The following is a 143837-nucleotide window of genomic DNA, read 5'->3' as shown; positions in this document are numbered from 1 at the left end:
AAATCTATTGGGAAAAAGACAACATGAGTTTCTCCTCTGTCTTCTCCTCCCAGTTCCTCCCTACCTTCCCTCCCATCTGGAGCCACTCCCCATAACAAAACATAACGAAGTAAAATATAAGATAAAACAAACAAAAACCCATTACATTGAAGTTGGACAAAGCAAACTAAGGGAAGAAAAAGAACCCAGAAGAAGACTCAATTATCAGAGACCCACTCACTCACTTGCTTAAGAGTGTCATAAAGACACTAAACTGGATGCAAAGGACCTGATGAAAACCCATGCAAGCCCTATGTATGCTGCTTCAGTCTCTGGGAGTTCATATGAGCTCTGCTCCGTTGATTTAGAGGGCCTTGTTCTCCTAGTGCCCTCTATCCCTCCTGGTGTGATGTCTTCATCAAACCCCTCCCCTCAAGGTTTAAGGAACTAAATGAAAGAGAAGTAGGAAGGATTGTAAGAGGCAGAGAAGATGGATGATGCCAAGGAAACGGTGCCTTCCTGACAGAACAGGACTAACACACATGTGAACTCACAGACACTGGCAGTGCACACAGAACATGCATGATGTACACACAGAGTCAAATCAGACTGATGCCAGAGCTGAAAGGGGGAACTGGACACAGCTCCTATCCTTGACTGGCATGATATCTCCAATTGATAAGTACTTGAAAAAGAAGAATTGCTTTCTCCAATGGAGTTTCATTGAGTATGTAAGTCATACTTAATCTAACCCAAGCCCAGCAGGAGACCCAACACAACTGAGTGGTATGATATTTTGGTAGATTTTTTTCATATTGTTTTGTTTGGCAATTTTTTTATCTTACTGGATTTTTGCTTGGATATTATGGTTTCTGATTTTGTGCTTTATGAGTTTTGGAGTGTGTGTGCCTGTTTGTGTCTGTGTGTGTCTGTATTTTCTCTGTCTGTGCATCTGTCTGTCTATTTCATGTGTTTTTCTTCTTCGTTCTGGTTGGTTTGTTTGTTTGTTTGTTTGTTTGTTTGGTCTCTTGGTTTTTCTAAAGAAAGAGAGAGTAGATGTGGAGGTGACTGGGTGGGGAGGTGGGGCAGAGATCAAAGAAGATAGTGGAAGGAAACCTGTGATCCAAATATACTGTATGAAAATTATTTTCAATAAAAATGAGAGAGAGAGAAGAGAAGAGAAGAGAAGAGAAGAGAAGAGAAGAGAAGAGAAGAGAAGAGAAGAGAAGAGAAGAGAAGAGAAGAGAAGAGAAAAGAAGAGAAGAGAAAGAAGGAATACATGGCCTAAGGAGGGAGATAGTTTGGAAGAAAAACAGGAAGAATCCTCCTTTTCCCTGGGGGAAAAATCAAATTTCATGTTTGACTTAATTCACCATATTCTGACAATATTAAATTGGTGGGTGATAGGGAAACTTAGGTCTCTGAGTGCAAACACCTAGTCTTGAGATGTTTAAAAGTGCACAATGAGCCATCAAGATCGCTCAGAGGGTAAAGGAGCTCGATACCAACACTCATGACCTCAGTTCCACTGCCAGGACCCACACAGCAAGAGACAAGGAGTTCTCATGCTTGTCCTCTGACCTTCACAATCATGCCATGCCACACATGAGCACATACATGTACATACAGTAGATACAATGTATACCATGGTGGGAAGAGATAATTAATGCGGGAGCCTTTAAAACTATTTCTGTCAGTCAGTAGGAACATTTGCAAAGGCTGACTCTTCACTGGGGGTTGGCTGTGAGGTGAAGGAAAGACTGTGTAGAGAGAAAGGAAGATGCGGTGCCTGTTTGCCCAGATTTCACACCCACCCTTCTAGGTGTGTGTTTCTGTTAATATCCCTAGGTATTAAAAGATAAGTCCTCGTGCCCAAAGGATATTAGAAATAGCTAAATCTGTTAATGTCCTGTTGGTCATTGGAAAGGACTGTGTTCTGAGAGTTCATCCTCTTGCTAGCATCATCCTACAGAAACGTCACTGGAGTTGTACGGAGGGAGATGAGAACATGTAGAATATCATTTTCAGTTATAACCATTGGTCTCTATGTATTTCTGGTTTGGTAAAGTAGTTGTGTTTATTGTTCAAGGAGTGCCTTCCCATCATCTAAGCTTTATAGACATCCCAAAGTGACCGTGTATGGTGAGACATATAGCTAGTGAGTTAGCCAACTTGTAACTAGGTCACCATTGAATGGAAAGATGCCTGTAGAACACAGAAGTATCACACCACCTTTGGACAATGTGAGTCAGGATATGTTTGTAAGACTGTTGGTAGATGAGCAGAAAGAAGCACGCAAGGAGAAGTCTGCTCAGCTGTGCTTAGACATACATTTCAATGAGAGCTTTTGGTGTGTGCATCTTCTAGCTGTGCCATGTGAATACATTAATTCAGTGAGAGCATATTTTCTTGCTAATATTTTAGTATCTATATATGATATAAACTCTTAGATGGACTAAAAAATGGACATGATGGCTGATCAAGAATTTTATGTATAAAAATCATGCGCAGACACACAGGAACAAACACACTAGAAATTTAATACAGACAATTGTTGATGTTTTGAAGGTAAAAAACCATATGTGCAAGTTCTAAAATGCTGTATGTAGGGATTCAAAGTAATAATTAAACGTTTTAAAGATAATTCAGAGGCTGGGAAATGGTTCAGTGCGTAAAGTGTTTGCTGCCCTCTTTTATACTATCATTACTCCAAGGATGAGGACCTGGCCTGGGTCCTGGTTAAAGTACGGTCTTACACACTATCTTCTCAATCATGGTGCTGAAGTTGCTCTATGGTCATCACTGATATCTGGTTCCTATTAGATGATGTGCTGCAGTCCTTTGTAGATAAGCTGATGATTATCTCTCCTCCCTGTAGGTCCTGCTGTTTCTGGAATCCAAGCCAACTGCAGAGTTTTTAAAACAAGTACTCCTTGTGCCTTCAGACTGTGACACCTAGCAGATTCAACATGCGATAGACCACAATTAAGGCAAATATGCCAGGCTTCATATAGCTTTGGGTTACTTTGTGGGCTCAAGTGACTTCAAAGTGCATGCTCTGATTGGAAGCATTGAGCTGTCTTCTGTTTTGTGAGAGTGACAATCTATGAGCAGCTTCAACACCACCTTAGAAGGTGGCTTCATTTTGATGGGCTTCTCAGACTGGCCTCATCTGGAACATATCTTTTTTGTCTTCATTTCAATGTTCTACTTCCTAACCATCTTTGGCAACTTCACCATCATCACAATCTCACGAATGGATCGTCGACTACAAACACCAATGTACTTCTTCCTTAACAACCTCTCTTTCCTGGACCTCTGCTACACCACCAGCATTGTACCTCAGCTTCTTGTCAATATTTCTGGAATTGACAAGACCATGAGCTATGTTAGGTGTATGACCCAGTTCTTCATAGTGCTCTTACTGGGTGGAACTGAGTGTATGCTCCTTGTGGTGATGGCTTTCGACCGCTATGTCGCTGTGTGTCGTCCACTACACTACACAAGCATTATGCACCCCCTTCTCTGCCATGCATTGGCCATCTCCTCCTGGGTGGGAGGCCTTGTGAACTCTCTGACTCAGACAAGCCTCATCATGACCATACCTCTCTGTGGCTATCACCTGAACCACTTCTTCTGTGAGATGCTTGTTCTCCTGAAGCTGGCTTGTGAGGACACAGGAGGAACAGAGGCCAACTTGTTTGTGGCTGGAGCTGTAATTTTGGTCTGTCCTGTAGCACTAATTCTAGGCACCTATGCACACATTGCTCATGCAGTGTTGAAGATCAAGTCAAGAGCTGGGCGCAGAAAGGCTCTGGGGACTTGTGGGTCCCACCTTACTGTGGTTTTTCTTTTTTATGGCTCAGCCATGTACACGTATCTCCAACCTGTCCACGTGTATTCCGGGAGTGAAGGGAAGTTTGCTGCCCTCTTTTATACTATCATTACTCCAATGCTGAACCCTCTGATTTATACCCTAAGAAACAAGGATGTGAAGGGAGCTCTGTGCAAGGTACTAGGGAGAGATACAAGCACAACATAGGAAGGGAACAGAAATTTATACAAATATTGTCTAATATTTCTCATATGACAAAACTCATCTTGCCTATAGAGACCAGAAGGGATATCTCCAGAAGATATTCCTCAGTAGGCATCAGGATTATACTTCTTACTTATCTGAAAATTAAAACTGGTGGTCTAAAACACTTCTAGACCCTCACAAAATAGGTATTAAGGGTTGCTTTGTGTCATAACTTCTCCAAGAAATGAGTCTGGGAGAGAGGTATAGCAATTCTCCATAGGAGAATGGACATGGACTCTAAGTATAATTGGGAGCGAGAGGATGTAGGTGGTTGGTCTGGTGCTGCTTGTATTCAAATGTCAAATTCTTTATCCCAACACATGATTGCTCCAAGATGAGCAGATCTTCATGTATACCAGCTTTTGTTGTGAACCTTGCCCCCCCCCCCAGTTATCCATGATTGGTTAATAAAGATGCCTACAACCTGAAGTCGGCAGAAGAGAGAGGGCAGAGCAAACATTCCTTGGGCTTGGGATCTCAGGCAGAGATCATAAGAAGGAGAGAAGAGGAAGAAAAAGTTGCTTTGTGTAGGTAGATCATGAGTGTGTGGCCATTAGGGCCAGGCTATTGGAGTAGGAGCAGCCCAGGTGGAACGTGGCAAGTAATATCTCAAGGTTATTAACAGAGAAGTAGAAAAAATAGCATAGAGGGTAGACATCTCCCCAGCTCTAGTGCTTTAAGGCTTATTATAAATATAAAGGTTTTTGTGTCTTTTGTTTTGGGAATTATGTGGTTATAGAGGCATTTTAAAAACCCAAATAATATTTACTACAAGAAGAGAAGGCTAAACTCAGAATAAAAACACCATACCCAAGTCAATATTCACAATGTGGTGCCAGGTAGAAGGCATTGTTTCAAAGGCAAAAGCCAAGAGTTCATATATTTCTCCTAAGTAGTTCTGACCCTGGCCATGTATTCTCACATCTCTAAGCCCATTTCAGATACAGTGGTTGCAATTCTATGATGTGGGTGGCGATTAAGGCAACAGGAACAGAAATATTTCATGGAGCACATCAAATTTCAGATATGATCTATTTTAACAATGTGGAAATGAAGAGGAAATCATGAGGGCTTCCCTGGTTAAAGGTTGATATTCACATGCAGCAAGATTTATGCTTGGGTCACTTTATAGGAGACTTCTTTTCTGATAACGTGTTGATGCCAGGCATTGTTCTAGGGACTGGAACTGTAAACTTGTGCAAGAGAAGGCAATTGGTTGATCTGGTTTTTACACACAGAAGCTTGAGAATTGTCCTTTTTGACAAGAATGAATGCTGTGTGAAAGGTTTAAAAAAATCATAATAAATCTGGGGTGTAGAATAGGATGTAAAGTAAATAAATAAGTAATTAATGAGGAAAAGGTCCTCGGAAAGGTAGATATTGTGATCCTAAAGATGGAAGGAAAAAGCAAAGCTACACAGAACATATTTATTTACCATCTATCTATCTATCTATCTATCTATCTATTTTACTTATCCACTTTACATCCTGCTCACTGCCCCACTCTTGGTCATCCCCTCCAGCAATGCATCCCCTATCCCCCAACCCCTTATTTTCTGAGTGAGTGGGGGTCCTCTATGTGTCATCCCACCCTGGCATTTCAAGTCTCTGTGAGGCTAAGCGCTTCCTTTCCCACTAAGGCCAGACAATGCAGCCCAGCTAGAAGAACATATCCCACAAACTAGGAGCAAATTTTGGGATGGCCCCCATTACATAGAACATCTTTAAGCTCTCTGTCTAGGTCTGAGGAAATGAAACAGAATCAGATGTGAACTCCTGAGTATAGGCACTTGAAAAAAAATATTTAAAGCAAGGTTGGCGGTAAACTTTTAAAAGGTATTAGCTAAGACTTTATTAAATTGATTTTATGATATAGTCATCAACACACTACTGTATAAACTATGACAATTTAACTGCGCATATAATCTAATAAAAATTCAATATAATTTTGAAAATAAAAAAGTTGGAAGGAAGACAGAAAGAACATAGGTGAGAAAATGAGACAGAGACTTTGCTGAACAGTGTTTGACTTCTATGCAGGAGAATCACTAGATGACAAAATTCCTAGAAGGACTGGTTTTCTTGTTTCATCTAACAATGTCCCCTGCTACAAATTTCTCCTATCTTAATCTTGAATTTCGCTAAAATCAGCACAAGAAAACACTGTTGATCTGTGCTGAGGTCTGGGCAGTCTACATCAAAAATATTGGTAATAAACTTAAATAAGTAAGTAAAATACCTCTGTTCTGACAACCACAACATATAATTTTCTTTAGACTTTAGCCCAGGAAACAGTCACCACAGATAAGCAGCTCTGTGTAACCCATGTTTCTTTAGTATATTAAAAGCTGTTTGTAATTTATCTTTTTATTTGTTGAGGAAAACAATGGATGCAACTTCAAATCCTCCTGTAAAGCACAACAAGCCAGATTCAGAAAGACACATTTAATATTTTACCTCATCTATAGAATCCAGATTTAAAATTACATGCATGTATGTGCAGTTCATAAAACTATAAGAAAGGGGAAATATATTAATGGTAAAGGTTAGTTTTCCTATCCATTTGACACAAGCTAGAGTCATCTACAGAGAGAAGATCTCATTTGAGAAAATATCTCTATTAGATTGTCTAGGCAAGCCTGTGGGACATTTTTTGAGTTCATGATTGACATAGGTGATAAAGTCCACTGTAGGTGGTGCCACCCCTAGGTGGCTCTATGTTGTATAAGAAAGCAAACTGAGCAAGCTAAGAGGAGCAAGCCAGTAAGAAGCACTTCTCCATGGCCTCTGCTTCAGGTCCTGCCTCGAGTTCCTGCCCTGAATTCTCTGAGTGATAGGCTATAAGCTATAAAATCAAATAAACTCTTTCCTCCCAAGTTAATTTTAGTCATGGCCATTATCACAGAAATAGAAAGCAAACTAGGATATTAATGGAGAAGGTAAAGGGATACATGCAGTCAGGAAACAGAAGGAAGGGCTAGAGGAAGAAAGTGAACTAGCTAGGGATGATTGAGGATTGAAAATAGCAATGGGGAGGGAGAAAAATAAGAGCAAAGTATAAAGTACTTATGTATGAAGATCTAATGATGAAACCTATTACTTTGTATTCTACTTTTAAAGTTAATAAATGTGGATAAAATCCAAAGGCAACAAGGGAAGAAAGGGAGGCAGAAAGGGAGAGAGGGAAAGAAATTAATGCATTCTAACTCATATAAAGGAAACTAAGATCAGCTGGATCAGTTGAATAACTTTCTGGGCATCATATGAAGACTCCGTGTAAAGGAAGGCAGCTGTAGTTTGCTGAACAACTCAGGCTTCATGTGCAACATGGCATTTGGTCTGTCTGGCAAAGGGAGAGTAGGGGTCAACGTAGAGAAGCAGATGGAACCTTGGACTGCAGAATCACACAGCAAGTAAGCCGTTATCCTAAGAATGCACACTGGGTCACACAGGTTTAACAGAGGCCAGGGGAATAGAGAGTACTGAAGACTGAAAGTCATATCTTGGAGCCAGTCAAGTTCATTGTAATTGCCACAGTGGGGCCCTAGGTCTCCAAGGTCATGCCTTGTAAGCCACTGATTCTCCATAGTTTCTATGAGGTTGGGGCTATAACTCAGTGGTAGACTGCTTACTTTAATATGCAGGCCATCGTGGGCTCAAAGCCCAAGAAGGCTTGTGAGTTCCCTCAGGATAGAATTTGTGTCTGCAGCTTTAGTTTTGGGTGGGGAGTTGGTAACACACCAGCTACTTCTTGGACTCAAAGGGTCAAGGTAAAAGGGGACAGTCTCACCTCCTAGGCTGGGAGACTCAATACTGTCCACTATATATGCTATCATGACTTCTAAGAGACAGGAGCATTGACCTGAGCCCTTCCCACTATAGAACCAAAGTGGGAAGTATCTTTCAGACGTCACAAGTTGCCACCAGTCTCTAGTGAACCTCTCCTCTCCTTTGAAGCCAGTAAAACAGAGAGAGAGAAAGGCAGGAGATTTGTCCTTGAACTTCAGGTAAGTGGGGCTTGGGTGAGATACTCACATTCACACTTAAAGGGGAAATACTCCACTAAGAACTAGCACTAGACTCCACTGTGTTGGGCCATTATTCTGGTAGCAAAGAACACTAAATTAATGTAAAAATATTTTATCTCTCGTGAACTCTTACATTCTCTGTCATCTAAGAACGCTGCTCTGTTACACATCTGGTCTAAAAATTCTAGTCTGAATCTCTATCTCTGCAATTTCATAAAATTAATTAACTACAATTTAAAACATAAACAGTAAGGCTCTTATAGACATAGTAAGTTGCAAGCATCACTGAGGACCAAAGGATAGAAGCGCAGTCAGAGTTGTGGAAACAAACCAAGAATTTCTCGGAGGGGTACACACAGAGGTACCCATCACAGATGGTGACTGTGTTCTGTGTGCAGTTCATGAAAATTTACTCTTTGAAGCTCAACTAAACTGACTATGAACAATCAATGGTTTGGGAATTTATACTGAATATTTATTCTTGCACATTTGATAAAGAGCCTTGTAGATTTTCTGGAAAGCTTGTGGAACAAAAATGCAATAGTGTTCTGTGTTCATCATGAAGGGGTAGGGCTGATCAGGGTACAAGTGGGCATCTGCATGTATCTGCAAAGGCATGGGATAGAGGATTGACAGAACAACACTTTGGTGCCTCGTTGGTTTTGGTACTGACATTAATGTCCCAACACCACATGTGAATGTCTTAATGAAAAAAGTGAAAGTAGAATTAATTCTAACAGTACACACTCCAGACAGTGATTAGGGACGAGTTAATAGGATCTTTTTCTTTGTTAAGAAATAAACTTAAACTCTATGGCTTGAATGTGGTTCCATTATAACCTTGCAAGATCATCAAAACAGTGTCCTAGGAAGAAGGATTGAATCTTATATACTGTCAGCAATAAATGATCAAAAGTTCATTATTTATAAAGATAACTCATAGACATAGAGGCACATACACTTTGAGGAATACAGATAAAAACTGATCTTTACAATTATTAAAAAAAAAGAACAAATATGGAAGAATCAAAATGCTGTACACAGTGGAGATTAGGAGAAGGGGTTCAAAATTAAGCATATTGTTGACATTAGAAAAGTAAAGACCATGGCAGGGTGAGATGTCATACCCCTTACTAACACAAACCTTCACCTAATCAGAAATATTTTTTACAAATTCTGAAGGGCACTTCCAATGAGTGTGAAACTCTGAGTGTCATGAACGCGGCTCTCTTCCCAAGCAGTCTGCTTTTAGAACCCTTTGTTTCTTTTCAGGTTTTCTTCTTTGCCAGTCACAATCTTTCTTCCTGTAAATCTGACCCCTGGTCTGAATGTTGGCTTTAGCAAGATCCTCATCTCTAACCTAGGACCTGTCTTTGAAAACAAACACAAGCCAGCATCTCTCTCTATTCTCTTTTCTGATCTAAAGCCTCATTAGGATGTTTACAGATGACTGACCAGTTCTCTTGTCTTCTGAATGTGTGTATACAGTCAATGGTGTGATCCGAAACTATAGCCAGGAACATGTTATTAGTCTGTATTTCTTCTGACCAATGCAGACGCTCAGGGTCTCTCTATTTTGACAATTTTCTAAATTTCAGTGCATGGTGGTGGGAGGAAACATAATTCATGTCATTAGGATCCAGGATCAGGATGCCTGTCTCATCTCATTTTGTGCTTTCACTGAGATAACAAGTTTCACTAACTGGGCCAGGCTTGGTGGCACACCTTTAATCCCAGCATTAGAAAGCCAGAGACAAGCAGATCTCCTGAGTTTGAGGCCAGCTTGGTCTACGTGGCAATTTCCAGGACACCCAAAGCTACACAACGAGACAATTTCATAAACAGGAAAGGAAGTCGATATAGTTAAGCAGTTGAGTCTGGAGAAGTACGAATGTGGGTGAATGTCCACACCATAAATACTTTCCTTAGTGTCTGGAAGCAGATTGTTTGGAAGGAGTTGATCTACATGAACCTCCACAAACACCTTTAACCCACATGCACTGGGCTCCCATGAGGACTCCATGCTGATCAGTTTCAGAAGGAGTATGATGGGGGTCTACCTGGATTCTGAAACAAAGGAATAGAAATAATGCATGGGCCAAACCAGAGGTTTAGTTATGATCCATGGAAAAGAGGAGATACAGCTGTTCTTAAACAATGGAACGAATTCCCAGGGATATTTTCTTCCTGCGATTAGCACATATGGTGGACACAAATCAGACCTTAGTACTGACCACAAGGAAGAGTGAAGAAAATAATCTACAAGGCATTAATTAGCAAGGAGTGCCAACCAGAGGAACTATGTAATCCTAAGTAATGGATCCATAGGCTGTGTAAGGGTTGCAAGGTGAGCAGTGTCAGACACAGGGGGTCTCTGGTTCAGTGTTCCAGGTGGGCATTGATGCTGTGCTTCTGCAGACCAACCCAACCCCCACAGAGCCTTGGCAACTGGAAAACACAGCACATCTTCTCAAGCCACAAACCCAGAAATCAAAGTCTCATTTAGACGGGAAAAGGAGTCATTTGATGGGGCAGAGAAAGAAAACACCTTGAGCTTGAGGTTGTGTAGCTTCAGGTTGTGTCTTTGCATATAGCATTCCAGAATAAGACACTAGATACTCAGGAAGCAGGACAATGCCTTTGTCCCACAAAGCAAGACAGAACAGGCTTCGAGGATTCATGCCTCTCTAATAATCTGTCCAACAGTTGCTGCAGCATGATGCTGCAGGCTCAGTGACTATCCCTCTGTGCTCTTCTGTGAAAGGTGTTGTTCTAGACAGAGAATGAAACTAATTCCATGAGAGACAGGGCTACCACCATACCCATCTGATTACTCAGGGAGTTGCATTTTGTGAGAAATGGGTTCAAGCAACATGCTGGAGCAAAGAAATAGGAAGAGCCCCATAAAAGAAGGAAATAGGGGCTAGAGATACAAAGGAAAGTCTATGGGTGAGGAAACAAGGCAAATGACTCATTGAACAAACTCTTGCAGGGAATGGTCTTCAGGGTTCATTGTAAACTGGAAAGGCCAGATTCTCTCACAGGAGCACTGCCCTACTTAACTTTGAACTTAGCTATATTCGCTGCTATTCATTGAAAACACTGCTGACTCTTGTTAGTCTTAAGTTTTTACATCTTTACATCTTGTCTTATAGATGGTTCTTATAGATGGTTGTCAGGGTTACATGTTTCTTCCCCCTCCCCACCCTACATTTATCCAACTGAGGTTTTGAATCACAGCTCAATTTCCTTTATTCTGTTTTATCTATTACCTATTGATGACTATTGCAATCTAGTTTTCTCAAGGCCAAATTATTTGGATTATGATTCTAACATATGCATGTCACATAATTAGAAGCCCAATTTACTGTTGTAAATGTAGTATTTCTACATGTGGTTTCGAAAATTATGACTAAAACTATAGTTCATGAATGTCTAAATTATTGTGTCACCAGCTGAGATATACTGTTATTTGTTAATTTCCCCTGAGAATATTCCTATATTCCTGAGATATTTATATGTACTATGTATTTTAGTATATTATTAAAATATGAAATACATACATTCATTTAACAACATTGGTGGGTTTTATTGGAATTATTTTCTTGTTGCTATTGTTGTTATTTTTCCATGTAGGGCAACAGAGTCTCACTGTGCAGCCCAGGGTGACATGTTCTTCTTGTTTCAACCTTCAAAATTAGAGGATTTTACGCTGTGTCAACAACCTTTAATGCCAATCAAAAGCTTATCAAATTCTGGGTATGATGATGGGCACCTTTAATCCCAGCACTTGAGAGACAGAGACAGATGGATTTCTGTAAGTTTAAAGCCAGCCTGATCTATATAGAAAGTTCTAGGCTTGCCAGGGCTACATAATGAAACTGTCTTGAAAAAGAAGCATATCAAATGATTATTTCTTTGTTTTGCTCCTAAATACATAAACTAGAAGCAAACTTTCAGAACAGGTGACAGATGAACAGCATAACCGAACTGATCTGGGAAGATTTATCTATAATGGTACAAGACCTGACTTGGATAAAACTTGTTATGACATGCACATAATTTATCTTATATAAATATATATATAACATAAGTCTCACAGTTGATAATTTTACTCTTTTTCATGAGGAGAAATCAAACATCTTGTTGAAATAATTGATTCAGTTCTTGGGTGTCTGTCATTACATTCCAGTTCAGTAAACTCATCACAAAGCATCAGGGATCAGTGTGCCAAAAATTATTCACACTAAGCATAGATAGAAATCTCTTCATCCATGCTCTACGTGTTTTCTTGGTTGTATGGGTGGTTGATTTAGGCATGCTTTTTTTTTTTTTACCATGTTTTGAGACAAGGTCTCTGTCCTATTTAGATTCAGCTGTCAAATTGGCACAGTCCAGCTTCATTTGAGGTAGTCTCAACTGGAGAATTGCCCAGACCAGATTGGCATGTAACCATGTCTTTAAGAGATTGTTTAATTCATGTTTGATGTGGGAGGACACAGCCCACTATAGGCAGTACCATCCCTAGGCAGATGGGCCTTAGCAATATAAGAAAGGTAACTGAGCAAGCTAGAAAGATGATAAGCAGTGTCCCTCTGTAGTTTTACTTCAAGCTCTTGCCTTGAATTCCTGCCCTAGCTTCCCTTAATAATGAAGAGAAACCACAAAATTAACTAAGCCCTGTCCTCCCAAACGTGTATTTGGTCAGTACTTTAGCAAACCAACAGAAAGCAAACTAAACGTCTTATGTAGCTCCGGATGGCCTTGAAGTCCCCTTACAGCTGGAAAGAGTTGTGAATCCCTGATCCCCCAGCCCCTACCTCCCAAGCACTCATGGGAGTAAGAAGAATAACTTTTTATACACATGTCTCATTTTCATTATTTATCAATGACTATTTACAGCTCTCAGTGTTCTCAGTGTTCTCTTCTGAACTTTTGAATTTTTTAGTTTTTAAAATACCATTTCAAGACATTGCCTTAGAGGTGACAAAATATATTTAAAATTAACACTCTACTTTAGCATAGCCATTTTCTCCTGCAAGGGCAATCTAAGGATCTCATACTGACAAATCCCCCTTGTATTATTACTGTATATCAAGCTATAAACATAGAATATGTATTTGTTAAAATAATTTTTCAAAATAGTGTCTGATATGGCAAGGAAGAACCAAACAGTCAGGCTGATGAACTTAATCTGGTTCATCCTCTGTCTCAAACGACAGAGACAGCCTAGCTCAGAGACTGAGAAAAATAATAATAAAAAAAACATACCAAGCATTAATACTGCATCTTCCACATTAGAATCTGAAAACAGGTTCCACATTACTGCTTTACTTCCTATTATTAATGCCATGAGGGTGGCACTACATCCTTTCTATGTTCAGATAAGGAACCATCATTTCCAGAGAGTTGATTGGCCTGTCTAAAGTCACAGAACAAATGAGCTACAGGAATGGATTCAAGGCAGGGCCACACCTCTACACTCCAAATGATCTATGTGCTAGGGAAGAGATGAATTGAGAAAGATGTGGTAGCCTGCACAGGGTGTGACCAGGATCAAGAAAGGCAACATGGCAGCATGAAGGTTTCACAAGTCCCTACCCTTAGATGAGGAAGGAGCAATTAAAAACTTATGACTGCTAAGGGAGGGAGACTCAGTTTTCATTAGCAGGATAGCTTCTTGTAGGTCAACCACGCTCCAGTAGTTAGCCCATACCCATGTACATATTGGTATCACAAATTGGACTTGGTGGGTTACTTTCTGTGAAAGAGAGAGAGGACATAAAGTTAGGAGAGGATGGGGAAATGATGCATCGAGGAGGAGTTGGACTAGGAGTGGAAACGAACATACTCAAAATATGTTTCATGTCTGTATGAAATTCCCTAAAACTAATAAACATATTTATAAAAGAAGATCAAACATAAGTGAAAAACAATCAGCCACCAAACCCAGACACTATTGCATATGCCAGCAAGATTTTGCTGAAAGGACCCTGATATAACTGTCCCCTGTGAGGCTATGCCAGTGCCTGGAAAATACAGAAGTGGATACTCACAGTCAGCTATTGGATGGAACACAGGGCCCCAAATGGAGGAACTAGAGAAAGTACCCAAGGAGCTGAAGGGGTCTGCAACCCTATAGGGGGAACAACATTATGAACTAACCAGTGCCCCCAGAGCTCGTGTCTCTAGCTGCATATGTAGCAGAAGATGACCTAGTCAGCCATCACTGGGAAGAGAGACCCCTTGGTCTTGCAAACATTTTATGTCCCAGTACAGGGGAATGCCAGGGCCAAGAAGTGGGAGTGGGTGCGTAGGGGAGCATGGCAGGAAGAGGGTATGGGGGGACTTTCAGGATAGCATTTGAAATGTAAATAAAGAAAATATCTAATAAAAATGTTTAATTTATGAAGTATCTAAAAAATAGTTCATGTTTTTCATAGGAAGCATTCAATTGTCTTCTGTTTGTGCAGGTGGGAAAATATGGACTATTTGAACACCAGTTCAGAAGAGGGCTTCATTTTAGTGGGCTTCTCAGACTGGCCTCACCTAGAACCCATCCTTTTTGCTTTCATTTCTATTTTCTACTCTCTGACTCTCTTTGGCAATACTGTGATCATCATTCTGTCTCGACTGGACCTTCGCCTACACACACCCATGTACTACTTCCTCTGCCACCTCTCCTTCCTGGACCTCTGCTACACTGCCAGCACTGTGCCCCAGCTTCTGGTCAACCTCTCTGGACTTGACAGGACCATCAGCTTTGGAAGGTGTGTGGCCCAGCTCTTCATAATGCTCTCACTGGGAGGCATTGAGTGTGTGCTTTTGGTGGCAATGGCTATAGATCGCTATGCTGCTGTGTGTCGCCCACTCCACTACACAACCATTATGCACCCTGTTCTCTGCAGAGCATTGGTTGTATTCTCCTGGGTGGGAGGCCTTGTGAACTCTCTGATCCAGACAAGCCTAGTGATGACCATGCCTCTCTGTGGACACCAACTGAATCACTTCTTCTGTGAGCTACCTGTTCTCCTGAAGATGGCCTGTGAGGACACAGGAGGAACAGAGGTCAATTTGTTTGTGGCCCGGGTCATAATCTTAGTGTGTCCTTTACTGCTAATTCTAGGCTCCTATGCTCACATTGCCAAGGCAGTGCTGAACATCAGGTCAATGGCTGGTCGCAGAAAGGCTTTTGGGACGTGTGCATCTCACCTCATTGTGGTTGCCATGTTTTATGGCTCAGGTATCTACACATACCTCCAACCTGTCCACAGGTATTCTGATAGTCAGGGGAAGTTTTTGGCCCTTTTTTATACTGTAATCACCCCCATGCTCAACCCTCTGATCTATACGCTGAGGAACAAGGATGTGAAGGGGGCTCTGTGGAAGGTGCTAGGGAGAGGCACAGACTCCAGGTAGAAGAGCAAACAAGAGCAGAAAATTATTTAGTATTAAGTTTCTGTAAATTATTTGATGTTTACTATTGGAATACATTATTCATAAATGTGATTATAGAATCCATCCTTTTATTTTGGAATTTCCCACTTTTTGCTAATGACATTACTAGTTTATTTTATATTTATTTTATACTATGGAAATAACATGGAACAAATTCAAGAAATTTTCTTATTTGTACATCCCAGATAGGGTCAGACTAGGTGGCACAAACATTGATTCATCACAGTACCCCAACTCATCAGAGTCCGAGGTTTCAGTTTCTAGAGCAGAATAGTGCTGTAATCACAAGACTTTACCTTGGAACTCAGGACAGCAGCTCATGCCAGTGTGTACACTGGACTTATCTCCACCTCCAATGGTCTCAAGGGACCAGATTCAGTGTAGTCTGTGTTTCAGTTGTGGTGTTTGCGGCCATCGCTGTTGCATATGACCAGAGCCTTGTCTTGCTATGCTTAGTCTACCTAGAGCCAGTGGAATTACTTGCTTCTCACCACAGCCCCACTGGTTACAAATGAGGCAATTACTGGGATACAGAGAGGATTGTCGCATGAAAGCAACCTTCTTGGGACTCTGCTCACACTTGCTGAACAACACAGCAGCTAAAGTTTGTAGATCTTTCTGACCTTGTGTCACCCTCTGCCTCTGAAACACTGACACACACCAGTACTGAGCATGTGGCTAACCTGGGCTTAGCCTGCCATCTAGTGCTGAATAGGCAAACGTGGCTCCGGACTCAGAGACTGCAAAGAATCTTGCTTTAAATGTCAGCAAGAACAATCACAAAGTCAGATCTGAAAGGCTGGAATAAACACCTAGATCTTCAGTTCATAAATGATGTTGCTCAACAATACACACAAAAGAGTGTTCATGGAAACTTGACTTCTCCCCCCATGAAGGAATCGATGGAGCAAACACTTGGATGGAGAATTTTAAATAAATGTTTAAAAGAAATGAGTCAACAAATACAGACAGTACAAATATAATGCAGAAACCTAACCACCTCCACCAACAACAACTTAGAGAACCAGAAATAATTCAGAAGTCAAACAGAAGGGCTGGGTTGCAGTTCAGGGGCAGAGGATTTGCAGACTATGCGCAAAGCAAGCTCTGAATTTGAGCCCTAAATCCATAATAAAACAGAAAATCAATCAGAAATCTTTGAGCAGAAAAGGAAACTAAAGACAATTGACTCTCAGTCCTCAGCAGCTGTCAGTGATCACTGCCTTTCTGCTAGGGGTGGGAGCACACAAGGCTCTCCCTCTGTGCTGGACTGTTGTCTGGTTTAATCATGTGCAGTTCTTGTACTGACAATGTTTTTAATAGGCAGGAAAACCTATCATTTTATCTTATAAAGGAACTCAGATATCTGGAAACACTGATTCACAAATGCTTCAGATGAAATTATCGCGGAGCTGAGCAGAGGCTACCCCCTAGAAAACACATATAGCCCTTTCACTCACCCAGCCCCCTTAATTGTGTGTCATCCTCTCAGACTGGAGGCAGGGGCTTGTAAAACCCTGGAAGACAAAAGAGAAGCATAAATCCCCCCTGATCGGGACCTAACAACAAGCTCAGCTCCTATCGATTCTACTCATTTTGACTCATCAAAATTTCTGGCAAAATAGTAACTTCATGGATGCAAATTTGATCTATTCATGAAAGAGAACCTTGTCAATCATGTAAAAGAGTGGCAAGCTGAAGTATGCCACCAAGGACAAACCCTAGAAGAACTGAGCAAAGAAAAAGTAGCTTGCATGCCAAGGGTTGTGCATGCTGTGGAGTGCCTTGCTGTGAAGTGTCCAATGAGACAAAATTACATCAATGGTTGTCTGAAAATGACAGTCAGGACGGTGACTGCAAATGAGCATGAAATGAAATGAGGTGAAAAAAAGTTCTAAAGTGATAAATATACAAAATTGTGAATATACTGAAACATTACAGTGTAAATATTAAGCATATACATTATGTATGGGAAATATATCTCAAAAAACCTGTTAAAGTCAGTGTTAGATGATTATACTGAGAACAAAGCCTATAAATCCAAAAATCTTCCCATACCCTTTCTATATGCAAAACCATTAAACAGTTAATAATTGCATCTTTTGTTCTTTTATTAATGAAATTTGGCCTTAGATTATTTCATGTATGTAGTGTATTCTGATTACTCTCAAGCCCGCACTCTCTCTTATCTTCCTCCCACTACCATAGCCCCTGTCCTTACAGACCCTTTTCCCATGTCGATGAGTGTGGGGATCCCTGAGGCCACTAGGGCCAGCAGAATTGATCTGCATGAGGCAAGAAAAAAATCCAGTTCAAAGTGACATAGTTAGCCAGTGTTGGTTCAAACTTCTAGAGTCTGACACCCAGCAGTTTATTTTAGTCATACTGAAGCAGGGCACAATTTGGTGGGAAAAAATTCTGATAATAGTTAACTCAATCATACATGTTAAAAAAAAAGTTTAAGAACAATTTATATTGTAATTATAGCCTGTTGGAGTGAGGATTGGCCTGGCCCTACAGATAACACAGAAGTTACCTATCCATAGGCTGTTGAAAATTACAAGTGACATCTCTCATAAGGATGGATTTTATTGACTGAGAAGCAGTACTCAAGGTCTACAGAGGAAGAGTCTGGAATAAACATAGTTGCTTGGAGGAATGAATGAAACCTGGCCCTTGCAAAAGATCACCAGGTTATAAACTACATCTATTCCCATCTTTCTGGATGGAAAACAGGCAAGCATCTTCTTTCTGAAGAGATATGTCTGCATGTTTAGCCTTGTTGATTTCCCTGGTGACTATCTCTGAGTATTAGGACCTCAAACACTCTACACATATTAGTGATGCCTAATATTGATTTTCAACTTGACACATCTGAGAATAGGGAACCTCAGCTGATGGACTTGTCTATATATCTGTGGGGCATTTTTCTTCTTGCTCATTGATATTGGAGTATCACCCCTGTAGGCAGTATCACCCCTGGGCACATGAGCCTGGGTATATAAGAAAGATGGCTGAAAGTGAGCCTGGAAGAAATCCAGTAAACAGCATTCTGCCATCGTGTCTGCTTTAAGCTCCAGCCTTGAGTTCCTACTTTGGTTTCCCTCCAGGATGGACTGTGACGATAAGATGAAATTAACCAATTGACCCTTTATTTCCCAAGCAGTTTTTGGTCCATGTTTTATCACATCAACAGACAGCAAATTAAACAAAGTTGTTCTCCTCCTCCTCCTCCTCCTCCTCCTTGTCCTTCTTCTTTTGTAGCCTACTAAGTTGATCCATAGTCCTCTGTGTGTTTATGTATAAGCATACATGTTTAGAAGAAAATTTGATGCTGTGTCAATTTAAATATACAAATACAAATTCCCCATCTATAGCCTACAATCTCCTCGCCCATTTTTAAAATCAGGTTTATAAAACTAGACCTAAAATACCTCCAAAAGAACACACCTTGAAACCAATCAGAGTATACTTGGTTACCCCAATAACACTTGTGCCATATTGCAACATTGAGTGCATATTCCTAGCAGGCTGGCATTGTAGTTGGTAGATTCACAGTTATGTAAGATTATTAATGTCTTTTCTCCTCCAGCAGCCTACTTATCACCTTTCAGAATTATGAGTGCTGGTGGCAGGGAGGAAGCTATTGCTTAATTCCAGCTTGCTTTCTCTATATCTTGCACCCTTCTTCTTTTAACATTTTTGATTGTCAATTTGATTGGACTGAGAAGTACTCGGACAATTAGTAAAGCAACCTTCTGGCTATGTCTTTTCACATGTTTCCAGAAGTTAATTAGATAGGGGATTATTCACTCTGAATATAGGTAGCACCTGCCCTACATTGGGTCCCAGTGGAATAAAGGGGAAGAGAATCATGAAACCAACAGGCATAAGTATTCCCTCTCTGTTTCTGGCTGCCATGATTTGAATGGCTCTGGCCCACTATACTGTCTTAGTCACTGTTCTATTGAGGTGAAGGGACACCATGACCAAGGCAACTCTTATAATAGAAAGGACTTCATTGAGGAATTGCTTACATTTTCAGAGGTTTACTCTGTTATCATCATTTCAGGAAGCATAGTAGTATGGCACAATTTTAGCAGAACTATTGGCTGTTTTTGTCATGGATTCCATAGTGGCATCACTTAGGCTTTGAAGAAGCCTTTAGTAAATACTCAGTGATTGTTATCGAAGGTTTATAGGGCTGCTCTTCCAAAAAAATTCACAGAGTCTTTGCATAACTTACTCCTGAGACATACCTGGCAAACCAGGAAGTCTTCTATGACTGAGAATTGCTTAGGCAATGGTCCCTTCAGACCACTCCTAGATCAGATAGGACATTTTGGAGTGCAGAAATTGATTTGCTAAAAGTGCCTTTTGTGTAACAACAAGGGGGCACTGCAAAACAGGTTCAAAGTTCATTCTTTGAGAGGCTGATCCACTTACTGCTGAGAAGCCTAAATTCATTCTGCAGTGTGTATATTTCTTCAGTCAATCCTTCCATACAGACCAGAACACTGACACCACAGCACACAGGCAGACACGGTACTGGAGCAGTAGCTATGAGTTCTTCACGGAGATCCTCAGGCAGCAGGAAGAAAGAGAAGCTGGACCTGGCTTAGACTTTTGAAACCTCAGTGCCCATGACCAGTGACACACTTCCTTCAACAAGGCCACACCTCCTAATTCTTCTCAAGTAGTGTCATTTTCTGATGGCAAAGCAGTCAATCATGTAAGCCTATGAGGACCATTCTCATTCACACCACCACATTCTCCAACCATGATGGTCTGGAAGAGTGAGCCAATATAACTCCTTCCACATTTAAGCTGTTCTGAAGGAGTTTTATCACAATGACGAAAAGTCTATCTCAACTGTGTAATACATACCCATTCATATACTTTCTCTCTCTATTTTAATCCAGAACTCTAGCAAAGTATTCCTGGGAACTTCATTTGTTCATTCACACTTAGCATCTTAGTTAGGGTTTCTAGCACTGTGATCAAACAATATGACCAAAAACACCTTGGAAGGAAAGGGTTTATTTGGTTTACATATCCTATGAGTCACAGTCCATTGAAGGGAGCAGGAACTCAAACTGTATGGAAACAAGGAGGCAGACACTGATGCAGAAGCCATGGAGGAGCGCTGCTCACTGGCTTGTTCCACATGGCTTTCTCAACCTGATTTCTTATACAACCAAGGACAATCAGCCCAGGGATGGTCCCACCAACAGTGAGATGGGCCATCCCCCATCAATTACTGACTAATAAAATGCTCTACAGACTTGCCTATAACTCAGTGATAAGGAGGCATTTTCTCAACCAAGGTGCCCTCCTCTCAGATGACTCTACCTTGTATCAAGTTGACATAAACTAGTCAGCAGGCCAGCTTTAGAGAGAAAAAATGGCACTGAGTAGCTATGTAAGTGACACTGGGTAAAATGTGTGTCAGCACTGTCTTCTGTGAAACCAGCATGATATTGGGAATGAATACTCAACGTTATTGTGTACATAGCCTGGGGTGATATGTGCAGAGTTCCTGGGAGAATGTCTTCTACAGCATAATTACTATGTGCCTTTGCCTGTGATTATCCATTAATCAAGTCATCCAAATTAACACTCTTCCACTTATATGTAATAAACTGTGCCATTTGCATTAATTGTGTATGAAGCTAATAGTGCTTGCAGTGTTTGTAATGTTTCTCTTGGTTGTGTTATGCTTCTTGTGTGAAAAAGAAAAGACTTGTACTCCAAACATTATATAAAGTTATTACAAGTACAGTGTGTTTTTGAAGACTTTATTAATCCAAGAGAATGTGTGTGTACTGAATAAATTTTAGTATTATGTTGACAGAAACACTCAATGAATATTTACCATACACCAGACATCTGACCCATAGTGTGTTGTTAATCCACTAACAAGGTTAGAGAGTTAGCTCATGATAAAATCTAATTGACGTGGAAATTGAGGCTCAGTCATGTAAAGTCTCAAACATATTAAGGTGTTAGCAAAGATATTTTCCCAATTCACATTATAATTCCTTAAGTGGATATAGGTAACTTTGGATATTAATGATTTTCCCCATACCATAGGAAAAAGTGTTGTTTGTGCTTGCATTGCTTTGAATGAATATGTGAATTTATAAGTATGTTGAAAATGAAAATGGAGTGCTGATCCATTAAATATTATAACAAAAATTAAAACTTCATACAACAAGCTTCAGTTGCATCAATGGAACAATTATAGGGGAATACATGACTATCATGTGATGACTCCAGAAAAGGAAAACAGCTGTGGCATGAGGAACCAAGCAGACTTCAAGTGAGATGTGGAATTTAGACTGTCTAACAAGAGGCTGGTGAGACTGGAGTCAAAGTATGAAAGCAGAAGGAACCTTGGGCTACAGAGTCACTTGAGCAAATGACAAGTTGTCCTGAGAATGCACAATAAGTCACGGAGGTGTCACAGAACTAGGAGAATAGAGTACTGAGGGCTGCAAAGTCAATCTTGGAGCCAGCCAAGTTCATTGTAATTGCCACAGTCCCAGGTCTCCAAGGTCATGCTTTTTAAGCTGCTCATTCTCAACTGCTTTTAAAGAATCCTTCTATGTGACTGGGGACATTATTTAGTGATAAAATACTTGCCTAGAATGGGCTAGTCTCCAAGTTCAGTGCTACAGGAACAGGACTCAAAAGAAAAAAAAAAAAAAAAAAAAAAAAGAATGCTTCTAAATGTCCTCAGGGCATAGCTGGTGTGTAGCCTTAAGACCAGAAGGAGGCTTGAAAATATGCCAGCTGCTTCCTGTCCTCAGTGTTTGGTAGAGCATGTACTTGGATATTGAGCAGGATGCTCCTACATCCAGGTTCATGCCCCTCAACATCTTCTCCTGGATGTGCTATGTTGACCTCTCAAGGACAGGAGCTCTGACCTGAGTCTTTCCCATCACAAGTGCAATTAGGACCAAGAAGCAAAATGTCTTTCAGACATCACAAGGTTTCTCAGTTCTCCAGTGGGTCTCCTCACCCTTCAAGCCCAATACATTAGCAGAAAGTAAAAGTGGGAGACTTCTGACCTCCAGGTATGTGCTCAATGCTTGAGATTTTTACATTCATGGTAAAAAAAAAATGCATTAAAAAAAACAAATATTGTAGTGGAAAATCAGCAATGGGTTCCATTGTGTTCTGTCTCCAGTTTCAGGGCAAAGAAGTGTTGAACTCATGGAAAACCAATTTCCCCCAATAAAGTCTTTCATTTTCTATTTTGTATACAACCTGTACCTATCGATATGCAGCCTGTAGAAAATAATTCAAAACATTCACTTGCTTCTTTTTCTCTCCAACTAAGGAAAATAAGGAAAGGATTTTTGACTAAGGAAAATCATTTTTAAATATACATGGTGAAGGTGGACTTAAAACTAAGGTTCTTATATACACAATAGATACTTGCAAGTTGATAGGTAATGAGCAGTCAGGGCTGTTGTAATAAACTAAGAAGAATTTCTTGGAGGGATACACACAAAGGAAACTCGTCACAAATGGAGTCTGTGTTCTGTATGCAGAGTCACAGTGAAAGCAAGACTTTTATGAACTCACTTTTTGAATGTCACCTTACTCTGGCACATCCCAGTTTAGGTTGCTTTTACTGAAATTTTGGGCTGTGCTCTTATTGGATTGCATTATAGAAGAGACTTTCAGATTGCCTTAAAAATTTAAGGGATAAAGTGCAATGTGATGTGGATTCCAGTGTGAAAGACACTGGAGCCAGATCAAATTATGGATCTGTATAAGAGCAACTGGGCCAGAGCACTGATGGGAAGATGCTTTAGTGCCTAGGTAGTTTCAATAGTATCCTTAGTGACACAGCCCTCATAGAGGAGCCACATGCAGCAGCATCCTGATAGAAGCAACTGAAGCCAGATTCAAGGGAATTTCACCTGTCCAAACAAAGAAGATGATTAGGAAGGAGTCCATCAACCCTCCTCTGCTGCTCATAGAGAAAGTTTGGCTGTGTGACTTGGAAGTATCTGCCAGATCATCAGAATAAGGCTCTCAACTTATTTATGAAGATATTCATAGACATAGAGACCCACAGCCAGGTGAATAGATAAGAGCTGATTTTTGTAATAAATAGAACGAAGTATGGAAATCTCAAAGTTCTGTGCACCAGGGAAGGTAGAAGGAGGGATTCATTTTTTAGCACATTAGCATTAGGAAAGTCAAGATCAGGACAGGATGAGATGTCATAAGCCAGCTAACACTGCCTTCATCTAGTACAGATATCCTTCTACAGAGTCTGATGGTCACCTCCAAATCAGAGTAAAGAACTGAGTGTCAAGAATATGGCTTTCTTTTCAGACAGTCTTGTTTTAGAACCTTTCCTTTCTTTTTCAGATTTTCTTCTTAGACAATCCCAATCTCCCCTCTTATAAACCTGACCTCCAGTCCGAGTGTTGGCTTTAAGGGAGTAAAAAATTGTTCTCACTTCTAACTTAAGGCAGGTCTTTGAACACAGATTCAAACCAGGGTTTCTTTGTGTAATCTCTTTTCCAATATAAAACCTCATTATGGTGTTTAAAGATGTCTGATACGCAATTATACTGATCTCTGAATATGCATATTTAGCCAGTGTTGCAAACTTGCAATGTATTCAGTATTCTGTGACCAGTGAAGACTATGGAGTCCTTTGCTGCTCTTAGCATTCTAAATTTGTCAGCATCCAGTAATGCCTGAAAAGAAAATGTGGGCCTTTGAAAAGCAAATATATGACCCGAATGTAATCCCATGCCTTTGATTGCTACATCATGAAAAGAGAAAATGGACACTTCACACTCAGGAAATTCCCATGCTGGACTTATTTTCCTTAGTGTCCAGGGGACAGTGCGATGGAAGGAAGTCTGTGCTCAACTGTGTGCTCCCTAACCAGGCCTCTGAGCCCCTTACCCAACCTCCACTCCCATAGAAAGGCTTGGGGCTAACCAAACCCTGAGCTAGTGTGACCATAGTCAAAGCCACACTGTAACACGCTATGGAATTAGAAGTAATGTGTGGTGCATACAAGAGACCTGGTGTTTGTTTGAGAAATGAGCTGTAATTGCTCTTCCAGATAGAAAATGTTGGAGCTGAGGAGATGAGTCAGCAGGGAAAGTCCATGCTTTGATAGCATAAAGAACTGAGTTTGGATCCTACAACCCATGTAAAAGCTGGATCGGGTAGCACCCCCATCTATAATCCCAGCACTGCTACAGTGAGATAGAAGTGTATTGAAAACCCTTGGAAGTTCACAGCCAATGAGTCTAACAGGTACAGGCATAAAAACATGAGACCTGTCTCAATCACTGTCTCAATCACTGCAGAAAGTGAGGACTGACACCCAAAGCCAAAGGCTGCCCTCCACAAGCCTGCCATAATCCACCCCCTTCTCTCCCCCCCCATCTCTCTCTCACACACACATATTTCTCAAGGGTATCTTCCTTCCACGATTACCAAATATGGGAATGAGTGTGAACCTAGCTGTTGCCACAAGGAAGAGTGGATGAAAATATCAATTGTGGTTGTTGTGATTCTGTAGATGAGTCAATTGCAGTAGTGCACTGGGGCTTAGAAAGCAACACTCATCCATCAAACAAGGGACTCACAAGCAGGCACCCAGGGGTCAAAGGCCTAGTTAGACAGAAGAGTGTGCCTATCACTATGATGGGGCAGAGAAATAAAACACCTTGGCTTTGAGGTTGCATAGTTTGGAACTGTCTTTGTACACTGTGGATTTATAAAGAGTTCATTAATTCATTTAGCAACCCTTGTTGAATTTTTTTATGTATTGAAGCACACTTGTTGTTTCTCATTTGTTTATTTTTGCTGTGTTTCATTGGTTTTTTTTTTCCTTTCAGAATAGAATCATTATGTAGTTTAGGCTGACTTCAACCCCATTGCCTCAGACTTCAGATGGCTAGGATTACAGTGTGCTATGCCACCAACAGGAGTAGGTTGAGAACCTTTGATGTCAATTGAATCCTGTACAATTGTCTTTTTGGTTTTACAGTTAAGTAAACTAATGCCCACAGAAGGGAACTTTCAAAATCTGTAATGAAATCCATGTTTGAATTCATCTTCATAGATCTATCCATGAACTGACAAGACCTTGTCTATAGAGCCTCTGCAAATTAAAACAGATTTGATACACTAATTAAACAACATAGATATACATCCTGTTTATAATTCATACTTAGTCCTGTTTTTCAGAGTGTCAAGATGTATTTTTAAAGTTCTTAAATCTGCATGGACAGATTGTTCATTGATGATCATCTCTCTCAGTAAACTTGACAAGAAAAGGCAGAAATTAGTCCAGCAAAATTTATTAATAGTAAACACAAGAAAAAACTCTCTCAAGGAAATAATTATTTCTGTTAACTTTACACATACTTTCCTGTAATCTCAATCTCAATAACTGATTAAAATTAATAATACAGTGAGCTGATTTAACCCTTAAGCACAGCATTGGGAGACTAAGGTAGGAGGACCTGGAGTTGGAGTCTGGCCTGGGTGTAGAGCAAAACTCTGTCATAGGAAGGAAAGAAGGAAGGAAGGAAGGGAGGGAGGGAGGGAGGGAGGGAGGGAGGGAGGGAGGGGGAGGAGGGAGGAAAAGAGAGAAAAGAAAGAAAGAAAGAGAGAGAGAGAGAGAGAGAGAGAAAGAAAGAAAGAAAGAAAGAAAGAAAGAAAGAAAGAAAGAAAGAAAGAAAGAAAGAAAGAAAGAAAGAAAGAAAGAAAGAAAGATTGAAAAGAAGGAAGGAAGGAGGAAAGAAAGAAAGGGGGAAAGGAAAATAAAACATGAACCTTTAGAGAACAATTTTTCACTATTCTATTTCCATGTTTTATCAACAAAGAATTTATCTAAAATTTTATTTGTAATAGTGAGCACTTATTTCTTTTCTCCAAATGCTTACTATTCTTAAAATAGTTTCACATAAATGATTTGGAGCAGTCTAACTAATAGCAATAGTGTACAAAGGCTTCCCACACAGCCTCTGACCAACGTGTGTACAGCCTCTACAACAAGACCACCCAGAGCCTGTAGGTTACACTGGGCTTCACTGTCTGTTTCAAGTGTGTTTGTAAGCACAGGTTTAAAAACATCTTTGCCAAAAATCAAGTCCATCATTTTTGCCACTCAGTTTGTGGTGTTATAATAAGACTATAGAACCCACTTTCAGTTGCTATTTGTACATGAGGTGGGCAATGGTCTATTTTGATATTTCTGCACATGTACATCCACTTTCTCCAAGACAGGTAAATAAAAGATGACAAATTTAAGCAGGATGGAGTAAAATCAACTGTTTGAAAATTCGACCATCTAAACCTTCCCAATTCATGACCTTCCTAGAGCTGTGACCCTTTATTGCAGTTCCTCGTGCTATGGTGACACCCAACCATAAAATTATTTTGTTGCTACTTCATAGCTGCAATTTTGCTTCTGATATGTAATCCCCAAAGGGGTCACAGCCCACAGTTTGAGAGTCACCGGGGTAAAAAGAGCAAACCAGAAGCTCAATGCAGTTTAAAAACTGACAGAAATAAAGGAATTCAGCTAAATCTTAAGATACAAATACAACATAAAAATAAATTATGTTCCTAATGACAACCATGAGGAAAGGAAAGTATTCCACTGATAATAATAATAAAATAAATACAGTGCATAAGAAGAACCTTAACTAAGGAAATCAAAGGGCCATACATTGAACACCTGAAATCTTGTAATTTGTTTAGCTTTTAGCACAACAATCTCTAAAGAAAAGCAATTTTTAATGTTTGCCATATTTCCTTAGCCTATCCAAATGCTCTTGTGGTTAATCTTCAGGGTTCTTTTTTAAAATAAATTATTAGATAGGAAAGATGGTTTAGCAGTTTTTATCGCTCTTGCAGAGGACCCGCATAAAGTTCCCAGAACCCACATGGCAGCTCACAGGCATAAGCAGCTCTAGTTCCAGAGGATCTGGAACTAGATCCTCTTTTGGCCTCTTTGGGCACCAGATATGGTTCATGGACATACATCCAGGCGAAAACTCACATGCATACTTTTTTTTTACAAAGTTAAATTACTTCTCACAGTTTATGGAAGATTAAATGTTTCACTCGAGAAAATGTATTTAAGATCCACATGTCTTGAAAAGGCAACATGAGTTTATCACTTCTTGGGACATTAAAGAAGGCATTATTAAATATTTTTCACACTGTTTGATATTTCCAGGGAGGCTGGATCTCAAATGGATAAAAGTTCAAAAGCACTCTTGTGACAACACACACACACACAAAAAAAAAAAAGTTTAGCTGCAAGAGCAATAAGTTATTGAGATTTATCAAAAAGGATATACATGTTTCCTCCCAGAAGAAACTCATATGGTATTTAGTCTTTTGGGGCAGATGGAAGCAAATCAAGGCTCCAAGAATTGATTTATTTACCTCATTTATCAAGCAAGGGATGGAAAATAAAAACCCAGAGGTTGCAAACTCAGACAGATTACTTCTTTGACTCAAAGTCCTGAAACAGACTGTCTCAGAGACTAGAAAAGAAGGAAGTCAAAACAACACAGAACTCTAACACTTACCACACACACACACACACACACACACACACACACTAGATTATTGATAACGGTTCTACATTACTGCTTTTGGATCCTGATGACCATGCCACAAGGATCACAGTAGATCACCTCTCCTTTCAGACAATAAAGGATCATATCCAGAGAACTGAGCCCGGCAAAAGTCATAGAACAAACCAGCAACAAGAATTAGTTGAATCTGAGGTCACACCACTGTCAACTTAGTTGCCTCCAGGCTAAAGAAGACTAGATACATAGATAGATGGATAGATACATACATACATACATACATACATACATACATACATACATACATAGGTAAATATGGTAGATAGATAATACCTAGGTAGGTAGATACATAAAAATATAGGTATGCATGTAGATAGATAGATAGATAGATAGATAGATAGATAGATAGATAGATAGATAGGTAGATAGATAGATAGATAGATAGATAGATAGATAGATAGATAGATAGATAGATAGATAGATAGATAGATATAGAAATATAACAACAACTGAAGAAAAATACAGGTCATTAATTTGAAAGAGAACAAGAGATTTTTTTTGGACTAGAGGGTTCAGAGAGGGAATGGAAGAATCAACAGAATTGAGTAAAGTAGCAACTCAAAATGTGGGATTTTGGTGCATTTAAGAATAATTACTGTCTCCAAAAATAGCATTGAGTTGTCTTCTGTTTGCACAGGTGGAAGACTATGGAATATTTGAACACCAGTTCAGAAGAGGGCTTCATTTTAGTGGGCTTCTCAGACTGGCCTCACCTAGAACCCATCCTTTTTGCTTTCATTTCTATTTTCTACTCTCTGACTCTCTTTGGCAATACTGTGATCATCATTCTGTCTCAACTGGACCTTCGCCTGCACACACCCATGTACTACTTCCTCTGCCACCTCTCCTTCCTGGACCTCTGCTACACTGCCAGCACTGTGCCCCAGCTTCTGGTCAACCTCTCTGGACTTGACAGGACCATCAGCTTTGGAAGGTGTGTGGCCCAGCTCTGCATAGTGCTCTCACTGGGAGGAACTGAGTGTGTGCTTTTGGTGACAATGGCTATAGATCGCTATGCTGCTGTGTGTCGCCCACTCCACTACACAACCATTATGCACCCTGTTCTCTGCAGAGCATTGGTTGTATTCTCCTGGGTGGGGGGCCTTGTGAACTCTCTGATCCAGACAAGCCTTGTGATGGCCATGCCTCTCTGTGGACACCAACTGAATCACTTCTTCTGTGAGCTACCTGTTCTCCTGAAGATGGCCTGTGAGGACACAGGAGTAACAGAGGTCAATTTGTTTGTGGCCCGGGTCATAATCTTAGTGTGTCCTTTACTGCTAATTCTAGGCTCCTATGCTCACATTGCCAGGGCAGTGCTGAACATCAGGTCAATGGCTGGTCGCAGAAAAGCTTTTGGGACGTGTGCATCTCACCTCATTGTGGTTGCCATGTTTTATGGCTCAGCCATATCCACATACCTCCAACCTGTCCACAGATATTCTGAGAAGGAGGGAAAATTTCTTGCCCTTTTTTATACTATCATCACCCCCATGCTGAACCCTCTGATCTATACGCTGAGGAACAAGGATGTGAAGGGGGCTCTGTGGAAGGTGCTAGGGAGAAGCACAGACTCCAGGTAGAAGAGCAAACAAGAGTCAGCAAATTATTTAATATTAAGTTACTGCAAAAATATTTGATGTTTACTATTGGAATACATTATTCATAATGTGATTATATAATTCATCATTTTGTTTTAGAATGTCTCACTCTTTGCTAATGACATTACTTCTTTATTTTATATTTATTTTATATTATGGAATGATATGGAACAAATTCAAGCAACTTTCATTCTTGTATGTGCCAGATAGGGTCACCCTAGGTGGCCAAGACACTGCTTTCAACAAATTGTGGAATCACCATCCCTGACCTCAACCTTTACTACAGAGCAATTGTCATAAAAACTGCATGGTGCTGGTACAGTGACAGACAGGTAGATCAATGGAACAGAATTGAAGGCCAAGAAATGAATCCACACACCTATGGTCACTTGATCTTTGACAAAGGAGCTAAAACTATCCAGTGGAAAGAAGACAGTGTCTTCAACCAACAGTGTTGGTTCAACAGGCAGTTAGCATGTAGGAGAATGCAAATTGATCCATTCTTATCTCCATGTATAAAGCTCAAGTCTAAATGGATCAAGGAACTCCACATAAAGCCAGAGCCACTGAAACTTATAGAGGAGAAAGTGGGGGAAAGCCTCGAAGTATGGGCACAGGGGAAAGATTCCTGAACCAGACACCAATGGCTTGTGCTGTAAGATTGAGAATCAACAAATGGGACCTCATAAAATTGCAAAGCTTCTGTAAGGCAAAGGACACTGTCCATAAGACAAAAAAGGCAACCAACAGATTGGGAAAAGATCTTTACCAATCCTAAATCTGATGGGAGTGCAATATCCAATATATATAAAGAACTCAAGAAGTTGGACTCTAGAAAACTAAACAACCCTGTTATAAAATGGGGTACAGGGCTAAATAAAGAATTCTCACCTGAGAAATACTAAATGACTGAGAAGCACCTTAAAAAATGTTCAGCATCCTTAATCATCAGGGAAATGCAAATCAAAACAACCCTGAGATTCCACCTCATACCAGTCAGAATGGCTAAGATTAGAAATTCAGGTGACAGAAGATGCTGGCAAGGATGTGGAGAAAGAGTAACACCCAACTCATCATAATCCAAGGCTTCAGTGTCTAGAGCACAGTAGCACAGTTATCACAAGAATTTACCTTGGGACATAGGACTTTACCTCATGCCAGTGTTTACCCTGGACTTATCTCAACCTCCAGTGATCTCAAGGAATCAGGGTCAGTGTAGTCTTTGTGGTGTTTGTGTTTATGGGTGTTACATATGACCAGAGATTTGTCGTACCTATGGTTAATCTATCTAGAACCAGTGGAACTTGCTTCTCACCACAGACCCACTGGTTACAAATGAGGCACTTACTGGGATACAGAGAGGATTGTAGCATGAAAGCAGCCTTCTTGGACCCCACTCACACTTGCTGAACAACACAGCAGCTGAAGTTTGTAGATCTCTCTGAGCTTGTGTCACCCTCTGCCTCTGAAACACTGGCACACACCAGTTGTGTGCATGTGGCTAACCTGGGCTTAGCCTGCCATCTAGTGCTGAAAAGGCAAAGGTGACTCCAGACTCAGAGACTGCAATGAAACCTGCTTTAAAAATCAGCAAGAACAATCACAAAGTCAGATCTGAAAGGCTGGAATAAACACCTAGTCTTTCATTTCATAAATGATGTTGCCCAGCAATACACACAAAGAGTGTTCACAGAAACTTGACTTCTCCAGATGACAGACTCAAGGGAGCAAACATTTGAATGAAGAATGTAAAATAAATGTTTAAAGGAAATAAATCAACAAATAGATACACTACAAAATAATGTAGAAACTAAACCAAAAACAACAACTTAGAGAGCCAGAAATAGTACAAAAGAAGGGCTGTGTTGCAAACCAGGATGTCTCCTATGGCTGAGAATTGCTTAGGCAATGGTTATTTCAGACAATATTTAGATGAGATAAGTGGTTTTGGAGTGCAGAAATTGGCTTGCTAAAAGTGCCTTTTGTGTGACAATAAGGAGGCTCTGCAAACCAGGTTCATAGTTCAGTCCTTGAGAGGCTGATCCACCTACTGCCTAGGCAGTAAATACATCCTGCAGTGTCTCTCTTTCTTCAATCAATCATCCCACATAATCCAATACACTGACATGACAGCACACAGATAGACACGGTGCTGGAGAAGAAGCTATGAGTTCTTCATGCAGATCCTCAGGCAGCAGGAAGGGAGAGACTCTGGACCTGGCTTAGACTTTGGAAACTCAGTGCCTGTGCCCAGTGACACACTTCCTCAAACAAGGCCACACTTCCTAATTCAAGTAGACCCATTTTCTGATGACTAAGCTTTCAAACATATGTGCCTATGAGGACCATTCTCATTCACACCACCACATATCCCAACCATGAAGGTCTGGAAAAGTGAGCCAATATAACTCCTTCCACATTTAAGCTGTTCTGAAGGAGTTTCATCACTGTGAAGGAAAGTCTGTCTCAACTGTGTAATACATACCCATCCATATACTTTCTCTCTCTATTTTAATCCAGAACTCTAGCAAAGTATTCCTGGGAACTTCATTTGTTCATTCACACCTAGCATCTTAGTTAGGGTTTCTAGCACTGTGATCAAACAATATGACCAAAAGCACCTTGGAGAGGAAAGGGTTTATTTGGCTTACACATCCTGAGTCACAGTCCACTGAAGGGAGCAGGAACTCAAACTGTGTGGGAACAAGGAGGCAGACACTGATGCAGAAGCCAAGGAGGAGCGCTGCTCACTGGCTTGTTCCACATGGCTTTCTCAGCCTGATTTCTTATACAACCAAGGACAATCAGCCCAGGGATGGTCCCACCAACAGTGAGATGGGCCATCCCCCATCAATTACTGACTAATAAAATGCTCTACAGACTTGCCTATAACTCAGTGATAAGGAGGCATTTTCTCAACCAAGGTGCCCTCCTCTCAGATGACTCTACCTTGTATCAAGTTGACATAAACTAGCCAGCAGGCCAGCTTTAGAGAGAAAAATGTCACTGAGTAGCTATGTAAGTGACACTGAGTAAAATGTGCGTCAGCACTGTCTTCTGTGAAACCAGCATGATATTGGGAATGAATACTCAACGTTATTGTGTACATTGCCTGGGGTAATATGTGCAGAGTTCCTGGGAGAATGTCTTCTACAACATAAGTGCTATGTGCCTTGGCTGTGATTATCCATTAATTGGACAAGTCATCCAAATTAACACTCTTCTACTTATATATAATAAACTGTGCCATTTGCATTAATTATGAATGAAGATAAAAGTGTTTGCACTGTTTGTAGTGTTTCTCTTGATTGTGTTATGCTTCTTGTGTGAAAAAAACTTGCACTCCCAACATTGTTTAAAGTTATTACAAGTACAGTGTGTCTTTGAAGCCTTTATTAATCCAAGAAAATGTGTAGGTACTGAATAAATTTTAGTATTATGTTGACAGAAACACTCAATGAATATTTACCATACACCAGGGACCTCACCCATAGTGTGCTGTTAATACACAAACAAAGGATAGAGAGTTAGCTCATGATAATATCTTATTGATGGGGAAATTGAGTCTCAGTCCTGTAAAGTCTCAAACATATTAAGGTGTTAGCAAAGATATTTTCCCAATTCACATTATAATTCCTTAAGTGGATATAGGTAACTTTGGATATTAATGATTTTCCCCATACCATAGGAAAAAGTGTTGTTTGTGCTTGCATTGCTTTGAATGAATATGTGAATTTATAAGTAAGTTGAAAATGAAAATGGAGTGCTGATCCATTAAATATTATAACAAAAATTAAAACTTCATACAACAAGCTTCAGTTGCATCAATGGAACAATTATCGGGGAAAACATGACTGTCACGTGATGACTCCAAAAAAGGACAACAGCTGTGGCATGAGGAACCAAGCAGACTTCAAGTGAGATGTGGAATTTAGACTGTCTAACAAGAGGCTGGTGGGACTGGAGTCAAAGTATGAAAGCAGAAGGAATCTTGGGCTACAGAGTCACTTGAGCAAATGACAAGTTGTCCTGAGAATGCACAATAAGTCACGGAGGTTTCACAGACCTGGGAGAATGGAGAGTACAGAGGGCTGCAAAGTCAATCTTGGAGCCAGTCAAGTTCATTGTAATTGCCACAGTGCGGTCCCAGGTCTCCAAGGTCATGCTTTTTAAGCTACTCATTCTTCACTGCTTTTGAAGAATGCTTCTATGTGACTGGGGACATTATTCAGTGATAAAATACTTGCCTAGAATGGGCAAGTCCCCAAGTTCAGTGCTACAGGAACAGGACTCAAAAAAAAAGAGAGAGAATGCTTCTAAATGTCCTCAGGGCATAGCTGGTGTGTAGCCATAAGACCAGAAGGAGGCTTGAAAATATGCCAGCTGCGTCCTGACGTCAGTTGGTTGGTACAGCATGCACTTGGATACTGAGGTGCTTCTACATCCAGAGTCACGCCCTTCAATGTCTACAGGTAGATGTGCTTTGCTGACCTCTCATGGACAGGAGCTCTGACCTGAGTCTTTCCCACCACAAGTCAAATAGGGACTAAGAAGCAAAATGTCTTTCAGACATCACAAGGTTTCTCAGTTCTCCAGTGAGTCTCATCGCCCTTCAAGCCCAATACATTAGCAGAAAGTAAAAGTGGGAGATTTCTGACCTTGAACTCCAGGTATGTGCTGAATGCTTGAGATGTTTACATTCATGGTAAAAAAAAATGCATTAAAAAAAACAAATATTGTGGTGGACAATCAGCAATGGGTTCCATTGTGTTCTGTCTCCAGTTTCAGGGCAAAGAAATGTTAAAGTCATGGAAAAACCATTTACCCCATTAGAGTCTTTCATTTTCTATTTTATATACACCTTGTACCTACTCCATATGCAGCATGTAGAAAATAATTCAGAAAATTTACTTGCTTCTTTTTCTCTCCAATTACTAAAATAAGGGAAATTATTTTAAAATATACATGGTGAAGGTAGACTTAAAACTTAAAACTGTGTTCTTATATACACACTAGATAGTTGCAAGTTGATAGGAAATGAGCAGTCAGGGCTGTTGTAATAAATTAAGAAGAATTTCTTGGCGGGATACACACACAGGGAAGTCATCACAGATGGAGACTGTGTTCTGTATGCAGAGTCACAGTGAAAGCAAGACTTTTATGAACTCACTTTTTTAATGTCAGCTTACTCTGGCACATCCCAGTTTGGAACACTTGTACTGAAATTTTGGGGTGTGCTCTTACTGGATTGCTTGTTAGAAAAGACTTTCAGATTATCTTAAAAACTTAAAGACTAAAGTGCAATGTGGTGTGCTTCCAGTGTGAAAGACACTGGAGCCAAATCAAAATATGGATCTGTATAAGAGCAACTGGGCCAGAGCACTGATGGGAAGATGCTTTGGTGCCTAGGTAGTTTCAACAGTATCCTTAGTGACACAGCCCTCATAGAGGAGCCACGCACAGCAGCATCCTGATGGAAGCAACTGAAGCCAGATTCAAGGGAATTTCACCTGTCCAAACAAAGAAGATGATTAGGAAGGAGTCCATCAACCCTCCTCTGCTGCTCATAGAGAAAGTTTGGCTGTGTGACTTGAATGTGTCTGCTGGCTCATCAGAATAAGGCTCTCAACTTATTTATGAAGATATTCATAAACATAGAACCCACAGCCAGGTGAATAGATAAGAGCTGATTTTATAATAAATAGAACCAAGTATGAAAATCCCAAAGTTCTGTGCACCAGGGAAGGTAGAAGGAGGGATTCATTTTTTAGCACATTAGCATTAGGAAAGTCAAGATCAGGACAGGATGAGATGTCATAAGCCAGCTAACACTGCCTTCATCTACTACAGATATCCTTCTACAGAGTCTGAAGGTCACCTCCAAATCAGAGTAAAGAACTGAGTGTCAAGAATATGGCTTTATTTTCAGACAGTCTTGTTTTAGAACCTTTCCTTTCTTTTTCAGATTTTCTTCTTAGACGTCCCAATCTCCCCTCTTATAAACCTGACCTCCAGTCCGAGTGTTGGCTTTAAGGGAGTAAAAAATTGTTCTCACTTCTAACTTAAGGCAGGTCTTTAAACACAGATTCAAACCAGGGTTTCTTTGTGTAATCTCTTTTCCAATATAAAACCTCATTATGGTGTTTAAAGATGTCTGATCCGCAATTATACTGATCTCTGAATATGTATATTTAGCCAGTGTTGGGAACTGCAACATATTCAGTATTCTGTGACCAGTGAAGACTATGGAGTCCTTTGCTTATCTTAGCATTCTAAATTTGTCAACATCCAGTAATGCCTAAAAAGAAAATGTGGGCCTTTGAAAAGCAAGTATATGACCCGAATGTAATCCCATGCCTTTGATTGCTACATCATGAAGAGAGCAAATGGACACTTCACACTCAGGAAATTTCCATGCTGGACTTATTTTCCTCAGTGTCCAGGGGACAGTGGGATGGAAGGAAATCTGTGCTCAACTGTGTGCTCCCTAACCAGGCCTCTGGGTCTCTTACCCAACCTGCACTCCCATAGAAAGGCTTGGGGCTAACCAAACCCTGAGCTAGTGTGACCATAGTCAAAGCCACGCTGGAACACGCTATGGGATTAGAAGTAATGTGTGGTGCATACAAGAGACCTGGTGTTTGTTTGAGAAATGAGCTGTAATTGCTCTTCCAGAATGAAAATGTTGGGGCTGAGGAGATGAGTCAGCAGGGAAAGTCCATGCTTTGATAGCATAAAGAACTGAGTTTGAATCCTACAACCCACGTAAAAGCTGGATCAGGTAGCACCCCCATCTATAATCCCAGCACTGCTACAGTGAGATAGAAGTGGATTGAGAGCCCTAGGAAGTTCACAGCCAATGATACTGACAGGTACAGGCATGAACAACATGAGACCCTGTCTCAATCACTGTCTCAATCAAGGCACAAAGTGAGGACTGACACCCAAAGCCAAAGGCTGCCCTCCACAAGCCTGCCATAATCAGCCCCCTTCTCTCCCCCCGACTCCTCTCTCTCTCACACACACACACACATATACACACACATGAAAATATTTCTCAAGTGTATCTTCCTTCTATCATTACCAAATATGGGAATGAGTGGGAACCTAGCTGTTACCACAAGGAAGAGTGGAGGAAAATATCAATGAGGTATAGCAGGTATCACACAGCTGAAGCACCTGACCTTGGAGTGACAGACACATGTGCAGTGCAGGAAGAGTGGGGAGAGCTATGCTAAACACAGGGAGTCCCTGGCCTCAACATTGGGTGAGCATTAATGCGTCCTTTAGGGTGTTTGTGGTTGTTGTGATTCTGTAGATGAGTCAAATGCAGTAGGGCACTGGGGCTTAGAAAGCAACACTCATCCACCAAACAAGGGACTCACAAGCAGGCACCCAGGGGTCAAAGGCCTGGTTAGACAGAAGAGTCTGCCTATCGCTATGGTGGGGCCGAGAAATAAAACACCTTGGCCTTGAGGTTGCATAGTTTGGAACTGTCTTTGTACACCGTGGATTTATAAAGATTTTATTAATTCATTTAGCAACCCTTGTTGAATTTTTTTTATGTTTTGAAGCACACTTGTTGTTTCTCATTTGTTTATTTTTGCTGTGTTTCATTGTTTTTTTTCCTTTCAGAATAGAATCATTATGTAGTTTAGGCTGACTTCAACCCCATTGCCTCAGACTTCAGATGGCTAGGATTACAGTGTGCTATGCCACCAACAGGAGTAGGTTGAGAACCTTTGATGTCAATTGAATCCTGTACAATTGTCTTTTTGGTTTTACAGTTAAGTAAACTAAAACCCACAGAAGAGAACTTTCAAAATCTGTAATAAAATCCATGTTTGAACTCATCTTCATAGATTATCCATGAACTGACAAGACCTTGTCTATAGAGCCTCTGCAACTTAAAACAGATTTGATACACTAATTAAACAACATAGATACACATTCTGTTTATAATTCATTCATACTTAGTCCTGTTTATCAGAGTGTCAAGATGTATTTTTAAAGTTCTTAAATCTGCATGGACAGATTGTTCATTGATGATCATCTCTCTCAGTAAACTTGACAAGAAAAGGCAGAAATTAGTCCAGCAAAAATTATTAATAGTAAACACAAGAAAAAACTCTCTCAAGGAAAGGATTATTTCTGTTAACTTTACACATACTTTCCTGTAATCTCAATCTCAATACTGCTTAAAATTAATAATACAGTGAGCTGATTTAACCCATAAGCATAGCATTGGGAGGCTAAGATAGGAGAACCTGGAGTTGGAGTCTGGCCTGGGTGTAGAGCAAAACTCTATCATAGGAAGGAAAGAAGGAAGGGAGGGAGGGAGGGAGGGAGGGAGGGAGGGAGGGAGGGAGGGAGGGAGGGAGGAAAAGAGAAAGAAAGAAAGAAAAAAATAGAAAGAAAGAAAGAAAGAAAGAAAGAAAGAAAGAAAGAGAGAGAGAGAGAGAGAGAGAGAGAGGAAGGAAGGAAGGAAGGAAGGAAGGAAGGAAGGAAGGAAGGAAGGAAGGAAGGAAGGAAGGGAGGGAGGGAGGGAGGGAGGGAGGGAGGGAGGGAGGGAGGGAGGGAGGGAGGGAGGGAGGGAGGGAGGGAGAGAGAGAGAGAGAGAGAAAGAAAGAAAGAAAGAAAGAAAGAAAGAAAGAAAGAAAGAAAGAAAGAAAGAAAGAAAGAAGGAAGGAAGGAAGGAAGGAAGGAAGGAAGGAAGGAAAGAAAGAAGGAAAGAAAGAAAGGGGGAAAGGAAAATAAAACGAACCTTTAGTAAAATTTTTCACTATTCTATTTCCATGTTTTATCAAGAAAGAACAATTTATCTACAATTTTGTTTGTCATACTGAGTATTTATTTATTTCTCCAAATGCTTACTATTCTTAGAATAGCTTAATAAAATAAATGATTTGGAGCAGTCTAACTAATAGCAATAGTGTACAAAGGCTTCCCACACAGCCTCTGACCAACGTGTGTACAGCCTCTACAACAAGACCACCCAGAGCCTGTAGGTTACACTGGGCTTCACTGTCTGTTTCAAGTGTGTTTGTAAGCACAGGTTTAAAAACATCTTTGTCAAAAATCAAGTCCATCATTTTTGCTACTCAGTTTGTGGTGTTATAAATAAGACTATAGAACCCACTTTCAGTTGCTATTTGTACATGAGGTGGGCAATGGTCTATTTTGATATTTCTGCACATGTACATCCACTTTCTCCAAGACAGGTAAATAAAAGATGACAAATTTAAGCAGGATGGAGTAAAATCAACTGTTTGAAAATTCGACCATCTAAACCTTCCCAATTCATGACCTTCCTAGAGCTGTGACCCTTTATTGCAGTTCCTCGTGCTATGATGATACCCAACCATAAAATTATTTTGTTGCTACTTCATAGCTGCAATTTTGCTTCTGATATGTAATCCCCAAAGGGGTCACAACCCACAGTTTGAGAGTCACCGGGGTAAAAAGAGCAAACCAGAAGCTCAATGCAGTTTAAAAACTGACAGAAATAAAGGAATTCAGCTAAATCTTAAGATACAAATACAACATAAAAATAAATTATGTTCCTAATGACAACCATGAGGAAGGGAAAGTATTCCACTGATAATAGTAATAAAATAAATACAATGCATAAGAAGAACCTTAACTAAGGAAATCAAAGGGCCATACATTGAACACCTGAAATCTTGTAATTTGTTTAGCTTTTAGCACAACAATCTCTAAAGAAAAGCAATTTTTAATGTTTGCCATATTTCCTTAGCCTATCCAAATGCTCTTGTGATTAATCTTCAGGGTTCTTTTTTAAAATAAATTATTAAATAGAAAAGATGGTTCAGCAGTTTTCATCGCTCTTGCAGAGGACCCGCATAAAGTTCCCAGAACCCACATAACAGCTCACAGCCATGAGCAGCTCCAGTTCCAGAGGATCTGACACCTTCTTTTGTCCTCTTTGGGCACCAGATATGGTTCATGGACATACATCCAGGAGAAAACTCACATGCGTACTTTTTTTTATAAAGTTAAATTACTTCTCACAGTTTATGGAAGATTCAATGTTTCACTCCAGAAAATGTATTTAAAATCCACATTTCATAAAAAGGCAACATGAGTTTATCACTTCTTGTGACATTAAAGAAGGCATTATTAAATATTTTCACACTGTTTGGTATTCCCAAGGAGGCTGGATCTCAAATGGAAAAAAAAAAAAAGTTCAAAAGCACTCTTGTGACAAAAAAAAAAAAAAAAATGTTTAGCTGCAAGAGCAATAAGCTATTGAGATTTATCAAAAAAATATACATATTTCTTCCCAGAAGAAATTCATATGGTACTTAGTCTTTGAGGACAGATGGAAGCAAGACAAGGCTCCAAGAATTGGTTTATTTACCACATTTATCAAGCAAGAGATGGAAAGTAAAAACCCAGAGGCCGCAAACTCAGACAGATTACTTCTTTGATTCAAAGTCCTGAAAGAGATTGTCTCAGAGACTAGAAAAGGAAGGAAGTCAAAACAACACAGAACTCTAACACTTACAACACACACACACACACACACACACACACACACACACGATTATTGATAAAGGTTCTACATTACTGCTTTTGGATCCTGATGTCCATGCCACAAGGATCACAGTAGATCACCTCTCCTTTTAGACAAGGAAGGATCATATCCAGAGAACTGACCAGAGAACCGAGCCTAGCAAAAGTCATAGAACAAACAAGCAACAAGAATTAGTTGAATCTGAGGTCACACCACTATCAACTTAGTTACATCCAGGATAAAGAAGACTAGATAGATAGATAGATAGATAGATAGATAGATAGATAGATAGATACATACATACATACATACATACATACATACATACATACATACATACATACATAGGTAAATATGGTAGATAAATAATAGCTAGGTAGATAGATACATAGAAATATAGGTATGTATATAGGTAGGTAGATAGATAGATAGATAGATAGATAGATAGATAGATAGAGAAATGTAACAACAACTGAAGAAAAATAAAGGTCATTAATTTGAAAGAGAACAAGAGATTTTTTGGACTGGAGGGTTCAGAGAGGGGAATCGAAGACTCAACAGAATTAAGTAGAGTAACAACTCAAAATGTGGGGTTTTGGTGCATTTAAAAATAATTACAAATACAATAATAAAAGAATTCATACTATATAATACTATTGACTTTAAACTTTGTGAATAAAATAAAGCATTTTTGGTGGTTTGATGCCGAGAGGAGCCTGACATAAATAATAATAATAATAATAATAATAATAATAATAATAATAATAATTACAGTTCTCCATAAATAGCATTGAGTTGTCTTCTGTTTGTACAGGTGGAAGACTATGGAATATTTGAACACCAGTTCAGAAGAGGGCTTCATTTTAGTGGGCTTCTCAGACTGGCCTCACCTAGAACCCATCCTTTTTGCTTTCATTTCTATTTTCTACTCTCTGACTCTCTTTGGCAATACTGTGATCATCATTCTGTCTCAACTGGACCTTCGCCTGCACACACCCATGTACTACTTCCTCTGCCACCTCTCCTTCCTGGACCTCTGCTACACTGCCAGCACTGTGCCCCAGCTTCTGGTCAACCTCTCTGGACTTGACAGGACCATCAGCTTTGGAAGGTGTGTGGCCCAGCTCTGCATAGTGCTCTCACTGGGAGGAACTGAGTGTGTGCTTTTGGTGACAATGGCTATAGATCGCTATGCTGCTGTGTGTCGCCCACTCCACTACACAACCATTATGCACCCTGTTCTCTGCAGAGCATTGGTTGTATTCTCCTGGGTGGGGGGCCTTGTGAACTCTCTGATCCAGACAAGCTTTGTAATGGCCATGTCTTTGTGTGGACACAAACTGAATCATTTCTTCTGTGAGCTACCTGTTCTCCTGAAGATGGCCTGTGAGGACACAGGAGGAACAGAGGTCAATTTGTTTGTGGCCCGGGTCATAATCTTAGTGTGTCCTTTACTGCTAATTCTAGGCTCCTATGCTCACATTGCCAGGGCAGTGCTGAACATCAGGTCAATGGCTGGTCGCAGAAAAGCTTTTGGGACGTGTGCATCTCACCTCATTGTGGTTGCCATGTTTTATGGCTCAGCCATCTCCACATACCTCCAACCTGTCCACAGATATTCTGAGAAGGAGGGAAAATTTCTTGCCCTTTTTTATACTATCATCACCCCCATGCTGAACCCTCTGATCTATACACTGAGGAACAAGGATGTGAAAGGAGCACTGTGGAAGGTGCTAGGCAGGAGCACAGACTCAGCATAGAAGGGGGAAGGGGAGCAATAAAGTGTTGCGTAATAACACTCATTCTGAAACACGTACTGTCCTTTAACCAAGGGCTTTTTAATCACCCTTCCTCAGATCTTATAGTTCCATCTCCTGTCTTGACTGGATGGTGATAGTGATGAACTCATGACAATCATCCTAGCATCATGTTTAAAGGCATTGTGCAGCGTGTTGATTCCTATCTTAACTTTCCAAGGGAATGAGTTTGAGATTAAGATACAGTGATCCTTCTAGAAAGAATGCACATGGATTCTAGGCACAGCTGATAGTGAAAGAAGATCAAATTCAGAATAACAGCATTTTCACAAATTAACATTCAGGGTGTCCTGTCATGCAGATGGTGATGTGCCAGAGACTGTCATAAGTATTCTCATATCCTCTCTAAGTAAGTATGACCCAGGCCATATCCACTCATATCTCATGGCCCGTTTCTACTGTCTTTTATGGTGGCTACTCCTCTAAAATATATGTGTCAATTAAGGAAAGCATGAGCAGAGGTACTCCATGAAGTACGAGAAGGTTCAGATGGGATATCGTTTTAATTACTTAGAAAAAAGGCAGAAGCATCAGGATGGTGTAGAACGAAAAGAGAGGCAATAGCATCGCTTCAGCTACACTATGAACTGCTGTCAGGCTACATAGAGTAACACAAAAGGCATTTTCTCCTCAATCCTCCATGTTTAAACATTTTTCTTCACAGTAGAGATAAGGTGTCAATCAGGTGTCCAGTGGTGGTTGAATGGACCAAGAAACTGTGGTTCCTATATGCAATAAAATGTTGACATTGCAGAGAATGAAGTCCTTTTATAGTCAGCAATGTGGTTCGAATTGGATGCTATAGTAAGTGAAATATGCAAGACAGAGAAAGTCAAACATCAGGGCTTCTTATTTATACAATGACACAACACTGATGTCATAGAAGTAGTGGATTGGGCACTGGTCACTGGAGGCCTGGGGATAAAAGTGACATGGGACAGGAACTAGTTCACTAATAGGTACCAAAATTCACTTATATAGGAGAAGACATTCTCATCTTCTATGTCCCAGAAATAAGACTATGTTTCAAAATCCATTGTATATTTCAAAATTATGAAATAGAAGAGTCTCAACACAGAAATAACAAAAATGTTAAGTCCATAGAAATCCAAATTACTCTGATTTGATTATTTCACGTAGCACGGATGTACATCGTCATATATACATTTCAAATAAAAGTAAAACTAGTGACTTATACATACAGAAATTACTTACCATGTGAAAAGAAAGAGAATAGAAAAAAGTCAAACAGTGGGGGGGGTAATGGGGGACTTTTGGGATAGCATTGGAAATGTAATTGAGGAAAATACGTAATAAAAAAAATTTTAAAAAGAAAAGAAAAAAGTCAAACAAAAGCAATACACCTAAAGAGATGATATAAGAAGAAACATTATAACAAAATAGTAGCATGGGAGGGAAGGAGAGAAAAAAAGAGGGAGAGAGAAAAAGCAGGAAATTATATATGTGTGTGTATATATATGTGTGTTTATGTATGTACACATGTGTATACATGTATATGTGAATGTATATATCTGTACATGCAGATGTACATGCATACATACAGGTATACATGTGTATATGTATACATGTATATATGTGCATATATGTAAATATACATGTGTATGTGATGTATATAGAATATATAGAGAGATATATAGATATATATATACACACACACACACATGGGGGAGACAGAATACTCTAGTGACAGTCATTTCTAGTGACAGTCATTTCTAGTGTCAGTCATATAAAGTCCAAATAATTTTTTAGCTAAAGGACTTTTTTTAAAGAAGGTGATGTTTCCAAGTATCATCTCACCCATGTATTTAAAGATATAATACACAGGTGTGGATACTGGAGACAGAGCAAGAGTGTAAGAAGGATCTCCCTGTCATCATTGTCTCATGGTTGGAAATTATTCATAGAAGAAATGATTGTTAATACTTCGTAACAACTGCAGAAGCCAGATGAAGGTACACAGTGCCTAGGTTTAGTATAATGGATGATTAAAGAAAGGAAGAGACAGCCGGGCGTGGTGACGCATGCCTTTAATCCCAGCACTCGGGAGGCAGAGGCAGGTGGATTTCTGAGTTCGAGGCCAGCCTGGTCTACAGAGTGAGTTCCAGGACAGCCAGGGCTACACAGAGAAACCCTGTCTCGAAAAACCAAAAAAAAAAAAAAAAAAAAGGAAGAGACAGTCAGACAGACAGAGACAGACAGTCACAGAGACAGACAGCACACATGAAGTTCAGTGGGTAGAGAGATGGGAAGCATCTGGGACAAGCTGAGGGGAACATGACCAAAATATACCGGGAAAAATATTAATTTTTAAAAAAAGGGATGCATCAAGAAAGCAGGATGGAAAGTGTTGTCCATGGACCTTTGCTCCTAACTGCAAGCAGCACAGGCAAAGATGGTTTCCACCTAGAGGGGAGAGGAAGAATTAAATCCAGTCCTTAGCCTAGAAACCCATGACAGAGCCACCAAGGTGAAGCTTGGTGCTGTTTGGAGCCCTGTAACCCTTGCATCTCCAGAAAAAGCCCAGAGCTACATTAACACAATGAGTGGGGGACTGTTGCTGTACACTTCCTAATCTTCAACAACAGAGTCATGACAAGACCCTGCCTGCTGGGCATCCAGGTATAGAAATTGCATTTGGCTTTGGAGCTCAGTACAGGGCTATCATGGTGAATCAACACCAAGAAGATATGAAAGATCACTCTTAGACAAGCAGTGGTCTGCAGGAGAGCCTTTTGACCTGCCCCCAAATCAGGCAGATATGTACATAACTGTAATAAAAAGTCAAGTACTAGCTTGCATTCATAGCCCTGAGTGTGCCTCTACCCTGGACTACACAGGACTCAGTTATTATAAGACTTGGGTGGGCCTAGGTTAGCATCAGCCTTGGCAGGGATTGTTTCCACCACCCTCCTGCCAGCATACTGCAGCCCAGCTAAAAACTTGTACTCCATCAGATGGAGCTATAGACTTATCCCAGTGATTCATAGAAACCTGTGCCAATGTGGGACAGATTCATAGTTTGACCTGCAGTGACATCAGCTGAGATATGGGTCTAGGTGCCCTCCTAGCACACTAGAAATGAGGACGGATAAAGACACTTCCAGACTTTCAGAAATTGACTAAATATAGCCCCACACAACTTTCCTATATAAATGCTGAAAGCTCTCTGCTCTCCAGAAAACAGGAATTAACAACCAAGAGAACAATCCTGGGGGGGTTAAAGTTCACTGGTAAGAGTAATTATACAAATTCAGAATATTCTAATATTATGAATATTATCATATGCTGTGGAGGTCAAGCACATCACTGTATGGAAACTAAAAATCTGTATGGGAAGAGATGGGCAAGATAAGTCTGTATATCAAAATTCAAAATGTGAAAGGGATGGGATGCACAGAGTTTTTATATCAGTGTTCATATAGCATTTTAACAGTTTTATTATTTACATTACTTTCCTGTCTTTATCTTTATGTGCACATTCTGATGTTATTGCTTCAAAATAATATCATAATGAGAACATTTTTGCAAACTCTGTGGTTTCCACAAAGAAAATATCTATAATAGGCAAGCTAAAAAATGATACAAAGGTAATAATAACACACTAATAGAGTAAAGCACTTAGCTATGGAAAAGACGTAAGAGAGGAAGAAAGAAACACAACAAAGAGCTAATTTACTAATGGGTGTAATAAGATCATCTGCAGACACCTTGGCTATAAATGAGTTAAAATTTCTAAAAATTTATTATAAATAATATTATAATAATTTTTAATAAAAGTTTAATTTATTATAATTTTAATGTTATAATAAATTTTTCAAAAAGATACAGGGTGAATGGCTTGCTGTTATGTGTTTCTTAGAATGAGCTCATCTCTTACAGTGAACATAGGCTTTTTTAAAGCAGACCATGAAAAGACACAAGAAGCCAGCCATAGCTTGTCCCTGTGGTCCCAGCACTCAGGAAAGTGAAGCATCAGTTTGAGACCAGTCCACAGTGTATAGCAAGAAACTCAGGATGCAAAAGAGAGAAGAGTCAGTGATGAAAGGGTCAATTCAGCAAAAGGAAACAACATACATCTATTTGTTTATTTGTGTATAATATATTAATATATAATTTATTATTATTATCATTATTATTTGGAGGGGAGGGTTCAAGATAGGGTTTCTCTGTGTAGCCCTGGCTGTCCTGGAACTCTGAAGACCAGACTGGCCTTGAACTCAGTGATCTGCCTGCCTCTGCTTCCTGAGTGCTGGAATTAAAGGTGTGCACCAGTTTATATGAAATTGACATCAGAGCAAACATATACAAAAACAAGCATCAATATATCTAAATGGAAAGATAGACTCTTATGCAATACTATGACAGAGGACTGTAATACCTTACTTTTAACAATGGACAAATCATCTAGTATAAAATCAATAAGGAAATAGAGAAGTTGAATTTACCCTGGCACAAGTAGGCCTAATAGTTACCTACAGAATATTTCATACAACAGCAGACAATATTTATTTATCAGTAGTACCTGGGCCATTCTCCAGAGGAGATTATATGATAAGCCATGACAAATTCCAACACATTTTAAATAAAATTATATCAAGGTTTTTTAACATTTTATTGACTTTTTGTGAATTTCACATTAGCACCCCAATCCCAGTCATCTCCCCCCCCTCACCTCATACCTGCTCTCCACCTGTGCAATGCCCCCCAACAAAGAAAAAATGAAAATATTATTGTAAAAGTGTAGAGCGTCACAGTGTGTCCCACAGTATACCCTTTTGTCCACACTTCTTTGCTTGCAAATGTTCATTGCAATGACTCCTTGGTCTGGTCCAAGGCCTCTGGCTTCCACAACTCTATCAATACTATAACCTCACTGAGACTCCTCTCAGATATCCTGTTGTTGCCCTGTGTCATGGAGATCCTGTAGTTTTGGATTTGTAGAATTAGCCCCTTCACGTCCTCCAACAGTTCATCAATGGGGTAGATGTTCAGTTGAGCCAATTCAAAGCCCCAGATCTGTGTCTAAGAGGTATCTAAGCTGCACCCCTGCCATCAGGACCAGCTCTACTGCCTGGGTGATGTTCAGGGCCTACTCTCCTGAGTGCTGCAGCAGGTGAGGGACAGAGACACCTCTCATGCCCTTGGCCCACTCACCACAACCCTGCAACCAGGGCCAGCTCTACTGTGCTGCTCAGGTGAGGTGCAGGGCCCACTCTCCCAAGTTCTGCAGCTGGGTTGGGATAGGATCAGCTTTCCTGTTTTCGTGTCTCCAGGTCCAGCTCTCCCAGAATTCCCAGGTAAGGGGTGGGGTCAGTTCTGCAAAACCCTCAGACATCAACATGTTCGCAGGTGGCAGTACAGACCGGGATGTCTGTCTGGCCTTGGTGGTAACAGACCCCTGCTGTTGCAGGGCTACAGATTCAGATGTGTCCCCCACTGGCAGCACTGGCCAGGACTCAGGTGGCATCACGGGCTACTCACACCAGGCTGTTCCTCACTACCCTCAAGTCTCAATTTCTGCCTCTCGTCATTGTGCCCACATCCTTCTGCTTGTCTTTCTCTTCAATTTCTCCACCAACTTCCCCCACAGGAGAAGCATGGCTTTTAGTCATTTAGACAATGTTCCAAGCTTCTGACCTTCAGGCTAGACTCCTCCCCAGTTACCTAGCAACAGTAAAGATAACAGCACACCATTAGAAGGGCTGCTTGGCCCCACCTCACTCTCTTACTCCCCTTACACTCTTCTTACTGTCTCCTCCCCTCCCCTCTCCCCTCCCCTCCCCTCCCCCCTGCTCTCCTCCCCTTTTCTCTCCCCTCCCCTCCCCTCCCTTCCCCTCTCCTCTCCTCTCTCTCTCTGTCTAACCTCTTACTCTCTCCCTCTTACTCTAGCCTTTCTTCTCTCTCTCCTTTTCCCCCTTTTCTCCTCTTGGCCATGGTCTCTCTCTCTCTCTCTCTCTCTCTCTCTCTCTCTCTCTCTCTCTCTTCACCTTCTCTCCTTTCTCCCTGCCTTTCTACAATAAAGTTCTAAAACCATAGACTTTCTCTGTTCATCAAGGCCCACTGCGCTTGGACGATGGGATAGGCCATTTCTAATCTCCCGATGGAAGGCCTTTCTGTGCGCCAGTCAAGGCCCAGACTAAGGACTCTCACCTGCAAAGGAACGTGGGAACCTCTCTCCCTCAGCCCTCTCTCCTATAACCCCGGGGCTACAAGGTGTCACCCTGGGGTCCCTAATTGGGGACTACCCCTTGTCCACCCCCACCCCCCCTGTCGAGTGGGGTCAGTGGCTTAGATGCCCACCTAGGGCCGAGTGGAAAGCGTCTGGCAGCCCTTCCATGTCCACCTGCCCAGAGCATAGGAGCATAGCCAGACATGGGCTAGCCTCCCTCGCCCCTCCTTCCCCTGCCCCTGTTAGTTCCCTACACATCCGGTTCAAAGCCTTTGTAAGATTCTATCTCAAACTGTCAGAAACATCGCTGGCAAGGTGGGTCAGTAGTCAGGAGAAACAACTAGAGAAGTGGGTCAGTGGTCAGGAGGAACAGCTGGAGAGGTGGGTCAGTGGCCAGGAGAAATAGCTGGAGTAGTAAGTCAGTGGTCAGGAGGAACAGCTGGAGAGGTGGGTCAGTGGTCAGGAAAAATAGGGCTGGCAAGGTGGGTTGGTGGTCAGGAGAAACAGGGCTGGAGAGGTGGGTCAGTGGCCAGGAGAAACAGCTGGACAGGTGGGTCAGTGGTCAGCAGGAACAGCTGGAGAGAAGGGTCAGTGGTCACGAGTCTTGTACAACCACTTTGGAAGTCAGTCTGGCGGTTCCTCAGAAAATTGGACATACTACTACCAAAAGATCCAGCAATACCTCTCCTGGGCATATACCCAGAAGATATTCCAACTGGTAATAAGGACACGTGCTCCACTATGTTCATAGCAGCCTTTATAATAGCCAGAAGCTGGAAAGAACCCAGATGTCCCTCAACAGAGGAATAGATACAGAAAATGTGGTACATTTACACAATGGAGTACTACTCAGCTATTAAAAACAATGAATTTATGAAATTCTTGGGCAAATGGATGTATCTGGAGAATATCATCCTGAGTGAGGTAACCCAATCACAAAAGAAATCACTTGATATGCACTCACTGATAAGTGGATATTAGCCCAGAAACTTAGAATACCCAAGATACAATTTGCATTACACAGGAAAATCAAGAAGAAGGAAGACCAACGTATGGATACTTCATTCCTCCTTAGAATAGGGAACAAAATACCTATGGAAGGAGTTACAGAGACAAAGTTTGGAGGTAAGACGAAAGGATAGACCATTCAGAGACTACCCCACCCGGGGATCTATACAATAATCAGCCACCAAACCCAGACACTATTGCATATGCCAGCAAGATTTCACTAAAAGGACACTGATATAGCTGTCTCCTTTGAGGCTATGCCAGTGCCTGGCAAAACAGAAGTGGATACTCACAGTCAGCTATTGGATGGAACACAGGGCCCCCAAGGAGCTGAAGGGGTCTGCAACCCGATAGGTGGAACAACAATATGAACTAACCAGTACCCTAAGAATTAATGTCTCTAGCTGCATATGTAGCAGAAGATGGCCTAGTCGACCATCATTGGGAAGAGAGGCCCCTAGGTCTTGCAAACTTTATATGCCCCAGTACAGGGGAACTCCAGGGCCAAGAAGTGGAAGTGGGTGGGTAGGGGAGCAGGATGGGGGGAGGGTATAGGGAACTTTTGGGATAGCATTTGAAATGTAAATAAAGAAAATTTCTAAATAAATAAGTAAATACAAGCTAATAGAGAATGCAATAAGCTCTAAAAACCTGATAGCAAAAAATAAATAACCAAATTAAAATTTTAAAATAGACCTGATTAGAAATTTTTGGAGAAAAAAGAAATACAAAGGACCTACAGATAAATGAAATGTGATCAACATCACTAACTGTCAAGGGCTTAAACACCAGATCCACCATGAGTTCCTATATCACTCTAGTAAGAATGCATGTTATAGAAAAGACCCATGATTATAGGATGAGAGAAGAAACCTCTAGCAGTTTTAAGTCAGTTTGACACATCCTGGGACCACGCACGTAGGAAGAGAGTCTCTGTCAGGCATGGTCTAGTTCAGCGAGCATGCCTGTAAGAGAAGTTTTTCCTTGTTTTGATTAATTGAAGTGAGAAGACAGACACTGTGACCAGGACCATTCCCTGGGTCTGGGTTCTGGGCTGTCTAAGAGTGGAAAAAGCAAGCTGATCAGCCAGCATGCTGTATTCTGTTCTGTCTGCTCCTAACTGCAGCTGTGATGTGTGTGACCAGCTGCCTCAAGCTTCTGCCACTGTGACCTCCCCACCCCACCCCTTCATCTCCCCACCCCCTGCTGATGAACTGTAACCTGGAACTGTGAGCAAAGCCAAACCCTTTCTCCCCTAAGATGCATTTTCTCAGGGTGTTTTAACATGTCCAAGAAATGAAACTACAACAGAAACCTTTGCATGCTACTGGTGGAAAATTAACATTAGTATCCTATTATAGTGATGAATACTCCATGATTGATATTAAAGCTACTAGAAGATTTAAGATAATCCAACAAAGACAGCATCATTGTGACCTTCAAGAGACAAAAGTTTGACTCCTCTCACCAGATAAGGTAAAGAAAAAAAGTTTGTCTGAGTTAAAAAAAAAAAAAAGAGAATTATGTGACTTAAGTCAGTACCCACAGTATTCTCACGGCCCATTGCAAAATGGAAAAGATGGCTGTTGTAGAAATATATATTGATTAGCCGGGCGTGGTGGCACAAGCCTTTAATCCCAGCACTTGGGAGGCAGAGGCAGGCAGATTTCTGAGTTCAAGGCCAGCCTGGTCTATAAAGTGAGTTCCAAGACAGCCAAGGCTACAAAGAGAAACCCTGTCTGGAAAAAAAGAAAGAAAGAAAGAAAGAAAGAAAGAAAGAAAGAAAGAAAGAAAGAAAGAAAGAAAGAAAGAAAGATTGATTGATATATTGTGATTTGCATATAAAGTTTTATGAATTAATTTTTACTTTATTCACAGATTATCAGACCTGGAGATTTTAAGACTCCATGAAAGAGGGTATAACTTGAAGTTCTTGGACTTAAAAAAAAAAAAAAAAAAAAAAAGCAATGATTGTTGGGACTAGTGCCCCCTTGTGGGAAGAAATAGAGTGTTGTTGCTAGCGACATGAAAGCCTAAATTGCGTTCTGAGCTGTAGATACTCCTAGAGCAGCTAAAGGAACTGAGAATGAGCAGACTCCGTCCTGCTTGGTCACAAGGTTTTTGCAGATCCCGTGCCTTGATTTTTATTTGCTAAGTCAGCTCTGGGTCCTGGAAGCTCTGCCTGTGCCCTAAATGCTCTGACAGAACTCAGTCGTGGGGCCTGTCCCTGGGATTTCGCTCACCATTGCAGATAACTTTTATACTAGATCCCAGGGAACTGTGGGAAGCTCCCAGCAACCCTGCTTATTAGAGCTGAGATAACAAGTTACTTCAAGTTTCTCTGAAGTTCCCTGGGAAAGATATGCCCCAAAGTGACCAATTAGTGTAGCGAAGTAGGTGTGTCTGGGGAGAAGAGATGGGGACCAGAGGAGCTGAAGTGGCTGAACTTTCTCTGAACTTTGATGAGTCCTTTCTGGTGTCTGACTGTTCTCTAACATTTCACTAATTCAAGTGAAGAAAGAATACGACTCTCCACACTGTTGGGAACCCAGGAAGGGCAGAATCCAAAACCACAGACAGTAGGCTTCCAGGGGAGACTAGCTGGCAGAGGGGTTTGCAGGCTTGGCTGTTTATATAATCTATAATAATAATATGGTAATGGTTCCTGGCTGAATCAACACATTATAATTAGGAAATATACAATGTAGGTCCTTGGCCTGCCTACCATCCATTCCCCAGTAAGCAACACTATAACACCGAAGAACCTTGTGTTAAAATTCAGTTTTATCTGAGTTAGACTCCTCGAAAGGTTTTAATGTAAGAATTACTTTTAAAATAAAGGCTACAGCTCTGTGTGGTTTTCCCCTAATATTCCATGTCCAATTAACCTTAAAGCACCCTGTTTTGATTGCTTTCCCCTCTAATTTAAGCTACGTTGTGATGCCACTACTGTGTCCATGATTGCTATCCTTCTGAAGGTTTGCAATTTCAACCAAATTTCTTAACACTTTATTAGTTCCTTGAAAATTTTGCACACTGTATTTTGATCCTCAATCTCATCCCAAAGCCACGCCCACCTTGCGTCCTCAAAATTTTTTTAATTCATTAAACCCTATTAGTGTTGCCTAAATATTCTTAGGTTGTGGTCATCCAGTGCAGTACGTTAGACCTACGAGGGGTGTGGTGTATGAACATGTGTGTGTATAGGTACACACCATGCACACACACAAACACTCACACACACACACACACACATACACACACATGGAGTCTTCCACCCCTGTGATCTCCTTCACCTTAAGGTCTATTTTCTGTATTCATGTGTTTTTTTTTTTTTTAGTTATAACACTGTTTGTTGGTGTTGAATTTTTTATTATTTACAGTTATTTGAGGGGGGGTGACATGCATGTATGGAATGGCACATATGCGGGGGTCAGAAGGTAACTTACAAGAGTGGGTTCTTTTCTTCTACCATGTGGGCCCCAGGGTTCCAATTCAGGTTGTCAAGTTTGGCAGAAAACACTTTAACCCAAACAAACTAACTAGTCAGCCAACGTTCATGTCTTTTTGTTTTGTTTTGTGGCCCACTGACCCTGTGTGACCAGGTATAGAATTATCCACTGAAGCCTGGTGGTGTCACTGTGGGATACACAGATGTTGTTTCCAAGAGGGTTAATAGATTTCATTAAAAATCTTAGTGCACCCACTAACAATAGGCAAAGAGGCACCTTGTTGATAGTGGTGTTATTAATTGATTAATTAATTAATTTATTACTTATTTCGTTTACATCCCACTCACTGCGTCCCTCCTAGTCACCTCCTCCCACAATTTCCCCCCTCCACTCCCTTCTCCTCTGAGAGGGTGTGGGCTCCTCTGGGTATCCTTTCCACCCTGGCACTTCAAGACTCTGAGAGGCTAGGCACTTCCTCTCCCACTGAGGCCAGACAAGGCAGCCCAACTAGAAGAACATATCCCACAACAGCTGTTGGGATAGCCCCCTATTCCAGTTGTTCAGGACCCACATGACGGTCAAGCTGCACATCTGCTACATATGATCGGGGAGGCCTAGGTCCAGTCTGTGTATGTTCTTTGGTTGTTGGTGGTAGTGTCAGAAGCAGATCAGATGGCAGCCCTTGGTTCATCCTAGCTTGTTGCTTGTTTGGTGGCCAGAGCAATTTTATGAATAGGACACACACAAATCAAATCAAATCAAATCAAATCAAATCAAATCAAATCAAATCAAATCCAGGCAGCATAGTTGGGAGGAGAAAGACTGACAAAGAACTGTGTTCTACCAAGCAGTGCAGGCACAGACCTGCCCCCTGCCCCACGTGTAGGCAGACCATAGATACAGAGCCCTGCCTACCATTACACAGTGAATCATGAAAGGAGGAAGACAGACCAGAGACTTGTAGCCAACCATACCACACACAGACCTGGTGTTTTGTGCAGGGCCTATAGATACTTGCTTACTGGAGGATGTCACCCTAGGCCCTGCCAGGTGCACTGCCAACCCGAAGCAGGAGCCACCATAATGTGTGAGTATAGGGTGATCAGATGGGAGAGAAAGAGAAGCAAAGCAGCTTGAATATTATGAAGAGAGATAGAACTAGAGACTCAAGGGTAGAGAGGAGTGGCCAGCCCTGCCACCTGCGGCCATGGTGAGGTCCCAGCCAGAGCTGCCACTGGGGGGGCATGTCTAGATCGGTGACTATGCAGCGGCAGGGGTCAGTGACTCATATTACTGCTAGAGAACCCAGCAAATGCCTGGTCAGGGCAGCTGCTGAGGACCACATGGATGTCCAGGGGCTGTGCAGAGCTGGCCCCACCCCTCACTGACTGCAGCAATCAGAAGAGCAGGCCCTAGCCCAGACAGCACAGTGGAGCTAGGGGGATGTGGGTGAGCTGGCCCTGATGCTCTTTTGCTGTGGGGTGAGACTGGTACAGAGGTAATGCCCCATCCCTTGCCACCTCTGGCAGTCAGGGAAGCTGCCCACCAGGTCATGAACACAGGCCCTGCGCCTCATCTAGACAGCTCAGTACAGCTGACTCTGGAGTTGTGAGCACAGGTGAGCTGACCCCAGCTCATAAGAGCAGGAGAGCTGACCCTGCCTCCTGCTAATGGCAGCATTGGGAGGCTTAGCCGGAGCAATGCTAGGGAACTTCCCCTGGTGGTGCAGATAAGGGAGACTGGGCACAATGACCAGCACATCTACCACCCAGCTCAGATCCAGGGCTCTGAGTTGTTCCACCCCAACATCTACATCATTTGTAAATGGTTGGGAATCAAGCAAGGGCCAGTCCTGCTGTTCCAAAGCTGCAGGATCTCCATGACACAGAGCAACAACAGGATAACTGGAAGGAGTCCGGGTGAGCATCCAGTATTGATGGTGTCAGAGAAGCCAAAGGTCTCGAACCAGACCAATGACTCATTGCAATGAACATTTGTAAGTGAAGATGTGTAAACAGAGGGAAATACTGTGGGACACACTGTGACGTATTACAGCTTCCACAATGAGATTTTTATTTGGGAGGGGAAAGGAGTTGCAAGGGCAAATCTCAGACGTGAGAGGATAGGAAGATGAGCAGGACTAGGATGTGTGCTGTGATGCAAAAAAAAAAAAAAAAAAAAATCAATAAAATGCCTTAAAAAACAAAATTTTAGTGTTAGTATTTGTATGGTTTATACTAAATTGAATCATGATATAGAAAGAATTTCATACCGAGGCCAGAACTTTAGCGGAGATGCAAGCAGGGATTGTGTTGAACCCGTGTATTAACATGGACAGTACAGCCATCTTGAAGCCTGGTGTCAGTGTGTACACTACGGCCATCTTACAGCACAAAGCCTTCCACATGAACAAAAGTTCTCTTCTGGTTTGCGTATGAAGCGGTTGCCTCAGCGGCGCTACTTTATTGCAGTACACAAGTCTACCTTCTCATTGTCTCCGGATCTCCACTTTTCCAGCACTATTTGGTTGAATCTATTTCTAAACATCTTATTCTTTTGAATGTTTTTGCACATGAAACCATTTTCTTAATCTTTTATAAGTTGTTCACCACTGTTAAATAAGCACACAACCAACTTCTTATGTGTTGGTCTTGTGTCTTGAAACTTTTCTGGGTTCGTTAGCTCCAGTTGTGAGGATTATTTAGGATTATTCAAATCCTATGGGATCATGCTACATGGTGATGGGCATCCTTTTTCTCTTCCTTTTTTATTTTGTATATGTTTAGATGTTCTTACTGGCTAGAGCTTTCAGTGTGGTTGCAATTCAGAGGTGACAGCAACCATTCTCTGTCCTGAAAAAAGACAGAAATGTTTGCTCTCTACCAATGGCGTCTGAGGTTGGTTGTAGATATCTTTTTCATTTTTTCTCTTTCCTTCTCTCTTTCTTTCTTTCTTTCTTTCTTTCTTTCTCTCTTTCTCTCTCTCTCTCTCTCTCTCTCTCTCTCTCTCTCTCTCTCTCTCTCTCTCTCTCTCTCTCTCTCTTTCTTTCTGCGGTTTGTGAGATGTCCATCATCGTGTTGGGGAATTTTTCTTTAATTCCTAGCTTTCTAAGTGTTTTGGGCAAGAAATTGTGTTGAATTCTTTTAAACGTATTTCCTCCATCCACCGGAATGACCACATGGGTTTTCCCCCTCTATTCTGTCACTCTGTTACTGCGTTGCTTTGATTTTTATATATTAAATAACACATGCATTCCTGGAATAGATGACATTTGACTGTGGTTTATAATCCTTTTAATGTGCTGTCAGATGCATTTTGCTATTATGTTGAGGATTCTTACATATGTTCATAAGAGACATTGGTCTATAATTTTTATGATGCATTGTCTTTAGTGTCAGGCAAATTACTTAGTATCACTTATTTCTTCTTTAAATAACTGGTGTTATTTGAACTCACTGGTACAGACATCTATACCTGCACAGTTGTTCATTAGGAGACTCTTCAATTGCTGGAACAATCTCTTCAGTTATTATATAATTTTCTGGCTTTTTATCTCTCACTGAACTAATTTTTGTATGTGTGCTCCTCTTCTGTGTTGTTATTTAATTCCCTTCAGAGAGAAATATTTTCAACCTTTCAGTGTAAAACTCTTTCACCTCCTTGACTAATATTATTCCTAAGTATTTTTTCTCTTTAATATTTTTACAAATATAAGTGGAGTTTTTTTAGTTTTGAATTTTTCCGTGTTAAAACAAAACTACTTGGTTTTGTGTGCTGATTTTATATTCTGGACCTTTGCTAAAATTGTCTATGAAGCAGAGAGTTTATTTTGTTAAGTTATGGTGTCTGTGTGTGTCTGTGTGTCTGTGTGTCTGTGTGTGTGTGCACGCACAATCTTTATGGTTTTATGCCTGTGAGAGCACACCACAAGCAACAAGAGGTAGTTTTATAAGCTCATTTAATACTGAGAGGCTACTTCCTTTTTTTGATTAACTACTCTGGCTAGGATTTCCAGTACTGTGACTCATGTTTTGAGAGAAGATGAAGAGGGAGTTTGCAGACAGAGTGAATGAAAATAATAGAAAAGGGCCTTTTTTACTTGACTTCCTAGGTGTTTCCAACACAGGCATTAAGCTTACCCAGTAATGCTTTAGATCCAGCAACAGCCAAACAGACTGGGCTTGCTTGAAGCACACAGGCTTGGTATGTGGCTCTTCCAGGGTGTCCAAGTTTGGTTCCCAGCACCCATGCTGGGTGGCTCACAACTTTCTGTAACTCCAGCTCCAAGAGATCCAATGCTTTCTGCTGGCCTCCATGTGGGTACTTGCCCACATGGCACAATACTCATACAGACAAATGAAAATAATGTTTAAAGAAGGAGAAAAGAAGCCAATCTGGAAGGGCTGCACGCTCTACAAGTCTAAATCTACCTCATTTTGCATGAACTATGAAGCCAGTAAAAAGATGAGTGGTTTCCAGGATGGAGTGGGGGTCTGGGGCTGGAGAGACAAATGAAGAGACATAGAACAATTAATATTTTGAAAATGATAAAATAGCCTAAAGCATGCCTAAACCATAGGTACGTGCCGTACAACTCTCATATACAATACAACTCTCTAATACACACTAATATATAAACGAACAACTTTGGTTGATAACCATACATCAATCAATACTGACTCCTTACTTGTAGTACATACCAGGGAAATTTGAGGTATTAACAATAGGATCTGAACAGGATAATAGCTCACTGGGAAGTACTAGGTAAACTTAGCATGTGCAAAGTCCTGGGTTCAAGTCTCAGCACCACTAGTGATAATGATTATGGTGATAAAAAGAAGGATGAGGAGGAGGAAGAGGAAGAAGAGGAGGAGGAGGAGGAAAAGAAGGAGGAGTACAAAGAACTTTAAGAGAGGGAGGGTTAGTAGATTCAGCTTTCCCATTATCTAAACTTCTAATAACAAAATAATATCATAACAAAGTATATTAATTTTTAAGTACCCCAATGGAGAACATGAAGGGTGGGCAAACAAAGTCTAGACAAAGTAGGGTAGGAAAATAATATTATAAAATATATATATATATAATATATAAAAGAAGTAACAGTAAATGTGGTTTTGTTTGCTTGCTAGCTTGTCACTATTGCGTTAAGCAAATGGTCACTGCCTGTGGTTGGACTTAAAGGCTTAGTTTACAGGATCCAGTTAGATGAAAAAGATGAATGGAGTTGGTAGGACAGATGTAAGCTGGAATCCTGATTCTGCCACTTACTAGGTATGTGGTCCTAACAAAGGCCCTGCTCCACTTAAGGAATAGGGCTGCTGAAGTAAACTTTGATTTCTACCACAGTAAAAGGAAGGGTTTCAAGTTTCAAGGAGAGAATGACGATTGAACATAAGGACCTTGAGGAACCTCCATTAGAATCAGGGAAGTGAAAATACAGAGTTACTTCAAATTGCATCAGACTACCTGGATGGCAAAAGCCAAAGTTGTATTTCTGTGCTCACAGGACTGGGAGGCAAAGGGTCATCCTTAAGTATTGGCTGCAACAACGGTAAACTCTTTTGGAACAGCTAGAGTGTTCTGGAAGGCAGTAAGACGAACCAGGTCATCTTAGAAATGTGGCTTCCAAAGGTTGGAAGCCATATTTTAAGTGTTTCTAGGCCAAAGTTAAGACTCAGTGTGAATCAAGAGACTGGTTACAGGTGGCTTTGGTGGCCCATACCTTTAATCCTAACACTTGGGAAACAGGGACTGATGGATCCCTATGAGATGGAGGCCAGCCTGGTCTATATAGTGAGATCCACAACTGCCAGAGATAAGTAGAGAGACCCTGTCTCAAAAGGAGAGGGGTGGGTGGAGATTGCTTAGAGGTAATCTGTGGAGAACCGTGCGTGCCACGAGCAATCGCCATTATAAGATGGCGCTGGCCTCCGCTGTGCCTAACTAGTAAACAAGCCTTGTACGCAGGTGCGAGAGTGAACTCACTCCTAGTCACTGCACATTCTCAGGGCGTAGTAATGGGGTGATGGGCGAGCAACGAATCAGGAGCTGTCACGCCACATCAGGTGCTGAAACGTCACGCTGCAGGCTATCTAAGCAGCGCCATTTTCCGGGTTCGGGGTCTTCCTGAGAAGTAAGCAATAAAGCTTTGCCGCAGAAGATTCCAGTTGTCCTGAGTGTGTTTCTGCCAGTGGGAACAAAAGCTCGGGATACTTTATACCATCACACCGGCGCAAGGGAGATCCTCCGTTTGCAGGGCAGAAGCAGAACTGCGGGACATTACAGCTCTGTAAGGTACATGCAGTCTTGAAATTTCTCCAGAGTTAGATGCCCTTTTGATTGTTTGCACAGTGATTGCACTTTCCCTTTCGGGTCCACCGCTGGAACTGCTGACTGGTTCCCAGTTACAGTCAGGCCTGGACAGCTCCTGGACAGCGACCAGTTTCAGTCACAGTCAGGACTGGACAGCGGCAGTATGGGAATTTGTCACTCTGTAGTAGTGGCATTACGGTCGGTCCTGAAGCAGTGTGGCCTAAAAATCGCCACAAAGACTATAGAGGGATTTGTCAGGGAGGTAGACTGTGTGGCACCATGGTATGCTTGCTCAGAGTCACTAACTGTCGCCTCTTGGGACAAACTGAAAGGAGATCTAGTTAGGGAACAGCAGAACGGCAAACTTAAAGCAGGGATCATGCCGTTGTGGAAATTGGTGAGATCGTGCTTAACAGACGAGGATTGTCAGCAAATGGTAGAGGCAGGGCAGAAGATTTTGGATGAAATTCAAGACAGTCTACCAGAGACAGAGTGGGGAGAGAGAGTAAAAGTAGAGAGGAAACAAAGTGCACTGAAGAAAATAGGCCTTTCCACGGGCCTTGAGCCCAAGGAAAAGAGATATAAAGGAAAGAATGCCTTGGGAGAGATTTAAAAAAGGGATGGAAAGGGAGAGAAGAAGAGAGATCGAGCTGGAAAGGCACATAAGGAAAGGAGCCTCTACCCGCCATTAGATGAGTTCAAGGCACTAGCTGTCAGTAGCTCAGAATCGGATAAGGAACTTAGCTCCTCTGAGGAAACAGACTTAGAGGAAGAAGCGGCGGGCTATGAGGGAGAAAGATACCAGCCAGATTACAAACTATAGAAAAGGCCTTACAAGATGCTCAATTACAACGCATTGACGAGTCAAAGTCATTTGAATTGTGCATATTAAAAACTGCACAGTTACCAACAGCAGTCTTATGGCAAAATGGACCCTTATTGTGGGTCCATCCTAATGCTTCCCCTGCAAAAATCATTGAGTGGTATCCTAATGCAGTTGCTCAACTTGCACTTAGGGGGATAAAAGCAGCTATTACTCATTTTGGGAAAGAACCTCATATGCTAATTGTGCCTTATACTTCTGCGCAAGTTCAAACCCTGGCAGCAACAACTAACGATTGGGCAGTCTTGGTTGCCTCTTATTCAGGACAAATTGATAATCATTATCCAAAACATCCAATTTTACAATTTGCCTTAAGCCAAGCTGTAGTGTTTCCAGTAATAACAGCCAAACACCCACTTCTGGATGGGGTAGTAGTGTATACAGATGGATCCAAATCTGGTATAGGTGCATATGTAGTAAATGGCCAAGTAACATCTAAACAATATAATGAGACATCACCCCAGGTTGTAGAGTGTTTGGTAGTTCTAGAAGTCCTTGAAACTTTTCCGGGACCACTCAATATTGTATCTGATTCCTTATATGTGGTCAATGCAGTTAATATGCTTGAAGTTGCTGGCTTAATTAGACCCTCTAGCAAGCTTGCTCACATTTTTCAGCAAATTCAGTCAGCCCTGTTACATAGAAGACATCTTGTGTATATTACTCATGTCAGGGCTCATTCTGGCCTTCCTGGCCCCATGTCTCATGGAAATGACTTGTCAGACAAAGCCACTAGAATCGTGGCTGCTGCTCTGTCCTCGCAGGCAGAGGCTGCAAGGGAGTTTCATAAACGCTTCCACATGACGGCTGAAACATTATGCCGCCATTTCACTTTAACTAGGAAGGAAGCTCGTGACATTGTCACCCAATGTCAAAACTGTTGTCAATTTCTGCCTACTCCTCATGTAGGGGTAAACCCCCGAGGCATCAGGCCATTACAGGTCTGGCAAATGGATGTCACTCATATTTCCTCCTTTGGAAGAAATCAATATTTACATGTTTCCATTGACACCTGCTTTAGTGTTATGTTTGCTACACCATTAACAGGTGAGAAAGCCTCTCATGTTATACAGCACTGTTTAGAAGCGTGGAGTGCTTGGGGCAAGCCTACAATTCTTAAAACTGATAATGGGCCAGCATATACCTCTACTAAATTTCAGCAATTTTGTCATCAAATGGATGTCACTCACTTGACTGGCCTTCCTTATAATCCTCAAGGACAAGGCATTGTGGAACGTGCCAATCGTACATTCAAGTCTTATCTTATAAAACAAAAAGGGGGAGTTGATGGGACTCTGCCCTCAGTGCCAAGAGTAGCTGTATCTATGGCACTCTTTACACTTAATTTTTTGAATCTTGATGAGCAAGGTCGCTCTGCAGCTGATTGACATAGCTCAGACCCTGATAGACCAAAAGAAATGGTCAAATGGAAGGATGTCTTAACTGGTCTGTGGAAAGGCCCAGATCCTATTTTGATAAGATCCAGGGGAGCTGTTTGTGTTTTTCCACAGAGTGAAGACAACCCATTTTGGCTGCCAGAACGACTCACCCGCAAGATAGTAATCAAGGATGGTGTGGAAGATGCCGACCTCCCGAGGACTTCTCCTGATCCTGACAATGCTGAACTTGTCTCAGGTTCCTAGTATGAGGGGCGAACAGAGATGGGCCATTCTCTTGACTTTCCCTAAACCAATGCCAGTTCACCATGATGCTATAGTTTTTCCAAAATTCTTTACTACTAATAAAACATTAGATTTACCATATCTACCCTATGATCCCACCCGAGCACCATTAGGAGAAAATCGCTCTTTATTAGAACAGGGTTCTTTATGTTTTCAAATTAATGGACCAGGAAAATGTATCAACCTCACAGCCCAAGCTTTGGGGAAGTTTAATGAGCACCGAAGAGGTTGGGTGAGCACAACCCAAGATACTTCCAATGCAGATATAACCTTTACAAATCAGACCTTCTGGCAGGAGGCAATTTGGGTTAATGGTACATTTCTACCACCTAACTTTTCAGACAAAGAACGTCCCCACCAACCAAAAATAGCCCCTCATTGTAGCTTGGAAGATGAAGGGCTGATACTGCCTTGGTCTGATTGTCAATCCTCCATCACTCGTTGGGCAGATCAGAGTAAAACCTTTTCCTTTTCTCCCAACATGATAGATGACCCAGAGAAGGAATTTGTTATGAAAAAGGGACTTTTATTACAGGACTTTAGAATGCATCCCTTTCACAAGTGGGTGCTTTGTGGAGTCAATGGCAGTTGTACAGAACTCAATCCTTTGATCTTTATCCAGGGAGGAGCAGTTGGAAAGGCTTCTTTTACTGGCATCTCAAGATTTGCTCAGTATTGGGGAATACATGCTGCCTCCCAGGACTCTTATGGATATACTAATACCAGTGTAGAGATCACTGGGTTCAATAAAACTTTGGTAAACCAGATTAATTATCCATCTACCCCAGTCTGTGTTTACCCCCCTTACTTGTTTATTCTTTCAAATGATTCATTTGAAGTCTGTTCCAATGATTCTTGTTGGATTTCTCAATGTTGGGATGTAACAAAGAACACCCGTGCCATGGTGGCACGGATCCCACGTTGGATCCCTGTTCTGGTGGAAACACCCTCCACCTTATCCTTGTTTCGACAAAAAAGAGATTTTGGCATTACTGCTGCCGTAATCATAGCAATTTCAGCCAGTGCAGCTGCTGCTACAGCTGCAGTGTACGCTATGGCTAGTACGGTTCAATCAGGCACAAAATTAAATCAGATTTCAGCAGATCTGGCTGATGCCATCACTGTCCAAAATTCTGCTAGTACCAAGTTAAAGGGAGGGCTGATGATTTTGAATCAGCGCCTTGACCTGGCAGAGGAACAGATAGGCATTCTATACCAGATGGCCCAGTTGGGTTGTGAAAGAAAACTGGAAGCTCTGTGTATTACCAGTGTCCAATATGAAAATTTTACTTATGCAGCTAATCTGTCTAGACAGCTTTCCTTGTATCTTTCAGGAAGTTGGTCCGAGGGATTTGATGAGACTTTTGAGGCCCTGAGGGTGGCAGTTTTAAAGATCAACTCAACACGAGTGAACCTGTCATTGACAGAGGGCCTCTCCTCCTGGATTTCATCTACATTTTCTTATTTTAAGGAATGGGTGGGGGTGGATTTATTTGGTGTTGCCACCTGCTGTGGACTTGTGTTCATGCTCTGGTTGGTTTGCAAGCTCAGAACCCAACAAACAAATGACAAGGTTGTGATAGCTCAAGCACTTGCTGCCATTGAGCAAGGGGCCTCCCCCGAAATCTGGCTATCTATGCTCAAAAATTAGTTGACATTGGTGGCTGGCCTCTTTTGTAGAGTTCGCCCTAGGTCATTTAGTAGTTACTGTCACATAGCACTGCGGTATCCAGGGACAGCAACTTTCCTCATGCACAGATCAACCTAAGACACGGGCCCGGTGGCGATAGGGTTACCCTATGACAGGAAAGACTGTGACATTGGAGGAATGACCTAAGACAGGAGCTACAGCGGATGGGCATAATTACACAGACCTAGTCCAGCCTCAATTTAATAAAATAAAAAGGGGAGATGTGGAGAGCCGTGACACGAGCAATTGCTGTGGAGAGCCGTGCGTGCCATTTATAAGATGGCGCTGGCCTCCGCTGTGCCTAACTAGTAAACAAGCCTTGTACGCAGGTGCGAGAGTGAACTCACTCCTAGTCACTGCACATTCTCAGGGGTAAGTAAGGGGGTGATGGGCGAGCAACGAGTCAGGAGCTGTCACGCCACATCAGGTGCTGAAACGTCACGCTGCAGGCTATCTAAGCAGCGCCATTTTCCGGGTTCGGGGTCTTCCTGAGAAGTAAGCAATAAAGCTTTGCCGCAGAAGATTCCGGTTGTCCTGAGTGTGTTTCTGCTGGCGGGAATAAAAGCTCGGGATAGTAATCTTTGTAACCAAACAAGTTAACTTTCTCTGTTCTTTCATTAATAAAAACGTATGAGCATCCACACTTTGTTTTTGTTTGTTTGTTTGTTTGTTTGTTTAAGTGTCAGGATTTAGCTTTACCTTGTCAGCTTTCCTGCTCAGGGGATCGCTGTGCTGGGAGCCTATAAGACTCATCCATCTGTCCCCTCGAGAGGACTGAGGCCCAGTGGGAAATTAGAGGTGGAAGGGACCTGGAGACAGTGGGAAGATGGAGGAAAATGGCAGAAGAGGCCGCAGGCAGATCTGGATAGCTATCAGCTGGGATGCTTCAGGCTCTACACAAATCTAGAGCTCAGTCAGCCTGGAGCTAAAAGTGCAGGGTGCACCACAACAGAGATCTGTCCATGGTAGCACTCAACCCCAGAAGCTTCCCTCCTGGCTCAGGACACAGGAACAGGAGCAACCAGGGAACATCTGAGTGGAAGCAAGGGCCAGAGATGGCTGGCCAGCTTCTTGTTGCTCTTATTTGAAACCCTAGGGGAGGAGACTGGCTTCTTCTGTCCCTTCTGATAGAGCCTACCTGGCACAGACCATATCCACTAAAGGCCCAGGCTGCATCCCTAGGGGTCCTTTCTTCTTCACAGGTGAGGCCAAGGGTCCTGCCCAGAAAATCATCTAAAACACTTAGAGATGCTGATCCCACCTGTCCCGGTAGGAAGACTCCTACCAACCCCTTAAACAGACTGTGCATGGCCATATAGGTTCTGCTCAGAATTTAAAATCAAGCTGCAGGCAAGAAAAGTGACTGCTAACCCTAAATTCCCACCTCTGGAAAATGCTTAGTGAATCTGTCAAACCTGTGTGGAACGCAGCAGTTGGATTCAAGAAATTGGAGCAGCAGCCTGGAGAGGTGCAACCATAGGATGGTGACCCCAGAGTGCAGCGCTCTTTGTGGTCACAGTTCAGTGGCTTCGACAATGATCTTAACAGTAGATGTGGGAAGGAGTAGATATGTGTTGTGACAACAGAGGGGGGCGGGGATATTTATTGTGTTTTTTGGTTGGTTGGTTGGTTGGTCTTTCAAGACAGTTTCTCTGTGTAGCCCTGGCTATCCTGGGACTCGCTCATTAGACCAGATTAGCCTGGAACTGATCTGCCAGCCTCTACCTCTCTGCTGGAACTAAAGGCACACACCACCATCACCTGTTTGTTTTCATTTGCTTTGGTTTTTGTTTTCCCCTTTAATTGGAACAGGAAGTGATGATACATGCCTTCAATCTCAGCACTCTGGAGGCTAAACAGGCAGCTATCTGTGAGATCAAGACCAGCCTTGTCAGGCCTGGTGGACCATACCTTTAGTCCCAGCAACTGTGTATATCAACCACTCCAGGACAGGCCTCATGTTCACGAGTAGTCAACCAACACATGATGGTCTCAACAGGTTGGAGTGTGTGCTTTCATTTGTTAGAATTTGGTGATTGCAGTTTGTTTTGGGTTTTTTTTGGGGGGGGGCATGGTCTTATTGTTTTCTTGGTTTTGGGGGTGTTGTTTTTTTGTTTTTTGAGAAAGAACTTAATTTGGGGGCTAGGGAAGAGGAAGGGCATTTAGGACAACAACAAATTGTTTTAGCAATAAGAACTATAATAAAAGGCCAGCCTGATCTATATAGCAAGTTCCAGGCCAGCCAGAGCTGTTAACAGTGAGACTCTCCAACTGTGTGGCAAGCTCTCCCATCCAGGTGTTCACCATTGCTACAGTTTGGCTGAGTGTGTCCTCCAAGTCTACATTTGTTAGAAGTTAGTTACACGCTGTGCTAATAGTGAGGTATTAAGGCCTTATGTAGTAGGAGACTGTTAGATCATAGGTGTGTGCTTCTGGGGGAATGAGGTTCTTTCTTTCAAAGGTAGCTATAAAAGAGCCAGGGTGGCCTCCTCCTATCTTCTTCAATCATAGCCAGATCTTATGGAAGCATTTTCTCAACTGAGGTTCCCTCCTTTAGCATGATTCTAGTTTGTGTGTCAAGTCAAGAGACTAGCCAGCACATAGTTTATTTCATTGAGTGAAGGCAAAGTTACCAACGAGTAGTGCTTCATTGCCTGAACGTCTACAAATCAAGGTTCAGAAGAGCTATGCTTCTGCTGAGGGTGTCTTCTCCAGCTTCTAGAGACCTCATTAGTTGACTCTTGGCTCTCGGCAACTTCACAGCCATTATGTATTGCTTCCATCACTACAACTCTCCAACTCTGACCTTGACATTGTTGCTTCTCTCTTTCATTAAGTAGGATCCTTGTCACTTCATTGGCCCCATCTAGACAACCTGAAACTATGTACTAACAGTATCAGTTATTTCCCCATCTCCCCAGTTTTGTAGCATATTACCAATATTAGCCATGATTTTGCTTATGTGGGTGACCTATGTGAACATTGTCTGGATCAAATGGAGTTGTCCTATACTCAAAGAAATACATTTAAGTTATCAAGAAAGGGATCTCATGTATATGTGTCCCGAGCTATCGTTCTCACCGGCAAGAACACACTCGGACAACCGGAATCTTCTGCAGCAAAAGCTTTATTGCTTCTTCAAGAGGGAAGACCCAGACCCCGGAAAATGGCATTGCTTATATAGCCCTCAGCCATGGCGTTTCAGCACCTGATGTGGCGTGTCAGCTCCTGACTTATTGCTCGCCCATCACCCCATTACTACGCTCTGAGATGGGCAGTGACTAGGCGTGAGTTCACTCTTGCACCTGCGTACAAGGCTTGTTTACTAGTTAGGCACAGAGGAGGCCAGCGCCATCTTATAATGGCGATTGCTCAAGGCATGGCTCTCCACATATATGTGCCTAATAAAAAACACCTGCCAAACCATAACCTTGTGTGGAGCCAAGAAACCTTACAGAGGAAATAATTCTACAACGATATATGGTCCACACCAAACCTTGTCTGTTTAGTTTAACCTTGGGCCAGTTGGGGCCACTGTTGTTATTGATACTTGTAGCCAAAAGGTATTGTTTTAAAATAAATTACAGGCCAGGCATGGTGGTGCACACCTTTAATCTCAGCACTCAGGAGGCAGAGACAGGCTGATCTCTGGGTTCAAGGCCAGCCTGGTCTACAGATTGAGTTCCAGAACAGTCAGGACCACACAGAGAAACCCTTTCTCAAATAAATAAATAAATAAATAAATAAATAAATAAATAAATAAAAATTATACAATCCTCTTTGTCTTCACCTCCTTGAAGATATGCAAAGATTACCATGATACACACGTTCCTTCTGCAATGTCCATTCCTGGGTAAATTTACTAATCCTTGGGAAGTCTGTTATTTAAGTTGATATCTGGGGGTTGAGAAGAATTCTAAACTGAGACATAAAATCTCTATTTATCAACCATATAAATATTTCACATTTAAAAATCACAGAATGCCTGGCGGTACATGCCTTTTATCCTAGCACTCTGAGAGATAAGTAGGTGGATCTCTGAGTTCGAAGCCAGAATGGTCTACAGAGTGAGTTCCAGGATTGCCAGGGCTACACAGAGAAATCCTGTTTCAAACGAACAAAAACAAACAAATCAAAGAAGTGTAAAAAGCAAAAGATGTTAAAAAAAAAAGCAATATGGAAAAATGCACTAGGGGATAATGAATTTGTAATTCATCTGGAATTGCCGACCTGAATACATAGGAATCAGAGATGAGAGACCATGATGCCACTCAAAGGAAAATCATCTTGCTCTGGACACAGAGATTGTTGCTTTGGTGGCTAGAGACAAGAGTGTACGGTGCTTAGTTTTACTTGTCAACTTAACAGAGCCAGTATCATCTGGGAAGAGGCTCTCAGTTTGTCTGGACCTGGTTGACTTTAGGCATGTCTGTGGGGAATTATCTTGATTGCTTTAAGATGGGAGGACTTGTCCACTACAGGTGGCGCCACTCACTCCCTGGGTTTGGGTCTTGTGCTTTCTAAGGGTAGGCACGGAGCTGAACACAAGCAAGCACGTAGGCACTTATTCTCTCTGCTCTAAACTGGAAAAGTGACCATCTGCTTCAAGTTCCTACTTTGATTTTCCTGCAGTGGTGGACTATAACCTGGACTTGTATCACAAATAAACCCTGACTTCCTTAACTTGTTTTTTGTCAGAGTATTTTATCACAGCAGAAGAAGTAGAAATGAGACAGGTTGGTTCCAAGGAAGAGAGGGTAACTTTCACCAAGGCTCTAAATAGAAATGGGTACCACTGCAGTGTCCCAAGGACTAAAGGGTCAAAGAATATCCTGAGTCAGATTCCTCAGCAACAAATGACCATCCTCAGGATAGATATGGGATGTTGGGAAGACTTCTTAGGCTTCTGGGGTGGGGGTGGGGGTTGTCACAGCTGTGACCAACAAAAGGGACATAATATTAAGAGATTATATGTATCTCACACTATTATAAATCAGAAACTGCAACAAGCATGCTGGGTAACAATTTTATTTAAGTATCAAAATGACTCTAACATAGAATGTGATATTATACTAAATTTATAGAGTACAAAAACTGGATGCTCAGAATTGAAGACCAGTGTTAAGTGCTCAGTGACATGTGGCTATGCACAGGTCATTTAATGACCCCAGGTCTTGGTACCTGTAAAAGACACAAATAAGAGTATGTGAAGAGAAATAAAGGGAGGTTAATAACTACAAAGTGTTTGATATCATAGAGGCCATATGAAGATTAATCTAGACTAGCAGTCCTCAATCTGTGGGTCACGAACCCTTTGGGGACCAAATGACCCTTTCACAGGTGTCACCTAAGACCATTGAAAGTATCAGATATTTACATTACAATTCATAACAGTAGCAAAACTATAGTTACAAAGTAGCATTGAAAGAACACAAGGAGAACTGTGCTAAAAGGTGGTGGCATTAGGAAAGTTGAGAACCACTGATCTAGACCATCTTGGTTTGTGTATGTCTGTTTCATGGGGACAGATAACTCATTTTTTTTACATCAAGCAGTTGTGTGTGTATGTGTTTGTGTGTGTGTGTGTGTGTGCATTTATTTTGCCCAAATAAGCACCGGATGAGGCAGAAGTAGCATCTCCATCAGCAGTAGCCACCCTGATTGACACCTAGAGGAAAATCAACCTGAAGCTCCCCTTTATGTTCCAGGATCCACGGGGTTAGACCAACATACACCAATCACTCAACTTTGCCTTACTGTAGCATGAAGTGGGTGAGATTAGAATACTGTCTCTCTGGGTAGAGTTATCAAGCTTAGTGGATCTACCACATTTTCCATAGGCCACATGAGTTTCTTGGGTTGACCAAAGAGCAAAGCTAGAGTAAATTACTTGCAAAGACCAAGCAGGCAGGTACTTGGGGGACATAAATCTGTTTCTTTATATTCGGACAAAGCAAAGTGAGATTTAGGGGGAACCAAGAAAAATGGCCCCCAGAGGCAGCCAATGGAGCATATTATGAGAACCAGGCTTAGGGATCTTAATCTTCCTACTTCTCTCTTCCCTCTGAATGAGTGATGGGACGAAGGGAAAGGTGCTGAAGAAGGTTCCTGCAGCAGACACAGCAGAAAACAGGAAAGCTGTGTGGTATTGCTGTCTACACAGCCTTCCACTTACCCTTCAAGGTCCAGTTTCCTTCTCTAGGCCACAGTTGTGTACAGTGATATGAAACCATTGTTTTGGGGGTTGGGGCAGAACACCTCGACTATGGGGTGGTAGCAACAGAGGGATCTTACATTTCAGAGGCCTTGGAATATCAGGTTTGGGGAAGCCATTCCATGGGTCTCCTTGCTGAACTTGAGGAGCATTTGTGACACTGTATGACACCCATTTGTGCTCTGCTTCACTGGGTCTCTTTTTCTTTCTTTCTGGACTACCTGAAGATCTAAGTTTATAGCTTTTTTGCTTGCGTTTCTTGGGAAGCACCTGCAACTGGGATAAAGCCCAACCTGGTTGTGGCACAGCATATGCAGGAGCACCTTTGGCAGCATCTCGAATAGCACATGCACCAACACCTTTCAGAGCACCTTCCATAGCCGGTGCAGCAGCACCCCTGGAAGCACCTTGGGTAGCAGGTGCTGCAGCACCACTTAAAACCCTTCGGATGGCACGTGCAGCAGCACCTCTTGAAGCACCTTGGGTAGCATGTGCAATAGTGGCTCTCAGAGGATCTTGGGTGGCATGTGCAGCCATTTCTTTCAAAGCACATGCAGCAGCAGTTCTCAAAGAACCTCGGGTAACATGTGCTGCAGTGCCTCTTAAAACAGCTCGAGGAGCGTGTGCATCTGTACCTGCAGCAGGTCCTGAAGCATCACCTGGGTCAGCCCACGCAGCAGCCCCTGAGGTAACAGCACCTGGAGCAGCACTTGTAGCAGCACCTAATGTAACAGATGCAGCAGCGCCTGGGGCAACACCTGGGAGGGCAAGTGCAGCAACACCAAAAGCAGCACCTTGAGTAATGCCTGCAGCAGTGCCTGAAGCAGCATTGGGAACAGCACCTCCGGTATCACGTGCAGCAGCACCTGGAGCAACACCTGCAGCATTACTAGAAGCAGCTCCTGGGGCAGCACCCACTGTGGCAGCCCCTGAAGTATCACCTGTGGCAGCATCTGCAGCAGTGCCTGGAGCAGCACGTGGGACAGCACCTCGGGTATCACTCGCAGCAGCACCTGGGACACCAGCAGCATTACTAGAAGCAGCTCCTGGGTCTTCACCCCTTGTGGCAGCCCCTGAAGCGTCACCTGTGGCAGCACGTGCAGCAGCACCAGAAGCAGCGGCTGGAGCAACACCTGCAGCAGTGCCTGGAGCAGTTCCTGGGACAGCACCTCCGGTATCAGGAGCAGCAGCACCTGGGGCAACACCTGCAGCAATACTAGAAGCAGCTCTTGAGGCAGCACCTGTGGTAGCACACCCCACATCCCCCATGGCAGCCCCTGAAGCATCACCTGGGGCTGCACATGCAGCATCACCTGTGGCAGCACCTGGAGCAGCACCTGAGACAGCACCTCGTGTAGCACCTGCAGCAGAGTCTTTGAAAACACCTTGGGCTCCTGAAGGAGCACCAGGTGCAGCCCTTCCGGGTGCATCCACACAAATTTTCTCTGGTGGCCACTGTGCTAGAGAGGAACTGTAAGAGCTGGCAATGGCATTTCGTTTGTATGAGCTCTTGAAGGCAATCTGGTTTTCCTTAATCCAGCTCTTTGCTGAGTTCTTGAAAAGGATAAGTTTACCCAGAGGACCTGGCTTGGGTATAAACGAAGAGAGCACACCATTGATAAACAAACGTGTAAAAGCCGAGGAGGCACTCACACTGAGATCAGAGTCCTTTCCCTGATCATAAGGCTTCTCTGTGACCGGGGAGCCTTCCTCCTGATTGGCAAATTCTTCTCCACCTTCTCCCACGGTAGGGAGATCTTTCTTTTCCTTGATTTGAACTTGACTGCTCTCCTGGAGAGCACTAATCTGTGTCTCCTTCCTAGATTGACTCACGATTTGGCCAGTAAGAAAAGACCATATAATCGGGACCAGCTGTCCCAGAACAAAACGGAGTGTGGCTCTGGCCATACTAGAGAACATATTCAGGATCACCGAGCTTCGGGACATCCTGGGCCTAGACAGCACTGACTCGTGCTGGCTACCTAAAAATGTAGAGGAAAACTCCTCCACAGGATATTGCTGCGTGTGAACGACCACAACGCGCTCAGGGTGCTGAGGATGGGCTAAAGCTGCATCATCTTCAAAAGGCCGACTATCAGCCGAGTTCAGACACCCATTTGTTGAATTAACCCGGAGAGACCGGGAAACACAGTGGACCGGTGGTGAGGGCCTCTTCTGCAAGTTCCTAGTGGACACAGTTGGGAGCGGAGGGCGAGGCGGAGGGCGAGGCGGAGGAGGGCGAGGCGGAGGGCGAGGCGGAGGGTGAGGTTGAGTGCGAAGCAGAGGGTGAGGAGGAGGGCGAGGCAGAGGGCGAGGCAGAGGGCGAGGCAGAGGGCGAGGCAGAGGGCGAGCCCGGCTCAGGTATCCACCCATCCGGACAGCTCTGCACTACTGGAGACTTCAAATAGTCAATGGCTCAGAGATGCTTTCCCTAGCCTTGAAGAAACCCACACAATAAGGCTCGCTCTGTGAGGTGTATCGCCTATGACGGGCAGTGGAAGGTATGAGCGAAGAATGGGCACGAGAGCAACAACCACGCGGGGGAAGGGCACACACCAGGACCTTCTAGGATGAACAGCTCTCTTGTCTAAAAGCCAGGAGACAGCCCCGCCCCACTGTTGGAGCCGTTCAACACTGAGGTCCCCTAGCTAAAGAACTATGGGGCTAAGGGACTCTGAGCTCAGCAACATGCCCTGGAGGCCGCAGCATACTTTCTCCGAAATAGTGGAACGCCTGCTCAGAAGCAGAGCTCACCTGCGCCATCCAGACCTGGAGTGAGATAGCAAGGCTGGAGCGAGCTCTAGGTATCTAGTAGAAGTGGGCGGATACAGGAGTCTAAGTGGACACTGCCACACTCTCCCGTTAATCAACAGCCAGAAGATTGTACTTCATGAAATGTTCAAAAAGAGTTCTATCATTTTAAAAGTTCAAGGCTAAACAACTTCTACATCAAAATCTGGTTGTTCCAAAGAACATACATGATCTAGACCTAGGCCTCCCCACAACCCCCGCCCATGTGTAGCAGATATGCAGCTTGGTCTTCATGTGGGTCCCAAAGAACTGGAGCGGGGACTATCCCAAAAGCTGTTGCCTGTTTGTGGGATATGGTCTTCTAGCTGGGCTGCCTTGTCTGGCCTTAGAGGGAGTCATAGAAAATTGATGTGCCGGAGGGTGGGGGAGAATTGTGGGAGGGGATGGCTGGGAGGGGGCAGTGATCAGGATGTAAAATGAATAAGTAAATAAAAAATAAAATAATTCTTTTAATTTTTAAAAAATATTTGGTTATTGACAAATACCCTAGCTTAGATGAATCTTTAAAAAAAAAAAGCATTGTGCTAGGTCAATGAACCACATCCACAAAGGTATGTGCTTCCCTCATGACGCCATATATATGGCATTTTTGGAAAGATGAGTTCTCAGGGATGGAGAATAAATCAGTGGTTCCCAGGAGTTAGAGCTGGAGGGAGGATTGAAATATGACATAGAGGAATGGGGGGGGGGGGGCAGAGATCATCGTATATGCTGATCACAGCAGCTGGTACAGCCACCTACAACATTTGACAATATTTACGATACATCACATAGACCTTTACCATAGATAACTTTAAAAGTTAGTATCTTAACTTTTATTAACAATGACTTGATAACAATCACTTAGAACCAGTATTTTTTCTTTTTAAAAAGGAAACAGTTTCTTTCTCTTATGTAGCTCTGTCTGTCCTGAAATGCACTATCTATATATAAAACCAGTCTGGCCTCCCACTCCCAGGGATTCACCTGCCTCTGCCTCCTCAGTGCTGAGATTAAAGGTGTGCACCACCAATATGACTAAACAAAAATACTTTTTGTTTGTTTCTCAAGACGGGGTTTCTCTGTCTGTTTGCCCTGGCTGTCCTGGAACTTACTCTGTAGACCAGGCTGCCCTTGTACTCAGAGATCTGCCTGCCTCTACCTTCCAAGTGCTAAGATCACAGGCACGTGCCACCACTGCCTGGCTAAAAGTCCTTTTTAAAGGCATTATTCTTCATTTGGACCTAGAAGGTAACCAAGGCAGGATGAATGAAGGCAGGATGAAGGAAGGAAGGCCTGACATCTACCTGTAGTTTGCATACCCCATTTACTTTGGCTCAGTCACCCACTAACTCTACACATAAGCTCGTTCATATCTCCAGGAATGTCTTTCTGAAGGGCCAAGGTCGAAAATGGCTGACCAACCTCATCTCTCTTCATGGCTGGAGGCAAAAAAAAGATAAGAATCAAATTATCTTCCTACCCCAAAAAGATAGGAACTAAGTTATCTTCCTACCTGCTTTTACAATGTCCTGCTCCAGACACCCAAAAGTCACTGTCCTAAACCTTCATTCCCCTTGGATTCCAAGAATGGTGCACACACACACACACACACACACACACACACACACACACTGAATCACCCTATTTTGTACACTTGATGCTTAAAGATGCTATTTAATCTATATGGCCCATACAGATAATACTGAAAAGTAAGACACACTATCATCTAACAGATGGCAGACAATCACCCTATCATGAGATCAACATCAGGCAGAAGCAGTCATCTCATAACAAGCTACTTCTTTTGGATTCTTCAGAACGCCTTGCAGAAAGAGACCTGAGATCATGAAGAGCCAGACAGCGAGCGCTCTGACCAGGGCATACCTCACTCACTGCTTCAACTCTTCCTCTGTTTAAACCTGAAACTCCTGTCACTGCCCAGAGTCTATTTTTCCTAGTGTGCCACATGGATTAAATCATTCTCTGCTTTTCATTGTCTCTTGCCTCCCTAACACATTTAAATGGACTGCCCAGGACTGGAGAGATGGCTCAGAGATGGGATCAGATGCCCTCTTCAGGTATGTCTGAAGAGAGCAACAGTGTACTCACATGCACACAAAATTAATTAATAAATAAATAAATAAATAAACAAACAAACTGCCCAGCCTAATCCCTTGAGACTCCCTGAGTCAGGATATTAGCTCTAAAACCTTACTAACAGTTTTATCATTTCTCCATCATAATGAGCAAAACTGATATAATTCAGGCTGTGGTCTAGTCCAGTTAGTCCAACAATGGCTGTCTCCCCACGGAGTTGTTTAGTCCACGAAGCTGGATGTCTTCAGTATATGTCGAAATCTCAGAGAAGTTGTCTCTAATGCCCATGAGGGAAGGCTCAGCAGCAAGATCTGTGAACTTGTGTGTGGCCTCATTAGGCCAGGTGGACAAAAGTGAAAGCCTTTTTCTTCCACTAGCTTTATATAGGCCGCCATGATAAGGTGTGACCCAGATGTAAGGTCTAACTTCCTACCTCAAATGATCCAGTTGATACCTAGATTAGATTGGTGTTGTGTCCCATTGACCTTAATCACAGGACTTTATAACACCAAGACACTCCCTAAAAGACTCCTCCTTTATTCCAGACATCATCAACTTTATCACCATTATGGAAAGGCAACCCACTTTTCCTTGGGTAATTCAGTTCAATCGCTCCTCCTAACACTGTTATTCCTTTCTTAGCTGGTAGCCAGCGAAGTGATATTTACTGAATCCCCAGGAAAGAGTGCTCCCCTACCCAGAACTACAATTTTAAGAAGAACATAAGATCACAGGAACAGGAAGCAAAAAATTTCCTATTGGAACTATATATATATATATATATATATATATATATATATATATATATATATAATATTTTAATTTAAATATATTTTATCATATTCTTCCCCTCCCCCAAATTTATCCAGATCCTCTCCTCCTCCTTACCCACCCAATTTTAAGTGCTTTCTCAAAAAAAAACCAAAAATCTAATACAATAACAAAATACCCAAAACTTAGAAAAATACCCCTCTCTCTCTCTCTCTCTCTCTCTCTGTCTCTCTCTCTCTCTCTCTGCCTGAAACTTATAAACTCTCAGTTACTTCTCCAGCACCCCTCCCCATACTGCCACACTCCTTGGCATGATGATAATAAAACTGACCCACTGAAACCAAAGGTGTTTTTCTATAAGTTTCTTTGCTCCTCACAGCAAGAGAACAGTAACTAATTCGCTATTTAAGGTTTAGCTAACCCTAGATAGACTGGCTCTCCAGGGGCTAGCCCAAGCCTAGAGAGAGTAAGCAACTCACTCAAGAGAAAATGCGTGGACTCTACCTTTAGCACCAGGGGAGGAAATAAAAGCATAAATATAAACCAACTGATCCTACAGCCACCTCCCTCACCTATCAGGCCCTCTTCCCTAGACCACTATTCCCCTGATTTCAGCACTTTGACACCAGCTATCAGACAAGTGGGGATAGCCTAGTCCCCAAGAGTCTACCTACAATCATTCAAACTGGCCAATCCCAAGACCGTTTACTGTGTCTCATCTTTCCCTCCCCATGGAGACAAGGATCATAATAACTAACCACTTTTTTAATACAAATGCTTTATTTAACTGGTGCAGGACATCCCATGGGCTTAGTGGTGGATATCCAGGACCCAGGAGCAAGGTGAGCACAACCTCTGAGCTTCTCTTTCTGACTCCAATAGGGTGAGCACATCACCCTCTCGAACGGGGCCTTAGATGTTGAGATGATAGAGCATCTGATGTCATCCATAAATTCCACATGCACCTGTGTGCACTGACCGTGTGAACCAGTCCTGCCCAGCCTAGCCAGCTTGATGGGCTGCATGTGACTCATATCCATGACAGTGGCAATCTGGCAGAGAGCTAACAGTTCTTACACACAGTATCCTTCTTCTGATTAACCCTGGAGATTTTCCATGCATTTCTGCTGTCCACCACCACCACCAAGTTACATGTTCCCTCCTTGAATCTGTGAGTGACCGTCTTTGACTTCCAATGACAGCCACCATGAATAATAAAACATATATTTAAACCAGCACATAATTTATTTGGAGTCACTAAGATACTTCAAGAAAGAATAAAGAGCTACAGCTTGCTGGAGCAAATGGAAGATTTGTTCCAGACCCATATGCTTTTAAGGTGGCTCTGTATTGGCACAGAGACAGGTGACTAAACCTTAGACTAGGCCAAAGAACTCAGAGACAGATTTAGCTCATAGACAACTTTAAAACACAACTTGCAATGTTATTCATAAGTGATTATTCTGGTTATATGATCCATCCTTCAAGAGATGTTTTCAGCTGGGAACCACTGGAGGCATAAACACCTCCAAACCATGAGCCCTGGAGTCCTCCTGGAGTCCTGCTGTAAGGGCGACTGTGCTGGCCTCTGCACACTTCACTTTCTCGATACTCAAATCTTAATCTGAGATAGACATTCTGAGCACAAGGTAGTGGTTTTGTGTATTATTTTGTCGCTGTGATAAAGCACCACGACCAAATGCAACTTAGGGAAGAGAGACTTTATTTTGACTCACAGCTCCATAATCACGTGGTAAGCATGGCAGAAAGCAACAGGGACAGGAAGTTGAGAGATCTCATCCTCACCACAAACAAGAAACTGGGTGAATCAGAAATAGGGAGATGCTATGAGCTCTCAGAACCCACCTCCAGGGACATACTTCCTCTAGGAAGGCTCTACCTCCTAAAATATCCTCCAAGCAGTGTCCCCAACTGGACCCAAGTGTTAAATCTATGAGCCTGTGAGGGACATATCACACATGGACAGTTGATTCGACAAAACCGAGAACCTCCTGCTTGCTCATATCTATATCCTGAGTGCCTGCAACATAACAGGATGAATGTGATTGACAGCTGAGAAGCAAGCACATATGCTGTAGATACTTAGCCCAGAGGCTGGGAGCATCTGACTAGTGTGACTACCTACTGGCATCCAAGCACAGATGAAAGAAAAGAAGAAAGGAAGGGAGGGAGGGGTGGAGAGAAGGAGGGAAGAATTGGTCTTTGAATCTCACAGGTGTCTGAATAGCTTGACTGCTGATTAGTCAGCTCAATTGTCCCAGTGCACCGTAGTCTCGACAGGACAAATGATGAATGCTAAATACGATTGCTAAAGCCTCACGAAATGCAGTGTGGAAATATAGCATGAATCACTCCAATTTCTTGGGAAAATAAATTGGAGGAGTAATTTTAAAGATGACCCATCTAAGGTGCATGGTGTCCCATAACAAAATATGGCCACATGGTGGCACCATGTAAGCTGGCAACAGATTGCTGCCATCATTGATAAGTGTCTTACAAGCCAGACTGTTACATACCAGCGTCTCAGCCTTGAATGTGAATATTCTCAGCCAGTGAATGCCCTGTTTTAAAGTTCTCATCCCTGAGATAGTTCTTCACTAGGGTCCAGGCTGAGAGATACAGGAAAGTTGATATGTGAAAGTCTATGAGGTAGAAGACACAGGTCGTGGATATGCAAGGCCAACAGCCATAAATATATGGGCACCAAGAACAGACACATAGACAGGCACAACAGCAAGTGTTTGTGATCCCAGAACTTGGAAGGCTGAGGATTTCTGTGAGTTTGGGACCAAATTAGACTATATAGGGGGTTTCATGGCAGCCTAGATTACAGAGCAAGACACTGTCTCAAAAAGAAAAAAAAAGAGAGTACATACACACACACACACATATATAAGATGTTTTTCCTACTTTATCTGCATACAGTACAGGTACACATACAAACCAGAGGGGGGTGGAAGAGAGAGACAGAGAGGTGGCGGGGGAGGGGGAGAGGGAGAGAGAAAGAGAAAAAGTGACAGACAGGAGAGTGAGAGGGAGGAGTAGAAAGAGGAGGAGAAGGAGAAGAAGAAAAACAGACAGACAGACAGACAGACAGGAGAGGGAGGAGGAAGAGGAAGAAAAGGAGAAAGAGGAAAAGGAGGAGAAGACAGACAGACAGACAGGAGAGGGAGGGAGAGGAGAGACTAGTCTTTTTTTTTTTTTTTTTTTTTTTTGTATTTTCCTCAATTACATTTCCAATGCTATCCCAAAAGTCCCCCATACCCTCCCCCGCACTTCCCTACCCACCCATTCCCATTTTTTAGCCCTGGTGTTCCCCTGTACTGGGGCATATAAAGTTTGCGTGTCCAATGGGCCTCTCTTTCCAGTGATGGCCGACTAGGCCATCTTTTGATACATATGCAGCTAGAGTCAAGAGCTCCAGGGTACTGGTTAGTTCATAATGTTGTTGCACCTACAGGGTTGCAGATCTCTTTAGCTCCTTGGATACTTTCTCTAGCTCCTCCATTACAAAACACATGAAACTGAAGAAGAACGAAGACCAAAGTGTGGACACTTTGCCCCTTCTTAGAATTGGAAACAATCTACACTAGCAAGATTTTGCTGAAAGGACCCAAATATAGCTGTCTCTTGTGAGATGATGCCGGGGCCTAGCAAACACAGGAGTGGATGTTCACAGTCAGCTATTGGATGTATCACAGGGCTCCCAATGGAGAAGCTAGGGAAAGTACCCAAGGAGCTAAAGGGATCTGCAACCCTATTGTTGGAACAACATGATGTACTAACCAGAACCCTGGAGCTCTTGTCTCTAGCTGCATATGTATCGAAAGATGGCCTAGTCGGCCATCAATGGAAAGAGAGGCCCATTGGACTTGCAAACTTTATATGCCCCAATATAGGGGAATGCCAGGGCCAAAAGAATGGGAATGGGTGGGTAGGGAAGTGGGGGGCGCTATGGGGGACTTTTGGGATAGTATTGGAAATGTAATTGAGGAAAATATGTAATAAAAATATAAAAAAAAAAAAAAGAATTGGAAACAATCACCCATGGAAGGAGTTACAGAGACAAAGTTTGGAGCTGAGACAAAAGGATGGACCATCTAGAGACTGCCATATCCAGGGATCCATCCCATAATTAGCCTCCAAAGGATGACACCATTGCAAGCGTTTGCTGAAAGGACCCTGATATAGCTGTCTCTTGTGAGACTAGGCCGGGGCCTAGCAAACACATAAGTGGATGCTCACAGTCAGCTATTGGATGGATCACAGGGCCCCCAATGGAGGAGCTAGAGAAAGTATCCAAGGAGCTAAAGAGACTAGTCTTGATGTCTGTTCTGATATATACGTACTCTTTAGAAATATATTACTTCAAATAAAATAGAGCCTCTTTAAATGTTTGAGACATCATTCTTAGACCTGCCTCTCAGAGTCTGGTGAAGGAATCAAGTTCCATTTCCCAACATCCTTTTAGATATTTAGAGATGGAGTACTGTCTTCATGTGGGACAATTTCAATGCCAGCCCTATTACAGGTGAAGGGACTCTAGCCAGGCCAAGCACAGTAAACATGGCCGTGGCAGGCCTTTCCCTTCTCCCCCTCTGCCTTGCTAAAAACTGTTAGATGACATTCCTAAAGCTAACCATCAAGTTCTAGTCCCGTATTTGGCCAGTTCCTCTTGAGGCTGACTACCAAGATTTGGCTTTCAGAGTATTGAAGTCCAACAATGAAAAATCCCCTTTGGCTCACCTAATTAACATGCCCAATTAAAATCAAGCACCACGTTCTAACCCACGGTTTCCCCCTTTACCTCCACAAACCACCATTTTCCTATGTGCCACATTGGTCTCCTCTCTATCCAGAAGCAGTCCTTTGTCCCCACCAGGACAAATAAATGCCCATCCCCTCTCCTTGGCCCCTTGGCCAGCATCCCATATCTTCTGTCTCTTATTCCCTGTTTTCTGTCCCTCTGGAGCAAAAACATCTCATTGTGCTGAGAACTTGGTCTTAGGAGTCCTGAGCCAACTCTGAGGTTCCCTACAACAAATATGCCTCCACACTGTGCATAATGAATTAACAGGAGCAGGCAAGTGACATGGTCAGGGGATCAGGAGGCTGGGTGGCAGAGTTCCACGGGAGAAGGGCTTCTCCCTTCTTTGTGGAGAAAAGCTCCTGCCTGCCTACCTATCCCCCTTCCTTCTTTCCTTCTATTTGTAGTTTGAATTTATCCTTCAAATATTCACATATTGAGGGGCTGGGGATGCATATCAGTTGGTGGTAGAGCAGGCATGAAACTCTAGATACCATCCCTAGCACTATGTAAATCAGGTATGGTGTCTCATACCTGAAATCTCAGCACTCAAGAGGTAAAGTCAAGAGAATCATAAATTCAAGGTCATCCTTGGCTAACTAGTGTGTTCAAGTCCATCCTGGACTACATGAGACCCTGTCTCATATGTGTGTGTATATGTATATGTGTATGTATGTATGTATATATGTGTGTGTGTGCGCACACGTGTGCATGTATGTATGTGTATTGTATATGTGTATGTAAATATGTGTGTATATATTATATACACAATTTAATCCTTAAATCAATGTGATAGTGTTAAGTGTGGGAGGATTGACAACATCTTCAAGGTACAGCCTCTGCCCAGGTCTGGTTTCTCTAGAAAAAGACAAGATGCACAAACCAGCGCACTTACTCTTTTGTATCACAGGATGGTGCCCTGTACCATGACATGAAACAGAAAAAAAAAAATTTAAAAACAACTTATCAAGTCCCTGGACTTGCTAGGAAAATAAGCTTCTCTTCTTTATAAATTACCCAGCCTTGAGGTGGGGATTAGTAATAGAAAATACACTAAAAGTTGCCTCTTTTTTCTATACCTAAAATAAATTACACTGAACATTTTCACTTACCTTTTTTTCATGGACATCTCGTGTCATTAGTACATAAAAGTCTAATCCTATTACCTGGCTCTCTGGTTCTCCACTCTGGATGGCTGTTTTAACTCCCTTTCTATTGCTGTAATAAAATTCCCCAATAGAAAGCAACATAGAAAAGAAAGTCTTTAATCAGCTTACCATTCTAGGTTAAAGTTCACCATAACAGGAAGTCAAGGCAACTGGAACCTAAAACAGCTAATCACATCCACAGACAAAAGCTGAGAGAGATGAATGTGTGCATGCTTGTTACTCAGCTAGATTTCTCTGCTCTTACACAGTTCAGGGGCCCCAAACCAGGAAATGGAACTGCCCACTTTCAGACTGGGTCTTCCCACACCAGTTAAGACTATCAAGACAATCCCTCACAGACATGCTCACTGGCCAACCTAATCCAGACAATCCTCAGTTGTCAAATTGACAATTAGGACTAACCATTACAGGGGATTTATTAGGTTATCCAAATAAATCCTGTTTTAGGGATCCTCTCACACGCAAATGTGGAAGTTTTGGTATCCACACACTACAACTCACAGACCGAATTTCATTTTTTTTATTCATAACTGAATGAAATTACAGCCAAGAACCATTCTCCCATTTATGAAGACTGGTGTTTTAGGCATTTATAGGTTAAATCGGGACCTCCCTGGCTGACCCTGGCTCCCTTTGGTAAGTGCTGGGTCTTCCAAATGCCACCCCCACATCCATCCATCGCATGTGGGTGTTGTAAAGGCTACACAAAGTTCCTCCTCCAACCTCAACAGTACCCCCACAGCCTGGGCTCTCCTCTACTTTTGACCACTGGTATGTGCCTGGCTGATTGGAGCTACCCTCTGCTGAAGCCTCCCATGATGACTGTAGCTCCTCCAAGCCATATCTGCTGGGAATACTGTGGGAACTGGTCCAGGGACTTCTCAGCCTTCCTAACTTGTACTGAGCAGAGCCCTCTCTGCAGAGCTGTTCTGAGCCTGTCACTCGGATTATCTCTCTGAACCCATTCCACAGGCTAGCTGGTCCTGTGATCTTTTCTACACAGCCCACACTATTTCTGGCTGCTCCCTCAGAAGTAAGGTGTTGCCTCCGTACCTTGGGGTATCCTCCCATGACCACTCCTGGTCTGTCTCTTCACGAGCCAGGGTCTGAGCACTGGGGATTCCCAGTCTCTTTGAGATGTAAACCTCATCTGACTCCTACTCTTGCCTCATTCCCTTCCTCCTACTTGCCTGTGACATGCACAGCTTTCAGCGGGGGAGACAGGGAAGGCAGCTCTTAGGTAGTCGCTGCTTCCTTTCCTACCTACTTCCGTGGCTTCATTTTATAAACTCTGTGGTCTAGTCCTTTCAAGCTTGGCTTTTCCCAAAGTTCAAACCAAAACCATATAGCACCCCCTAGCAAGCTCTAATCAAAATGGTCTGTATTCTAAAACATTTGATCTGAAGTTCTTGGCTGGATGATTTCTTCTTAAAGATCAACATCTCCCTTCCAAACTTCCAACATGCTGCCGTAGGTGTATGTCTCTCATGTTGGCTGCTGAGTTGCAAGAGTGACAGGGGAAAGTGTTCTTGATGCCACTTGTAATGAATTGGCTCAGCTAGAACAAGGCAGCAACAGTCCACTTCATCCTAAAAGGAAAGGGAAATCACCTTCCACACTTGACAGAAGAAACTGTAAAAATCATATCATATCAGTGAGTAACCATGGGAGAAGTAAGGAGTGGTGGTAGAGGTTCATTCTACCCAATGAACAGAAGAGAAAAAATATAGTAAATCCCCTATTAGTATATATATCTAGATAGATAGATAGATAGATAGATAGATAGATAGATAGATAGATAGATATACATACATCTATATATAATATGTCATATTTTCATTTAATTCAAATATGCATTTTTAAAATATATTTACTTAATATATTTAATTAATATATTCATTTTATCAGGCCTGTTCTTTTAGAAAAAGAGAATTAACCCATTTTCAATTAATATCTGTAGATAATGTGAGATAAAAGTCCAACTTAACTGCACATGATTATCCATTGGCACCAATCCTATTCATTGAAGAGGTTATTTCTTCCCCCCAGTTAAGGACCTTGGAAGTCTTGTCAAAAAGTTAACTGATTCAGGACAAGGTTTTAGGAAGATGAATTATAGAGAAGCATCAGAAATCTGTCCCCCTGCCTAGGTGATTTCACTGGCGGTGCTCAGCTAATGTCACTATTTTGGAACTTGTGAGTCTATTGATGGCAACATCTGACAGAAGACCTGAAAGGCAAACTGCAGGCAATTCAGCTCCTAGCTCAACGATGAGGTAGGCAGCTATGCACACATTCCTGAAGTAGCAGTTCTCGGATCCAAGGCAGGCACAAATATATATAAAGAGTGTCTGAGCAGACTGCTGAAAATCCCATCCAGTCAGGGAAACAGACAGAGCATTGGTGATCATCTCTTCCATCCATGGCTGCAAACCCCAACCCTTGCTGAATCGACTTCTAGGGTGTTTAAAGACAGATGGCATGTTCCCTCTTTCATTTTCCTGGAGTGGAAACTTAAAACTTCTTTGGAAAGTCAGTTGTGTTGGATGGTGTTTTGCTGGGGCAAAAAATGTGAAGGAACAGTTTGCTGAAGCGGTGAAAAGCTAAGGCAGACTAATAAACAAATAGATAAATAAATAAGTAAATAAATAAATAGAACATTTTGCTGAAGCAGACACAGGTGAAAGGCTGCTCTGCTAAAGCAAGCAAGTGAAAGGACACCTGATGAAGGGTTCTTCCCTATCAGCGTGTATGTATTGGTCTGCCTTAAATGACATAGTTGAGCTCCTTTTGTCAGGACTCCATAGAGAGAAACACACCACAAAGACTTGTGATGGTACGCTGTGGTTTCTTGCTACTTCTGTGGACTCAGGCCAATGGGCGAGTGATATCAGCTGAGACAGAAGTATGTGCTGAGGCAAGGCACATGGTGAGGCACGACCGGTGGAGAACAGTGATGTTTGGAGGGAGGGAGTATAAACAGAACTCAACAGACAGTGCCAAAGGCTGAGCTTGGTGGTAGAGCTAGCTGTGCAAGGTTTGTTGGTCTTAAGTCTGTGCTGATCTTTGCTTCGTTGAGAGAGTCACAGCCGGAGTCCCTCCTGGTCCCTCCTGCTGACTGTTCCCACTGGGTCATGCCACCACTGTGGCTATCCCTCACTACCGAACTGGACTGCCGGTAGATCCATGAAGTATTTGTGAGTGGATCAGGCTGCCACTGCTGACCAGTAAACTTAACTGCTGATTTCCTGACGACACAGATGGTATTTACTACAAAGAACAACTTCTGAACAGGTCCACTTCCCCTGCATCCTTTCTTTTCCACTACCTCTGGTGGGTCGTGAGCTAGAAGGGAGGTTAAAGTGTTTAAGAACCATCATTTAAAATAGGCTTTAAAAAAATAAAGTTACACTTTCCTATTTTTATCTTTTTAAAGCCAATTGTTAAAGACTAGAACATCCAAAAGCAATTGTGTATATGGACACCCCTCCATGGCCTCTGCATAAGCTCCTGCCTCTGAGTTTCCACCCTGCTTGAATTGTCCTGACTTCTTTTGATGAAGAACTGTGATATGGAAGCATAAGCCAAATAAATCCCTCCCCAACCCCAGGTTGCTTTAGTTATAGTGTTTCATCATAGCAATAGAAACCCTAAAATCTGTAAAAAGCATTACTGTGAAACCATGTTAAACCAGCAGCCACATAATTTCATATTTCTTGCATGAGTTTCTTATGCTTGATTTCATCTTTTATTGTTTTGGTATTGTGACCAAGGGAGAAATACTGTGTTCTGTATACATCATAAATCCTAGATGTGTAGGTCTATGCACATCTACGCTATGATATCTGAACAAAAAGTCACCTGACAGCATGCTGCTCAGAGCACCCTTCGTCATTAAGCAGTGTATCACTGTGTGAAGATTCACAGCAGAGCCACAAAAGTAGAGAATGGTCACAAGAATTGAGAAGGCATCTCAACAGGCAGATTTCTGAGTTTGAGGCTAGCCTGGTCTACAGAGTGAGTTCCAGGACAGCCAGGGCTACACAGAGAAACCCTGTCTCGAAAAAGAAAAACAAAGAAGAAGAAGAAGAAGAAGAAGAAGAAGAAGAAGAAGAAGAAGAAGAAGAAGAAGAAGAAGAAGAAGAAGAAGAAGAAGAAGAAGAAGAAGAAAGCACCTCAAAGCAGAGCGCACCAAGAGCTACCACATCGTGAATACAAATGACAGCAAAGTGAGATGATGCTCACCCTAACCAGAGTACACTTTCCTTTCTGCCATGAACAACTAAAAAGCAAGCCCTTCTACGTGCTGCGGAGCAAGTCAGGTAAGGCCTATAGATGCTTCAGCTTTCTGAATAAGGGGACTCTCTGGATCAAGAAGATGAACCCTGTGTGAAGTTAAGGTCCAGAACATAACAAATCAATGAACTGTACATCATCAAAGCCAGAAACAAACAAACAAACAACAAAACCAAACAACAAAAACAAAAACTTTCTGTTATGCAAAATGCATGCTTTTTTAAATTCTTATTTGTATTTGAGAGAGATTGCTCAGTGGTTAAGAGCAGTGGATGTTCTTCTCGAAGACCCCAATTCAATTCCCAGCACTCCCGTGGCAGCTCACAACTGTCTAACTCTAGTCCCAGGGTATCTAACATCTGGCCTCCCCTGCACCTCATGCAGATGGTACACAGACATACATGAAAGGAAACATTCGTTTACATAAAATAAAAATAAAGGTTCAAACAGGTTAACATTTACTTATTTTCATCTTATATGTATGAGGTTTTTGTTAGGTGTGTATGCATATATGTGCATAACAGCATACAGTGCCGAGGAGGCCAGAGGATGGTGTCAGGTCTCCTGGGGCTGGAGTTAGAGGTGGTTGTGAGCTAATGTGTATACTGAGCATTGAACCCTGGTCCTCTGCAAGAACAGCAAGTGCTCTTAACCATTGAGCCATGGCTCTGGCTCCGCAGAAACATTCTCTTAAGAGACTGGCAGGACAGAGTACAGATAACATTTACAAATCATATTTCTGATAAACTATATTTCTGGTCTAACTAGTCAAAGGGCTCTAAAATATCCTTAGCAAGAAAAACCACTTTGAAAAACAGCAAATGTGTGTGTGTGTGTGTGCCTGTGTATGTATATATGTGTGTGTTTGTGTATGTATGTATATATATAAAATTGGGAAATGAAATGTCCATATATGGTTATCTTTGCAATATTTACTCTAATATTCAAAGATTTCAATATCTTTGAATATTAACTCTCTGGGGCCAAGTCCAACTGTTTAAGAGATTGACACAGAAAACTATGAAAAGTTACTGGGAGAACTTTAAATCTTAAAATGGAGCAATACTCAATGTTTGTGGGTTGAAAGGAAATAAGCTTTCCCAAATTCGTAGCAAACTAATTACTCAAGTCAAAGTGATATCAAGAGTATCTAGAAACTGATAGAAATGAGTCTGAACTGTAAGTGGAGATGTAACTAGTAGAGAACAGCAGTCACTTTTGAAGAGTAAGTTAGAAGGATTATATACTTTCAGATAGGAATCAAAGGTTCAACATGGGAGATCAGCACAAAACTGGGTAATGAGACAAAGCCCAAAAAGTGGTCTGTTCCAACCAGATGCTTTATTTACAGCCACAGACAGAAAAACTGTGCAGAAAGAATTATCTCTTCACAGGTGATTATAGAGAAAAAGAAGGTAAGCTGGACTCTTCTCTCCTTCACCATCATAGGTGCCTGGGGTCTAAATGTAAAAGAGAAACTGAGAATTTGTCAATGACAAAGGTAGCAGATGTCTTTGTGATATCAAGACAGAAAAATATTTCTTTGAATGAATATAAATGACACTGGCCAGAAGGAAAGTGACTCACTCTTCTAAACCAATACATCTTTCCTTCCCCAGTGCAAAGATACTATTAGAGTGGGGCTGGGGGCATAGGATGCACCTGTGGTCCTCTACTCTATTCAGGAGGCTGAGATAGGAGGACTGTTCGAGCCCAAGAGAGGAGCCTAGGCAACAGAGCAAGATTCTGTAGAAAATAAGAGAGAATGATTGGGAGGGGGAATTTGATAGCTCACTGGCCATATGTATTTCCTAAAGATGGCTTCCACAATACCCCTCACCCTACACATTTTTGCTTTGCCCTACCAAGAAGTAGGGGGATCTTCCTGTGCATGGGCTCTGTTTCTTTGAGACCATGTAATTCACTTAGGAGAAACCATTGTATTAGATTGTCATGGGGGAAAGGTTCTGGGTGGATGTACCAACTAACAGCCTCAGCTGAGCTCCCAGGTGATCATCAGCTATCCCTGTAGCCTTCCCACCAATGGTACCTTCAGACTACTGACAGCAACCCTGAAAATGTCCAATCAAACGTGACACAGAGATGCCTCTCGAAACCTCCTGACTTACCAAACAAGAATAAAGTTAAGAGTTGCCGTTTCACAGCTGGGTGTTAGCATGTGCCTTTAATCCCAGAATTCAGGAGGTAGAGGTAAGCAGAACTCTAATCTTGAGAGGCTAACTTGGTCTAGAAGGCTAGTTCCAGGACAACCAGAGCTACACAAAGCCACCCTGTCTCAAAAAGTCAAGGAAAAAAAAAAAGAAGAGTTGTCACTTCATGCCTCAAATTTTGGAGTAAATTATTACATAGCCAACAGAAGACAGAACTGACCAAGGACTTACATACAGAATTTATTTTAAAAAAGAAAAGAAGGAAGAACCTCCTTGCAGATGGGGGGAAAAAACCAAGCACTACAGCAAAAGACTTGAAATACAAATGGCTCAGTTCAGCCATCAGAAGGACCACGATCAAAGATGCAAGTGATGGTACATGCTGGCAAGGATGTGGAGCAAGGGAACCCTCCTCCATTGCTGGTGGGAGAGCAAACTTGTACAACCACTTTGGAAATCAATTTAGCAGTTTCTCAGAAAACTGGGAACAGTTCTAGCTCAAGACATTCCTGGGCATACACCCAAAAGATGCCCCACTATACCACAGAGACACTTGCTCAACTATATTCATAGTAGCTTTATTCGTAATAACCAGAAACGGGAAACAATCTAGATGTCCTTCAACTAAAGATAGATAAAATGTGGTACATCTACACAATGGAATACTATTCAGCTATTAAAAATCAAGGACATCATTAATTTTGCAGGCAAATATATGGAGCTAGAGAATATCATCCTGAGTGGAGTAACCCAGAGACAGAAAGACATGCATGGTATGTACACATGTATAAGTAGACATTAGCCATAAAGTATAGGACAGCCATGCTACAATCCACAGACCCAAAGAAACTGGGTAATAAGGAGGTCCCACAGGGGAATATACGAATCTCACCCAAAAGAGGAGACTAGTTATCAGAGGTGGGTGGAGAGAGGGAACTGGGTAGGACAGGAGGTGAGGAGGGGAATGGCAATGTTAGTCAGGTGTGGGGAAGGGGTGGTCTGAGAGGGCTGGGAGTGGGATGGAAATGGGCAGAGAGAGGGGTATCTCTGGTGACCAGCTGGAGGCCAGGGATGGAGAGGATTCAGGGAGTTTATGGAGGTAACTCTAGCTGAAATCTCTACCAGAGGGGGCTATAGAGATTGAGGTGGCCACCTCCTGTAGCCAGACAGGGCTTCTAGAGGAGGGAGACAGACATCAATTCACCCACAAAGCCTTTAATCCCAAATTTGTCTTGTCTACAAGATGTACAGAAATAAAAATGGAACAGAGACTGGGGGAGCAGCCAACCAATGACTACCCTAACTTGAGACCCATCCCATGTGAGAGAGCCAACCACTGACTCTATTAATGATACTGTTACTCTTGCAAACAGGAACCTAGCATAACTGTCTCCTGAAAGGCTTCATCAAGCATCTGGTGGAGTCAGGTGCAGACACCCACAGCCAAACATCAGGTGTAGCCTGGGGAGTCTTATGGAAGAGTCTGAAGATAGAAATGAGCAAGTCAGAGGGGTCAAGGACGCCACAAGAAGACCCATAGAGTCAAGGGACATGGAAGCTCATAGAGCATGGGCCACCGACCTAGGAGCATGCAGGAGCTCCCCCTACACATCTGTAGCAAATGTGCAGCTTGGTCTTCATGTGGGTCCCCTAACAGGTAGAACAGGGTCTATCTCAAGTCTCTGTTTCCTGCCGTTGGATCCCCTTCACCCTACCTGGACTGCCTGGTTGGGCCTCAGTGGAAGAGAATGTGCCTAGTCCTGCTGGAACTAGATGTCCCAGAGTGGGTGGTACCCAAGATGGGGGGGGAATCTCCCTTCTCTGAGAAGAAGGGGAGAAGACTACAGGAGGAAGGATTTGGAAGATGGGACTGGGAAGAGGGGAGGGGGTGTTATAGGGATGCAAAGTGAATTAAAGATAAATATAAATAAATAGATAAATAGATAAATAAATAAGTAAATAAATATTCTTAGCCTCAGTGGCAATTAGGGAAAAGCCAATTAACAACACCATAATGTGATTTCAGTACAAGCTAAAATGAAAAACTAGTTAGCGCTGTCTACAGATGTTAAAGACACACATACCTAGGAGATTCATTCCTGTTCTGTGGTTGAGAGAGTTGGCGACTATTTAAAAGGTCATCATCAACAACAGTCTGGCCTTGACTTTTGGCAAGGATGAGTCCGGGCTGGTAGGTGGGGATCGTGGGAACAGTGGGAACACAGTACATAAAAGTAGAAAAAGGTTGAAATCATTATTGTCATTTGGGATATATTTTGAAATAGGAAAATTCTAGCAAAGGAACCACAAAGAGAAAGGAAGTCTGTGCGAGAGCGTTTGCCAAAACAGAAAGTGAAGTGTCACCTGATAAAAAAGACTTATGAATGAGCTCAGAGCAGAAGTATTTGGTGGGGAAGCTAAAGCGAAAGCCTGTCTTTCATGGTCGGAGGATGGTGTGGGGCAATTGTTAACCCAGGTGCCGGCTCCATTCACGCTATAGAGAGATCTGGCTTCTGCAGGGCGCTTGCTAAGATTTAATGTACAGCCGTTTTAACGTTATATTCGTTGCCTCTTTGCTTATGGATGGAAGGGAAATGCAGAAAACAATACTATCCGGTTTTGTTCATTCTCCGGCGCCACAACGCGCACGGGGGACAGTGCAGTCACCTGCACTCCTCGCCCACCCGCAGTGGCCCTGGAGTTTGTGCTTGTTGACGGCTGCTTTGGAACTGGGAACCTTTAAAGTACGCAAAGTGGGCGCTCTCCCTACCCAGGCTGGATTCTCCTGGGGCAAACTGGAAGGGACAGAGAGGGGCGAGGGGCGGGCTGAGGCTACGGTGACCCTCCTCCCCCGGAGCCCCGCCCCGGACCGCCTCGGCTCCTCCCCCGGACCGCTGACCGGTCCGCGCCCCGCCGGCGCCTCGGCGCGCGCTCTCACTCCCAGCCCAGAGCTGCGGCCGCGCAGGTCCCACCCGCGCCCAGGGGCCGGAGATGCAGCCGGGCGCTGCGCTGAACCTGCGCCTGTGGCTCTGCCTCGGACTCCTCCAAGGTGAGCGCCCGGGCCACAGCCCAACCCCCGCTCCCGCTTAACCACCCGGGGCCCGCTGCGCACAGGGGCCTGTGATGAGACCGCAACGACGGGGCGGGCGGAGGGACGGGGCAGTTTGGGAACCTAGGTATGAGGACGCCCGCTGGAACCAGGGAAGTCATGGGAACCGGGGGCTAGGGACCGGGACCGCGGGGAGCAGGAAAGAATGGGTGAGGACTGAAGTCGGGTCATGAACAGGGTGGCGGAACTATGACCAGGTCCCAGTCTTAAGTCTATGGTCCGTAGTGAAATGCATCCTTAACCTGGATCCTTCAGGTCCTTAGTCCCCAGGAAGTCCAGGGCTCATTGCGTCTGGGTCCCGATCCTCCAGCGTGAATCATTTCCCCGTTGATCCACACCCGACCCCGCACTTGGGTGCGCACTTCCCGATGCCTTGCGTCTGCACTGGAGATCGGTAACTCGAGGTCCCCCAGAGGGCGCTCCGGACGGGCGTCTACCTTCTCCTGGGCTAGGACTGAGGACTTGGGACACCCCACCCCGCACCCCACTGCAGGAACCTTACAAATGATCCTAGATTCAAGTTGAAACCTAAGCCGAATCTTAAGCCCCTAGTTCCAGACCGATCCACGTCGAGGTGAAGGGCCAGGGCGTCCGGGGATTTGAGGGGATCTCTGGATTAGAAAGGATAGAAGATTTGAATCATAAAGCAGAGGCTGCAAGGAGAGCCTTGGGAACAGGGAACGGAAGGTTCAAGTTTGTGTTGAGAGCTTGGCTCTGCGGTGCTGAAGAGTCTCTGGAAGCAGGGGAGCTGTGTGGAGGGGCCAGGAAGGAAGCACTGGGGATAAGGCAGGGGATGAGAGCCCGGCATCCGCTCAGGATCCGCTGTCCCTGGAAATCCAAGGTGACTGGGTCATCACAGAGCCCCTGATGCTTGATGGAGACGTGCAGAAAGACCAGAGAGAGAAACCTGTATGTCTGTATGCCATAGAAATTTACTTTGAATGTTTCATCTTTTATTCCCACAAGAGTATGAACCCTTTTTTATATAAGTGGGGAACGTGTAACCTCCCAAGGTCCTCAGGAGCCGGCAGGGAGGGAACTAATTAATGCAAGTTTTGATATTGGAGCCTCGCTCTCAGCTCACACCCTGTAGCACCCTGTCCGGTCAGACAGGGAAGCTGAGCGGGATGTGATTGAATCTGTGTAGACACTGAAGGATGACTGGCCCTTTGGCTGTTTCTTTCTTTCTTTCTTTCTTTCTTTTTTTTTTTTTGGTTTGGTTTTTTGAGTCAGGGTTTCTCTGTATAGCCCTGGCCTCGAACTCAGAAATCCGCCTGCCTTTGCCTCCTGAGTGCTGGGATTAAAGGCGTGCGCCACCACGCCCGGCTTCCTTTGGCTGTTTCTTGCTCCACTGCCCCAACCCTGGATAACGCTTCTCGCCAGTGTTCAGGATGTGTTTGTTAAGCGAGTGAATGTGTGGAAGAAGTAAACAGGGCCCTAGCTGGGCAAGATGGATGAGGAATGAGACTTCCCTGGGCCCAGGAGACCTCCCACATTCAGCCAAGAAAGGTATCTGAGGCTCCGGGAGGTTACATTGGCTGGAATGTAAGCTGTGCAAATTCTTCCCCCTCCCCATTGCTAGAATCCTGGGGTAAGCGGTCTGAAAGGAAGATAGGTACATTGCAGAGGTTCATAGAAATGAAGGAAGGTGGGAGTGCTCCCTGAAGTAAGCACCCATGACCACATGGGCTGTGAAGAGGAGAGGAGATAGTTTGATAGGGTGGCCTAGCATGGGTGGGGAATGTAGGGAGCAGGGCTGCCAATGTAAATAGAGACCAAGCCTCCTGAGCCCTGTGCCTGGTCCCATTCACTCCTGGTGAAAACCGATCCAGGAGCTCCCAGCCTGGTGGGGGATGCTATGTCAGGAACAAATCTCTAAGTGCAGAGGATGGGGTGAATAGCTCCGTGGTAGAGTATAGAAAGAAAAAAATCCCTAAGAGCAGGCAAACGGGAGTAGGAGACCTGTGTGAAGCCTGGGGACCCTAAAATGAAGCCCTCGAGGGCAACAGACTCACACTTTAGTCTTAGCTGTGCCCCAAAGTCCTTAAGGTATGTCCTGAGATCTCCTTTCCCCACTGAACACCAGTGTCCTGCGTGTGTTCAGGGGGCAGGCAGGCAGGGAGGGGCTCCTTGGACTTGGGCTTGGCTTGGTGTCCTGATCTAGTTCTATAACCCAGCAGGATCCCTGTAGAAAAGGGCAGATGACAGCTTTAATAAACTCTGTCTCGGGACTTTAGTCTGGAGGGAAGCTAGCAGGTGACACAGAGGGACTGCTGGCTTCATCTAATGATGGTCTGCCTTGCCATGGTCTACATCAAATGTGGCTGCCTATCTCTCTGATATTCCTGCTCTTAGGTATAATCCAGGTCCAAGACAGTGGGATCTACCTGTTTCTGTGGCCTTCTAGTCCTAGCTCAGAGCTCTGGGGACTGAAATGTAAGTGTCTCTCAGAAGCAGTGTAGCAAAAGGGGCCCTGATCCCTCATCAAAGCCAGGCCTGGAACAGTGTGGTAAAAAGTCTGGCAAACTTCCCAGCATGTCAGAGAAAGAGACTGTGACTCTGTGCAGCTACAGCCACACACACACATCACCTGCTCAGGATGGCAGGAAGGACAGGGGCACGACCCCATCCTGCAGGGGTTTTCCAAGTGCCAGACTGAAGTGGCATTGGATTTCTGAAGCATGAGGATGAACGTGCTCAGAGACACCCAGGTACTGCCTGTGGGCTTCACAGGAAGCCAGTTGTCACCACCACGACCCTTTACTGCAGTTTCTCATGTTGTGGTGACCCCCCTACACCCCAACCATAAAATTATTTTAGTTGCTATTTCATAGCTGTAATTTGTTACTGTTGTGAATTGTAATGTAAATATCTGATATGCAGATGGTCTTAGGAGACCCCCCCAAAGGGGTCACAACCCACAGGTTGAGAACCACTAATATATCAACTTCTGGAAGGAGTCTACAGAATGTCAGTGAAGGGTATTCTGAGCAGGGTGAGGAGCACTTCACATGATGCCCAGAGACAGGAATGCCAGACAGAGACAGGTGAATGGTCAGATGAGGCTGGATAGATCTTGGAGGTGGTTGGCTAGGGAGTGACGGAAGAGCTGGCAGGAGTGACATAGATGACTGTCCAGGGGAAGCAGGGACCTACAAGTGAATTGGACATTGGGAAGTAGGAAGAAGGAGGCTGTGCTCCAGGACTCTGGCTTAAGCAAACGGGTGGGTGATAAGATCATCTGCCTGGGGAGGACCCCAGGAAGAGGAACTCGTGTGGAGAAGCAAGGTCTCCAGGTGTTACTATCAAGTGAACTTTCTCGAAGATTCCAGTTCATGCAACCAGATTAGATAAGGAAGGAATGAAGTGGGGAAACCGGAGGGCAACCACAGAGGAGGGAAGGAAGAAAGTTCTCTGCGTCTAGTTTAAGGTTTGGTGTTTCCCTCTACCGCTCTGTTGTCTCTCCGCCGGGACTTGGCTTTCACCCCACAGCTTTTGGGAAGTTCCTGGGAGTGAAAGGCAGTGGGGAGATGTCCCCAAAGATCCTCTTGCACTCTGTCCGGACATCTCTGATAGAGAATCAGCCAGCATGTCCCAGCCGGAGCCAGGGATTGCTGAGTTTCGGTCCTTTTCAGACACTGGCTTCCTCTGGGATCTCAGTTTTCCGGTCACACTAAGGGGACACGTCTGGGAGCAGGAAGGTGCCTGTTTGGCATTCATTGCTGGAGGAGGTTCAGAGGCTCAGGCTCAGAGCTCATGCCCTGCCCCACTGGGCGGTGCCAATAGCAGTCACGCCCCCTGCCCTTGCTCCTCAGCCTGCCACCCTGTCCCTGGGCAAGCACAGGTCCTGGTGGCAAGTGGGGGAGCCCCCTGCCACGTGGACGGCAAGGTCAGCAGGGGTTCATGGGAAAGGACTTGTCGGCCACAAAAGAGGACATCCTGCCTGCATTTCCCTCTTCCTGAGGCAGGAGCTGGTGGCCCCGATTTAGCAGCACTAGGGGGCCACCTCTGAGCCAGCTGGACTGTGTAATAAAGTGTCTAGTCCTGCCAGCCGATGAGCAGAGCCCTAGCCCCAGGGGTGTCCAGGGCAACTGACTGGGACAGCTGGTGAAACCACAGCCATCCCAGTGCTGGGAACTCAGCACGTGCCAGGGTCTCCTCCATCCTCTCCAGCACCCCCAACAGAGTACAAAAGCAGCCTGTACTCCCGACCCCATCCCTGACTCCTAATGTCCAGCACCTTCCAGATGTTTGTCCTGATGCTTCCTCAAAGAACTTCTCTGAAACACAGATCTGAATCTCCCAGAAACCCTGAAACATAAGCTAGTGGAGCAGACTCTTCCTTTGGGAATCCAAAGGCACCCGAGCCTAAGAGATATCCAACCTGCACCCACCTAGCCCCACAAGTCCCAGTTTGCATCCACTTAGAATCACAGGCACTCAACCTACACCCACCGTATTCCTAACCCAGTGCTGAGCCTTTCCTGCTTCAGATAGGCCCCTGGAGGACTACTGGGGTCCACCAGGGTGGGGGGGGGTCTCATTCCCATCCTCTGTGTGCCCAGGAGGATGATTCCAGGCTTCCAGGGGGGCTTAGGAAGAGCCTGGAGTACCAAGTTCAAAACTTTCCTACTTGAGGTTCATATATTTTAAGTCACACACTTGGTGTATCTAGGAGCGAGCTATACAACTCAGTATAAAATGATTCATCAAATTGCTTCACATCAAAGCAAATGGAGAGCTTACTCTTGTGATGTAGGCATCATTGTTCCCATTTTGGAGATTTGGAAATTAAGGCCGAAAGGGTGAATGGCTCACTAGATGTTAGATGCCAGGGTGATTTGGCTATAACGAGAAAATAACAGGTGTCTATTCCAAGGCAACATAGAGACCAAAGAGATAAAGGGCAAGTGGGGCAGTTAGGACAGCAGTGGAGAGGAGAGCAGACATTATCACCTTGATGTCCCCAGCATTTTCCAAAGAGTGGTGGGCATTGCATTTCCCCCAGGTCTAGCTCTGACCTACAGTGCACACCTCAGTGAACAGCATCTTCACTCTGCCAGGTACCACTTCCCTACCCTCTGCAGATGCTTACAGAATATGTATTGTTCCCCCAAAGCCAGTCAGGGGTTAATCATTTGAAAAATCCAGTTTGTCTCACAGGAACACAATGAAAAAATTAGAAGTTTCTTAAACTAAGGAATTTTAAGACTGAGAAACCAAACTTTCCACAAAGCTGCAAACAAATACGGGAGGGACTGGGGGTCCTGTGAAGAAAGTCTCATTGGGAAGAGGCACTGGGCTGATACCTCAAAGTAGAGGAAGAGACACAAAGATGACACAGGGAAGACACCATCTCCAAGGCTGGGGAGAGACACTGTGGGTGACCGGGAAGTCAGGAGCACCCATTTTGCACCTAAGCTGTAGTGAGGCACGAGGTCATTTCATCCAGAGAGGGAGCTGTGTTCCAGCAAGATCCCCCCTGGCCACTGGGCAGATGGGAAGATATTGGTCCAGGGCTAGTGCGACCTAGTAGACAGGAGGGAGAATAGAGAGAGGTCAGCTCTATAAGGTATCTGAACTCTGGGTACAAAACTCAGTGTCAACGTGACAAGGAGAGGAGGGACTGGATCTAGAATCCCCGTCACTCTATCCTTGTTGCCGTCTTCCTAGGCGAGCAAGCTCTTACTCCGTCTACAAAGCCTATTTCAGCCCTGAGAGTGGGTGTGATACAGAGACCCGTTAGCTGTGGGAGATGAGAGTGGTTACCGACAACTGGTGGAACGAGCGTCATTGGGCCACCAGCCTAAGCTGAGAAAGGATGGGCAGGAGAAAGCTGGTTCTGTTTCATAAACTCCAGATGTGCATGCGAGTAATACTGACACCCATGAAGGTGGACATAACCCTGATCCCAAAGGCGATCTGTGCCTCAGTTTCCCCTCTCCACAATGGTAATGACAGTACCTAACTGGCAGGGTGAGCATATAAATGGGAATAGGGTGTGTGAGCAGCGTGGTGCTGCCCGGGTGCGCAGAAAGTGCTAAATATGCACTTGCTTTTATTGTTGTAACAGGATGTATCGGCATAAGCAGAATTTGGGGGGTCAAAGTGTGTGAACATTTTTTATTACTGCTGCGTGTGCCGCTGCGTCTCCACATCCTTGCCAACCCGAGGAAGTGCGTGTTTTCAATTCTTGATCATCAGATGAGTGGACGCTTATGTGTTCCCAGGTTCCTGTTTGTCCTGTTGATGTTAGATATGGTCTGGGTCTGAGGGCTGAGGGTCCCATCAGGACAGAAATGCAGGAGAGCAGTTGAGAAGGATCAGGGAGCACAGAACAGAATTGAAGTCCCCAAGGTATGCCACTGTGCAGAGGAGATGGGGTCTGGACCTTTTTCTATGACTTCACCACCCACATCATTCTCTCTCTCTTCCATCTACCTGGTTTTCAAAGTTACATGTGGGTCGATCATTTGCTAATAGGTCTACAAACCCCAGATCAGCTCACAAAAACACTCTCCCTGGTCCCTGTGGAGCAAACCTGTCCCTAGCACCCTCCCTAAATGCTCTGACTCAACACAGAATGACTGGCCGGCAAAGCAGCCACAGCCAAGCCCTCAGCAGAACTATAGTAGCCATGAGTCAGTCACTGTGTATTCTAAACTTGTAGTGGTTCTGGGAATGCATTGCAGTACTTGTGATCTGCCACTCATAGTAATCTTGGGAGGAATCTGCACCCCACAAGGGGACAATATGGAACTTAGAGAAGGGAAATGAAATCTGGTCCAGGCCATTGTGGTGAAGAACCAGCCAGCTCCAAGCATAACGCGCCCCCCCCCCCAAGGGCAGCACCTTCTACCCTGGCAGCTCCTGTCCTACACATGGGAAAAGGGATACTGATGGCAATTTGACCCTTGTGCTCAGAAGCACAGAATGTTGGCCAGCTCAGGACTCTAGGATAGAACACTCCCGCCATCTCCCTGCCAAGTTTCTGCACAGGCCCCGTGGCAGGGGATGCCACAGGGGCAGCCCTAAGAACAATGCCCTAGAACCTGAGTTCAACCCAGCCAGCTATGTCCCCTTACATTCCACCACAGCTTGTCTGTAGTCTGCAGCTGGCCATCTTTGTCCTCCTGGGCACAGCTGCCTAGAGAATTCATGTCGGTCTAACATAGGCAAGCCTTCTTTCCAAGTCAGCTTGGGGGCAGAGCTCCTGATAGCATTCCATGTCAGTCATACTGTACCTAGGGACTTAGAGGTGAGCTGCTAACATCTCAACCGTAGGCACTATCGCATGGCACAAGCCATCCTTAAGCTGCAGGTCAAGGCTGGGCTGCAAGTGTTACTTTAAGCCTCACTTTCAGGGAAGCTGCACAAGCCTTGGAGCAGCAGTAATTCTCCAGGTGTAGACAAGGCAGACAGAGGACATTGCCTGAAGCCAGGCAAGGGATGGGTCAGCCTGATGTGCTCAGCCAGACTGTGGAGAAATGCAAGCTTTCAGGAGCCAGACTGAGAACATCCACAGCTCCAGGTGGCCTATGGGAGCCAGGTATGGGGCCCTGAAGCAACAATGTCCCTCTGTGCTTAGAAGTGGGCTAAAGGCCATGGAGACTGCTGGACACTGAGGAGTAAAACAAGTGCTCAGAGTGACAGAAAGGAACAAACAGACATTAAGGATGAGGGTGAAGAGGAGCATCAAAGGTGTGCCTGTTGGTTGGTACCTTACTCTGTCATACCTTGGCCCATCCCAGAACCTGTGTAGCAGCTCCCCTAAAACACCTCCAGCCTGCCCTGCAAAGAAAACCAAGACTTTTTACCCTCTGAAATTCTAGCATAGTTCCTGGGCACATTTATCAAGGAGATGACCGTCCCTTGGTTCCAGACTTCTTTGTCTTGTATCTCTTCCTATAGACATTCTTCATATTTTCTTTCCATCTGGGTCCACCTAGGTAGGACTATAGGACACACCCAGTTCAGGAACATCCACAGTAGAGAAAGAATCCTCACTGTCTCTCAGATGTTCTTGTGTTAGGTTGTGTCTTCCCTGCTTCTCCAGGGAGATGCTTTTGAAAATGTGTCTTGGCTGGGTGTGGTCGTACACGCCTCTGATCCCAGCACTTGGGAGGCTGAGGCAAGAGGATAAAGAATTTATGGCTAGGCTTGGCTACATGAAACCCTGTCTGAAAAGGAAAGGAGGGGGAAGAGTCAGCCCTTTAAAGAGGTTTGCTAGCTGTAAACTGGGCCATCAAACTCAATAAATAGATGAATAGGAAGCAGAAGAGGGGTGAGGGAGGGAGCTTGCCCACATGGCTTCCTGCATAGGCTTTTCCATCTGAGAGGCTCACTAAGGCTTTAGATGAGGGATTCAGAGGAGGGGAAGACACTTTCTGGCCTGAGCATCTTTGCCTACTGCCAAGGCTCCAAAGCAGGGATGGATCTAGGCTCAGATAGACTTGGGCTGCCCTAAAACAGCTACCTGCTACTTCCGTTTCCTCATTACTGACTGGACTCAGGATCCTCCCCTCCCTCTGAGGCTCATGTGATTACTAAGTGAGATGCTATTGACCTGGCCAGTGCCAAACCCTTAATCCGCCAAAAGTCTTCCATACCACCTGCTTGGTCCTCAGCTAGATGCCAGCTTTGCCCTGGGAGTGGTTGCACTGCAGTCTCTTGAGCCTGACACCAGGGTCTCCGTGACTCAAGGCTGGAAGGTGCCCCCAGGACTGCTGACAGCACAGAGAAGAGGAGGTGTGTGCTCTGGCCTTGCTGACCTCAGCCTGGCGCCCGCCTCTACTGCTCTGCCGCAACCTTGGGGGTCAGGGCTCTGCTGGCCCCGGGAGGAAGAAGTCAATTCCCAAGTCAGGAACAGGAAGGCAGGGGGAGTGTAGCAGAGGCCAGGATGACAGTGCTTCCTGCTTTGGGAAAGGAAGGACAGCAGAGACAGACAACAGCCAGGCAGGAAGGATGCACCCTTTGCAGGGTTGCATGTGGGGGTTGGGCGGTTACAGAGCCTCTGAACACAGCAGATCTCAGGCCCAAATGGGTCCAGATGCTGAGGAATCTCAAGGTTCTCCTGACCCTTCAATCGGGAAGCATCTTTTGCAATGGAGCAAGGTGTTGCTTAGCTGCAGGCTAAATGAATACAGTGTGATCTGTTTAGCCATCTTTCCATCCATCCATCCATCCATCCATCCATCCATCTATCCATCCATCCATATATACATACATACATACATCTATCCATACATCCATACATCCATCTATACATACATACATACATACATACATACATACATACATCTATCCATCCATCCATCCATCCATCCATCCATCCATCCATCCTTCCAGCGATGCCTTTCAATCCATCCATCTGTCTTTCCTTCCATTTACCAGTTTACTCACACATCTATTCCCACATCAAACTGAACTTTATCTATCTACCACCATCCAACCATCCATCTCTCCTCACCTCAGCATATCTATTCATCCACTTGTCCTGTTACTCACACATCCTTCCACCCACCCATCTACTCAGCATGTATCTATTATACCAGGTGCTGAACTAGGCATGGAGCGGGGGTTGGGGGGATGGAAAGAGAATTCACTTGGTCCTTACCCATTGAAACTTATTGCTAGTGGACAATGGAAGGCAGGGACAAGTAAACGTTTACAATGCCTCATGAGGCTGATGTGGAGCCTGAAGAAGGAACTTGGGTTTTATAAGAGTGAGGAGGTCACATCTAAGCTATGGCCTGGAGATACACAAAGCATGAAGAGAAAACTTGCATAGATGACAGATATGGCTGTAAAGTGGGAATGAGTGTGGCACATTGCTGAACAACGCAGTGGCTGGAGGATGTGGCTATGAGGTAGGAACAGACCGTGAGTGTGTGTAAAGTTGAGCGAACACCAGGTCTCTGGCAGGAATTTTCCCAGGAAGTTAGTACAAAGTCACAGAAAAAAATTCAAGTGTAGACATGTGATATGACTTCATTGTGAGACACACATGTATATGTCACATATGTACGATGTAAGTATATATTATAAAGTTTATTTTGTGATATATATATATATATATATATATATATATGTATGTATGTATATGTGATTTTTATGTCTTTGGGTGCTTCACCTGCATGTGTCTGTGCACCACTTGCATGTCTGGTGCCCACAGAAGCCAAAACAAATCAGATCTCCTGGAATTGGCATTGCAGATGGTTGTGACCCACCACGTGGATGCTAGGAATCGAACCTAGTCCTCTGGAAGAGTAGGCAGTGCTCTCTTAGTCACTGCGCTGTTTCTCCATCCTCTCACTGTGTGTGTGTTTGTGTGTGTGTGTGTGTGTGTGTGTGTGTGTGTGTGTGTGTACACGTGTGTGTGTCTGTGTCTGTGTGTGTGTGTCTGTGTGTGTGTTTATGTGTGTGTGTGTGTGTGTATGTGTGTGTGTCTGTGTGTGTTTATGTGTGTGTGTGTGTGTGTGTGTGTGTGTGTGTTTGTGTGTTAACAACAAATTCACGGAGGAAATCTTAAGGAAGACAAAAGCATGCCTGGGATGCTAATTGGGGGAAGGAGGCAAATGTAGCCAGTAGGACCCCAGAGGTGATCACAGACCAGATATGTATCGCCTGGGACCCACCAGGCCTTGTGGTATATGTCCTAGAGAGAAGTGGCCATTCATGGTGTTCCCATTTGGAGACACTGAGACTCTAGAAGAAGAAGCCTTTGATGAGGATAAAGGAGACTAAGTCTGGCTTTAGGTGAAGAACATGAAAGTTGGAGTGTTTGCAGGGCTAAATCTACTGTGCATCTGGACTCCTTTAGCTGAGTTGAGAGAAGTAGTCTGAGCTGAAGATACAGATTTCTTTGAATTCTCTGGACCTTTAGAAGAGAAAGCACAGGGAAGGGAGAGTAAAAGGAACAGGCAGCAGTAGGCGGAGGAGAAGAAAGAAGACAAGGAAAGAGTGAGGTCACAGGAGCTTGCAAGCATCCTGGGTGCCAGTGTATCTGTGCTGTGAGAGTCACTAAGAGGGAGCTGCACTCCAGAGGTGCACAAGTGGGTCTGAGGGGCGCTTTGGCCACAGGGGAAATATAAAAGGAAACAGTAGCGAGAAGCAAGTGGAGAATTGCTTTGTCGGATTTCTTGTATGAAGATGGGAGGTTTCCCCATAAAGACTGGCAATCAGAAGAGAAATGAATTGTGTGAGATTTAGGTCTAGGGCATTAGGGTTTGGGGCACAGCGGTGAGCTTGTGCAGGTGTGGAGAGGCTGGCATGGGCTTCAGCTGTAGGGCAGTAAAGCTTCCCATCTCATATCTTACTTGTGAACGCTGAGGGTTGAGGAGGAAGCAAAGAACATTGTGAGTCATAGTAACGAGGACCATTCGGTCTGCAAGGAGTAAAACCAACGGGACGTGACCAGTAGGAAGGGCTTCGTGAAGCATGGCTGAGCTTCTCTGGAATGTGGTGTCCTGAAACGGAGAAGTACAGGGAAAAGGACAATTCGGGTGATAGGCTGAGTCTCCACTGCATCCAGACTAGGGCAGAGCCAGGAGAAGACAGAGGGTGGTGGGTATTTTTGATGAAGGTGACACATTCATCAATGGTGGATAAGGACACCTGAGCAAGAAGGAACGGAAGAAGGAAAAGGATGGAAACAAAGAGTAACAGGCATCCGGGGATGGTGCGATTTCGAGTGGTGACCACATCCAGGGTGTGCCCCTGGAAGCTAGCGGCTGAGGGGGAGAGGAGAGGATTCGGATCTGAGGGAGGGGGAGTCATCCTGTGGATGCTGAAGTCATGGAGAATGGAATGAGCTGGGGTGGGAAGGAGGATGGTGAGCCAGGAGCTATAGTCAGCAGAGAATGAAAGGAAGTGAGCACGCGAGAAGCTGATGACAGCTTTAGTGGGGAGAACGTGGTGCCATCAAAAGCATGAGCCTCCAGGGGTTGCTTTAGGGAGGGGAAGTGGCCAAAAGGCATTCTCCATCTGGGATATGGGGTGGGTTGGAGAACCCCGCAGAGGAAGTCATGTCCTCAGTCAGGTTTCATATAAGCAGGAGGAAACAGGATGGATAATCTTAATTAGGATGAAGTCCTACTCTGGGGGATACAGTGTAGATGGGGAAGAGGTTCCTATGGGCTCCTTTGCTTCCATCATCTACCCACCCTCTCCCATTCACCCACCCATTCAACCACCTGTCACTATGGATATACCTCATCCATCTATCATCTCAATCTCCCATCCATCTTATTTATTCACAGGATGGTCCATCATCTGTCTCATCCTCTTTCCATCTGTTATCCACCAGCCACTCTTATGAATCTTCGTTGTGCATCTTCTATTTGGAGTTTAGAAAAATGAAAGCAACGATTAAAGCTAATTAGAGTTAATAACAGCAGGAGCCCTGAGAGGGACAAGGCGGAAGCCTGTGCAATGGTGACTGCTCCCTAGGGAAGGGAAATACTGAACTAGACTGAAGAGGGATATCCCCAGAAGGGAAGGAAATGGGAATGTCCCAGACTGCAGGACAGACTAGCTGTGATTCCCTGCCCCTCTTAGGCTAAAGCCAGAGGGACAAGGAGCAGCCAGCAAGTGGTCTGCCCTTCCCTCTGCTGTATTGTAGAAGCAGAAGAGCCACCGAAGAAAGCTGGGCTTCCAATTGCCACAGCTCTGAAACTGGCAGTCGTCAGGAGTGCACACAGATGTACACACCCGACATCGCTGGGGGAATACCCTCTCTCCTAGATGGGACCAAGGTAGATGGGCACTGCCCCTTGTAGTTCTCGTCATATGCCACAAGCCACCTTCACCCTGATCTCACCACCCATGCCCATCACACCACCTCCTTCTGTAGCTCAGATTACAGACCACCATCCACACAATCACCACATATTTGCCCAGCTGTCTACCTAGGATAGCCTTATTCATTTTTTCAGTGTTTAGCGGGGGTGAGAGAACCCTACTTTTACTTCAAAGTAGCTGCCTGACAGTGGTGGCACACCCCATCAATCCCAGCACTCGGGAATCAGAAGCAGGCGGATCTCTGAGTTCAAGGCCAGCCTGGTCTACAGGGAGAGTTCCAGGACAGCCAGGGCTACACAGAGAAACCCTGCCTTGGAAAAAACAAAGCCCGGTTCCACAGAGACCCTCTTGGAAGTCCATCTTCTCTGATTTCCCTGGAGCTGAGCCTTCTGCAAGCTCTCTCCTCCAACAGTAGAAGTCTCCTCAGGCATGCCCACGAGGTAAGGTACCCACTCATTTAGAAAGCAGTCTGCAGAGTCCAGTCACTTCTCACCTCAGAATCTCAGAGCGAGCTGTGTCCCATGGCCAGGACTGCTGACTTGGGCATCAAGACCTAAGTACAAAAGGGAGACCTTGGCAGCAGTCAGAGTGGCTTCCCAAGCAAGCAGCTACCTTTATAGGCCAGGACTTGAGTCCAGCTGAGGCCTCAGTTTCACTGACTGAACCATGGGACTACATACTTAATAAGGTCCCAGGCAAGTCTGTCTGGGAGGTGATAGGGACAGAAGAAGGGAAATAGTTACAAATTGTAACCAGAAGAGAGAGATTGGTGGGTGTTGGCTGATGGCTGTGTTATCTGCATGATGCTAAAATGAAACCATGGTATATGGAGTGTGTTTTCCTGGCACCATACCACTCGGTCAGGTGGCTTGTGATCAGAGTGTGTATAACCATGCATAGTGGGGTACTCTGGGCTCTGCCTTTCTACCCCCACTAACTATAACTCAAGAACCTAGAACCACAGAACTGGCTCATGAGCAAACAGTCTGAGTTACTGCTCCAAACCCCAAGGGCCTAAAGGACTGGATGAGGCTAGGGGCAGGAGGACAGGGACTAGGGGGCGGGGAGAGACAGGACATAGCACTGGGCCTCCAGCCACAGAGTCCTCCCTTCCTGTTGTCTCAGGATGATCCTGGCAGGATGCATCTGCCAAAGTTCCAGGCCCAAACCTTCCCCAGGCCATGCTCCCCATTACCCCATCAGGATTCCACCCTGTCAAGTGCATATATATGCAATTGAGAACATCAATCAGGTATACTTGTACACTCAGCTAAAGCAGCACACACAACTCAAAGACATGCATATCTGTACACTGAGATACAAACAGATGTGTTTACACTGAAGACTTCTCTTGTACACACATGTAGACACACATATGTGCATGGGTATGTACACACCCTACTGGGAGATGGATGGTGGGTACAGAACTATGTGAGCCACAGAGCCTTGTAGAGCAGAGAGGCCCCACCTCATCAGCCTAGTCAGGGGAGGCTGCAGGTGAATTCACCAGCTCAAGCAGGTTCATTTGTGCATCTGGGGAGATGCACCATGAGAAAGCCTGAGGGTGTGGAAGAGACCTAGGCAGGCAGAACCCAAGGAAGGCTCAGGCAGTCAGGCAGAGGGAAGAGAAACTTGCAGAACCTAGAAGCTATGAAGAAAGGGACTGTCAGGGACCTAGGAGAGAGCAAGGCAGAGTGTAGGTCTAGGATACACGAAACCGTCATAAGCAGTGGGTATAAATGTGGGATTCGGGATGGAGGGGGTCTCGGGCAGAGCTCTGGGCACTCCACACTCTAAATCTCTTCCCAGTTCCCCACTACCCCCCATTCCCTATGAGTAAACCTGGAGGCTCCTCCTCTTCCTGCTTCCTGCCAGCAGCTCAGCTCACTTAGGGTCAAAGTTCAGGGAAGCGGTCATGGTGAGTTAGGATTGGACTCAGTCTGTGGGCAGTGATAGGGTGGTGGTGGGGACCGGTGGCCTTGACCAGAGCAAGGAACAGTTTGTGGTGGAGACTGGTAGCTGTCATGAGACCTTCGGATTGATGCTGTAGCCAAACTGCACATGGGGAGACAAGGCTATAGAGACTGAAAGCCACTAGGCTGTCCCTACCTTGAGGCAGCACCCCAGAAGGCCCAACTGTACCTGGACAGTACAGGAGCTGTCATGTGACCCCATGACATAGCTCCTTAGTAACCGTGTCTTCCCCCCCCCCCCCACAGGCCTGGCAAATGGTTACTCCATGACCCCTCCAACCCTGAACATCACAGAGGATTCATATGTGATTGACACCGGGGACAGCCTATCCATATCCTGCAGGTATCCTGGCTCCTCCCCACCTGGCAGTTCATGAAGGCTGCCCCAGACTAGAACAAGAGGTGTCTGGCTGAAGAACCAGAAGGCCACTCTTCCCCAGGACAGAGAATCCTAGAAGCTGAGAGGGAGTCCTAGGGTGTGGTCTCCCAGAAGAGGTGCAGATAGACACCCTGAACTCACCTAGCCTTCTCTTCTCCTCTCCTAGTCACCTACATCCATTCCCAGTCACCTATCACTAGCCCTAGGCCTCCTCACAGTACCAGCCATTAGCCAAGGACTATATTATCAACCTGTCATTCATAGCCCCAAGAACCAAGGCAGAGAGTCAAGGGCTCAGGGAGTGGATCTGGGGAGTGTACCCCAATCCTGGATTACTCTTCCTCGAAAAGAGATAAGGATGGGTGAAGCTCTTAGCCCTTGAAGGAGGCTCCTTGGAAGCTTGGGTAAAATCTAGGTAGGAGAGATCCTGACTTCTCCAATTCTCTGCTAGGGGGCAGCACCCCCTCGAGTGGACCTGGCCAGGGGCCCAGAAGGTACTGACCACAGGTGGGAAGGACAGTGAAGACACACGGGTTGTGCATGACTGTGAAGGCACAGAAGCTAGGCCCTACTGCAAGGTGCTACTGCTGGCCCAGACTCACGCCAACAACACGGGCAGCTACCACTGCTACTACAAGTACATCAAGGCCCGGATTGAGGGCACCACAGCTGCCAGCACCTATGTGTTTGTAAGAGGTGAGGCCTATCTTGGGCAGAGTCCAGGAGGGAGTACCTGGGGCCTTCACTCCACTTCCACCCTGCTGACCTCAGGCTAGCAGGAGTGAATACAGAGCCTCACACAGAAGCAGCAGGCTGGAACTTCACCCTGACCCATGGGGCTCCCTTATACTTCCCCACCCCCAACCCTAGCCAGAGACTTCCTGAGCTGTTTCCTAACCCAGCTCCTATTCCATCTCCTCAGACTTTAAACACCCTTTCATCAACAAACCTGACACACTCCTGGTCAACAGGAAGGACTCGATATGGGTGCCCTGCTTGGTGTCCATTCCCGGCCTCAACATCACACTGCGCTCGGTACCACTCCCTTCCCCAGCCTAATCCCAGGACCCCACCCTCCTGTGCCATCCTTGGGAAAGGCAGCTGACCATCACTATGTCCCTCCAGCAAAGCTCAGTGCTGCACCCCGACGGGCAGGAGGTGCTGTGGGATGACCGCCGGGGCATGCGAGTGCCCACTCAACTGTTGCGCGATGCCCTGTACCTGCAGTGCGAGACCACCTGGGGTGACCAGAACTTCGTTTCCAGTCTCTTCATCGTGCACATCACAGGTAGGGGGCGCTAGTTTTATCTCCCCTAGTCACCACTCTCTGTGCTCCAGGAGGAATAGGGCAGACAAAACACCTCGTCCTACTAGTTCTCAGTCACGGGGCTGTGGGGATCACAGACAGTCTTATCACCCACTGCTCTCTGCGTGTACCAGCCTATGAGGACTGTGGGAGGTGACACTGTGTGTGTCACCAGGCAATGAGCTCTATGACATCCAGCTGTACCCCAAGAAGTCAATGGAGCTGTTGGTTGGAGAGAAGCTAGTTTTGAACTGTACAGTGTGGGCTGAGTTCGACTCAGGTGTCACCTTCGACTGGGATTATCCAGGGAAGCAGGTAAGGTCGGCAGCTCTGCCAGGGTCCTCATTCCCATAGCCCTGTCTTCAGTATCACCCCTAGGAGTCACCATGTCCATGCTACCTGTGCCTCTGTGTGGAGGGGATGCAAACTCAGTAACCCAAGTGATTGATGGGGAAGTTTTCTATACCAAAGCAAACTCTGAAGCGGGGCATCCAGAACCACTTGTGTTGGAGCAGGGGTGTGGGCCTTTGCTGGCTTAGCTCTGTCCCTGCCTGCCTGCTGACCCTGGGCTTCCCCTGGGTGCGGCAGGCAGAGCGGGCTAAGTGGGTACCTGAGCGGCGTTCCCAGCAGACCCACACAGAACTCTCCAGCATCCTGACCATCCACAATGTCAGCCAGAATGACCTGGGCCCCTATGTGTGTGAGGCCAACAATGGGATTCAGCGGTTCCGGGAGAGCACAGAGGTCATTGTGCACGGTATGACCTGGGAGGCTGAGGTCACTGTGCCCGGCATGGGATGGGATGGGTCCAGTATCATGGAACCTGGAGAACAAGGGTCTTTATGTGGTGTGGGTCAGAGGTCATGATGCACCTGAGCAGCAGGGGCCAGTCAAAAGGAAGGAAGGGCTCTGAGGGGAAGCCCTGCCCAGCTCCTACCAGCTGGATAGTGAGGCAAAGCTCCAGTCTGCAGAGGGAGAGGCTGGGAAGGCCTGGTGGATGGTCAGCCCCGAGTTTACACTCATGCCTCCTGTTTGGCAGAAAAGCCCTTCATCAGTGTCGAGTGGCTCAAAGGACCTGTCCTGGAGGCCACAGCCGGTGACGAGCTGGTGAAGCTCCCCGTGAAGCTGGCAGCTTATCCCCCACCGGAGTTCCAATGGTAACAGCCTCCCCTTGCTACCCCACCAGGCTTAACACAAGGACTGACCAGGGAATGAAAAGGACAGTATCCTTCCCCATCAGATCAGTAGCCCTGAATCTCAAAGAGGATTTAATCCTTGCCCATCAGGGCCTCCATACCCTGAAACCCAGGTGGGACCCTCCCTAAATCGAGCCCCTAAAGGGAATGCATGCAGATACTCAGAAGAAGCTCAGCCCAGGAGCAGCTAAACTGCAAAATGTTTTAAACACCAGATCCGGTATGTGGGGTGTGATTGGCAGTATGGGGTTTTATATTCCTGCTTCTTACATCCCCTCAGACTCAGCAAGGCTCTGCTAGCTGCATCTCCACGCAGGGAACAAACTCAGGGCCTGCTCTGCAGTGGCTAGTTCTCTGGGCTCCCTTCTTGGAAGAGTTCTTCTCTGAGGACCTTCTGACCCACAAATCTGAGATATCATAAGACTGATAAGCCTGGCTCTGAGCTATATGGTAGTGAGAGGCCTGTAGGAGACCTGAGAGTTGGCCTTTCCCTACAGGGTATGCCCAGGGTACAGAGGGGACCCTCGGTGATATACCTTCTGTTTTGAGTACAAAGCCTCGATCCTCCATTACACTCTGAGCTGCCCACTTGATTCAATCCTCCTGCAGCTTCCATCTACCTTGTACAGATAAGAAAATGGGCCAGAAGAAGGACAAGCATTCCCACCTGAGCCCCAGGTCTCCTGGCAGGAATTCCTGCTTTGTCTCTTCCTGTCAAACCCAGGGTAGCCCTGCCCTTCCAAGCTTGAGGCACCTCACACCTGGTAAAAAGGTTCTGGTGCAGGACAAACAGAAGCGCCAAAGGTCTTCAGCCAGGACCCACTGGCCATAGGCTGGAAGCTGGCTTCTGTGAAGGCTCAGTTATTAATTAGTCTGTGGCTCCCTAAATCCTGCCATAGCTTTGAGCCATAGAGCACCACATGGCATAGATTCAGAGCCCTAGAGGGAAGGTCCTAAATTCACCGATGAAGCTAGCATAATTACAACTCTTAGATCACAGAGTCCCCTGACCTCTGAGGCCAGCAGGACTAAGTCTGCTCTCAGCACAGTTTTCCACAGGAACATAACTACCGTCTCTGACTCTTCTCTTCCCTCTTAGCTATTGTCTTCCTCTCTGCAGTGTGCAGCTGTCCCAGCACGCACGTGTTCATCACCGTCTCACAGGTCACCACTGTTTAGATGGCACCGTGTTAGGATTACACTAAGTCAATGAGTGGACAGCCAGCCAGGCTGGGTCTTTGGTCCGGTGTGCCTAGCAAAGTGCAGGCACTATTTCAGTGAGCCTTTGCAATTCCTGCAGTTGTCAAATAAAGACACTGAGGCATAGGAGAGTTTTTAATCTAAGAGATGTCCCTTTTCAGGGCCACGGAGTCCTAGCTTAGCCTATTCCGAGGGGAGGGGCCTAGAAGCCCAGGACTCAGGCTGCAGAAACAGTCCAGGGTATGAGGCATTTGCTCACACTTGCAGCAGAGACCTAGAGTGACCACACATGCCCAGTGGGGTATTGTGTAAACAGGATATGGTAGTGAGTTGTCCCTGTCCTCACTGAAGCTCACAGTTCAGTGAGAAGATAGTCAACCAACTTGTACAAAACCCAGTGTGCCAGATAGGAGTGTAGGTCCTGGTTTGATCGGAAGGAAGGAAGGAAGGAAGGAAGGAAGGAAGGAAGGAAGGAAGGAAGGAAGGAAGGAAGGAAGGAAGGAAGGAAGGGAGGGAGGAAAAGAGAGAGAGGGAAGAAGGGAGGTGGGCAGGCAGTGGAACATGGCAGGCAGGGCCAGATGACAACGAAGAGCCAATACTCCAGCTGCAGTGCAGGAAGGAGAGAGCCATGCAAATTGTCATCTACAGAAAGAGCATCCCAACTAGGGTGACAGTAAGACAGTAAGCCCTGTGAGAAGGGTCCAGGTCTGGAGAACTCACTGGAGCTTCCCGAGGCAGGTGTCCGAGAAGCAGGCAATTAACATTCCATGGGCTCAGCTGTTGCTATTCCTTCCCTCATCAGTATACACTGAGAAGGAAGACAGGGCCCACCGAGGGTGTTGAAGTCAGTCTCCGATGCTAAAGCTCAGCCAGCAGGTGTGGAAGAACTTCATGGATGAACTGAGAAGCTGCCTTCCTAGTCCCTAGGCCAAGTTCACAGAAAAGAGTAGGGCTGCCCTAAGCAGAAACTGGTAGGGAGGGGAGTGTCAAAGGATTTAGGGGTAAGTCCAGAAGTGCCACTGAAGATCTCATGATGGGCCTGAAGGCCAGTGACATTGCTGAGCTGGCCACATAAGTCAGCCCAGTACAGAGCTTTTGTCTGTCTTTCCTCAGACCAGGGACTCTGTCCATCCCATACTCCTGCTGCCCTTCTTGGTCTAGCACAGGAGAGGCCTCTTGCTCTAGCCTGATCTGTCAAGAGAGGCCACATGGCCTTCTCTTCCCACCTCCAGCAGTATGTGTGGCCCTTCATATTAGTGTATTCTGCAGCCACGGGGTCAATGAACCTTGGATGGAAAAATAGCCTCTAAAATGTATCTGGACCTTTTGTGTTTATGACAGCCCCTGAGCATGTCAAGATCACAACCTTCTATGAAACATAATGTATTAGTTCCATAAGTCATCTAAAGATGATTTACAGTATATAGAGCGGTGTGGTAGCCTATGTGAAAAGTCTATGTTACTTTATAGGAGAGACTTGAGCACTGGATATTTGGGGTTCTATTTGCCTTGGTTTCTTTATTTTTAATTGGCATGCAAAGGGATGCATATTAATTTAATTAACATGCAGAGGATTTATTATGGCATCCTCAAACAAAATTTGTTCTTGTTGATGCCATCCGGTATCTTAGATTGATTATTAAAGATTCTGGTGACCAACAGAGACACCGAGACACCGAGAACTACTCCCACTGGAGGGCCTGCAAATGCAAGCCGAGAGCTAGCATTTGGTCCCCACAGTTTCTGAATTCCTTTCCTCTGCCAGGTACAAGGACAGAAAGGCAGTGACTGGACGCCACAATCCACATGCTCTGGTACTCAAAGAGGTGACCGAGGCCAGCGCAGGGGTCTACACTCTCGCCCTGTGGAACTCTGCAGCTGGTCTGAGGCAAAACATCAGTCTGGAGCTGGTGGTGAATGGTACAGCCCCGAAGGATAGGGGAAGGGATGAGACCCAGGTTGGGGTAGCGAGAGGAGCCAGCTGACTGGCTGTTTGCTTTATGCCACAGTGCCTCCTCACATCCACGAAAAGGAAGCCTCCTCACCCAGCATCTACTCCCGCCACAGTCGACAGACCCTCACCTGCACCGCCTATGGAGTACCCCAACCCCTCAGTGTCCAGTGGCACTGGAGGCCCTGGACACCCTGCAAGACCTTTGCCCAGCGCAGCCTGTAAGTATGTCCCCACCACATCCCATTCTCCTCTACACACAAGATCTTAGCTCAATCACAGCATCCCTTTATAGGTGAGGAATCAAGACCAGAGAAAGGAGAGAAATTTCCCAAGCTCAAATCTGTAAGCAACAAAGCCTGCCCAAATGAGGCATGCTCCTTGCACCAAGCTCAGGGTCAAAATGGCTAGTGGAGCTGGGTAGGTGAGGTGGCATGTGTAAACACTTGGGAAGTGGAGACAACGGTGTCAGGAACTGAAGATCATCCTTGGTTACATAGTGAACTCAAAGCCAGCATAATAAAAAGAGGAGGAGGAGGAGGAAGAGGAGGAGGAAAAGGAAAGGGAGGAGAAGAAGAAGAAGAAGAAGAAGAAGAAGAAGAAGAAGAAGAAGAAGAAGAAGAAGAAGAAGAAGAAGAAGAAGAAGAAGAAGAAGAAGAAGAAGAAGACAGAAGAACCTGGATGGATTCATAAGGAACAGGAGAGAAAGAGGAAGATGTCCCATGAGCAGAAGCTTTGAAGGCATTACAGAACCAGTTTGCCAATCAGTGAAAGATTCTATGGTCCTGTGCTAGGGGATGAACAGAAGCCAGGAACCCAGGCAGGAAAGGAGTCTAGCCCCACCTGCTGGCCCAGGGGCTGTGGCTCCAGAGCAATCAGTGGGGGAGGCTCAAGAGAAGTGTCCTGTAAGCCTGAGACAGCCTGAAGCATTCAAAGCTCTTAAGGAACTCTTGTGAAACACATGGCCTTCAGCTCACACTGGTACCTCCACGTTTGCCCCTTCCAGTGGTCTACCATTAGAGGCAGACAAGATCTTGTCTAGCCCCATGCCAGGAGAAGACAGAAGCACTGAACATGCCTAGAAGAAAAGAGAAGGAGAAGAGGCTGGGATGGGGTCTGTAGGGCAGAGTGGTGGTTGACTTATGGTCCTCTTGGAAGTTGGATGAGCACATCCAAGGTGGACTTTGCAGGAAGGACACATGGCAGATGTAAGACAGAACATCTGTAAAGTGCCCGTGTAAAGCTGCAACAATGTTCTATCCCCTCATTGTCCTTATTCCCAGACCTGGGGGGGGGTCTCTTACCCACTGTGGAATGAGACATCGTCTGGGGATAACAACGGTGTGACCCCTACACCCCACCCCCGCTTAGGTCTTCCCTTCCTTGTTCCTGACCTGCCTTTGTCCCTTCTCATCCCTCGCAGCCGGAGGCGGCAGCAGCGGGATGGCATGCCACAGTGCCGAGACTGGAAGGAGGTGACCACTCAGGACGCTGTGAACCCCATTGAGAGCCTGGACAGCTGGACCGAGTTTGTGGAGGGGAAGAATAAGGTACAGACCCAGGTCCAGACAAGCTGAAGCAAGCAAAGTAGGGAATGAGCTCCACCTCTTGCTTTCAATGAGTTTGCACCTGCCCTGCAGAGCTCTGGGGACCACAGCTGGCAGGCAGGTGACTTCCCTGCCATCACTGGACCTCAGCTCTCCTGCCTGCATGTGAGCCAGACCTTCCCAGACAAGGCATCTGAGATCCAGGAGAACCCAGCCACCCACAAGTCCCAAGGCTGGGAGGGGATGGGGCTGGGGGCTGACTAGGTCTCCATAGAAGGCTGGTGAGCTGCTGACCAGGAGGGGGAGGGGGACTGAACAAAGGCACCCACTTCCTACAGTCACTTCCTGTTTTCCTACACACCTCCAGAGCCTCTTCCTGTTTCAGGCCCCGCCAGGAAGTGCCCGGCTTGGGATGGGGGTGGGGGTCTTTGGATGATAGGCAGGGCCTATGGACCTCTCTCCTCCCCTATTTTTCAAACTTCCTAGTCCCTGAGAGCAGGATTTTCCTAGAATCTTGGTATACCTCCATACACATATGTATACACACCTCCTCCAGTACCCTGGACCTTGAAAAAGAGTTATATGCCTTCAGACTAATGTGGGCACATCACAAAGACATTGAACAGTGACCAGCTACTGACCTTAAGTCACAATTCAGAAGTAGCTGGTCCTGATGTGACTCATTACAGTCTGGCTTTTAACCCTCGCTTAGACAGGTCCAGTTGCCAAACTGGCTTCTGACCCTTCAACATGGCTACAGTCAGAGACATGGCACAGATAAGTCCCCCTGGTCTTGCCTATGGACACTTTCCAGCTGTCAGTTACAACCTAGCTGTCTAAACATTTTTTCTTGGCTTTTCTGGGGTGCTGCCTCTCTACTGCCAAAGACCTTTCCTCATTGTTCCGGACAGTCTCTAGACTTTGGTCATTGCCAACACAAACCTCAGTTTCCCCATTACTAGTGAGCACAATAGCCTCTTTGAAGAAGAGGGTCCAGGTTTTATACAATGGAGCCTTATGCCTCTGTTCTGGGTAGACGGTGAGCAAGCTGGTGATCCAGGACGCCAATGTGTCAGCCATGTACAAGTGTGTGGTCTTCAACAAAGTGGGCCAGGATGAGCGACTCATCTACTTCTATGTGACCAGTGAGTAACCAGACTGTCCCCGGGGCATACCACTTGACCTAGGGTGCCAGAAATGAGCTTACTGGATTTGTGGTGATCATGGGAGCACCCAGCCCATGGAACAGCCACCACCACCATGCCACCTCAACATAGAATGGAAGAAATAAATTAGGGATTCTCAGCCTATAGACTGGCATCCGTTCTCAATTTAGAGTCTCTTGTTTCGTGTGTGCATGTTCCCATCATATACTCAGATTTTCAGATGGCTTAGTAACCTCTAAAAAGTCAGGGGTCACAGGAGGAGACACTTACGGGGTTCAGGACTATGAATGAAGTCACCTGAAAGGGCAGGGTAGAAATCGAGAGAATGGCGCTGGCAAAGGCTAATTAAATTATTCCAAGGAAAAGCCAGGGTCAGGGTGTGGTCACTAGCAAAAGAGGACGAGGACACACACACACACCTGAGTCTGGTGATAAGAGCTCCAGGACCTGGGTTGCAGGAAGCATGTGGACAGCTCCCTACTTGTGGCGCAGCTTGGAGAGTGGGAAAGCAACACAAGAGGAGCTGAAGCCCAGGGATAAGACTAGCTTGTATCAGAGAGAGAAACAGGGGAGGGGATGAGTTATAGACAACGTGAAAACCTGGCTACACGTTATGTACACCCTTGGTTGAGAACTGAATGGTGAAGAGGGAGACCCACATGCAGAGACAGTGTCACTCGGGTTCCTCTCCCCTTCTCAGCCATCCCGGACGGTTTCAGTATCGAATCGGAGCCTTCTGAGGATCCCTTAGAAGGCCAGTCCGTGCGCCTTAGCTGCCGGGCGGACAACTACACGTACGAACATCTGCGCTGGTACCGGCTCAACCTCTCCACACTGCACGATGCTCAAGGGAACCCCCTATTGCTGGACTGCAAGAACGTGCACCTGTTTGCCACGCCCCTAGAGGCCAACCTAGAGGAGGCAGAGCCCGGGGCCCGCCACGCCACCCTCAGTTTGAATATCCCCCGAGTGGCGCCCGAGGACGAGGGTGACTACGTGTGTGAGGTGCAGGATAGGCGCAGCCAGGACAAGCACTGCCACAAGAAGTACCTGTCCGTGCAGGGTGAGGTGGGCGTGGCAAGCCGGAGAGGGCGGGACCACGTTTCTCAGCCTTCGTAGCTTCTACCTTTGCACGGGTGGTCGAATCCCAAGCCTGGGTCTTCAGAAGCACCCCTGTAGCCCAGCCTAGCCGTAGAAGTCGTTTGCATGCTCAGTCCCCCTAATCTTTCAGCGCCATGCCGCCCCCGTCTCACCCTTGCATTCGCCGCTGCACCTATCCCTACTTGAAGCCCCTCGCTGCCCCATCCCAAGGTACCCTCTTGGTTTCTGCGCCTTCATGTAGTTCCTTCTCCACCCCTGCCCCAGCCCTGGAAGCTCCTCGGCTCACGCAGAACTTGACCGACCTCCTGGTGAACGTGAGTGACTCCCTGGAGATGCGATGCCCGGTGGCCGGAGCGCATGTGCCCAGTATTGTGTGGTACAAAGATGAAAGGCTCCTGGAGAAAGAGTCAGGTAGGGAAAGTTGCCTTAGGTGATAGACCGGAGGTCTGCAAAGCCGATGTCCCTATACCAGCATGTGCGTGTGTGTTCTTCATCCTACCTTTTTCAGGAATCGACCTGGCAGACTCCAATCAGAGGCTGAGCATCCAGCGCGTGCGCGAGGAGGACGCAGGTCGTTATCTGTGCAGCGTGTGCAATGCCAAGGGCTGCGTAAACTCCTCTGCCAGCGTGGCAGTGGAAGGTGCGTCCCTGCCTGGCTCTGTTCAACCCACCTCACACACCCAACTGGTGCTTTCCTGTCGTTTTATAACCCAGTTCCCAAGCACGAGGGGCACTTCCTGTTGCGTACATTTTCCCCTCTCATGTACCCACTGTCTACCCGCCCAGGCTCTGAAGATAAAGGCAGCATGGAGATTGTGATACTCATTGGCACTGGCGTCATCGCAGTTTTCTTCTGGGTCCTCCTCCTGCTCATCTTCTGTAACATGAAAAGGGTGAGGGTCCTCCCCCCGACCCCCGACAGAAGTTCTCTCCAGTGCCAAATCGGGCTTCCTGTGTCCCCATCCTTTCTCAACCCAGCAAACCCTTAAGATTCCCATCCTGGTTCCCCTATCAACTTCCTGCCTTAGGAATCCTCCCCGTTCTCCCATGTTTGACTCCAAATGGAGCAGAAGTTGTCTGTTGGCCTGCCCTCCTCCTTGACTGAGAACCCAGAAGCAAGGGCCATTTGTCCTAGGCAAAATATATCCAAGCCACAGTGATATGTCCAAATCAATGAGTTGTCTCCACCCCCACCCCCAGCCTGCCCATGCAGACATCAAGACGGGCTACCTGTCCATCATCATGGACCCCGGGGAGGTGCCTTTGGAGGAGCAGTGTGAATACCTGTCCTATGACGCCAGCCAGTGGGAGTTCCCCAGGGAAAGGTTGCACCTCGGTGAGGCCAGCACCCAGCTTGCCCCACCCAGCATTCACTGCCTGGCAGAGCGGCCACAGGGTCAGGCTGAAGTAACAGAGGTCCTTCCATACCCAGAACGTGTGCCACAGGATAGCCCTCCTGGTCCCCACCTGGCCTGACCAGTTCCAACTGGGCCAGCATCCCCAGAACCACAGCCAGGACTCCCAGTTCCCAGGCCCCCGAGGTCATTTCCTGCTGCTCTGAGCAGGGTGGACCTGTCCCACCTGACTGGAGAGGATGCTGGGGCCTTCCTGTCTGCCTCTCCTCTCTGTTCTCCAGCTTTCCCTCTCGAAGACTCCACTCCCTATCCCCTTCCTGTTTGGCAGAAGAGGCTTCCATTTTCCTCCTGCCCCAAGCTCTTGGGACAGGTCACCCCTGCTGTCCACCCTTCTTCATCCTCAGTTCCCCAGCCACCACCACCACCACCACCCCCTGCCCCCTACAGCTCACCTGGAACTGGTCCCCTGCTTCCACAGGGAGAGTCCTAGGCCACGGGGCTTTTGGGAAGGTGGTGGAAGCCTCAGCTTTTGGCATCAATAAAGGCAGCAGCTGTGACACCGTGGCCGTGAAGATGCTGAAAGGTATGGAGATCACAGGTGCTGTGCAGCCAGGGGAGGGCTATTTGCTCTGGGGGAGACTGACTCAAGAGCAAGAAGGGAAACAAGACGCTCAGAGCAAGAATCCCCGCCACGGTTGAACGGAAAAGCATTAGGCATCAGATCCAAGCCTCGACCCGAAGCCTCTGACTCTGTAGGGTTAGCAGCACATGCTAGGAACTCAGTGCAGCCTGCAACCCCAGCACCAGCTCTGAGCATGCAGTTGCTAAGTCAGTGAGTGTCTGAGTGTTGAGCAGATTGGGAAAAATACCAGGACCGGTTTGGCATTGTGCTATGCCCCTGTGTCTCCTCCAGATGGCGCTACTGCCAGCGAGCACCGTGCCCTGATGTCCGAGCTCAAGATCCTAATTCACATCGGCAACCATCTCAACGTGGTCAACCTCCTAGGGGCGTGCACCAAGCCCAACGGTATGGAAATGAGATGCCCTGGGGAAAGGACTAGGCAGTAGGTGTCCGCACGCTCACTAAGAATGGGAGGAGCCATGTGGATCCTAGGGTGTGCCTGCATTGGAACCTGGCGGGGAGTAGAAAGGATAGACCACAGAGGTAGAGGCGCCTTGCCTATGCGCAGCTGGCATCACCGAATGAGTGCCTGACCTCTGCTCCGTGGTGCCCTAGGCCCTCTCATGGTGATCGTGGAGTTTTGCAAATACGGCAACCTCTCCAACTTTTTGCGTGTCAAGCGGGACACGTTCAACCCCTATGCGGTAAGTGCGTACGTACCCCAGCCTGTTGCAGAAGCCCAGTTAGAGAATGGGTGGACACCAGGTTGGCTGGAATGGATATCCATTCCAGCTAGGGTGTCCGCTAGGGTGGTCACCTTGGGCTAGCTCCTCACTTTGCTTTGGCAGGAGAAGTCTCCGGAGCAACGCAGGCGCTTCCGCGCCATGGTAGAAGGCGCCAAAGCTGATAGGAGGAGACCTGGAAGCAGCGACAGAGCCCTGTTCACGCGGTTCCTGATGGGCAAGGGAAGTGCACGGCGAGCCCCACTTGTCCAAGAAGGTAAGAGCCTGGCTTCCGCTTGCCAGTGGTGTCTGGCCCAGGAAAGTCTCTGGATTGGCTTTACCCAGGGATAACCTAGCCTGAGGCCCTCGGTGCCAGGGCTTCTATGGGAGAATTGTAATGCACTCTGCTTCAGGAGAGGAAGACACCCCAGTGGTAGGAAATGAAATTTATCTTGGGTATCACAGGATAAACAGCAATGTATTGCAAACAGGGTTGGGGAGGAATACAGAGCCAGATAGCAGGTGCAAAAGTGGGTGTCCCGGAGAGCATGGAGGTAGCAGGTATAACGAGGGCACGTAGTGTCTGGAGGTTCAGGGGCCTGGCCGGGAGAGCTATGGTCAGAGTTGGGTTCACAAATGTTAAAATTTGGAGCTGAGATGGAAGATGAGCTCTGGCAGAGCCTCCTGAGTTCCCCTCCTTCTGTGCAGCTGAGGACCTATGGCTGAGCCCACTGACCATGGAAGACCTTGTATGCTACAGCTTCCAAGTTGCCCGGGGAATGGAGTTCCTGGCTTCCCGCAAGGTAGGTCCCTTGACCCTACCTGGACCTATACAGAGGAGAAGGGTACACCTCCCTTGCCATAGATATGCAGTTGTAATTTTACTCCACGATGACCTTAGTATCAATTCAAATCTGTCCCATTTTGGATTAAACTCAGCCCAAAGTGAGGAATTCCCTGCCCCACACTAAGAAGTGACCATCGAATCAGTCTGGCTGAGTCCCTAACCCCCTGCACTGTCCTCAATTTCCTGTGTCCTCCCCTAATCTCTCTCCAAATGAGCAGGATGCAGGCAGGGGAGGGTATACCCTAGGGGACCTCGGAGCTGTAGGCTAAGATGTCACCCTGGGGGTTGAAGCTAAACTCATTGCCACCTCCCTCTCTCCACCCCTAGTGCATTCACAGAGACCTGGCTGCTCGGAACATCCTACTGTCAGAAAGTGACATAGTGAAGATCTGCGACTTTGGCCTCGCTCGGGACATCTACAAAGACCCTGACTATGTCCGAAAGGGCAGTGTGAGTGCAGGCCATACGACACAGTGGACTCGGGGTGGATGGGGAGAGTGAGACCACAAGAAAACTGTCCTCTGGGCAGCACTGGCTCAAGGTGACAGGAACCTTTGGTCTGCCAGGATACATGCCCAGCTGCTGGGGGACCCACTGCTCTTAGGAGCTCAGCAAGTGTGCTGGTGACATGTCTTGTTACTGTGATGAAACACCTGACGGAATGAGCATACAGTACACCATAGCATAGATGGCATGGTGTCTAGAACAGGAGGGTACAGCTCACAGGGAGCCTTAGTTAGGGTCTCACTGCTGTAAACAGACACCATGACCAAGGCAACTCTTATAAGGACAACATTTAATTAGGGCTGGCTTACAGGTTCTGAAGGTTCAGTCCATTATCATCAAGGCAGGAACGTGGCAGCATCCAACCAGTCATGGTGCAAAAGGAGCTGAGGATTCTACATCTTCATCTAAAGGCTGCTAGCAGAATACTGACTTACAGGCAGCTAGGACAAGGGTATTAAAGCCCACACCCACAGTGACACACCTAATCCAACAAGGCTACACTTCCTAATAGTGCCACTCCCTGGGCCAAGCCATCACATAGGGTGTCGTCAGGAAGGAGACAATGATGAATGCTTCTACCCAGCTCAGCTTGACTTCCATTTCTCAGTGTCTGCCTGGGTTCTCGTTCTCTCTCTCTCTCTCTCTCTCTCTCTCTCTCTCTCTCTCTCTCTCTCTCTCTCTCTCTCTCTCTCTCTCTCTCTCTCCTTCTGTTCAACTTGGGATACATGGAATAGAACAGCCCACATCTAAGCTGGGTCTTCCCATCTCAATTAGCCTATTCTAGATAATCCTCCACACACAGTGTCAGAGAAAATTCTCACAGTGAGTCCAGGGCAGTATGATGACCACCTGGCCCAGAGTGGCCACCCTATAGAAAGCTTTTATCCTTCATGTTGACTCAGAGGTGTGGGAGACAAATACAGGTAGGGGGCAGGTATGCTTCCCCCACCCCAACAAGATTTCAAGAAAAGGAACTGGGAACACTGGGTTGGAGGCACTAGTCTGGAAGGGCTCTCAGATGAAGCCACAAGGTGGAGGGAGACTGACGGTGGAAAAGCATCATTAAGAGCTTGAGGGAGGAAGAAGAGAAGGGGAGGGGAGAGAGAGGGGAGAAGGGAAGGGAAAAAGAAGGGGTAGAGAGAGACAGAAAGAAGGAGAAAGAGAAAAAAGAAAAAGGGAAAGGAGGGGGGAGAGAGGGGAGGACATGAAGATAACTGGGAACAAAAGATAGCTGTTGGAGAGAGAAAGAAAGAGAGAGAGATGAAAAGATAAAAGTACGAAAGGGGAAGAGAAAGGTAGAGGGGAGGAAGGAGGGAAGGGAGGAAAAAGGGAGAGGGAGAAAGAGAGAGAGCGGGGTGGGGAGAAAGAAAGGACAACTACAGGAAGACACCTTCAATCTTCACAGAAGGAACCTAGGATTGTGGGTATCCTGGTGTCTGACCTTAGCCCTCTCTCCTCCACCACGGGACATATCTCTTTTTGCCCACCCAGGCCCGACTGCCTCTGAAATGGATGGCCCCCGAGAGCATCTTTGATAAGGTGTACACCACGCAGAGTGATGTGTGGTCCTTCGGTGTGCTGCTGTGGGAGATCTTCTCATTGGGTGAGTGAAGAGTGAGGTGCCCATCCAGGAGAGAAGAGGGGTCACTTGTCTCCAGAGGCTGGTCACAAAACTGTAGCTGTACATGGATCTATTAGCCCAGGGCCTTCTGAGGCAAATGATGGGTCACAGAGAGCCCACTCACTCACCTGCTTCTGCCCAGCCTAGCCCAGGTAGCCAGAGAAACTTGCCTCCCAAAGGGGCTCTATTGGCCACACTTTGATGCTTAGCAGAACAGCCTCTTCACTCACCATGGTTCCAAAGAAAGTTCAGGAATCATTCAGTGTCTTAGACACTGCTCTATCGCTGTGAAGAGACACCATGGCCAAGGCAATTCTCATAAAGAAAAGCATTGAATTTGGGGGCTCGCTTACAGTTTTAGAGGGTTAGTCCATTATTGTCATGGCAGAGAACATAGCAAGGAGTACAGAGGTAGGCATGGCACTGGAGAAGTAGCTGAGAGCTGTATCCTGATCTTTAGACAGCAAACAGAAAAAGACTGGGATCTGGTGTGGGCTTTTGAAACCTCAAAGGCTACCCTCAGTAACACACTCTCCAGCAAGGCCACACCTCCCAATCCTTTCAAATATATCCACTCTCTGGTCACCAAGCATTCTAGTACATGAGCCTTTGGGGGGGGGGCATCGTTCTCCTCAGTCACACCTGCTTACACAAACTCCACATGAAAACTGACCACATGGAGGGTAGAAAAAGACAATGAACAAAACCCAAATGTCACCAAGCAGCAGCCATGATCAGCAGTTAACTAAAAACAGTAGCAGAAAGATTCTAGATAGTACAGGGGACCCTGGTCTGCTGGGTGAGCTACGGGGCTGGGAGGGAGCTGGACCACATGAAGAGGGGTTAGAGTGCAGCTCAGTAGGCTTAGCATGCACTGGGGCATTCAATCTCGAGCAACACATCCATAAATAAATAATAGAGAGGCAGGGTAGAGCAGGTGGCCCAGGAGGAGCAAGGGGACACCAGGACAGTGGTCCTGCTAAGTTGGAAGTGGACAACTGTGACCTGGGGCTGGCATTTTCTTGGCTATTCTAAGATTGATTGATTTATGTATTTTATGTGTATGGGTGCTTTCCGTGTACATCTGCGCACACCAGAAGACGGCATCGGGCAGGTGTGAGTCGCCATGTGGGTGCTGGGAACTGAACTCAGGACCTTCAGAAGAGCAGTGAGTGCTCTTAACCACTGAGCCATCTCTTCCTCCCATTCTTGGCTGTTCTAGAAGCCAACAGTCCCCAGTGATTCTCCTATCTTTGCCCTGCTTGAATCTAGGGTTACAGGCAAATGCCCAGCTTGTTACATAGATGTTGGGATCAGAATTCTGGTCCTCATGGTGACACAGCAAGTGTTCTTAACTGCTGAGGTATCTCTCCAGCCCCATCCAGCCTTGTTTAATTAGATGAAGAATTAGAATAGAGGCAGGAGCTAGCCCAGCCCCTGGGTAGAGACATTGTACTAACTCTGGTAGCAATATACAAGTGAGGAAGGAGCCAGGCATGGTGGTGCACACCTTTTATCCCAGCACTCGGGAGGCAGAGGCAGGCAGATTTCTGAGTTCAAGGCCAGCCTGGTCTACAAAGTGAATTCCAGAACAGTCAGGACTATACAGAGAAACCCTGTCTCAAAAACAAAAAAAACAAAAACAAAAAAACAAGTGAGGAAGGGACAAGACAGGCTGGGTTGGACATAGGACAGACTGCTCCCCACCCACCCCACCACCTTTCTTCCATCAGGGGCCTCTCCATACCCTGGGGTTCAGATCAATGAGGAGTTCTGCCAGCGGCTGAAGGATGGCACTCGAATGAGGGCCCCGGAACTCGCCACTCCTGCCATGTGAGTCTTCTGGCTGGCCACTCAGTTGTTGGGCACCAGGCACCGAGAGAGAACTATGCAGTTAACGGGTAATGGAGAGGGTTGGTGCCAATCATGAGATGGAATGCAGAAAGAGAAATCTTACATGCACAGAGGAAGACCTCGGGGTGGGCATGGGGGCACTCAGTGGAAGAGGGTCATGAAGTTGTGGGGCAGGAGATGGAATTCAAGCCCTGGAAAGAGAGCAGGCAGGCAAGAGATAGCGCTTGGGTCTAACATATATAGTAGACACTGTGTCATTCCAACACGGATCCCACCCATTCATCCACTAACATGCCCTCAATCCTGGACCTCACTGCTGTGCCATCCCCTGGAAGTCCAGAGCCCATAAAGCAGGCCAGGCCTCTGCCCTGGAGGAGACACGCAGATGGTAGTCACATAATGAGATGGGGCACAGACACCCTGGGGGCACCTGAAAAGCACTAGAAAGTCAGATGATCAGGGGAAGAGAGGACATTGAGGCGACACTCGAGGGGACTGAAGATAGCCAGAGAATGATGGGGGACAGGCAGATGGACAGCCAGTGTTAAAAATGAAGTGGAGACAACAGAACAAACATGAGGGACAGAAGTCTGAGTCCGTTTTTGCGTTCCTATAACATACTGGACACGGGACACTTTATAAGGGAAGGAATGTTTGTTTAGCTCAGTTCTGAGAGTTCGAGAGCAGACATCCCTATCACTCAGTTCTGGTGACGGCCTCCTGTCTGCATTGCAGTCTAGCAGGTGGCATTGTGCTGAGAGCCCATGAAAGGGACAGATCACATAGTAAGCAGGAAGCAAGGGAATTGTATACAACAGCCCACTCTCTGGAGAGCCTACCCCTAGAGACCAGCATTAATCCATTCATAAGCCCCCTTGACCCTGCAGTGGGCACCATCTCTGAAAGGTCCATCACCTCGATAGTGGTCAACCACTCTAGAATCAAGCTCTCATCACATGAACCTTAGGGGACACACTGACTATCCCAACTGCCATAGTGATCTAGGAGATGCAGGAGTGATGGGGTCGGCGGGTGGGAGGGTCCTGGTGCCCTCAGACCACCGGTCGACAGCCATCTGCATCCCACAGACGCCACATCATGCAGAGTTGCTGGTCTGGAGACCCTAAAGCAAGACCTGCTTTCTCTGACCTAGTGGAGATCCTGGGGGACCTGCTTCAGGGCGGAGGCTGGCAGGTGAGCCCCATCTTTGTCCTGTTCTGATACAACCCATGGCCTTATCCTGGGTCCCTGCCTTATCTATCTTTCCAAACTCCTCTAATCCCTGGTCACCTGTCAGCTACCAAGGAAAGGTCACACGTCTCTGGGCCCTAGGCCTATCCTCCCATTGCCCACAGCTCCGACTCAGTCAACATGAAGCTGGGCAAACACCATCAGCGTCTGTTCTAGCATCCATACTGATAGAGGTTATCTTTGTCCACAAGGAGCCCTAGGCTGGTTCACACCGAGCCTGGAAGGCAATGCTGTCCCAAACATGGTGGCAGTGTATCCCTTTACGTCCTAGCACCTGCTGAGCACCAAAACAATGAACTTGTATATCCTCTATGTCTCCCTTCCCAGAGGTATTTGCTCAGGGTAGCAGCTTGGGGTTGGTACCTCATGCTCTAGAACCTGGATGTCCAGCTGAGGCCCATCCTGTCCCTCTTGCCTGGACCTGGAAGGGCTGTTGGGGGAACTAAACAAGGCTAACCCAGCAGGCATTTAGCAAACTCCATGCTTGGCCTGCTCTGAGCATTAAAGTGTGTCATGGCCCAGCATGGCCCCACCTATTCCTCAGAGTACACAATCACACACACACAACCCACCCTGACCCTCTGGCAGAGGTCAGGACCACAGTAGTCTTGGGTGCAGCATTAAGACTCCTGACGGATTTGCGGTAGTCTCTGACCCCGGAAACGTCTCCCACTCCTGCCAGGAGGACGAAGAGGAACGCATGGCCCTGCACAGCTCTCAGAGCTCCGAGGAGGATGGCTTCATGCAGGCATCCACCACAGCTCTACATATCACCGAAGCGGACGCTGATGATAGTCCACCCAGCATGCATTGCCACAGCCTGGCAGCCAGGTCAGTCTCCCTCTCCCCAGAGTCTGGGAATGGGTCTGATGGTGACAGCAACTTAAACATGGGATATTTTATGAGTCCTTAAGGAAAAGCAACTTACAGTGACTTAAGAGAACTCTTCCCAGGAGCATTTTAGTCCACTGCTGTAACAAAAGACCCAGGGCTGAGTACTTTATCAAGAAAAGAGGTCCATGAAGTTCACATCAGTGGAGTTTCACAGACATGGTGCCATCATTTGCTTATCTCTGGGGAGAGTTTCCTGGCTGACGGTATCATGACAACAGAAATACATGAAGAATAAAGGCTGGTTCACACCGAGTCTGCAAGGCAATGCTGTCCTAAACATGAAGGCAGTGTATCCCTTTACGTCCTAGCACCTGCTGAGCACCAAACATTGAACTTGTATATCCTCCATGTCTCCCTTCCCAGAACAGAAGCCAGAGGAAGCCTGAGGCCCTTACAACTCTCGTTACAACCTCTCAGGGTCCCAAGAGACCTTCATTGGTCCTTTCTGAGGTGATGTTCCCATGCACTGGCCCCACCTCAGTGCCCCCCACATGGGGGATGAAGATTCCAGCACATAGACCTTGGAGACACACTCTAGCCAAATCCAAACCACAGCAATCAGCCTCCTCCAATGCTCTGTGCTTTCCACTTTCAAGAGAGCACCCACCTTGGCCACTTTCTCTTTGGAGACGCAAAGTAAAGTAGACTGTGATTGGGCCAAGAATGCTCCCAGGGTGTGATTGCTGTTTCAACTCCACAGCATGTCCTCAGGACCATGGCAAGGCCTAAGAGCAGTGCAGACCACATACACATTCTCCATATTCCAGAGTGAAACGGCCTATTTCTCAAAGTTTGAACCCAAGCACTCTTACCCGTGGCAGCTTACACCACTAATATGTTGTACTGTCCATGTTTTCACAAACATGCCAGAGAGGCTAGGACTCAGGGACTCCTGTCCTATATGCTCAGGGCAGTGACAGACATGTCTGGGGACAGAACAGCAAGCTGGTCCTTGTCAGTGGTTAATAGCGGGAAGATGGCCACCCTGAAGAGAAAGCCATACCTGCATCAGCTCCATACCACACTCAGCCTGGGGATGACTACTCCACTCTCCTTCCACCCCAGAGCTCTCTTGTGCAGGAGAGTCGATGCAGCACAGGGAGGGACACGCAGAGGTCAGCTAAGCTGTGTGATGGACACCAAGGTGGGTTCTGAGGACCAGTGCAGACCTCGGACCCAAGCCCCACCCACATCCTGCCTCTCACCGGAAGGCCATTCTCAGCGGGGGCGGGTTGGGGGTGGGGGAGAAACAGTCTGGGAGGTAGGGGCGGTGCTGAATTCATGGGAACCTCCTGTGTCCTCCCTACAGATATTACAACTGTGTGTCCTTTCCTGGGCGCCTGGCCAGAGGCACTAAGACTCCAGGCTCCTCCAGGATGAAGACATTTGAAGAATTGCCCATGACCCCTACAACCTACAAAGCCTCCATGGTAAGAGAAGGAGAAAGGAAGAGGGATGTGCAGGTGAGATGAAGCCAAGGGAGGTTCAGGGGTGGGGGACGGTATCAAGTATTCTCAACACAAGTAACAGGGAAGCAAACAAGGCGTTTAAAGCATTCTATTTAATTTTTATTACTGTGTAAATTGTACATATAAATGGATGCGATGATACTTCAAGACGTTTGTCTAGGGTGCACTAATCCAGCCTCTCTTTATCCACCTTTATCCACCCCCTCTCCCTCTTCCCAACCAACCTCTATTAATGGCTGTTCTGCCTCCAGGTCAGTCATATTTTTAGCTCCCTCATGAGAGATCATGCTATATTTCTCTTCCTGCTCATTTTAGTTAACGTAGCAAGCCTCCAAATCCTTCCATTCCCCTGCAAACAATGTTTTGTTCTTCTCTGGGGCTGACTAAAACCCCACTATGTACACGAACCACATTCTCCTGTTCTGTCCTCTGTGGACGGCACCTAGGCTGGTAGATGACTGCCTATCATAAGTCATACCACGAGACATGGGCATAAAGGGGTCTCCTGGGGAAAATCCTTGAAAATACTGAATCCAGGCAGCACCTCAAGTACTTTTGCATCCTGGTGGTCACTCAAAGCTATCCTCTCTCAGCTGCTGGCCTCCCTGACCATTTTATCCCAGCTTTTTAGAGACCGTGGTTTGGTTGGTGGTAGTGGTGGTGGGTTTTTAGCGGTTTGGTTTTTTGGGTGGTTTGGTTTGGTTTGGTTTGGTTTGGTTTGGTTTGGTTTGGTTTGGTTTGGTTTTTTTTGCTTTTGTTGTTGTTGTTTGAGACAGGGTTTTTCTGTGTAGCCCTGGATATCCTAGAACTCACAGAGAGCCACCTTTCTTCTGCCTCCCAAATACTGGGATTGAAGGCTTGAGCCACAGCCACCACCACTTCCTGGCTGAAACCATGCTTTTTAAAGGGGGCAGGGTACTCGGGGGGGCCAGTGAGCCAGCTTAGTAGACAAGCCTGCACCCTTAGCTCATTCCTCAGAATCCACATGGTGGAAGGAGATAACTGACTCGCTCAGGTTGTTGTGCGAGTGTGTATATTTGTATATATACACTGTGACATGTGTGTATATTTGTATATATGCATGTATATGAACATTAAGGGAAAAGAGACAGAAAGACACAGAGACTGAGAGAGAGAGACAAAGAGACAGAGACAGACAGACAGACAGAGAGGCAGAGAGAGAGACAGAGACAGAGAAGGGGAGAGAGCACTTACACTGCATCAGTCAGCCTGAGCCACAGTTGCCCCTAGGGGTGGTGATGGCCACCACCAAGCCAGAGCACCCAAGTGTCACTGAAAGCGGTTGCAGTATGGAGAACAAGAAGCTTACAAGAATCCACTCAGCTGAGCGTACAGTGGAGCCCGGGAAGGCTCAGCAAGTGAGTCTGTTTGTAAGTGAAGAGACTGAGCCCCGAGGCCTGAGCTTTGATGACATTGACTATAGCTTCAGACCTAAGTCCATCCAGAAGGGGCCATGGATCCTGGACCCAGTCAGTGAGCTGTGGTCCAAGGAGGATGGCGGATGAGGTCATCTGTGAGGGAGCCTTGAGCAGAATACAGATACCTAAGCTTATGTCTCCAGGACCAATGAAGACTCAGAATGAGGGCATGCCCGTTGCACTCCTGTCATGGGCCAGACACAGCTCCTCCCTTCCAGGCCCTCACCACTCAGGCCATAGTTTTTCCTTTCATGTCAGACGTGTGGCCCTGCACATTCTAATGGACTAGAAACCATTCACCGAACTCGGTTCCCATGGGTATGGGTATAAGGCCAGCAAGGCTCAGGTTTCTTGACACCTGACTAGGCTGTGACGCAGCTGTCCTGCAGGAAAGCCTCATATGTGGTCCACAGGCTTGGCTGCTTCTCTCCCCACAGGATAACCAGACAGACAGCGGAATGGTGCTGGCCTCAGAAGAGTTTGAGGAGCTAGAAAGCAGGCATAGACAAGAAGGCAGCTTCAGGTAAGGGCCTCTGACAGTGGGCATGCCATCCTAGGGAGGGTCCTGAGTGGGGCCTACTGAAGCAGCTGGGGCCTCACAGTGCTCTGGCACTCTTTACACAAAAGATTTTGTGCCTTCCTATAGTCTTTGTGTGGTCGAAGTCAGTAGTGTCTCTGAGCCTCAAATCACTGCTCCAGAGAATCTGATACCCTCTTCTGATCTTTATGGACACTTTACAAACATGGTACATGCATACATGCAAGCAAAACACTCATACGCATTAAATAAAAATAAATACATCTTCAGAGATGACATTAAGCCCAGTATGCCAATGAGAATAAAATATAGAGAGAAACAAGCACTGCACCAAGAATCAGAAATTCAACAGCTCAGAATACAAGTGGGCAACATGAAAGTACAAAATAATAACATGAGAGGACGTGGAAGATAAATCCTCTTGAAAATGAAGGCCAGGGCACTCCAGGAACAGTCTAAATTGTCAGATGCATAACTGAGGAAATGAAAGGATCCAAATAAAGAGATAAAAGAATCTGGGGTGGGAGGGGGTGCAGAGGAGGAGCAGAAGTGTGCTGTGTGCAGAACAGGAGCCCCCTAGATTAAGTGTGGTCAGTGTGAGTCAGGTCATATTTGTCTTAAACTCAGAAGCCAGAAATAAGCTTTCATTTTAAAGAAATAAATAAAAGAAGGCATGAATCTATAGACTACAAGTGTGCCTAGGAGCTAGACAGACGTCTCAGCAGTTCAGAGTACAAACTGTTTCTCCAAAAGGCCTGAGCTTTCTTCCCACACCCACATCTTCTGCTAACTCCAGCTCAGGGGCTCTAATGCCTTCTTTTGACCTCTGAAGGCAGACACACACACACACGTATAATGCATATATTAAACACACACGGGGGCTGGTGAGATGGCTCAGTTGGTAAGAGCATCTGACTGCTCTTCCGAAGGTCCAGAGTTCAAATCCCAGTAACCACATGGCAGCTCACAACCATCCATAACAAGATCTGACTCCCTCTTCTGGAGTGTCTGAAGACAGCTACAGTGTACTTACATATAATAAATAAAACACACACAGTGGATTTTTATTTAAAATATTTAAAAACACACACACACATGCACACACACATTTGAAGTTTTTAATTAAGAAAATTAAGTGTACCTAAGTAGATTGACCTAGAAGAGTAAAAATGCTAGGATATTTCCCATTAGGACAATTTGGTTTTTAAGAAATAAATATTCTGGGGACAGGAGATGGCTTAGTAGATAAAAGCACTTGCTGGCAGGCCTGGGGGCCTGAGTTCCATCCTCAAGACTCACATGGAAGGAGAGAACCTTGGGTTGTCCTCTAAAATCCATCTCTCTCTCTCTCTCTCTCTCTCTCTCTCTCTCTCTCTCTCTCTCTCTCTCGTCTCTCTCAACACACAAACACATGCACATGAGCACACTAAACAAACAAATATATAAACATGAAAAAGAAAAACAAACTTACCAGTATCAGGATTTTCTTGATATGCTATGAAAAGCAATAAATCTCCATTTTATAAAAACCTTAAAGAAAATAAGAGATAAGGGTGGGGGGTCAGGAGCAGGCAAGGGCTGGAGCCTGCAAGCCCTTATAGGCTCTAGTAAGAAGCTAGGTTGTTGTTTCTTTTAAATGCATATGTATCGTGTGTGTGTGTGTGTGTGTGTGTGTGTGTGTGTTCACACGTGTGTGCATGCATACGAGAGCCAGAGTTGGCATGAGGGGGTCTTACTTGATCTCTCCACTTTACTTACTGAGGCGGTGTTTCTTGCTGAATCTGGAGCTTGCCAGTTCAGTCGGTCCAGCTACCTACCTAGCTGGCCCCAGGCATCCCATCTCTGCCTTCACAAGCATTGAAATTGCAGGCTGGCCACCACAGCTGCCTGGTTTCTGCTTTCACATGTGTGCTAGGGATCCAAACCCGCTCCTCATCCTTGCACAGCAAGCATTTTATCTATTGAGCCATTCCCCTAGCCCCAAAGCTAGATCTTTCATCCCAAGAGTGATGGAAGACCCTTGGAGGGAGTGGAAGAGGAGGCCCTGATGTCCTGTCTAACTAAAGGATCTCTCTGAAGCCTTCCAGAGAGAACGTGAAAGTTCTCAGAGCAGTGCCAGGAGGTTTACCTATGAGTCCACAGTGAGCCTTACCCTGGAGGAGGGGCCTGGGGGAGACAGGTGTCAGTGGGGACATTTTTCTGTTAGAATGGAGGTGGACTGGATATGACGGCTGAGGACAATCAGGGACCACAGTCACGTCATTGACTTGAGCTAGAGAGAACACAGATGCCGTTTGTTGAGATGGGCAAGACAGGGGTCTTGAGAGCCAGCTGCTTCGGAATGGGCAGTGAGCAGAAAGGCTGTGCTACACCTTAGATGCTTTGTGGTGAGGTAAGAAGAAAGTGGTGGGAAAGTTCCTGGCGGGGAAGCAAGTATCAAAATTTCAAAGACAAACAGGACTTTACATTAAGGACCCTACATCTCCAAGTAAGTGGCAGCAGAGGGCGCTATTCTCGGCTTTTCCTAAAACCCATCAGGAGATGCATCAGATTCATCTGCCCTAGGGCAAGTAGGTTCACTTGGCCTAAGGAAGCAGGATTGAGGGGATGAAGTCAGCGTTTCCACAGCCCTGGGTCTAGGCTTTGGGCAGGAAAACTGCCCCTGTCACATCAGATCAGTCTGCTGTGTCAAATCTGTTTTAGTCTCAAAGCTTCTGCGCTTGCGTCATGCTCTGCTTGTGTCTGGTGATTCCAATCGGACCCTGACCCAGGGCCCGCTCACTTTACTCATTAACACTATGCTCCGTGTCTTGGCAGCTGTAAAGGTCCTGGCCAGCACATGGATATTCCCAGAGGACACCCTGACCCCCAGGGGAGGCGCCGACGGCCCGCTCAAGGGGCACAAGGAGGCAAGGTGTTTTATAACAACGAGTATGGGGAGGTCTCCCAGCCATGTACAGAAGGTGACTGCTGCCCGTCTGCTGGCTCCACCTTCTTCGCAGACAGCAGCTACTAAGGAACATGTGGCAAGGCCTCCTGCCCCTTGCTGCAACCGGCTCTGACAGCTGGGCTGGAGGCCCAGGTTGGGAATTCGACTCCTCTGGCTCCAGCCCTGGAGGTGTTTTATGTCCCACCCCCACTACAGCCTCCATATCCAGGAAGAGTCAAACTCAGACAGGAGGGCTCCCTTGAACTCTGTACCGCTCCTGTACCCTTCCCTGGGCAGCCACCCTCACCCGCACATTCGATTGCCTTGTAGCTCAGCCTCCACAGATGCTGGCCCTGGAATAAGCACTCTGGCAGAGAATTCTTCTCCAGCACCTATTTTCATCGCTCTGGTGGGCGACAGGGTTCTCATAAGGAATACATATGTCTGAGAGTCACACGATGAATCAAGGAAGAGTTAGACCAGAGCCACCATGTCCTGGCCCCAAACCATCCCCATCACACACACAGTCCCTCTACTTCCAACTGCTTCCTGCTTCCTGCTTCCTTCTCCTGGCCCCGGAGGGCTGAAGAAAGATATTTCTATCTCAAAGTCACAGAGGAGGAGTGGAGGAGGAGGGGGACTCCTCTGAGCATCTATCTAGCTCGTGGGTAGCTGTCTGTACACAATGACTAATCACAATGAGGCAACGCCTCTGCCCCTGAGTGTTGAGAAGAACCATTTTTTTGTTTGTGTGTGTGTGTGTGTGTTGGTTTTTTTTTTAATCAGAAGACCGGGCGCTGTTGTAAAGAATTTACTCATCAAAAAGTCATCCGGAAAATAAGCCCAAGGACAGTTGTTCTGAATCCTAGTCCCCAATAACTGAAGGGCGGACATGACACAGCATGCCAGTCACCACAGCTCTCTCCCCACCGCCCTCTCTCGAAGGCGCCCAGGCTCCACCTGCCTGGTCTAGAAGCTAAGACACCAGCTGCTGTTCTGATCCCCCCTCACTGTGAGCCTGGATCTCTAGATCCTGGATCTGATTGTCTGTGGATTCTGTCAAGGAAAGCTTCAGGGGCTAATACAGAGGACCACATGGCTGGGGGCCACTCAGCCATCACCCCGTGTCCCCCTGGAGACCCCTGCCTTCAGCTTACCCTATACTTTTACCTGACATTAACACCTAAACAAATCAAACCTCTGTCGCAAAAGATCCCTCCATGGAAGCTGGGGCCTCCCTGCCGAGAACCCCTCCAGCCCAGCTCCTGCTGCACATCCCCACCTCCGTCACGACCAGAAGAAACCTTCATGAAGATGAGCCCTGCCGATCCCTAGCCCCATCCCAACAAGAACGCTTGCAGGACAGGCGACCATACAGCAAGCAGGGGCTTGCTCAGCAGACCCTCCTCACTAAGTGTATTGTTCTCCTCTGATATGTTGAACGCATGTATGACTGTAGTCCTCTTTGTCCCTGTGGAGCCCCCACCCCTATTCCTCCACATCTAACCTGTCTGTGGGATTGAGTCTCAAGCTCACCACTAGAAAGTAGAGACTGTTCTCTCAGAGGACCGAAGGCTGCAAATGGGGCTGCAGAGCCCTTCTCAAACCCTCCCTTACGTATCACCTGTCTGTGTCACCTCTCCTGACTTGTAATTACACACATACGAAATGTACTGGGGAAGAAAACGTGCTCTGCCCTTTTTGGCAGTGTTCTGAAATGAGCTAAGATATTTAACGAAAGATAATAATAAATTTGATGCCAGTCTTTGAGTTATAATGAATAGATTCTAAGTAAGCTGTCTCGAATTCTGACCTTAACCTTACACCTCACAAAGCTTCTGGGCTCAAAGGAAACATGCTGTGGTCCCCCACCCCCACCCCCCATTTCTGCTGCAGAGCCCAAGTCCCCATCTAACTCAGCTCACAATCCCCAAAACTGCCAGCAGGGGGCGCGGAAGAGACATCAGGATACTTGTTAATCTACTGAGTCTGTCTGCTCCAGCTTATTCCAAACGGGCTCTCCTAAAGCGATGCTCTCTTGTCTCCCAACAAAGCCACACGTTGCCCACCCGATCACCAGCGGTGGTAGACACGGGAGCTCAGCTCCTGGCAAGTCCTCTGTACCAGTTCTCTATGTCTTTTTCCAATAACATCGTGGAAGCAGGGCTAGTTACACCCTGAGGTTGTCTTGAGGTCAGACTGTCCCAGGGACCCAGGAGGGAAAGCCGCGATGGCCACTGGGAGACAGCAGCCCTGTCAGCTGGACAAACTGGGCTAAGCGCCCACGAACAGTCAGGCAGCATAGTTGATGGTCCATTCGCCCCAAGAGAACAGAAAAGAGCCCAACAAAGGCCCGCGAGACGGTCACCACTTTGTTGGGCCAGCTGTACATTTTGGACCTGCCCCATGTTGCCTGTTGTCCCTCAAGTTCTTGACATTCTGGTGGGAAGAGCCCCTCCCCGCAGAGGCAGCTGCCAGTGGTTGGGGGCGTCATGTTGTCTTGGCTTCTATAATAAATCTAAATTTGAATAGAACAAAAATTCACATGAAATACAAACATCTTAACATTTAATGCTGTGTTAGAATCAGTTGCATTTGGCCACAGAATCAGTCCCAGGGCAGATGCCTGTCCCCCGGCCCTGGATCTCCTCTCTCACTAACGGAAGAGCCATGACCAGGCTGGACTGTGGGTTGTGCAAGGCAGATAGCAGAAGGCAGTGGCCAGATGAGGTTCCCTGAAGCTGGGTGATCCTGGATGGATCCATGACCATCAGACCCTCAGTGTCTCCCCATGACTTGCTGCCTAGAGAGCATTGGAGAAACCCATGGTGCTGGGAGTAACCAAATCATGGCTCCTGTCCCCACAAAATCGTGCCCACAGTGGCACTAGCAGGTCCCCCTCCCTGACTTTCCATTTTTGTTACATCTTGACCCCAGCCTGCTAGAGGATGCCACTCACATTCAGTATTAGATCCTTTGGGGAAAAACCTTCATAGAACCTACAGAGGTGTGTCTTACTAATGTCGTGTTGTAGGCATTTTTCAGTCCAGTCAAGTTGATTAAATTATCCATCACATACGCATTCAACTCTTAGATACCTGCAATGGGCTGAACCATTGTGACCCCTCAAGACCCTTATCACAAGGGATGGTGTGAGGGCAGAGCCTTTGGGAAGGAATCAGGCCAGAAGGAGTGGTGCCCTCAAGAATGGGGTTTTCCCCTTATTTGAAGAACCAAGTGCCTTAGTTCCTTTCACTGTGGGAAGACACAACGACGAAGGCCACTTATAAAAGAAGCATTTACTTGTGGCTCACAGTTCTGCAGAGTTAGAGTCCGTGCCCATCATAGTGAGGAGGATGGCGGCAGGCAGGCACAGCTGCGAAGCAGCAGCTTAGAGCTTACATCTGATCCACAAATATGAGACAGAGAGGTTGGGACGTGGGGAATAACCAGAAATTGTATGGGCCTTTGAAACCTTAAAGCCTGCCCCCAGGGACACACCTCCAACAAAGCCACACCTCCTAATCCTTCCCAAACAGTTCCACTGACTGCAGACCAAGCATCCAAATGTAAGAGCCTACCACACCAAGGGTTAGAGAGTTAGATCGCCCAGACCTAGAAGGGGTTCCTTCACCCTCTTCCTGCCGTATGAAAACATGCCCACAAATCAGACAGTGAGCCCTCATCAGACACAAAACCGTCCCTGCTTCTTGACCTTGGACTTTTCAGCCTGCAGAACCGCAAGTAGTGAATGAATGTAGCGTTTAAGCCAACCCTGTGGTCATTTGTGATACAAAGCCTCACTGAGTCACCACCCTCCTATCCTATCCATCAGAGTAAGGGGGTTCTCTCTCCCCATAACAACCCTTCAAGCAATCACAGAGAGACCTCTGGGGGTTGCAGCCATTGAGAGTAACAGAGGGCCTTGCAGGGAGCAGGGGGAAGTCTGACTTTGAAGCTTGGGGTTAAAACAGACATCAGCAGGACCTGTGGTCCTCTTGTTACACAAAACCAGGAGGCTCCTGCAGCTAAGGGATCTGTCTGTCAATGTCTCTGACTGAGGGAAATCTAAAGTTAAGTGATTGCTGTCACCAATGCAGAGGAGGTGTCTTGCTTCCCTGTCCTGGACTGAATCCATCAGAGACACAGGTGCAGGGGGATGCAAGATCCTCTGCTTTTCAGTTATAGCTGGACCAGTTTGCCACAGCCAGACAGAAGTCAGGACAATATAGGCATGGAGGGTTAAACTGAGGCAGGGGAAAACTCGGAGAGACTGCAGAGGGAGAATATTGATATTTTAGAATGTGTCTCGGGATAGCATCCTTGAAATCCTTGGCCAATCCTTTGCAAACAAGGGGTCAGGTGGTTAGGTACATGTGGCTCTTGCTATCCTGTCTGGCTACTGAGGCAGTGTTGGGAACCTTCTACAAGCCTCTCATGTGCAGTAGGACACCTGGGCACTTCCTGTCCCTAAAAGGATCTAGCATCTTCCAGGGGACTGGAACTCATTCATGCATTCCACTCCTTCTGTGTCCTGTAAGGGATGAGAATAGCCAGAGGGCTGCTACTGAGCTATTACATTTTAAGCCATTGCATGGGTCTCACTTTAGGACATCAATGACTCTTTGATGTGACCAACACCCTGGGTTGGAGTTTGGGATAGGATCTCTCCAGTTATCTAACTCACCAGCTTAGCTAACCCTGGGTCCTATTGTCTGGAGGCAGCCTAGGGCACTGGTTGATGGGAGATCTTCCTGCCCTATAAGGGTACTGGCCATGAGACAAAGGACAAATGTGAAAAACAGGACCAGAGAGATAGCTGGAAAAGGCAAGGTCCTGTTGACACCAATTGAGCTTGGATAGAGCTCTGACTGAAGGAAGAACCTTCCATGGGCTTCAGTCACTGCTTACCACAGGGTCAGCATTCTGCCTCCTTCAGCAATGCCCTGAGCCCCCTTCCCCCCCCCCCCCAGCAAGAATCATGCTGACCATAATGTGCCACCGTCTCCGCTGTAGGGCCCTTTGTAGGACGCCTTGGGAGAGAGAAAAAATGAAGTGCTTGAGAGAACCAGATCAATATTGACCAAAGTGAAGGCCTTCACATAAGTGCTAACAAGACACATTGGAGACTCTGCTGGGAGCCCCAGGGCCCAGATGGCTGAGCTATGAGGAAGGAGGAAGGAGGCCACCGAGGAGAGCACAGCACATCTGTGTACCTGGTGGGTGAGCCAGAGATTCCGGAAGAGCTCTGCAGCCCTCTCTTCTCTGGCCCTGTTAGTGGCCCCAGATTTACAGATGGATCCTGGCTTCTTCCCCAAGCCACTTACACTTGTTGTTAAACAAAGTCCAGGGCCCTGCTGCTATGGCCTCATCTTAGCTGCCAGTTGAACCTGGATGTGCCTACCTGACCTTGAGGTGACTACTTAGGCAAGAAAGAGATAGAAGGACACACCCCTTGGCCATGCAATCAGCATGGCACAGGACATCCCTAGGAAGGAAGCCATATTGGTGGGAAGAAAGATGATCTGAGATCAGAAGTCTTCATGGGACCCTTAGGAAGGACCCAGACAGCTCAGTAGAGCTGGTCCTGGTGGCATGGGCACAGGGGAGCTGGCCCTGGTGCATAGTCCCAGCCCAGCAGGTGTGCTGACCAACTCAGCTGCCAACCAGGCTCAGATCCAGGCCTTCGAGTTGGCCCAACCCATCTATGAACTGCTGGAGTACAAGAAGGGCCTGGTCCTGCAGACCAAAACTTCAAGATCTCCATGACACAACAGGCTATCCAAGAGAAGTTCCGGTGAGAATCCAGTATTGAAGGTGTAGCAGAAGCCAGAGGCCTCAAACCAGATTAGTGAGCATTTGCAAATAAAGCTGTTTGGAAGAAAGGATATACTGTGTGACATACCATGACAAATTGTGACTTCCACAGCAAGATGGGTTTTTTTTTTTTTATTTTTCTTATTTTTAATTTTTGTTTTCTTTTGTGGGGGGAGCTTGCAAGATTGGAGGGCAGATATGAAAGAAGGGGTAGATGAGTGGGACTGGGGTACATGATGTGAAATTCACAAAAAGAAAAGTCAGCAAAAATAAAATAAAATAAAATAAAATAAAATAAAATAAAATAAAAAGTGTTTTAAAGGAAGAACAAGGGGCCAGGGTCTTGGGAAGAAGCTGGATACTAACTTACCCCAGAGGCTGCCCATCCATCTCTACCTCCTGCTGGGAGAAGAATGGAGAGGTAATGAAAAGAAACTCAACACAGCCCATTTGTAAGCTTCAGCCCTCACATGCTGTACACAGAGATGGGAGTGATATATACAAGACCCATCCTACAGCACTAAATAATCACAAAGCAGGCACTAACCTAACGAGCCCACGGCAAGGCGACACGGCAATGAGCCACGGTGATACTGAAACGGTCATCATGGAACCCCCACACACACACAACTCCCACAAGGTATGACAATTGAGCTGCCGAGTCGGAAGGGCAGAGAAGGTGGTCTACATGCTCCGGCAGGGCAAGCATACTGTCACTGAGAGATGGAATTGGGGTTCCTAGTTTGATTAATAATGAACTTAGCCTGGGTATGAGGGGGAGAGAGAGAGAGAGAGAGAGAGAGAGATCCAACGTGGCAAGTCTTTGTGATGGATGTGCTGACTGACAAATACGAAAGGAGAAAAACTAAGAAGAGACCATCTGGGTCCCTCCCCAACCCAGGGGCCCAGGGAGCTGCTCTGCTGGCTGTAAAAGCCTACATACCTAAGCTGCATCTCTACCTGCTCACGGCAGCCATGCTTTGGGCCCAGGTATATATACACATGAAGGACACCAAGCATGGACCAAGGAAACTCTGGAGCCAAGCTGAGAGTTAAGTTGGGCCCTGGGACAGAAATCTCAGCATAGGGAAAAGCATGATCGGGCCTCCCAGTCTTTCAAACAGAGGGCCTGTTGATGGTATAGGCCTCTGTTGTTGGCAACAACCTGCTGTGGGGCACAGCACAAAGCATCATGCCTGCACCAGGGAGCCCGGTGCTTCTTGAAACCAGGAACCATGATGAAGCCTTAAGGAGTTCCCTTCATGGCTCCATCTGCTAAGGGATCCCACTGGCCGGGCAACCAGCTTTGAGGTCCTCATGGTCCTTCCAAGGTTCCAAAGTTGATGTTTGGCCCCTGCTCAGAGCCTTCAAAGTCTCTGTTTACATCCAGCACTTCCTGCATTCCCAGAGGATAGGCAAGGCGTGAATGTTTGTTTTGGCCCATAGGATGTCCTGCAAACATGTCCTGGGACAAGCTGACCCTCTTATCTGAAGAAGTGCCAAGCATTTCCTCAGTAGCATAGCCAGTCCTGGGCCCCCAGGGAACAGGCATGCAGGAACTGGGTGGGAAAGTCCAGAGTGGATACTGATCACCCGTGTCCATCCCCCTCCCTCCCACATGCCAGGTAGGCTTTGACACCCGCTGGAGACACGCCACTGGCTGAGACAAAACAACACAGATATTGAAGGGGATAAGATACGTGGTAAAACTAATTGTCAAGTGTTTTGAATGTCACTTTCTATGGAAAGTTGACAGTATAATTAAGTTCATTAAGTTCATTATTTTGAGGCAAGGCACTTCTCCTGGCTTATCTGGGTCAGCCCTAAATGCAATCACATGTGGTCATATAATAGGCAAAGAGAATGCATGTGTGTGCGCGCACACACACACACACACACACACACACACACACACACAATCTGAGGGCAGAGACAGGCATTAGAAGGATGAATCCAGAGCCAAGGAATACCAGAAGCTACAAGCCAGGAATGAACCTTCCCACGGGCTCCTGAGGGAGTGCACCAACGCTTGGGTTTCAAGCCAGTGACACTGGATTTCCTGCCTCCAGAAGAGAGAACAAGTAACTGTATACTGTCTTGAGCTACCAGGGAGGTGTTGACAGCAGCCTCCAGATGCTAGCTCTGAGGCACTGTCTATCCCTCAATGCAGGCAGATCCCAACTATCCCCATTGACTGGCACCGATGATGGTCACAAGAAGAGTGTGTGGTGAAGGATTGGGCCTGATGGGCATAAGTCGAGACTTGAGTGACCCTCACACAGCTGGAAAAGTGTGGTGAGCTGTGATGGCTTGCATTGCTGTAAGGATGTATTTTGGCAATCGTGTGAAGGCCTGTGGTCACACTGCAGGCTCATGGGAAGCCAGGAAATGGCCGCTCAAACTATTCAATCAGGAAGTAGAAGGGGGTGGGGGGGGTGGTTGTTGCTGGGAAATTGTGTTTTGTTTTTGCCATTTTTCATCATTGGTGATCAAATCCAGGGCCTTCCTTTTGTGAGACAAGTACTCCACTGGTGTGCTCTACTGTTCAGCCCAGGAAGGCTGGCTTTGTTTTGCTTTGTTCTGTTGTTTTGTTTTACACAGGGTATTGTAATGAAGCCCAGGCATGCAACTCCACATCCTGCTGGCAGGTTGTTTTAAAGACAAAGAATCCCAGGAAGGGTGTACAGGGAGGCCACTGGACAGACAGCAGGAGAGTTCACAAGCCCCTGGGACCCTGTGAGCAGCAGGTCTCCACCTTTGTCTTTCGAGATTCTGCCTGAACTTGGCTGTCTCTGGTTCTCAGCCAGCATGGTGAAAAGCAGGCCCAAGTTCAGCTGCTAGATGCCCAACGCGATCAGTTAGGTCACTGGAATCCTGCTGGAAGAGAATATGGAGTGCTGAGGAGGACGCATGCATAGTGTTTGTGGGCCTGCAAATGGCAAAGAGAAGGGGGATTACTCAAAACGACAGATGGAGTGAGTGGTCCAACAACCCCACCTGTAGCTTCAGCAGCCAGTGCTCGCCTGAGGTCTTGATCCTGGAGATTATGGCAGACTCTAGAATCATCTAAGAGGAAAGGACAGGGTGGTGATGTTCAAGGACCAGAAGGAGGAAGCAGAGGTTGTATTTAATGGGCACAGGCTTTATAAGATGAAGAGTTCTAGAGGCAGGGGGATGATGTGGATGCACACCTTCAAAAGGCATGTAAGGACATTCGTAGATAGCTGTGTAATGCAGAATTTCAGAACTATGGTAGTTTTTAAAGTTAGTTTTTAGATTAGCATCCAGAGCAGTTACTTTCTTCATGGTATCTCTATACATATGTATCATTATACATTGCTCGTCTCCCTCCTGTACTGAGCCCCCACCTTCTGGCCCTCCAGCTGTTTCCCCTTTGCCCAGTCATGCTCCCCTCTGCTTTATTTCCTGTGCTCTATGACTCCGTGTGCCACCTCTCTTATGATATCTCCCTCCCTGCCATGGTTGCTTTGTAGTTTTCTGAAAACTAACACACACACACACACCCATAAACATACACACACATACACACGCACCCATAAACATACACACACATACACACGCACCCATAAACATACATACACATGCACACACCCATAAACATACACACACACCCCGCCTCCCACACACACACACACCAGAACATAGTTCTACATCTAGGATCCGCATATGGGAGAAAGCATGGCTATTTGTCTGTATGCTTATTTCCCTTAGCACAGTGATTTCCAGCTGCATCCATTTCCTGAAAATGTGATTTCACCTCTCTATGGCTGCATAAAATTGGAAAGGACTTTTTACTTTTCTTTTTCTTTTTTTTCTCATTTTTCTTCCTATTTTACAATTTTACTTCTTCCATAATTTTTTTCTCCACTAACATTTCCTTTTTTTAGTAACAGTTTTTTTCATTAACTTCAGTTTTTCACTCATCTACATTTTGGTGCCTTTCCTTGACACAGCCAAATGGTAACATTGTTTTGTTTTTTGTTTTTTGGTTTTTTTGTTTTTTGAGACAGGGTTTCTCTGTGTAGCCCTGGCTGTCCTGGAACTCACTTTGTAGACCAGGCTGGCCTCGAACTCAGAAATCCGCCTGCCTCTGCCTCCTGAGTGCTGGGATTAAAGGTGTGCGCCACCACGCCCAGCGGTAACATGGTTTTTAATTTTGTAAAGTGTATTACTGTGTCTGGTCTATTCTTACTGTGGTTGCTGTTAGCAGTGCTTCCTCTTTGGACAATACTGGGGATGGAGTTCTCCAGAGAAGCTAGTCACTGAGACCCTCCCAGCAAGTGGACATTATCCATCAAGACATATGCACAAATCTCAACACAGAAACATAAGAAACATGGGGTGTGTGTGTTGGGAGGGGGATAACTTAACTCCTCCAAAAATTAATAGCCTTTCAGTAACTGAGACTCCAAAAATGCCAAAATGGACAGAATGCTGGACAAAGAATGAATTCAGAATGTATTTATTTATTTACTTACTTGTTTTTTGGTTGGTTGGTTTTGTTTTGAGACAGGGTTTCTCTGTGTAGCTTTGGCTGTCTTGGAACTCACTCTGTAGACCCGCTAGTCTTGTAGTCAGAGATTTACCTGCTCCCGAGTGCTAGGACTAAAGGTGTATGCCTTAAATACAGTTCCCCATGTTGTGGTGACCCCTCAACCATATAATTATTTTTGTTGTTATTTCCTAACTGTAATTTTGCTATTGTTATGAATCACAATGTAAATATATGGTATGCAGGATATTTGATATACATATACAACCTGTTTGTTTGACTCTCATTGGGTTGTGATCCACAGATTGAAAGACTCTGCCTTAGATTAAATGGATTTAACAGACATTACAGAATATTTCATCTAGTAGGAACATACACTTTGCTTCTTTTCAGCTCCTGAAACCGTTTCCAAAATAGATAGTATTTTACAATCTAAAGCAAGTCTTAACAAATACATGATAACTCAATTATTCTCTTGCATCTGATCAGATCTTTAAAATAAAATCAGAAACTCACAGAAAGAGATATCATAAAATATACAAACACATATACTAGATAATATGTTTTTTCATGAATATTGCCATATTTTCTCTCGGACTTGGACAACTCACACACATAAATGCATGCATACACACATGCACACTTGCACACACGTACACACATCTTGAAAGCAGAAAAGTAAATAACAAGGCTGTGCAAGGTGACCAGGTAGAGGAGAAAGACAGAGGGCAAGAAAGCATTGGAAGAATGAGTTATGGTCAATGCATTGGACATGCTGTGTGGAAATGTCACAGTAAAACTCACATATGATAATCTGTATTCATAATTATAAATTTAAAGACAAAAGGAGAAGGAAGAGGGGGAGGGGGAGGAGGAGGAGGAAGAGGAAGAGGAAGAAGAGGAGGAAAAGCAAGAAAGCAAGGTGGGTTACACCTGATAAAAATTCTGGGAAAGTTGAGAACTGTTGTGGGATTTTCTGTTTAATGTTCTTGGACTACAGTTGTCACAGAAAGTGAAACGATGGTTTTGGGGGACACCGCTGTCAGGCCAACTGGGCTTGCCTTTTCAAGAAGGTGGTTGATCAGAGCAATGTCCACATCTCAGATGCGCCCTTCAGAGGAAGAGGCTCGGGGTATTCTGGGTGTGGCAGTGGCGCCCTCTACATTCACACAGATGGACGCTTACAGGCTGCGTTCCTTCCAGAAAACCATTGAAAGGAGGTGCAATCTCACAAGCTGAAAACTCATTTCCCGCTGAAATTACTTCCATGGTGACTAACAAACGCTTCCCAGACAAAACAATAAGGAAAAGACTAAGGAATAGGCAGAGGCAACGTCAGCATGCTCGCAAGCCACAGGCTGGAAACAGGTGGGATCTGCAGTCTTCACAGCAGCCCAGGGGCCCCGGGAGACCCTTTCCTCCCAGCTACAAAAGTCAAGGCATGCTCATCTTCTGAGAAGGAGGCATTCTAAAATGCTGGAAGTCACATCTTCCCACTAATGAGCCTAATGGAAGGGTATCCGTGCTTCGTTCTCTGCTACATTTCTGCGGGTGGTAGACAAGAAAGGGCTTTTAGAGAAACTCTGAAATATGCCAAGCTCATCTGCTGCCTTTGAGAGTGATTTAAAAGACAGAAAAATGTCGCAGCCCCCACCCCCCTTTATCATTCTTTATCATTAGCAGCTACCTGTGGCCCAACTAAGTATGTAGCCAGGAGTAAGGCCGGTGGCCCAGCCAGGCTATTAGGCATTCCTTTCTGGCTCAATGGATTGGTGCTCTCAGACCAGCAGGAGCTGAGAAGACTGTCATGGTGTGACATTTCCATAGTCTGGGACCAGGGACCAATAGCTCATTGAGAGATCTAGAGTCCCTGGGACCTGCTGATTCACACCGTGCTCTTCATGCTTCCAGACCCAGAACCTACATAATTGCCCGTGGGGAGCCTGTTCCCACCGAGCCATGGGCCCCTGACCTGTACCGTGACGAGGTTGAGGTGGAGTCAGAC

General features: G+C 45.4%; 6 protein-coding genes and 1 pseudogene across 8 annotated transcripts; 5 read left to right on the top strand and 2 right to left on the bottom strand.

Annotated features, from left to right (window-relative positions):
* The first annotated feature begins 3085 nt into the window (after positions 1 to 3085).
* LOC110305552 (olfactory receptor 2Y1B-like) lies at positions 3086 to 4021 on the top strand. The gene has a single exon (XM_021177569.2). It carries the CDS (start codon positions 3086 to 3088, stop codon positions 4019 to 4021), a length of 936 nt encoding a protein of 311 aa, XP_021033228.1.
* A 10550-nt stretch (positions 4022 to 14571) lies between these two features.
* LOC147001542 (olfactory receptor 2Y1-like) lies at positions 14572 to 15507 on the top strand. Its single transcript, XM_085829301.1, has one exon. It carries the CDS (start codon positions 14572 to 14574, stop codon positions 15505 to 15507), a length of 936 nt encoding a protein of 311 aa, XP_085685427.1.
* A 12511-nt stretch (positions 15508 to 28018) lies between these two features.
* On the top strand, positions 28019 to 29794 carry LOC147001541 (olfactory receptor 2Y1-like). The gene is made up of 2 exons (XM_085829300.1): positions 28019 to 28052; positions 28845 to 29794. Exons 1-2 carry the CDS (start codon positions 28019 to 28021, stop codon positions 29792 to 29794), a joined length of 984 nt encoding a protein of 327 aa, XP_085685426.1.
* A 10418-nt stretch (positions 29795 to 40212) lies between these two features.
* Positions 40213 to 42109, top strand: LOC147001540 (olfactory receptor 2Y1-like). Its single transcript, XM_085829299.1, has 2 exons — positions 40213 to 40246; positions 41160 to 42109. The coding sequence occupies exons 1-2, from the start codon at positions 40213 to 40215 to the stop codon at positions 42107 to 42109; spliced, it is 984 nt and encodes a 327-aa protein (XP_085685425.1).
* A 27455-nt stretch (positions 42110 to 69564) lies between these two features.
* LOC147001539 (uncharacterized) lies at positions 69565 to 71973 on the bottom strand. Its single transcript, XM_085829329.1, has one exon. The coding sequence runs from the start codon at positions 71971 to 71973 to the stop codon at positions 69565 to 69567; it is 2409 nt and encodes an 802-aa protein (XP_085685455.1).
* A 4071-nt stretch (positions 71974 to 76044) lies between these two features.
* LOC147001538 (small ribosomal subunit protein eS28 pseudogene) lies at positions 76045 to 76301 on the bottom strand (annotated as a pseudogene).
* Positions 76302 to 90642: 14341 nt separating this feature from the next.
* Flt4 (fms related receptor tyrosine kinase 4) lies at positions 90643 to 133279 on the top strand. Of its 3 annotated transcripts, none has more exons than XM_085830060.1 (30): positions 90643 to 90774; positions 105855 to 105951; positions 106439 to 106683; positions 106910 to 107022; positions 107113 to 107275; positions 107469 to 107608; positions 107882 to 108050; positions 108333 to 108450; positions 111455 to 111609; positions 111699 to 111861; positions 113064 to 113190; positions 114224 to 114332; positions 115054 to 115416; positions 115719 to 115865; positions 115963 to 116094; positions 116241 to 116347; positions 116655 to 116790; positions 117288 to 117392; positions 117723 to 117836; positions 118047 to 118135; positions 118280 to 118430; positions 118862 to 118956; positions 119328 to 119450; positions 120999 to 121110; positions 122862 to 122961; positions 124071 to 124176; positions 124916 to 125064; positions 126437 to 126557; positions 128473 to 128558; positions 131391 to 133279. In XM_085830060.1, exons 1-30 carry the CDS (start codon positions 90717 to 90719, stop codon positions 131587 to 131589), a joined length of 4092 nt encoding a protein of 1363 aa, XP_085686186.1. In that variant the 5' UTR covers positions 90643 to 90716; the 3' UTR covers positions 131590 to 133279. The 3 variants fall into 3 exon arrangements, with proteins under 3 accessions (XP_085686186.1, XP_085686185.1, XP_085686187.1); XM_085830059.1 differs by having other exon boundaries at positions 126437 to 126590; XM_085830061.1 differs by lacking the exon at positions 128473 to 128558 and having other exon boundaries at positions 131391 to 131476.
* The last annotated feature ends 10558 nt before the right edge of the window (positions 133280 to 143837 follow it).

This window comes from Mus caroli, unplaced genomic scaffold (genome assembly GCF_978045245.1).
Source record: "Mus caroli unplaced genomic scaffold, Mus_caroli_1 scaffold_13, whole genome shotgun sequence".
Taxonomy (NCBI): Eukaryota; Metazoa; Chordata; class Mammalia; order Rodentia; family Muridae; genus Mus; species Mus caroli.
The sequence above is the reverse complement of the archived record's forward strand: the minus strand, read 5'-3'. Positions and strand labels throughout refer to the sequence as shown.

Bases quoted from the DNA above. Each gene is read 5' to 3' on its own strand.
- LOC147001542 (XM_085829301.1), top strand. From the start codon at position 14,572: ATGGACTATTTGAACACCAGTTCAGAAGAGGGCTTCATTTTAGTGGGC.
- LOC110305552 (XM_021177569.2), top strand. From the start codon at position 3,086: ATGAGCAGCTTCAACACCACCTTAGAAGGTGGCTTCATTTTGATGGGC.
- Flt4 (XM_085830059.1), top strand. From the start codon at position 90,717: ATGCAGCCGGGCGCTGCGCTGAACCTGCGCCTGTGGCTCTGCCTCGGA. The intron at 108,451-111,454 runs GTAACAGCCTCC...TTCCTCTGCCAG, and splicing joins CCCCCACCGGAGTTCCAATG to GTACAAGGACAGAAAGGCAG. The intron at 115,866-115,962 runs GTAGGGAAAGTT...TACCTTTTTCAG, and splicing joins GCTCCTGGAGAAAGAGTCAG to GAATCGACCTGGCAGACTCC.
- LOC147001540 (XM_085829299.1), top strand. From the start codon at position 40,213: ATGGAAAGTAAAAACCCAGAGGCCGCAAACTCAG. The intron at 40,247-41,159 runs ACAGATTACTTC...TCTTCTGTTTGT, and splicing joins CCCAGAGGCCGCAAACTCAG to ACAGGTGGAAGACTATGGAA.
- LOC147001539 (XM_085829329.1), bottom strand. From the start codon at position 71,973: ATGGGTGGATACCTGAGCCGGGCTCGCCCTCTGCCTCGCCCTCTGCCT.
- LOC147001541 (XM_085829300.1), top strand. From the start codon at position 28,019: ATGGAAAATAAAAACCCAGAGGTTGCAAACTCAG. The intron at 28,053-28,844 runs ACAGATTACTTC...TCTTCTGTTTGC, and splicing joins CCCAGAGGTTGCAAACTCAG to ACAGGTGGAAGACTATGGAA.